The sequence below is a fragment of the Tamandua tetradactyla genome, chromosome 13 (genome assembly GCF_023851605.1).
Source record: "Tamandua tetradactyla isolate mTamTet1 chromosome 13, mTamTet1.pri, whole genome shotgun sequence".
Classification (NCBI taxonomy): Eukaryota; Metazoa; Chordata; class Mammalia; order Pilosa; family Myrmecophagidae; genus Tamandua; species Tamandua tetradactyla.
Window position 1 is genome coordinate 43810 of NC_135339.1, and position 144179 is coordinate 187988.

General features: G+C 37.2%; 1 protein-coding gene, 1 long non-coding RNA gene and 1 pseudogene across 2 annotated transcripts in view; 1 reads left to right on the plus strand and 2 right to left on the minus strand.

Annotated features, from left to right (window-relative positions):
• Positions 1-1518, plus strand: part of LOC143653458 (histone-lysine N-methyltransferase PRDM9-like) — a 10894-nt gene extending 9376 nt beyond the window's left edge. Inside the window, exon 10 of the mRNA XM_077124484.1 lies at positions 1-1518. This exon is cut by the window's left edge and continues 811 nt beyond it. Coding sequence (XP_076980599.1) covers positions 1-400 — 400 coding nt within the window. The 3' untranslated portion in view covers positions 401-1518.
• Positions 1519-14649: 13131 nt separating this feature from the next.
• Positions 14650-106945, minus strand: LOC143653476 (uncharacterized). The gene is made up of 3 exons (XR_013161310.1): positions 106835-106945; positions 14965-15116; positions 14650-14893 (listed from the first exon to the last, which is right to left on the minus strand). It is a non-coding gene; the product is annotated as an uncharacterized LOC143653476 (long non-coding RNA).
• On the minus strand, positions 79322-81976 carry LOC143652971 (histone-lysine N-methyltransferase SETDB2 pseudogene; annotated as a pseudogene).
• Positions 106946-144179: the final 37234 nt, after the last annotated feature.

A 144179-nucleotide genomic window follows, 5' to 3' on the forward strand; every position in this document is an offset into this window, starting at 1 on the left:
CCTCACTAGACACCAGAGGACACACACAGGGGAGAAGCCCTATGTCTGCAGGGAGTGTGGGAGAGGCTTTAGTGATAAGTCAGCCCTCACCACCCACCAGAGGACACACACAGGGGAGAAGCCCTATGTCTGCAGGGAGTGTGGGCGAGGCTTTAGTGATAAGTCAGCCCTCACCACCCACCAGAGGACACACACAGGGGAGAAGCCCTATGTCTGCAGGGAGTGTGGGCGAGGCTTTAGTGTTAACTCACACCTCACCAGACACCAGAGGACACACACAGGGGAGAAGCCCTATGTCTGCAGGGAGTGTGGGCGAGGCTTTACTGTTAAGTCAACCCTCATCACCCACCAGAGGACACACACAGGGGAGAAGCCCTATGTCTGCAGGGAGTGTAGGTGAGGCACTAGTGATAAGTCAGCCCTCACCACCCACCAGAGGACACACTCAGGGGAGAAGCCCTATGTCTGCAGGGAGTGTGAGCGAGGCTTTAGTGATAACTCACACCTCACCAGACACCAGAGGACACACTCAGGGGTGAAGCCCTATGTCTGCAGGGAGAGTGGGGGAGTCTAGCAGTAAATCACATTTCAACAGCCATAAGAGGATGAAATGTGTCACCCCACACCTCCACCATCCCAGCCCTGAGTAGCTTCTGAGCAAGACTTCTGACCCCTTACACTCTATACTATAAAGAGAGTAGAAATAACTAGTTTCACAAATTCTGCCTCCATGACAAGGGATGAAATAGAAAATCAAAGAAGGTTCCTTAAGTGATCAAAGGATTGCCATGTTGAAGTTTCCTTTCTCACACAAACCCTAACCCTTTTGGTGTTTTCTATTTGTGTTTGGTTTTTGCCATTTGTGCTAATAAATTTTGCCTCTAAAAAGGGCTATAGTCCAAACCATATGCCACACTCACTCACACACAATCAGTGATGACTGAGGAGTCATGACAAGCACAGAGAACTCACTCTCTCAGCCCAGTTTTCCACAGGAATTCAACGCTTGAAAGGACCTAAGTCTAGAGGCAATTTAGTTAAAATATTAGAGAAGTGATTCTTGGACCAGAGAGAGAAAGCTAGGCTTTGAGAGTTAGCTCAAGCAAAGAACCCCCTGGTGCCCTGGGAAGTACAGCCTCTCCTGATGGACACTATGCTACCATGGACCCTCCTAATGCCTCTTGCCTCCTGCTTTACCTTCTGTCTCTGCACCTTGTTCTCTCTTGGAGCTCAGTCTCTGTCCTCCATCCCCAGAACCCCTAAACCACATACTGCCAGCGCATCTCTAACAGTCCTCAATGTTGCAATAGTCCTCAGAACCTAGGGCCTCTAAGCCCTGCCCCAGGTCACCTTGGTTCAGAGCCTAGGGCCCCTGGCCACACCCTTTCCAGTACAGCATCCCCCAGGTTAAGCTCTTCAGCCATGTCACCCCCACCCCCTATCCCCAGCCTTCGCATTCCATGACCTCAGAGACTTAGATTCCCATGGAATGAGGAACAGCTTATACAGGCTACTGGTGCCCAGAACCCGTAAGTGAACCTGGGGGTGGGGAGGCAGGGGGAGAAGTTCAGCTGTGTCAGTTACCTGGTCACTGCCTCTCATCTCTAAGTGCTGAGGGACACTGCAGGGGGAAGAACTTTCCCCTGGTTCTGGTGACTTATTGGCCAGGCTCCCTCAAGGGCCATTTCCTTCTCTGCTTGACAGGCATGATTGTCTCCAAGGCTAGGTGCAACTTTCCCCACCTGCCTTCTCCCCTTCCCCCTTCAGGCAGCTAGGTGCCCCTGAGAACACCAAACCTGGCTGACTTGAAAGGTGGCCCAGGGTTGTAACAATGTTTTTGCATTTTTCAATATCTTCCAACTCCTCCAACTTTGTTAGCAATTATGTGCATTCCTGCACATGCTCTCTCAGCTCTGTGCCTTCAGTCTCTTCCCAAGGTTAAACTCCATGGGAAAGTGTGCTCAGAGAGATTAACATTAAGAAACAGTTAATTTTGTTGGCAGTAAAGTGCAAGCACTCTCTTGGCTCTGTACCTTCTCTGATCAATGCAGACTATTATGGCAAGGAACTGCTGTCTCTTCTCCCATCATCGAGGATGAGGGCCCCAAATAACCTCTAAAAAAATCCTTACTATCTTACTTGCTGGACCTGTCCAAGTCGTTCTCTGGTCTGTTGTGCCCCTTGCAGCTGGGTGGAGGTTGTCTCTGTTTAGTAGATATGGTTGTCTCCAAGGTTAGGTGCAACACAGCCCTTCGCATTAAGCAGAACAATTGGCACAGCTGGCATGATACAACAGACCAAAGCATGAGCAGGGGTGGGGAATCCGTGGGGGTAATCCTGGGATGGACTGCTTCCTTGATGTGGGGAGGGGTTGCCCACTTGCCTGATTTCTTGCAGATCTCCGCATGAGTGTGGAGACGCTCCAAAAACATCTAGGGGAATAGAGTGCATGAAATTTAACAAAGATAACAGATGTGTTGCTGCTGCAGTTTCCTGACCATTATTTCCGATATGGCTAGCTACAGCAGACTGTCTGGAGAAAGATAAATCTGCAAGTCCAGGGGTGGCCTGCTCCCTTGATGAGAGGAAGGGTCACCCACTTGCTTGACAATTGCAGACCTCTATGTGAGTATAGGGACACCCCTAAAATACCCAAAAGAATATAGAATAGGACAAGAACAAATGATTATGAAATTTGGTAAAAATGGTAGACATGATACCGCTGCAGTCAACCAGCCTTTGCTATGTGCAGTATGGCTAGCAACAGAAGACTGTCCTGAAAAGGACAGAGAAATCTGCAAGTTGAAGGAAGAGTTGCAGTTAGAAAGAGATATGCAGACATCTATCTCTACTTTAATATCAGGTCTCCAGGTCTTTCAGAGCAATTAGATAAGAAAGATGATGATACAGAAGTGCTGGCCTGTCACATTTTTAAACTAGGTCACAAAAAGACCTGAACAAAGGTTAGAACTATCTCAGCTAAGTAGGATTGGGATCTGTCGTGGTTAGGGACATGTGTCAACTTGGCCAAGTTGTGGTACCTGTTTATCTGATTGGGCAAGTGCTGGCCTATCTATTGCAATGAGGACATTTCATAGGATTAGGTCATGATCACGTCAGCTGCATCCACAGCTGATTCCATTTGTAATCAGCCAAAGGGGAGTGTCTTATACAATTAGTGATGCTAAATCTAATCATGGGAAGCCTTTTAAGGACTCAGAGGAGACAGATCCCATTCCTGCTTCGCCTGGTTAGCCTCTCCTGTGGAGTTCATCCAGACCATCCATTGGAGTCGTCAGCTTCACACACAGCCTGCCCTGTGGATTTTGGAATCTACGTTCCTGAGGTCATGTGAGACACTTTATAAATTTTATATTTGCAAGAGTTTCCTGTTGATTCTGTTTCTCTAGAGAACCCTAACTAATACAGGATCCAAACACCTGAAACCCCTGGGAGGATGAAGATAGCGATACCAATATTGAGGTGATAGAAGAGGAGACTCCCAGCCTCCAAGTTCGAACCTCTTATATTAAGGAACACTAAATCAAGTAAAGCATGCCTAACCCAAGCTGGGGTATTCAATGGTGCAACTGTAAGTGAAACTGTTTGTAAGGGAGTACTCTCCTAGGGAACTGATTCAGTTGGGAAAAACCTTTTAGCAACACTCCAAAGAACCTTTAGCAGCTTGGATGGTGTACTGATAGGATTAGCTTAATTGCCAGAAAGGAAGAAAAACTTAGTAACATCACTACTAAACCAACATTAAAATAAAAGCTTTAGTAGCTCTCTAGAGTCGCCTAGTGGCTCAAGAGGTTTATGTAGTGGGGGAAGCTATGGCTGACCTTAGGAGGACTGAGAGGAGACAGGTTTCATTCCTGCTTCGGCTGGCAAGCCTCTCCTGTGGAGTTCATCCAGATGATCCATCGGAGCTGTTGGCTTCACAGCCTGCCCTGTGGATTTTGGACTCTGCGTTCCTGCAGTCACGTGATACACTTTTACAAATTTTATATTTGCAAGTGTTCCCTGTTGATTCTGTTTCTCCAGAGAACCCTAACTAATACATCTTGGTACCAGAAGTGGTTCTTAAGAAACAGAATCTTAAAAATGGGTTTTTATGAATGGTTTTCTACTCTGACTGGACTCAGAGACACTAAGGACTCTGATTCCCATAATCAGAATGACACTCCCAATCCATGCAGTGAGTTGGCAAAGGAGATAGTCAAAATATCATCATTCGATTCTCCTAATGCTACACTTGTATGAAGCCAGACTCTGGGGGATAATGTTTTTAACACCTTTACAGAGTTTTGTAGAAATAAGAGTTATAGAGATGTTGGTTGGTTGTTGGTAGATACACTGGCTACATTAACGGGTGAAAGGGATAGGCTTAAGGCTTCAAATGAGAAGCTTAAGCACTGTCTGAAAGATGTAGACATTTCTATGAGTATCCTGAAGGAAAATCTTATTTCCTGAAGCCGTGGACTTGAGATCTCTGAAAATCAGATTCAGAATCTTATTGTTAGAGTAGCAACTTTACAACAAAACTGAAATCTCAGTCTTGCATGGTGTCGGCACTTAAAGTGAGGACATTGATTAGAAAGGAGTGGGACCCTGAAAAATGGGATGGTGACATATGGATTGATAATGATGTTGGGGGTGAGGTTGAAACCCTAGGCCATGCTGAGTCTTCTCTAGATAACCTTGTAATAGTCTGCCCTGAGGACACAGCCACCCCACCTCCAGCCTGCCTTGAGGAATTGGCGCCCCCAACCTCCTCCTGAAGGGATTAGCCCTAGAGTGATTAATCCTGCTTCACCAGATGAAACTGCAAATGAAGGCCCTGCAGCAAATGGCTTGGAAGATATTTCTAATTCTTTTCATGACTCACCCTCACCCCCCCTCATTTCTTCCAGACCTATAACTAGACTAAAGTCCCAACAGGCCCCTAAAGGTGAGGTACAAAGTATCACACATAAGGAGGTATGTTATACTCTAAAAGAACTGTGTGAGTTTTCCAATTTATATAGAAAGAAATCAGGGAAATATGTGTGGCAAAGGATTTTAAGAGTGTGGGATAATGGTGGGAAGAATATAAGGCTGGATCAGGCTGAATTTATTGATATGGGCTCAATAAGCAGAGGTTCAGTATTCAATGTTATAGCTCAAACAGTTAGAAAAGGTGTTAACAGTTTGTTTGGATACTTGGTTGAAACATGGATCAAAAGTTGGCCAACATTACCTGAGGTAGAAATGCCAGAACTGCCCTAGTATAATGTAAATGAGGGGAACCAGAGGCTTAGAGAGATTGAAATGTTAGAGTGGATTTATCATGCAAAGCCTGCTCTTACACCCCAGGAATGTCCAGAGGATGCACCTTTTATCAGAACAGTGAGAAATAAATTTGTGAGACTAGCACCATCATCCCTAAAGAGTTCTATGGTTGCACTTCTCTGTAGGTCAGATATTACTGTAGGAACTGCTGTCACTGATCTGGAATCCTAAAACACAATGGGGATGACAGGATCCTGAGTTGGCAGAACCCAAGTGGCAGCACTTAATCACCAAAGACAGGGTAGATGTGGCTATTATAATAGACAGCAAACTCAAAGGAGGCGTCAAAATTATATAACACACAGAGATTTGTGGCACTGACTAGTAAATCATGGGGTACCTAGAAATACAGTAGAAGGGCAGTCTACTAAATTCTTGTTGGAGCTGTATAAACAAAAGAGTTCTAGGTCAAGGGAACAGAAGTCTAACCTGAATTACAAAAACACAGAGTCACGGCCCCTTAATCAGTTTCCAGACTTGAAACAGTTTACAGACCCAGAGCCCCTTGAGTGAAAGGGAGGCCAGGTCTCTTTGGGGGAGAAACCTGTTACACTGCCACAAATTTATACTGTTAATCTGCCTCGAAGTCTTCCCCAAGGAGACCGAAGGCCTTTTACAAGGGTAACTGTGCACTGGGGAAAAGGAGATGATCAGATATTTCGGGGATGATTAGACACTGGTTCAAAAGTGACATTAATTCCAGGGGACACAACACGTCACTCTGGACCACAGTCAGAGTGGGGGCTTATGGAGGCCAGGTGATCAATGGAATTTTAGCTCAGGTCCATCACACAGTGGGTCCAGTGGGCCCCTGGACCCATCCTGTAGTTATTTCCCCAGTTTCAGAATGTATAATTGGCATAGACATATTGCGCATCACTCTGGTGCAAGCCACCATGAACTCTCACATTACTACAGTAGCCTTCTATCTCTCTTACTGCTTCTACCTTTTTTCCCCTAGGGTCTATTCTTTTTTTTACATGGGCAGGCACCGGGAATCGAACCCGGGTCCTCAGACATGACAGGCAAGCATTCTTACCTGCTGAGCCACCATGGTCCACCCTAGGGTCTATTCTTTAAAGCAGAGATGGCAAACTCTTTCTGTAGAAGCCAGCCACTCAGTTCTGCCTTTGTAGCCCTAAAGGCCATATGCTGTGTTCAATAAAACTTGATTTACAAAATCAGGTGACAGGCCGGACTTGGATTATTGGCTATAGTTTGCCATTCCTGCACTGTTGCATCTAGAGATCTCCTTTTAAAATAAGTCAGATCAGGTCACTTCGCTGCCTAAAATTTTCCGGTGAACCCATTTTACTTAACTGTAAATGCCAAAGGTCTTTACCCTCTTTTACCTCTCTCATCCCATTTGTACTATTCCCACTTGGCCACATAGCCTCTTTGCTGTGTTGGCTCTCTAACTTGTGCAGTGAGGGCTATTATGGTGGGAAAGGCCAAGTGGAAGCCACTAGAACTGCCCCTACCAAGCAAAATAGTAAATCAGAAGCAATACCGTATTCCTGGAGGGAATGCAGAGATTACTGCCACTCTTAAGGATTTGAAAGATGCAGGGGTGGCGATTCCCACCACATCCCCATTCAACTCTCCTATTTGGCCTGTGTAGAAAACAGATGGGTCTTGGAGAATGACAGTGGATTATCATAAGCTCAACCAGGTGGTAACTCCAATTGCAGCTGCTGTTCCAGATATGGTATCATTGCTTGAGCAAATCAATACATCTCCTGGTACCTGGTATGCAGCTATTGATCTGGCAAATAGTTTTTTCTCAATAGCTATTAGTAAGGACCACCAGAAACAGTCTGCTTTCAGCTGGTGAGGTCAGCAATATACTTTCACTGTCCTACCTCAGGAGTATATCAACTCTCCAGCCCCATGTCATAATCTTGTTCGCAGAGACCTTGATCATTTCTGCCTCCCACAAGACATCACACTGGTCCATTATATTGATGATATCATGTTGATCGGACCTAGTGAGCAAGAAGTAGCACCTACTCTAGATTTATTGGTAAGGCATTTGTGTGTCAGAGGATGGGAGATAAATCCAACAAAAATGCAGGGGCTTTCCACCTCAGTAAATTTCTAGGTGTCCAGTGGTGTGGGGCATGTCGAGATATCCCTTCTAAGGTGAATGATAAGTTGCTGCATCTGGCCACAACCAAAAAAGAGGCACAATGCCTACTTGGTCTTTTTGGATTTTGGTGACAACATATTTCTCATTTGAGCATGCTACTCCAGCCCCTTTATCGAGTGACCAGAAAAGCTGCTAATTTTGAGTGGGGACCTGAACAAGAGGAGGCTCTGAGACAGGTCCAGGCTGCTGTACAAGCTGCTCTGCCACTTGGGCCATATGATCCAGCAGATCCAATGGTGCTGGAAGTGTCAGTGGCAAATAGAGATGCTGTCTGGAGCCTTTGGCAGGCCCCTATAGGAGAATCACAACGCAGACCCTTAGGATTCTGGAGCAAAGCCTTACCATATGCTGCAGATAACTATTCTGCTTTTGAGAAACACCTTGTGGCCTGCTACTGGGCCTTAGTAGAGACTGAGTGCTTAACCATGGGCCACCAAGTTACCATGAGACCTGAGTTGCCTATCATGAGTTGGATGTTGTCTGACCCACCAAGCCATAAAGTTGGGCATGCACAGCAGCACTCTATTGTAAAATGGAAATGGTATATACGAGATAGAGCCAGAGCAGGTCCCAAAGGCACAAGTAAGTTACATGAAGAAGTGGCAGAAATGCCCATGGTGTCCACTCCTGCCACATTACCTTCTCTTTCCCAGACCAGAGCTATGGCCTCTTGGGGAGTTCCTTACAGTGAATTGACTGAGGAAGAGAAAACTTGAGCATGGTTCAGCACAATATGCCGGTACCACCCAAAAGTGGACAGCTGTAGCGTTACAACCCCTCTCTGGCGTGTCCTTGAAGGACAGTGGTAAGGGGAAATCCTCCCAGTGGGCAGAACTTCGAACAGTGTACCTGGTTGTTCATTTTGCTTGGAAGGAAAACTGGCCAGAGGTGCATTTGTATACTGACTCACGGGCTGCTGCTAATGGTTTGGCTGGATGGTCAGGGACTTGGAAAGATCATAATTGGAAAATTGGTGACAAAGAGGTCTGGGGAAGAAGTACGTGGATAGACCTTTCTGAGTAGGCTAAAAACATGAAGATATTTGTGTCCCTGATATGGCACCATTCCCCAACGTGACCAGCCAGCTACATGGTGGCAGGTTGATTACATTGGACCACTCCCTTCATGGAAGGGGAACCGATTTGTTCTAACTGGAATAGACACATACTTTGGATATGAGTTTGCTTTCCCTGCATGCAATGCTTCTGCCAAAACTACCATCCATGGGCTTACAGAATGCCTTATCCATCATCATGGTATTCTGCATAGCATTGCTTCGGATCAAGGAACACACTTCACAGCAAATGAGGTGTGGGAATGGGCACATGCTCATGGAATTCCCTGGTCCTACCGCGTTCCCCATCATCCAGAAGCAGCTGGATTGATAGAACGGTGGAATGGCCTTTTGAAAACTCAATTACGGTGCCAACTAGGTGGCAATACCTTCAAAGGCTGGGGTAAAGTTCTCCAGGAAGCTGTATATGCTCTGAATCAGCGTCCGCTGTATGGTGCTGTTTTTCCCATAGCCAGGATCCATGGGTCCAGGAACCAAGGGGTGGAAATGGGTGTAGTACCACTCACTATTACCCCTAGTGATCCACTAGGAAAATTTTTGCTTCCTGTCCCTGCTACCCTGAGTTCTGCTGGTCTACAGGTTTTAGTTCCAAAACGGGGTGTGCTTCCTCCAAGAGAAAAAACAATGATACCACTGAACTGGAAGTTAAGATTGCCACCTGGTCACTTTGGGCTACTTATGCCCCTGGATCAACAAGCCAAGAAGGGGATTACATTCTTGTCTGGGGTAATTGACCCTGACTATCAGAAAGAAGTAGGACTGCAACTACATAATGGAGGTAAAGAAGAGTTTTCTTGGAATATAGGAGATCCCCTAGGGCGTCTTTTAGTACTGCCATGCCCTGTGATTAAAATCAATGGAAAACTGCAACAATGCAATCCAGGCAGGACTACTAATGGCTCTGAAACTTCAGGAATGAAGGTTTGGGTCATCCCACCAGGCAAAGAACCACGGTCAGCTGAAGTGCTTGCTGAGGGTAAAGGGAACATGGAATGGGTAGTGGAAGAAGGTAGTGATAAATATGAACTTTGACCACATGATCAGTTACAGAAATGAGGACTGTAATGCTGTTTTATTTATGTTATACTATTCAAGTTGTAAGATATCAAGTTTAAGAATGAATGTTGTCCAAGGATTTACACTCTATTCTGGAGAGATTTAATGTGTTTCCAGTATATGCAGGACAACTGAGTATTGTCAGGCAAAAGGAAAAAATGTGTGCTTTATTGTTTTCATTTGGAAATTAGGTATGGTTTAAGGTGATATATATATGGCTGCCAATTTGACACGGGGTGGACTGTCATGGTTGGGGATATATGTCAACTTGGCCAAGTTGTGGTACCTGTTTTTCTGATTGGGCAAGTGCTGGCCTGTCTGTTGCAATGAGGACATTTTATAGGATTAGATCATGATCACATCAGCAGCATCCACAGCTGATTCCATTTGTAATCAACCAAAGGGGAGTGTCTTCTATGATTAGTGATGCTTAATCTAATCATGGGAAGCCTTTTAAGGAGGACTCAGAGGGGACAGATTCCATTCCTGCTTTGGCTGGTGAGCCTCTCCTGTGGCGTTTATCCAGACCATCCATCCATCAGAGTCATCGGCTTCACAGCCTGCCCTGTGAATTTTGGACTCTGCATTCCTGCAGTCATGTGAGACACTTTTAAAAATTTTATATTTGCAAGTGTTTCCTTTCCCTGTTGATTCTGTTTCTCTAGAGAACCCTAACTAATACACCTACTAAGGCCCAGTAGTAGACTAAAAGCTGTTTCTCAGATGGAGAGTAATTATCTGCAGTAGATGGTAAGGATTAGCTCCAAAATCCTAAGGATCTGTGTTGTGATTCTCCTATAGGGGCCTGCCAAAGTCTCCAGGTAGCCTATTTGTCACCGACACTTGCAGCACCATTGGATCTGCTGGATCATATGACCTAAGTGGCAGAGCAACTTGCATAGCAGCCTGGACCTGTCACAGAGCCTCCTCTTGTTCTGGTCCCCACACAAGACTAGCAGCTTTTTGGGTCACTCAGTAAATGGGCCAGAGTAGCACACCCAAATGAGGAATGTGGCAGGTACATACATTTAAATTGAAATTCATTAAAATTAAGTAATAATTAAGTTTTTATTACTTAATTTTTACTTACTTAGTAAAGTTATTACTTAGTAAAATTAATTACTTAGCAAAATTATCACTTACTTAGTAAGTAATAAAAACTTAGTGAAGCCGTGTCCAGGCTGTTGGTCAGGATAGAGCAGTGCATCCCACCCCAAGGCCCTTGGGGTCCCAGCCCTTCCCAGGGGAGTGGGGCTGGGTCAACAGCTCTGAAACTGCCTCCACTTTGCTTCACCTCTTTCCCACATTCTCTCTTGGGGCGTCCCTAGTACATGCAGTCTGGATCCTAAAATGAAGTGCTTTGGTGTGTTTTGTCCTTTTTCTTACTCTGATTTATTTGATACCGACTCACCTTTACCTCCCACATATGCTGAGACCCTGCTGTTTCTGTCCCTCTCCTGGCTCATTGCTAAGCCAGGTTCTTATTGCTCCAAGTGCTTGCAGAGGGCCATCACAGGGATGCTGTGGCTGTTGGAACCCAGAAAGTAAAGCAGCCCATGTTCAGAAGCTGGCTTCCAGGGCCAGATGAGAGCCAGCCCAGTGGAGGGAAGGACAGCTGGATGAGAGATCTCTCACCATCCAGCCAGGGGTGAGGCCAGGAGTTGGAGGCCTGGTTGCCATCCTGAAGCTTGGGAAGGGCAGAGACTTGACCAGTGATGGGGAGAGGGTGGCTACTGGGTGGGTGCCTAGAAGGGCTGCTCCATCCATACACGACTCTAAGGCCTTGAAAACTGAGGGAATCTGCCCTGCAGGGTTTCGGGATCAACTGGAACCCATGACCCCTGTTTTCCTTCCAAGTTATCCTTCCTGGAAGGAGAATGTCTATCCTAAGCCATCCCTCCATTGTATATTGTAGATTTCACAGGTTCACAGACAGAGGGGAATTGTGCCCTTGAGCAGACAGCACCATAACTAATTTTGGTACTTAAGGAATGACTTAAGGCTTTTGGGATTGTGATGGCTGAGTTCCATGTCAACTTGGCCAGATGATGGGATCCAGTTGCCTGGTCAGGCAGGCACTGGCCTAATTGTTACTATGAGGACACTTTGTGGATTTAAACCATCAGTAAATTGGTTGCATCTATGGCTGATTGCATCTACAATCAACAAAGAAGATTGCTTTCAGCAGTGAGAGATATTTCACCCAATCCTTTGAAGGCCTTAAAAGAAGAGCCGATGATTTCTACTGGCAGAAGAGAGAATTTCTACCTCTACATTAGCTAGCTTCTCCAGGGATCCATAGAAACCTCCAACAAAATGCTCAGCTCATGGTCTCTCCTGTAGAATTTGGACTTGCTCATCCCCACACAGTCACGTGAGACAATACTTATTTATAAACCCAGGCTTTGCCCTTCTGCTCATGTCCCCTGCAGAGACAGTCCTATTGTGTTTGGGGCCAGTTTTATTTGAGTGGTAGGTTGACTTCTGTCATAATTCAGGGTTATGGTTTGGGTTAGGGTTAGTGTTGGGGTCAGAGTTAGGGTTGGGGTTGGAGTTGGGCAGTTAGGGTTGGGGTTATGGTTAGGGTTGGGGTTTGAGATTGGAGTTCGGGTTAGGGTTAAAGTTGGAGTTGGAGTGTGGGTTATGGGTATGGTTGGGGGGTTAGGGTTATGTTTGTGTTTGGCTTTGAGGTTAGGTGAAGGTTAGCTTTTGGTTTGCAGTTATGGTCCAGTCTTGGAATCTGTCAGCATCTGCTCTATGGCCACCTAATGCCTTTCAGATCCTGCCCTGTGCTTCATATGATGTCATGTACCTTGTCCTTTTAAACCCTCCTAAACATGGCAATTTCTTCCCTTTTCCAAGGTTCTTTGTAGAGCTTGTAATATTCTCTATATTCAGTTAGGAGAAATAGTCAATTCCTAAATATTTCCTTCAATTCCTGATGGATTCTTAAAGAAGCAGTATTTGAATTTCAGCCCATTTCTTTTCCCAGGTCTCAGGATCTCTGGGCACATGTAGGCTGCAGACCAGATCAGTCAGGGTGACCCCAGTTTGTGTCAAGCCCCTGGACACCACCTCATTTCCCTGCCATGTTCTGGACAGGGACTCCTTTAGCGGGCCTGGCCACTGTCTGTAACTGTGGGGACAGGAGCGTGCTGAAGGGCACTTGCTGACATCTGGAAGGTCCCCAAGAACTGAGCCCCATTGCCCTTGCTGGGACCCACCTACATCAGGCCAGTCCTTCTCTGCCTCACTCCAAGGTGCAACCTCAATCTGAAAGGGCATGACCTGTGCCATGCAGTGGAGAGGCTGAGGGCATTGGATGTGATTTCTATGGGCAGCAAAGCACCCCTTTCCCCTTTGGTCTGGGCAGATATGTGCCTGCCTTGTCAGCCCAGCAACTGGCACCAGGTCCTCTCAGCAGGTGTCTAGTTTCTCATATTTCTGTTTCTTTCAAAAGCAACCTTATTTTAATTTTCCTTACCAATCTCTGTACTGTTGGTTGTGGGGTTTTGTAAAAGCTATGTTGTGAACTATGTTCTGTGACAAAGATAGGCTGGGTTTGGTCTCCAGAGATATCAGATTGCCTCAGTTTGGCCTTTAAAGAATGACCATGTGGCATCTGGTTGGAGCAGATAGAGACAAGCCAGCAATGTCCATGAGAACCAGTAGTCTCCAGTGGGCATCTGGTTGACCTCAGCCTCAGCCACCAGAAGGAGCCCTGTAAATGGGACAGCACCTGATCCCAGCTAGTCAAGCCTCTTTCAGAATCTGAGCTTGTCAGCTTGGAGAGGACCCAGGAGACCCTTGGCTAAGGCATCAGACATGCAAATTAACTAAGGATGCCTCATCTTATTTAATCCCTGGGGCACAGACCCCAACTCCAGAGAAGCCCAACTGCTAACCACCTGAGCAACCCATATCCTGTTTGTTCTTCAGGGCAGAAGTAGCAGAATTTGTGGACACCACAAGATGAGCTCCACAGCCCAGCACCATTGCCTCTTGATGATTGGCTTTCAGGGTAAGTGCAGTTTTGATTACAGATCATGAACTAGAATTTTATCCCTTGACATAGATAATGTGCTGGAATGGACTTTGTAACTATAGTGTGCTATGTAGAGTTGTTTTGACTAAATTATTATTAGGAAGCAGGTACAGAGTCCACAACTAAGGTGGAGGTGCATGTAGCACTGAATCTTTCTTGTCCTCACTGGAGACCAGGGAGTTCTCTCCATGCTCTGTCCTATGTCCACCCTCTCAGTAGAGGCTGCAAAGAATGGACTCACTTGTCAGTCCTCCAGGATGGGGCAGTGCTATGTTAGTGTGCCACCTTCATTCCTGTGTCTTCCTGATGCCACATCCACACCCTTCTCTCTCTAGATTCTAGTGCACAGGAAGACCAAAGAGTGCTTAATTTCTGTCATGTTCAAACATGATGTGTGTCCTCTAAGCCTTTGAGAGAAGTGAACACTTTGTGTTCTCAGGATGGGGCATCCTTCAAGGTTGCAGGGTGCAGACCATCCTGACTCAGTCTCCAGAGACCCTGGTAGTGCCTCAAGGCAGCTTCGTTTCCATCACCTGCCAAAGCAGCTCCAGGGTAGGTACCTCCATGGCCTGGTACCAATGGAAACCCAGCTGGGCTCCCTGGCTGCTACTCTTTGGGGCTTCTGCTCAGGCTGCTGGAACCCCTTCCAGCTTCCAGGGAAGTGGCTATGGCTTTGACTTCTCCCTTGCCATCCACGGAGTGGAAGCTGAAGACGTCGGGGTGTGTTACTGCCAACAGCACTTCACCCGGCCTCTCACAGTGGTAGATCCCCTAACAAAAATAACCTTTGGTGAGCTGTGGATGCTGCCATTGCCTAAAGACTCCTGCTTCCTGTAGGAGGTCACAACAGGGTGGCTTGAGGAGTCCGTGTGCCACATGCCCATATTATTTTCTGAGTATGTGAAGCAAGGGCAGGTTAAAGTTATTGACTCATATTTAAAGCAGATCTATTTAGAAGAAAAGGTGGAGCAGGACTAAAGCCAAGTTGTGATCTGATAGATATTTTTAATTGATTTACTTATTTCTGTTTTCCTTATGTATTTTTCTATAAAACCATCCTAAAACTTAAATGCTTAAACCACAGTGTTTTTTTCATGTTTCTGTAGCTGGGCTGGGCATTTCCTGTGGGGGCATCACCTGTCCTCTCTCCTACTCAGCAGGGAGGTCCTCAGGACTGGATGTTCAGGTCGGCCTCACCCACCTGCAGCTGGTGCTTCTTTCTGCCTTGGGTTGAGGGCTGGAAGGACACCAGTTATTAAATGCATATTATATGTCATATAAAATGCTACAAGGAAAACGCTTACTTACCAATATGACTCGAGTCCTCTTCTATCAGCTGGACAAATGTCCCTCTAATGGAGACTTTTCCTTGGTTCCTTAATATTGTTTCAGAGTTTTCTTCTTTGAGGCCCACATTGGGTGCCAGATGTTGCTTCCTATGAAACAGAGCTCGAAGGACACTAAGGAATGATGAGAAAGAAAGGCACACAGGATCAGCGGGTCTAAGATCAGCCATAACAAACAACAGACAACTTTATTCTTAACCAGATCCAGCCTATATACTACAGGGTGATGAAAGGCATACATGCACTTCTTGAGGAATCAGAGTGCTTAATTTTCAGTGCTCTCTTCCTTCATACTTAACCATTTGGGGTAAACATTCTCTTTCTCACAGATTGCTCTACATAACAATCTCCACAGTTTACTGCTGTCACCACCCTGACACCAGCTGCTCCCAACAAATTCTGTGGGTCTCCTTTTAACCCTTGGCTCCTACACTGCTAAGGTTCAGGACCTTAGAAAGTGGATCTAAAATCGGGGCAGAAAATTTAAAACCTCGTAGAATTGGGACCCAAAAACCTGGACCAGCTGGATCCTGACATTAGCCGATCCCCTATTTACCTTATTAATTCTAATCACTGCAGGTCCCTGTGTAATCAGAGCCCTCATCATATTCATTGAAAATACTGTAATCTGGTGAGCCACAGCATGAATCCTCCTAATGAAAATGTATAAACCATTAAATTTAAAGTGTTGCTATAACCCCTCCCTATTCAGTTGGGGTAAGCATCAAAGGGGGGAAATGTAGCAAACAGGCCTCCCCCTTTCTCTTTCTTATTCAGCTGCCTCCTCTGTAGAAAACCCCAGACCTCCTCTCCTGACCTCTGGGAATGGATGGAAAGGCAGGCAACAAAGATAAGACACATTCCTGGAATAGGGTCCCCTCCCCTTACAGCTCATCTGCTTCTGTAACCTACTTCACACCTTAAACTGACCAATTGCCTTTCCTTTACTGTTGCTATTTGCTGAATTAGGCTTGCCCTATATCTAGCATGTAACAGTGTCTATAAAAGCCAATGTTGCCTTTTGTTCGGGGCTCAGACTTTTGAGGTGACTCAGCTGAGCCCCGTATGCATGAGCTAATAAATCACTTGCTTCCCAAAACTGTGGACCCTTAGTCTCAGCCTGTTCTAATTTCACAGAATGTTCCTGGAGGCCTGCAGCCTCGTTCCTGGTTTTCATGCTACAATCTGACACTCACCTTTTCAGTAAATAAATTAATAGGTAATTTTTCACCTGTACCAAAAAATATTAGGTAAAATATTTTTAACACAAAAAGAAGATATTTGATTATATTAAATAACGAACTGCTGAAACAACAAGATAAAGCAAAACTATTCAATCAGGATTGGGAAGAAATTTTGCTTTGGTGATCTTTCAAGATCCTTTATAAACAAATTCAACTAATATCAGTCTCCATGATAATGTAACTCTAGTTTACATGAGTACATTCAATGGAAATGGATTTTTCTAAGACAATTCAATTATTTCCTTTGCATATTAAATGAGATATTCAAGATATCAGAATTGCATGACCAACATAATATAAACATTGGGCATAGAATCTTTTTTATCTTCTGTTACATTTGTCCATAAAATAGAATTTATTTGCCTACATTGGATTATTCAATACAAGTGTGAGTTCATGACTGTAACAATGTATGAAAATTGATATTTTTTTCTTCTACTGAGTGTTAGGGACACTAATACACCATAAAACTCGGGCCTGGTTTACAGATGTTTCAGCACGATATGCAGGTACCACCTGAAAGTGGACAGCTGCAACATTACAACCCCTTTCTGGGGTGTCCTTGAAGGACAGTGGTGAAGGGAAATCCTCCCAGTGGGCAGAACTTCGAGCAGTGCACCTGGCTGTTCATTTTGCTTGGAAGGAAAACTGGCCAGAGGTGTATTTGTATACTGACTCATGGGCTGTTGCTAATGGTTTGGCTGGATGGTCAGGGACATGGAAAGACCATAATTGGAAAATTGGTGACAAAGAGGTCTGGGGAAGAAGTATGTGGATAGACCTTTCTGAGTGGGCTAAAAATATGAAGATATTTGTGTCCCATGTGAATGCACATCAGAGGGTGACTTCAGCAGAGGAAGATTTTAATAATCAAGTGGATAAGATGACCTGTTCTGTGGATACCAGTCAGCCTCTTTCCCCAGCAACTCCTGTCATTGCCCAATGGGCTCATGAGCAAAGTGGTCATGGTGGCAGGGATGGAGGTTATGCATGGGCTCAGCAACATGGACTTCCACTCGCCAAGGCTGACCTGGCTACAGCCACTGCTGAGTGCTCAATCTGCCAGCAGCAGAGACCCACACTCAGCACCCGATATGGCACCATTCCCCGAGGTGACCAGCCAGCTACATGGTGGCAGGTTGATTACATTGGACCACTCCTTTCATGGAAGGGGCAGCGATTTGTTCTAACTGGAATAGACACATACTCTGGATATGGGTTTGCTTTCCCTGCACACAATGCTTCTGCCAAAACTACCATCCATGGGTTTATAGAATGCCTTATCCATCATCATGGTATTCTGCATAGCATTGCTTCGGATCAAGGAACACACTTCACAGCAAATGAAATGTGGGAATGGGTGCATGCTCATGGAATTCTCTGGCCTTACCATGTTCCCCAACATCCAGAAGCAGCTGGATTGATAGAATGGTGGAATGGCCTTTTGAAAACTCAATTACAGTGCCAACTAGGTGGCAAAAACTTGAAAGGCTGGGGTAATGTTCTCCAGGAAGCTGTGTATGCTCTGAATCAGCGTCCGCTGTATGGTGCTGTTTCTCCCATAGCCAGGATCCATGGGTCCAGGAATCAAGGGGTGGAAATGGGTGTAGTACCACTCACTATTACCCCTAGTGATCCACTAGGAAAATTTTTGCTTCCTGTCCCTGCTACCCTGAGTTCTGCTGGTCTACAGGTTTTAGTTCCAAAACGGGGTGTGCTTCCTCCAAGAGAAACAACAATGATACCACTGAACTGGAAGTTAAGACTGCCACCTGGTCACTTTGGGCTACTTATGCATCTGGATCAACAAGCCAAGAAGAGGATTACATTATTGTCTGGGATAATTGACCCTGACTATCAGAAAGAAGTAGGACTGTAACTACATAATGGAGGTAAAGAAGAGTTTTCTTGGAATATAGGAGATCCCCTAGGGCATCTATTAGTACTACCATGCCCTGTGATTAAAATCAATGGAAAACTGCAACAATGCAATCCAGGCAGGACTACTAATGGCTCTGAAACTTCAGGAATGAAGGTTTGGGTCATCCCACCAGGCAAAGAACCACGGTCAGCTGAAGTGCTTGCTGAGGGTAAAGGGAACATGGAATGGGTAGTGGAAGAAGGTAGTGATAAATATGAACTTTGACCACATGATCAGTTACAGAAATGAGGACTGTAATGCTGTTTTGTTCATGTTATACTATTTAAGTTGTAAGATCTCAAGTTTAAGAATGAATGTTGCCCAAGGATTTGCACCCTATTCTGGAGAGATTTAATGTGTTTCCAGTTATATGCAGGACAGTTGAGTACTGTCAGGTAAAAGAAAAAAATGTGTACTTATTTCTTTTCATTTGGAAATTAAGTATGGTTTTAAAAATGTATACTTTAATTTAGTTTTTAATATATTTCAAAAACATACTTCTGGATCATGTGATTTCCAGTTAAAACCTAAAGATAACATGATCAAATTGTTTTTTATTAGTATATATTTAATGGATACATGAACTATTAAATTTACTTTACTAAAGATAAAAGTATTATATCAGGGTTTGTTTTCTTTCTACTAGTTTGTCTTTATGCCTTATGTGATAAGGGACAGTTCTAAAATGGTTTGTCACCTTTATCAGGGTCCCTACAAATACATTCTATGCACAAGAATAGATGCTGTCACCTGGCAGGATAAAACAATATCCACCAATAGAGAAGGTACTGCCATACATTCCATCCCCTTCTGTCCCAAACTTATGTAACTATTCACTAAAGATAGTGTGATTTAAGTAGACATGTTTTATGATATGTGGCTCACACCCTGGTGGCATATCTGGCATGGAGGGAACAGATCCCTCCACTACAGCACACACACACGAGAGAGGGGTGCTGCACTTAAAACACCTCCCTGCATATGACATGGATTGAGAACTGCTGGCTATGGGTGATAGACACCCATTTGTGAAGCTGACTTTACTCTGTCTCTTCTCTAAGAGAGCAAAATGTTCCACCCAGTGCTATGTCAGGTGTGCTTCTGATGGTAACCCCAATACCTGAAAACCAGGGTGTGGGGGTTGGTTCTCCTAGGATTGAATTCATAGTGACAGTCACTTTTATGCTCTTGCCACCCTTTGCAAGGTGAAACTCCACCCCTGGAGGAAGTAATCGGTGCCTCACTTTACAAATTATAATCTCCTAAAAGCAAATTGATGAAAAAAAAATTTGAAAGTTTTCTTATATTTCTTTCTTGATTGTGAAACTATCTGTCTCTTTTCTTTGCATAACATAAACCACTGACTTCTTTTAGAGGTCTTTCTCTTTGGTTGTTAGTTCTTTTCAAAGCTATCCTAAATTATTCCAGAATTATTTTCTATATTTCTACTCTTAGGTTGCCTATTAAATAAAAAGCCATTCTAAGTTATACCAGAATTATTTTCTGTATTTCTACTCTTAGGTGGCCTATTAAATAATACTTTGCCACCAAATCATGTATAATAGACACACAAACCAGGATTCTCCACTACTCATTATTTGTGATCAGGGTCCACAGTTAAGGGACCACTTTCTTTGCATAGGTTTATAGTAAATCACAGAATGGGAATTTCAGTAGCTGTGCTTGATTTCCAGCTATCTGCCAAAATGATTTCAACAGAAGTAAAACGTGACTAAGATTTTCAAAAAGACAAATAAATTTTACTAAATTTGGAAGGGACTTTTATGTTCAATCTATAGTTAACTTCTCAAATTACAAATTTCCAGAATAGCTTCAAGTTGATTTATTCTTTTGGTTAGTTATGAGTTCATTCATTCACATGTGAGCATTTAATAGAAATAAGAGAAATTTGGGTAATGCCAGAATTAATCAGCTATTAAGCCTATCTCCAATACATTGTACTCTAATAGAAATCTAAGGCAAGTTCTTAAAGACACATGATATTAGGATAGTACAGTGAGCACACATAGTTAGGTAGAGATGCAGTTCTGTTGGAAGTTTAGACTGGGGCTAATTACTGCGTGCCAGTGGGATTCAAAAATGCTTGGTAAGTACTCAAAAGCTAGATTGAGTAGTATCATTAATGGCAAGCTCAGAAACTGTTTAATTAATTGTCTGGCTTCAGTGAAAAGAAATTAAAATGTGTTAAGGAGGTTGGATTTTATCCTGTTCAAAACAATATATGCGTTATATTATAAAAACGACATGATCTAAATTTTTATTCCCTGGGATGGTGACATTGTTTCTATAATTGCTTTAGCTGGTGTCCCAGGGTTTGTAAATTTTTACTTTATTCTCTAGGGGATCCAAATAAATGACATCTGCACACATGATCTCCACACTTATTACTCTGGAACACAGAAGAAGGGTGTCATATTCTATCAAAATTTTATGGGTAATATGTTAGTTCTGTCTACTCAAGTAGTCTTTTATTCCTGGGCTTATTAGAAGTTCATGTGAACTCTACAGGACAACTGGAGTGGAAATTCAATTTAAAACCAGAGACCTTGATATAAGATAATGATTCCAAGCTCTGCCCTCATTTCCTCTTCTTCCTGGTGTTCTGTCTAGACATGCTTCCTATTTACTCACTTTGTCACAACACCCCAGCATTCCTGGTTAGCATATTTTCTTTGAACAGGTTAGGCATTTTTCACAGAGCAAGGCTACTCAGAATAACTACTGAAAATGGAATCTGTAAAATGAAAATTCTTTGAAACCAAATCTTTTTACCCAGTGCTTAGAATATTTTTTTCAATCTCTATTATAAAGAATGCTAGAATTTTTACAATTATTTAGAAAGTGGTATCACCTCATCACAAAGTATACTTGATTTCATGCCCAAGAGTTCAGCTCTTTCTTTAAATAAGTTGATCAAAGTTGTTATCTTAGAACTATTATTGTGAAACACATATGCCTATATGTTACCTCAAGTAGAAATACCAATAAGAAAAATCAAAGTAGCATATCTACTGTGAGATATGTTGAGGAGTCATATTTTATCCCCTTTATAACTACTGATGTGCTTTTTCTTAAGTGGAATTTGCATTAGCAAGTGAACCGTGAAAGCTAATCAGTTCAAAAAACCCCAGACCACTTCTTATTGCTGCTATGTTTTATAAGGCTCCCTTGAATTTAGGTAAAATACAGTATTATGTCTTGATAGAAACAGTCAGCTTGTGCTCTATACCATTTCATAACTTGACTAAACATAAAAATAAATGCATGAAATTTGGGGTGAAAATTGTGTCAAAATCAGTTAAGTTTTCGTTGATTGAATCATGACTAAAATTGGTAATTGGTGACATGATCATTTAAAACGGGATCTATTTACAAACTACTTAGATTTAGAAAGATAGCTAATAAGTCAATTTGATTGGATTGCCAAGAGATACTGCATATTCACAAATGTGCACAGATTTATGAAAGTTGAACTATGGAGAACTATGATGTTGATGACATAGGTTCTAACTCTGTGCTTTAAATCAACCTGATTAAAATTTACTCATTGATATTTACATTGCGGGTCTTTTATTTCCATCCTAAACACACTTATGAAAAGCACCTCCTATATGCACAAATTGCTCATATAACTCTCTTAGTTAGGGTTCTCTTATAAAAAAACAAAACAAAGCATGCACAGCATGACTTTTCAATGGAAGAAGAGAGACCAATAGTAACAGCATATTAAATGTTTAACACTAGTCAGCCTGTTCATAAGATAGTAATATAGTCTCTAAAACTTTGTGATTTCAGGTCTATTGGAATTCTGTTCTTTCAGTTCCTAAACATGAATACTTGGTAACATTGAAAACTTTAGATCAAGTTCTTTGCCCAGCTCTCTACCATTTAAAAATAATTCACAAACTGAGGGTAAAAATACCCCATATACCATTGTTTACATTTATAACCTTATGCTAGTAAATACGCAAATTTTTGTGGCTTTCTTCAAATTACTTCTTCCTAAACTGTCTTCTGTGTCAGTCTCCTACCTTAATCTATTGCCATGTTTGCCTTTTTGAAGGTTAGTCTCAAACAGTGTTTCTGAAAAGAAGAAATAGTCTATGGGTTTAAAAATAGAAGAGGTATTAGGAAGCATATAAATGAGAAAGGCATTGGAGTGGTAATCCTTCCAAAAAAGATGAATACTCAGGGACATTATCAAGTATAAATATGGTTTTAAAGTTAACTTATTCTGATTACAATAGTTTTCAAACTGAGGAATGAAGACATGGAAAACAATCTTCAACAATAATCCTAGTGCTTCTCAGGATTTAGATTAGTTTTTCAAAGACAATCGGTCTGGCAAAACCAGTGGGGTTTATTTTTAAAAATCCCTGCATATATTTCTACTGGGTAAAAGTTTAAGTCATCATTTAGAGATTTAAAACAATATGATTCTTCTTGATTTTATGATAAATACATGCTATCTTATATCCTGCTACCCCCAATCATGTCTGATTTCCTTTACACTGAAATCCATCATGGCAGGTAATAATTACCTTCCTTGAATTTCTTCAAAGCATTTTAGGGGACACTTAGGGTAGCCTAGGCTAGACTAGCCACCTTTGCAGCATCATACTTCCACTTCTTAGAACATATATGCATAAGCAGCACTTTCACCTTGTTTAATTTTTGTGCTCTTAAGCTATCAGACTTGATAATGGACTACCCATCAGGACTTAAGCATTTGATTATAATGTTCCCTCTATCTAAAATGCTTTCTCATTTCTCCATTCCAATAATAAATATACCTAGTTAATTTCACTCACCCTTCACACTTCAGGAAGGAAAGCCTAACCAGATCACTCTCTCCTCACTCCAGATTAGAATTCTTGTTCATGTTACTATGAAAATATGCTCCCTTCTTACATGACATTCATCATGGTTTTCAAGAATGAATTTATATGTGATGATCTGCTATGAAAAATCATGAGAATGGTAAATGTTTGTGCTCACCACTGTATCTCTATATCTGAGCACCTACGAAGGAATGGCTGATAAACTAATATTTGCTGAATGGATAAGATAAATGAGTAGAGCCCTAATGGACTGATACATATTGGTGAGGGTAAAGAGAGGCACAGAATGTGGTTTGAAAAGCACTCAAAGTCAGGTCTCACTATTTTTCCCATGGTTAATTCTTCTCCATTACCATTACATAAATGCATAAATCCCCCTAACACACCAACTAACCACAGCTTCTTCCATATTCTCTGCCAATCCTCCTGAAACACACATGCTCCTGAGAATCTTTCAAAGTTCATTTTTCTTTTTGTATTCCATCTCACTCTATACTCTTAGGAATGAAAAAAAAAGTCTTAAGGAGCACTAAGTTTGAAATTTGACTGGAGTGAGAGCTGATCCATTTTTGTCTCATACTGTCTGCTTCAATTCCCAAGGGTGGTGACTGGGTGTGCTCAAATTTCTTGCAATGATCCTGTCCTCCCATTGTCACTCATCCCAGCCATGTGTCTGGTTCATTTGGAGGTCTGAGAGATGAATGAATACCTCAGGGGACTGTATCAGTATTTAATGTCAGAGTGTTGAAGGGTAGGAGGAAGAAATAGTAATAAAAACCATCTGTGCTGAGAATTATAGAGTCTGAGGAGGGACTGGCAGATAGTCCTGCATCTATCACCACATGGAAACGCAATTAAAACACACACATTCTGAAAATGGGGTCTTGGAAGTATATGCCTCAATGAGAAAAGGCTGCAAGTGAAATACTCTGAACCCATTCACTAATAAGTACAATAGAATAAATGGAAATAAGAAGGCAGAAATAAAGACCTAATGAAATGTTCTTAAATATATTTTTCACCCCCCCCCATTTCAAGTAAACATAATCTACATTTTCACATCAACTAAAGGGAACCTTGAATAAAACAAGATTGGCAGAAATTGATGTTATATGACAAGCATAACTACTCTCCATCACATGTATCAAGGTAACATATAATTTGAACACTTATGGCAAAAGCATTTATATCTAGAAATAAAAAAGTTATAGTTTTTCATTTATGGGAAGGCACAAGTGAAAACTAAAACATGAATAATCAGAAGACAAAAATAAGCACACCTACAACATATGCTCCATGCATAGTTCAAGCATCCATAAAGAAAGCTTCCTTAGCATCTGATGAATTTTGCAGCATCAAGCTGACCCTTGCAGATGCCTCATCACTATGATCATCTTTACCTGTCTGTTTAACTCTTCTTTTTCTTTGCATACCTGAAAACAGTTTCAAGGCTGATCAGCTGACTGAATTACTAAAGATTATGTACCCATCTATGTCTGAGAGGAAAATGTGTCTGTCTCTCCTTTGGTGGGGCAGCACTCATAGTGACGAGCAATGATGAAGAGGAGTTCACACTATCTAGCCAGTCCTCCCAATCACCCTCATGCACAGCTCTTCTTTGTGAAGTTGCTTTGTCTTGCACCAGTTACTTCCAGATAACATTTTCAGGGTCTGGGTGAAAAAGGAATCTACTTCCTCTTCCAGGCCACCATGCATCTGGCCATATTTGCTCCTGTTGAGTTTAAATAACAGTGATGATTCCAAACTGGCTCTGAGACAGACAGATCATTTATATTTCCTTGCTTCAGATATAACCAGTTTTCCACAATGCTTTTGAAAAATTGATAATAATGGCAATCATGCTACTGTCAATTAATCAAAACAGAATTTTATTACTAACCAATTATCTTCTGCATATGTCATTTATTCTTATGTTTTCAAGGAGTCTAACACAGATGAACATTGATGGACTCTCTGCCAAGGCCAGGAAAAGACTTTTTTCCTGCCCTACTCATTCCTGAGAAAGTGCATCTTCCCTCATGTAATAATAACTGTAAAATTTAACAAGGTTCTGCTAAGACACTATATTCTTGATATTTCTAATTGGGTGTTGTTGTTCGTGGTTTTATTTCACACTATATGAAGTCAAGATGCCAAGTTGAGCATTGTTAATTTAGTCAACTGTGTTTTCAAATGCTGATTTCCTTGTTGCTAAATTTGTAACTCCAGTTTGCTGATAACAGTAACTCAGTGTTAAAGAAATTGCTTCTTGAGATGTCTATAAGCATGTTTGGCTGACTCAAACTTTAGAAAACTGAATATTCTTTTGTTTGTGTAGTTCCAACATATTGGGGAAGCAGAGTGAGGTATCTGAGATCATGTTCCAAGTTTTCCTTAAGTGGTAAATTTCCAGAATTTTACTCCAAATCAAAAGCTGTATACCACTGGATACTTATAAATGACTCATCTGTACAGTATTTTTATATCAAGGAATATTGGAAATATCACAAATATAAACAGAAAACATCTCAACTACACAATAATATCTCATTTATCTAGATGTGGCATAAAAGTGAATTCTTCACATAAGCAAAACTTGCTTTAAGATACCAATTAAATTAATAATTGCTTCAGGGAAACAGCCAAAATGTCCATCAACAGACGAGTGGCTAAACAAACTGTGGTATACACATACGATGGAATATTATGCAGCTTTAAGACAGGATAAACTTATGAAGCATGTAATAACATGGATGGACCTAGAGAACATTATGCTGAGTGAGACTAGCCAAAAACTAAAGGACAAATACTGTATGGTCCCACTGATGTGAACCGACATTCGAGAATAAACTTGGAATATGTCATTGGTAACAGAGACCAACAGGACTTAGAAACAGGGTAAGATAATGGGTAATTGGAGATGAAGGGATACAGACTGTGCAACAGGACTAGATACAAAAACTCAAGAATGGACAGCACAATAATACCTAATTGTAAAGTAATCATGTTAAAACACTGAATGAAGCTGCATCTGAGCTATAAAAATAATAATAATAATTGCTTCAGTTTCCTGGGCTGCTTAAACCAAATACCATAAAATCATTTGGCTTGAACAATGTAAATTTATTAGGTTATAGTTTTGAGGCTGAGAAATGCCCAAATCAAGGCATCATCAGGGCAATGCTACCTTCCTGAAGACTGACTGGCAGCAATCCTAGGCAAGATACATGGCAGCATCTGCTGGCCTTTTCCTTCTCCTTCTTTTATTGAAGAAAATCATTCTTTTATGATTTCAGCTTCCTGCTTCCATGGCATGTGCTCATGCTTGGGCACCCACTCACTCTCTCTCTCTCTCACTCTGTCTCTTTCTGTTTTCATTCTGCTTTTAAAGGGTGCTACTAATAGGATTAGGTCCTATTCTGATTGAACTAGGCCACACACTTAACATCATAGGATTCAATTTAAGAACATGTTTATTCTGGGGTATATACAGCTTCAAACCACCACTATAATTTATAATATATGAAAGCTTATATAATTCTCTAGCTCCTTATACAAATATACTCAACATGATGATCAACACAATGATTCTGGACTATCAGATAAATGTCAAATACTTTAGTAGAGATCAATATTCCAATGTCTCTTGAAATGTGAAGGTCTATTTGTTGTTATTCTTTAATGGTTCCTGCGTGGATGTACTTCTTCAGCTCCAAATAAAATATTTCATACTTTTAATTTCATCAACTTCTTTAAAAATGATATAATGTCTGCTAACTTTATTTTAGACTGAAAATAATTCCAGACAATAATTGTGGTTGTTGGATAAGGGTTGGGCATTTATTTGATTAAGAAATGTCATGCTCAAACTCTGGGATCTGTCCTGTGACTACTTGTTGAAGAGTGCTTTGAAAACTATTGCTTTTTTTATTTATTTGCTTTGTATATATGTTATACTATACGATAAAAAAGTTTAAAAAATCAAAAAAAAAAAAGAAATGTCATGCTTCTAAATGTGCAGATGCCTATGCAGCTGTAGGTATTGATGTAACCAATCCATGAGAATTTTTTCAAGAAGCTTAACTATAAAATGAGGCTTCATTACCCAATGAACAAGTTTATGCTAATAATCATTCAGGAGTTAGCAGAAAGTTCTCTTTGGAATGTGTAACATGTTCCCCTTCCACCCTATGCTGGTCATTTCTAGTAAATTCCTACTCATCTTTAAGATCTTAGTTAAAAGCCTTGGAAGAAATATAGTAAGGGAAAGATTTAGACCCTATAATCAAACAGGTCTGGGTTTGGTCACTGGCCAAAGCATTTATTACTAGAATGTTCACTTAAATTCTACTTGCATCTGTGTTAACATTCCCTATTCTCAAGCTGTAGTGATAATTAGATAATTCATGTGAAAAAAATCTAGTATTTATTAAGTACTTAATTAAGAGTCTTAGTTTGGGCAGGCCATAGTGGCTCAGCAGGCAGAGTTCTTGCTTGACATGCCAGAGACCCGGGTTCAATTTCTGGTGCCTGACCACACACACAAAACTAATTTCTTGAGTCCCAGCAAGATCAAAATCACCATCAAGGCTGAGGTTACTTGCAAAGTGCTGCTCAGAGCCAGGTAGGAACCAGAGGCTCTACCCTGACTCTACCCTGGATATGTGAGTTGCTATGCAACATGCACAATGTCCATAGTCCTTTGTTGAGAATTTAAGGGTCACATTCTTGTTCTGACCCCCAGGTATACCCTGGAAGCCACATGTTGAAGATGGCAGAGCCCCTTCAGCCAGGTTCCTTGCAAAATTTAATGGAGGAAAATTCCTGTTGCCTTCAATTAAGAATAGTTGTTCTAGTCTTTTTGAGAACAAGATATAATTTTCCATTTTATTAAGCCATGATTCTGGATTCAAGGGTCTTCTCCATTACAACAGCTTACATGACCTAACTAGTACTATGAGATTCACAGGATGTTATCTACTTAGAATGTTCATGGTTTCGATGTGTTTGAATCATGGGGGCAAACATACACTACTCACTCAAAAACAAAACAATTATTCCTACCATTACTCAATGTTTCATGCTTCTTTCCATATCCATTCCACTTTATGGTAGCATATCAAACTCTGTCCTTAGAGTTCTATTATGTCACTCATACAGAAACTGTTTTTAGATGAATAACATGACAAACAATAAAATTATTAAATTAAGAGAGTCTAATAGAGGAGGATTGTGGGAAGATGGCAGAATAGGGAGCTCCAGGACTCAGTCCTTCCACTAACACAGGCAGAAACTCTCTGTAACAACTATGTTGAAATTCCAGAGGGAAGAAGAATAATGTATAAACATTCAGGGAAGAGCAGGAGAAAGAAGGAAGAAGTTGATGTATTTACATAAAGAACTGAAAATTTCTCTGTGCTGTGGCCACCTGCACAGATTACCCACCCTTCTGGCAGAATGTCCTGAGGTTCAGTCCTTGGCCATCTTGCTGATGAGAGAAAGGAACATAAAAATCTTCTTCTGCAAGAACAGGAGTGAGCACTGGCGATCACTGATGTAAGAGTAGCTATTTTTTCAACCTCTATGAACAAAAGCAGCAGCATTTAATTTCAGCCCTCCCTGGACAGAGGCACAAAAATGGAGATACCTAGACACTGAACTTTCCCAGGCCTGAGGGAGACAGCTGAAGGGCTGCATTTGCTGGGCAGACTAGGAAAGCTCAGCTCTGGAGAGCCAGTGGAAAAGCTATTTATGGCCTTCCAATCCTCTTCCAGGGCACTTTGGAGCAGGTCTGCACTCTCTTATTGGGTCCCTGACCCTGTTTTGACTGGGAAAACTGTCTCTGGCATGCCCCTCTTCCCAGAATTTGTTCTTCAGGCAAAAGCATCTTAAGAAAATGAAAGGAATGTAAGAAACTATAGAGGCAGGTAGCCTCGGGCAAAGGCTTCATGGCTTCAACCACCCGAGAACCAGAACTGGAGGTCTGTTTCCTGGGAAAGAGAGGGAACTACCAGACTCCCAGAAATGGGGACTCCAATAACAACTCACAGGCAAAAGCATGGGACCAGACAGAAGCCAAGAAAGGCAGGGAGATCCTACACATTGCATTCGACTTCAGCAGACCTTCCTGATAGGAGCACTGAAGCTCAAGAAATTCTTTCTTATTGTCAGCTAGTTACAATATCAAGAAATAAACATGTCAGGGAATAACTCCCAGAGTTAACATTTTAAAATATTAAAAGGCACAGAGTGCAACAAAAGAATACAAGACAAAGAAAGAAACAGGAAATGATGGCCCATCCTAAGGAAGAAGGTCCAGAAAATACCAAAGAGGGAGACAAGAAGGTAATCATACCAAACTAAGCTTTTAAATATATGAGCTTAAAAATGTTGAACTAGATGAAGGAAAATACAGAGAATGAACCAAAGTATTTCAGGAAAGCAATGAATGAGCAATATGAAACTCTTATAGAAGAGAGGGAAGTTTTTCAAAAGTAACAAAATAGAACTACTGGAGTTGAAGACACAATAACTGAAATGAAAAATTTGCAGGAGGGTTACAAGAGCAGATTGCAGCTGGTAGTAAAAAAGATTCAGTAAACTTGAAGACAAGACATTTGAAATGAGTCAGACAGAGAAGTAGAAAGAAAAAAAAAAGAATTATGAAAAGTGAGAATAGCCTAAGACCCCTCTGGGATAACATCAAAGGCACCAATATATGCATTATGGGAGTTCCAGAAGAGATGACGAGAGAAGGGCAGAGGTAATATTAAAAAAAATAAGAAGAAAGAGAACTTTTCAAACTTAGCAAAAGACATAATTATGCATATCTAAGAATATTAGCCAAGATAAACATGAAGAAAAAAGTACCCCTTCATATACTGATCACACTATTGAATACAAAGGACAAGGAGAGAGTTCTGAAAACTGAAAGAAAAAAACAAGGTGAGATATACAAGGGAGTCCCAATTAGACTGAGTGCCAATTTATCATCGGAAACCATGGAGGCAAGAAGGCAGTGAAATGAAATATTTAAAGTTCTGAAAGAAAAAAAATGCTTTCTAAGAAATTTAAATCCACAAGACTTTCTTTCAAAAATGAGGGATAATTAAGAATTCTCAGATGAAAAAAAAAGAAAATGGAGTTCAACACCCCTAGATCTATCCTACAAGCAGTGCTAAGGGGAGTTCTTCAGACTGAAAGGAAAAGACACTAGAGGGAGGTTCAAAGCAATGTAAGGAAATAAAGACCTGTGGTAAAGGTAACCTGTAGGGTAATTTTAAATGCGTTTCATGGTAGTGAATGTTTCATATGTAATTACACTTCTTAATTCCTACAGGTGCTAAGGCAAATGTATATAAAGTAGTGATAAAACTATGGTTTGGGGCATAAAATATGCAAGGATATAGGGGTAAGTATAAAAAAGAAAAGTGGGAAAACAGATAGGTATAAGAAAAGTATACAGCATGTTGTTGAAGTTAGGTTTGTATCAAGCCAAACATGATTGCTAAATATTTAGGATGTTAAATTTTAGCTCCATGGAAACCACAAGAAAACAAATGAAAAATATATCCAGATAGGAATGAGAAGGCACTCATTATGGTACAGCATACACAAAAAATGAAATACAAAAGAGGCGTTAAAAGAAATGATGAACAATTATAATACTTATATAGGCTAAATAGCAAAATGACAGAATAAAGTCCTGTGTTATCAGTAGTAACTTTAACTGTAAATGGATTAAAATCTCTAGTCAAAAGGCAGAGGTTGAAAAAATGGATAAAACATATAATCCAGGAGAGTGAGGTAGAATTCTCAGCTGCCATGCAGGAGACCTGGGTTCGAGTCCCAGTCCATGCACTTCCAAAAAAAAAACAAGCAAACAGCAAACAAACAAAAAAACCCAACAACAAAAATTCAACAAATGGTGCTGCAATAACAGGATACTCAGATGGAAAAAGAATGAAATGTTACCCCCATCATACAGCATACAAAAACATATAACCCAACTACATTCTGCCTGCAAGAGACTCACCTTAAACTCAGAGTTATAAGTAGGTTGAAAATGAATGAATGTAAATATGTGTATAGGGGTGTGTGTGTGTGTGCGCGCATGTGTGTGCATGTGTGTGTATGCATGTGTGTACTATTACTACTAGACCATGCAAGCAGTAACCAAAAGAAGGCTGGGGTACCTATACTAATATCAGCTAAAGTAAACTTTAAATCAAAGACCATCATGAAAGACTAAGATGGCCATTATATACTGATCAAGAAGACAATTAAACAGGAAGATACAAGAATTATAAATATATATGCATGAAACATCAGGGGCCCAACATATATGAAGCAAATATTGGCAGATTTGAAGGGAGAAATACTATATTAATAGTAGGATACTTTAATACCACTCTAAGTAATGGAAAGATACAAGAACTGAATGATACACTTCTAAATCAACAAGACCTAATAGACATATATGGAAAACCTCACACAACAAAAACAGAAAACACATTCTTTCCAAGTCCATATGGATCATTCATCAGGAGAGACCATATCTAGGTCAAAAAAGAAGTCTTAATAAATTCAAACATATTGAAATAATACATATTTCAATATATATGATATAAATAATATATATTTCAATATATATGATACAAATAATATATATACTCTCTGACCACAACAGAATGAGGCTAGAAATATAAAACAGAAGAAACAGAAAATTGAAAAGCATGCAACCAAATCAGAAAAATTAGGAAATATCTTGAGGTCAATGAAAATGAAAAAAAATGTGCCATTTCTGAGAGGGAAATTAGTAGCTCTAAATGTTTACATTAAAAAAGAAGAGGGCAAGTCAGGGTGGATTAGCAGACAGAGTTCTCCCCTGCTATGCCAGAGACCCAGGTTCGATTCCCGGTACCTGGCCATGCCAAAAAAAAAAAAAAGAAGAAGAAGAAAAGTTTAAATCAGAGACCCAATGTCAAAACTGCAAAAACTAGAAAAAGAGAAAATTAGACCCAAACAAAGCAGAAGGAAGAAAATAACAAAGATTAGAACAGAAATAAATAAAATAGGAAAAACAGCAACAACACAGAGAATCAATAAAACCAGAAGTTGGTTTGTTGAAAGGATAATAAAACTGCAAACCTTCAGCTAGACTGTTGAAAAGAAAGAAGTGATTCAAATAGCTGAAATCAGAAATGAAATGCAAGACATTATTACTGACCCTACTGAAATAAAAAGGACTATAAATGGATGAACAATACTATGAACAGTATTATATCTTCTAGTTTGCTAGCTGCTGGAATGCAACACACCAGAGATGGATTGGCTTTTAATAAAAGGGGATTTATTTCATTAGTTCTTCAGAGGAAAGGCAGCTAACTTTCAACTGAGGTTCATTCTTATGCAAGAAGGCACAGGGTGATCTCTGCTGGCCTTCTCTCCAGGCCTCTGGGTTCCACCTCTTCCAAGGGTGATTTCTTTCTGCATCTCCAAAGGCCTGAGCTAAGCTGCAAATGCTGAGATGAGGTATGCTGAGCTGCTTGGGCTGTGCTACGTTGTGCTCTCTCATTTAAGCGCCAGTCAATTTAGTCAAACATCATTCATTGCAGCAGGCATGCCTCCTAGCTGACTGCAAACATAATGAGCAACCGATGAGGTTCATGTACCATTGGTTCATGCCCACAGCAACAGAACTAGGTAGTTTCACCTGGCCAAGCTGACAACTGAATCTAACTACCACAGTATCCTAGATGAAGTGTAACCTAGTCATCTAGATGAAATAGTTACCTAGATGAAATGGACTAATTCTTAGAAACACACAAACTACTTACATTGACTCAAGAAGAAACAAGATTTCAACAAGCAAATCACTAGTAAAGACATTGAACCAGTGGTCAAAACCTCCCACAAAGGAAAGCCCAGGACCGGATGGCTTCAAAGGGGAATTTTACCAAACATTCCAAGATGACCTAACTCCAATTCTGTTCAAACTCTTCAACAAAATTGAACAGGAGGGAACATTCCCTAATTCATTCTGTGAGGCCAACATCACACTCATACCAAAGCCAGATAAAGATACTAGAAGAAAAGAAAACCAGACCAATATCTCTCCTGAACATAGATACAAAAATCTTCAACAAAATGCTAGTAAAACGTATCCAACAGCATATTAAAATAATTGCATGCCACAATCATGCGAAGTATTTCTGGTGTGCAAGATTGGTTTAATATAAGGAAATAAATTAATGTAATAAACCACATTAACAAATGAATGGGGAAAAGAGCAATCATCATAATTGATGCAAAAAAGGCATTTGGCTGAATTCAGTACTTTTTCTTGAAAAAAAACTTAGAACACTAGGGACAGAATGAAATTTCCTTAACATTATAAAGACAATATATGAAACACCCACAACTAACATCCTTCTTGATGAAAGAATGAAAGCTATCCCTCTAAGTTTCAGGAACTTGACAAGGCTGCCCACCGTCACCACTGTTATTCAACATTGTACTAGACGTTCTTACCAAAACACTTAAGAAAGAGAAAGAAGTAAAAAGCACACAAATTGTAAAGGAAGAAGTAAAAAATCCCTTATTTGCATATGATATGATCCTATATACTGAAAATTGTGAAAAATCCACAACAAAATTCCTGGAACTAATACACAAATTCAGCAAACTGGCTGAATCAGTAGTATTTGTATATAAAAGCAATGAAAAATCAGAAGAATAAATCAAGAAAAAAAATTACCTTCCCAATAACAACAAAAAGAATCAAATATCTATGAATAAACCTAACCAAGGATGTAAATGAATTGTACCAACAGACTACAAAACATTTGCTAAGACAAATCAAAGAAAACCTAAATAAATGGAAGGATATTCTGTTCACGAATTAGAAGACTAAATATCATTAAGATGTCGACCCTATACAAAGCAGTTTATTGATTCAATATAATCCCAGTCAAAATTCCAACCACCTTCTTTACAAAAATAGAAACGCCAATCAACATATTTATATGGAATGGTAAGGAGCCCTCAATAGCTAAAGCCATCTTGAAAAAGAAGAAAGGGGTTGTAAGATTCATATTACAAAGCTATTTCAAAGCTTTGTAATAGCTACAGTCATCAAAACAGCATGGTGCTGGCACAAAGACAGACATATAGACGAAAGAAATTGAATTCAGAACTCAGAAATTAACGCTTATATTTATGGTGAATTGATTTTTGACAAGGGTGCAAGGACCACTCAATGTGGAAAAATGGTGTCTTCAAAAAATGGTACGGGGAAAAATGGATCTCCATTTGCAAATAAAAGAAGGAGTATCCCTACCTTATATCATATACTAAAATCAACTCAAAGTAGATCAAATATTTAAATACAAGAGCTAGAACTATCAAGCCCCTGGAAGAAAAACATGGGGATGCATCTTCAGGACCTTGTGTTAGGTATTGGTTTCTTACAGCAAAGCACAAACAACAAAAGAAGAAGTAGATAAATAGGACTTCATAAAAATTTAAAACTTCTGAACCTCAAAGGACTTCTATAGAAAAGTAAAATGACAACCTATGCAATGGGAGAAAATATTCACAAACCAGGTATCTGATAAAAGTTTTAGATCCAGAATATAAAAAGAAATTCTTCCTAAAAACAAACAACCAAATTTAAAAATGGGTAAAAGAATTCAATAGGCATCCCTTCAGAAAAGATGCACAAATGGGCAGAAAGCATGTGAAAATATGCTCAATATCATTAGTCATCAGGCAAATGCAAATCAAAACCACAATGAGATAACATTTCACACCTACTAGAATTACTGATATATTTTTTAAATAGCTAATGTTGGAGAAGATACAGAGAAATAGGGACATTCATTCATTGCTGGTGGCAATGTAAAATGTTGCAGACACTCGGAAAGACATCTTGGTGGTTCCTTAGAAACCCAAGTATAGAAATACCATGACCCAGCAATCCTGCTACCTGGAGTATACCCAAAGAAGTGAATTATTCACAACTGCCAAATTATGGAAGCAACCCAAGTATCCATCAGCTGAGGAATGGATAAATAAAATGTAGTATATACAGAAGATGTAATATTATCCAGCAGTAAGAAGAAAAGAAGTCCTGAAGCATTTGACAACATTCATGAACCTTGAAGATATCATGTTGAGTGAAATAAGCCATACATAAAAGGACAAATAATGTATGATCTCACTGATTTGAAGTAATTAGAGTAAGTAAAATCACAGCGTCAGAATCAAAAATATAGATTACCAGGGTTTGGGGTGGGGATGGGGAATAGTAAATTATGGCATAAATTATGAAGTATCCCTATTTGGAATGATGGAAATGCTTTGGTAATGGATGGTGATGATGATAGCACAATGTTCTGAAGGCAATTAACAGCACTAAAAAATATAAGTGAATATGATTAAAATGGGAAATGTTAGATTGTATATATGGTAACAGAATAAAAAATTTAAACAAAACTCATGGAACTTTACTATACAACCATGAACCCCAAGTTAAACCATGCACTTTAGTTAATAATACAATTATAAATACGTGCTATCATCAATTGTAATAAATGTTCCACATCAATGCAAGGAGTTGGTGGTGCATGGGAATCCTGTATTTTATGCATGATTGTTCTGTAAACCCACAACTTTTCTTATAAAGACAAAAAAGAGAGATTCTAAGACTATTTGGTTCTGTTTAAGATATGGGTCCATGTGTATGCTTCATATTTCATAATATAATCTGCTTAAAATGTGAGTCTCAGTGAATGATTCCACCATATTCTATTCTGACTACAAAAAGACTAGTGAGATAAGACTCCAACCCAAGACTGCAAGAACATTTGGACTGGTAATGCATTTGTTCAATTACCATTTTCAGTGTTCTCTGTCTATGAACACATTGAAGTCATTTAGGATATATTATTCTAGTAAATGAGCATACTGTTCATACAATCCCTGATCCTGTGTAGACTGTAAAATGCAATACCTTTATCTATTTCATGCTGGAATTAAAAATCCATATCACAAATTCTTAGAAATTAAACCAGTATCCCTTCCTGGAAAATGTTAAGAATGAGCATATTTATTATAAGAAAAGTATTGAAATATATTCAATTTTCTTCTGGGTAATGTATCTAAGATTAAGTTACTCGGCAAATACACCTACAATGTACACAGAAACTTAACACTTACACTAATAGAATCAGGTAAGACAATGGGTCCAGGATGCTGTAGAAGAATGAGGAAAGTATTAGCTGTGACTGAGCTAGGGGAGTTTAGGAGTCAGCACAGAGGTGGTGGGTAGGTTGGCCAATTTTGGTGTACAGAGAACAACATAACCATGATATCCTCACATCAGTGAAGAGGACAAACAACTCTATGTCAAACAGGATCCTGTCTATCTTAGACCCTCCCTGCCTCTCCTCATGAGTATCCATGGGTCTATCAATATGATTCCATTCAATCTCCAGAACTGGGCACAACTTAGGTTGTGCATTTCAAAAGCCTATTTTTCCTGAATATATTTCCTGTATTAGGAAATACAAATGGAGTGTTCTGTGAGTTTTGATACATAGAAATACGGGGGTAAAATTCACCTCTATTGCTTTTAGTTAATGAGCCAGGAACATGTATCCTCTGTACTACCACTGGCTGTTTTTCCACCACACGGGAAGCATCTGCTTAGACTGTGAGCTCCTGGTCTGGTATAATTACTTCCCCTGCTCTTGTTATGAGTCATTACCTACTGTTTATTGAGTTATCAAATTCCAGTTAGTCTTTTGGTTACTTGCAAAGGAAATAATAGTAAGATACTGAAAAGAGCATATAAATAACTAAGAATTTTTAAAAAGTATAACATTTGAGTAAATGTTAAAGAAATTTGGTTATTTTCTCTGAAAAAGAAGTAAGGGAGAGATAGTGACATTAAGTAAGGAAGACCTAAATAATAAACCCAGTAAATTTATGACAGCGTCTCTCAAACTGGAATAGAAATATATGTTACGGAGGGAGGAAGAGAAAAGGCAGAAGACTGTAAGAGAGTAAACAAATAAGTTTAAAGTTAAACTAGGCCACATTTCCAATTTTTGCATTTTATATGTTTTATGTATGTGACAAGTCACTATGACCCTTTTAAACTTAATTTTAATGATCAATTATATTTATTAATGTTTACCTTATACAGACATTCTGCTTCTCTGAAAATTAATCTTTCTGAAGATTTGTTCAGGAACAGTTGAAGAATGAATTAGAAGACAGAAGGAAAAAAAAAATCCATGAAACCTCACTACAAAAACTGTGAACCCAGAGTTAAATCATGGACTACAAATAACAGTACAACTATAAAAATGGTCTTTTGAAAGCATATATTTAAAAAGTTAGTAATAGAGTGGCATGTTGGAAAAATAATGCTCTTTCATCAATTTGGATAAATGTACTACACCAAAAAAGATGTGAGGTGTTAATAATAGTGCAGCTTACAGATATCCTGTATTTTAAATAATTGCTAAGTAAAATAACCCACAACTTCTTTAATTAAAAAAATAATTAAAGTAAAATAAAATAAATGAAAGAAAGAAAAGAGCTACAGGCAGCTGTGGCCTTAATCTACACAAATTATTCCCGCCTGTTATAGGCCTGTGCCAGTGGGAAAGGAAATTAAGTAAATCCAAAATAAATTTCTAAGAAACAATCTAATGTTTGGGCCAATCTGAATTTGACATATTCTACAGGTATCTGGGAGTCTAATACAAGAAATAATAGTGATAATGAATGTATCATGATATGTTTGCACCGGTGGTGTAAAATGAATTGCACATGTAGCTATAGCCCACACTGTGTTTCTGCAGGCTGGGAATCATCCTTCTATCTCAAGTGGATAGGTCATTCCTCTATTGTCAGGAATCTACTTTGCTCTAATAGTTTTTTTAGTATTAGAAAACAAAGCAACAAGATCTTCTCAACAGAAGTTATAGTTTGATTATTTTAGAATCAATACTCAAATTATTCTACTTTGGGTTAAGAAAAATATATATAAAAATGAAGGTGGGGAAGGAAAGAGAAATTGTGGTATGCGACAGGAATAATGGCATTAGGCAATCTAGATGGGAATTCAAATTGAGTAAACCTCATGGCAAGAAGGTAATATTATAAGAGATTTTTTCCTAATATGAGTCAGGCTCAGATGTGTTCAGTAGCATGAACTGTGAGGATTGCATTAAAAAGAAGCCAATATGGGATCAGATATCTGCCCCAAATATGGTTCCATTATGTTTTAGTCTGCCAAAGCTGCCAGAATGCAGCACACCAGAGATGAATTGGCTTTTAATAAAAGGGGATTTATTTAGATAACAACATATAATTCTTCAGAGGAAAGGCAGCTAACTTTCATCTGAGGTGCTCTCTAACACAGGAAGGCACAGGGATCTCTGCTGGCCTTCTCTCCAGGCTTCTGGGTTCCAGTAGCTTTCCCTGGGGTGATTCCTTTCTACATCACCAAAAGCCTGGGCTGAAATGCAAGTGCTGAGATGAGGTACGCTGAGCTGCTTGGGCTATGCTACATTGACCTCTCTCATTTAAGCACCCAGCCAGTTAAGTCAAACATCATTCATTGCAGCAGACACCCCCCTAGGCCACCAGAGATGTAATCAGCTACAGATGAGATTCACATGCCATTGGCTCAGTCTACAACAACAGAACTAGGCACATTCACCTGGCAAGTTGACACCTGAACCTAACTACCATACATTAAAACAAATTAAAATGGAAACAAAAGCAAAAACAGATTTTGCAGTGTACTTTGTATCCTCTGATTTGTGGTTCTCAATATTACATTCTTTGAAGCCAGAAATTGTGTTCCATTTAACTCTATTCAAAACAGTTAAAGACATTATCTATCATTTTGAATATATAGATACTGGCAGATATAGATAGATCAGATGGTTGGAGAGATAGAAGATAGATAGTAGATATGATAGATATGATAGATATAGATTAGATATATAGTTGGATGGATAGATGAATAGAAGATGGATGAGAGCTATAGATAGATAAGTAGATCAATCTTTGTATATGTTTATCTGAATGCAATTTTCAGGATGATGGTTCAGACTACTAAATTTTTAAAATCTGTTTGCTATCATAGTTTAATAACATGATTCAGACTTATTAAAATTAGGATACAATTTTAGGTTAGCTACTGTAACTTAAAGGTATCTATTTACTTAGTCAAAGTCCATATTTGGAAATCCTTGATGGATCTTAAAACATGCACTTCATATAAACAGGATATCATAATGTAGGTACTCTCTGTATTATAAAATATGATGTTAAGTTACACATAATATCAAAAACTAAGACAAGCTGTGAAAAGTGACCAGGGAGTGACTATGAGACAACAAAGGTTTTTTTTTTCTGATTTGTTAATCTGCAACCCTCAAGTACATGAAAGCTCTGTCTAGTTCACAAAGGTGTCGTAGGAGTTAAACTCTAAGCAGAGGCTCTGAGAGGAGTGCAGACTAACGGCTACTCTGACCCTGTTGTCCAGTGTCAAAGCAGCTATTAATTTTGGAGAAGTGTGCCCATCAGCTGCTTAAAGAGGCCCGTGGCACTTAACTGAGCTCAAACTAGGGGAGAGTTACAGGATTTATTTCCCCATGAACGTAATCTGATTAAAGTGAACCTCCTCTAAAATGTGCAATAAGAAAAAGAGGGGCATTTAAATTAGTGTTATTAAGGACCTAGGACAAGCTTAAGACCAATTTCTTAAATTAGGTAAGGGTGAGGTAGGTAGAGCAATGAATGGAAAATTACAATAAACACTTAAGAGATTTTAAAAAGCAATCTACAGTGAAACAAAGATAGAAGCTTCAGAGAAATGAAACTCTCTGCCCTTCTCTCACACACACTCACACATAAATATACACAGACATAATTCTTCCTCTCTAAACAATCCCAATGGATTCATAGACTCATGTAGAAAATTGGTTGTAGAAATAATTTTTTCCCTATTTAAAATTGTGATGCTGGTACAGATATTGGGCACATATCCTTCATGGCTCTTCTCCTGTACTCCCTTCCATAGTGCTCAGTGGTTTTACACTCTTCCCAGCTTCTCAGAATCAAGAGGAAAATTCTTCAAGTGACTAGACCATTCAGTTCCAATTCTTCTCATGCATACCTAATACCTGGTAAACTTTAGACTTTACTAAATGATAAATAAATAAATAAATCTTACAAACTATTCAGATAAGGAGATAATTTTAAATTCAAAGAGCATTTAGTGAATACTTGATTTTCACAAGACAATGTGCCAGAGGTATGGGAAAGAAAAAGATGAAGTTGTATTTTCAAGAAACATATATTATTCTATAAATAATCAGAACATAAGAGAGAATATGACTAATATTATACCAGAGATATAAAGGTCAGAAAAACTAAATGGAAACTAGAATAATTTCAGCAAAGATGATTAAGGAAAGCTTCATGGAAGAAATGGCAGTTAGGAAGGTATATAGATAGCAAACAAAAAAATAAAAAATAATGTGTGACTTTAAAGTATTAGATGAGTACCAGTTCAGGTGAAAATATCCTGAACAACAGTAGGTCTAGTGTTATCTCTATTTGCTGAAAAAACAGACATTTTGATAGTAAATGGCACCAAGGTTGGACACCTCACAGTCATAGGAAAATGGGGGTCAGCAGCTGTGTGTCCTGGCACCCTCTAATCATACTGCAACATGTATGATATAATGATGTATTGCTTAATGCCTTTATCTATCTATCTCAACCCAATTCTATCACCCCAGAAACTTCCAATTTCACTTATAGATCTATTCTACTCTGAATAATTCACTCATAATTTCTTGATTTCCTTTCTCTTCTCCTTCACATGCCTTAACATGGTCTCTCTCTGAAATCTCCCCTGACTGACATCTCTTGTAAGTCTCCAACCCACAAGTTTCCACTAAACATACTTACACTTGTAAGAATCTCCATTTCCTCCTAGGCTCCTAGTTTATTCTTTTACTTTATTATTATTTAATAATTAGAGAAGAGTTAAGTTTACAGAAAAATTATACAAAAAGTACAAACTTCCTATATTCCAACCCCCACCACACTCAATTTCCCCTGTAATTAATGTTTTGGAATAGTGTGGTATGCTTGTTACAATTGATAAAATAACATTAATTCTTTTATTGTTAACTACAGTCCATATTTTACATTAGGGTTTACTGTTTGCATTGCACAGTTTCAGGTTTCTTTAATTTTTTCTTCTGTTAACACATATAAAACCTAAACTTTCCCCTTTTAACCACATTCAACCACATATTTTAGTGGCATTAACTACATTCATAATGTGCTACCATAACCACCATCCATTATCAAAATTTTCCTATCACCCCACGCAGAAACTCCACAAATTAAGTTTAACTCCTATTCACTACCTCTACCTCTGCATTGGAAACCTTCATTCTAGTTTCTAACCAGATGAATTTGCATATTCTACCTATTTCTTATGAGTGAGACCATACAGTATTTTTTCATTTATGTCTGGCTTATTTCACTCAACTTGATGTGTTAAAGGTTCATCACTGTGGTTGTATATACCAGAACTTCATTCCCATTTTTGATTGAATGCTATTCCATTTTTGGTGGTTTGAAACTGTTTGTACTTTAGAAAAACAAAGTCAATTCATTCTTGTGTGTTTGAACCAATTGTAAGTAGGACCTTTTAATGCAGCTACTTCAGTTAAGGGGTGACCCACCTCAATCAAGGTGGATCTTTTTTTTTTTTTACATGGGCAGGCACCAGGAATCAAACCTGGATCCTCTGGCATGGCAGGCAAGCATTCTTGCCTGCTGAGCCACCAGGGCCGCCTTCAAGGTGGATCTTAATCCAATTACTGGACTCCTTATGAATTTAATGAAATTCAAATAGAGGGAGGGAAAACCACAGAAGAAAGAAGCTGAAATCAATGAAATCCAGACAAAAAGGGAAACAGCAGCATTTATGTGCCTTACTATGTGACAGATGAGCCAAGTATGGCTGGCAGCTGTCCTTCAAGAAAAAAGCATTACTTTGATTTGGACATTTTCCTGGCTTCAAAACTGTAAGTGAATAAAATCCCATTATTTAGCCCAAACCATTTCATGGTATTTGCTCTGAGCAGCCTAGAAAATTAAACAGGTGGATATTTCATATTTTATTTATCCATTCATCGGTTAAGGACACTTGGGTTGCTTCAATCTTTCGGTGATTGTGAACAATGCTGCTATGTACAACAGTGTGCAAATATTTGGTTGAGTCCCTGACTTCAGTTCTTCTGGGTAAATACCTATAAGTGGATTGCCAGGGCATATAATTCTATACTTAACTTTCTAAGGAAATGCCATACTATGTTCCACAGTGGTACTACCACGTTATATTCCTATCAACAATGTACAATTTTTCCCTTTACTCCACATCCTTTCCAAAACTTGTTATTCCTCTCCCCCTCACCTTCTTTTTAATACTAGCCATTCTAGTGGGTGTGAAATGTTATCTCACTGGGTTTTTAATTTTCTAATGGCTAATGATGTGACTTTTTGACTATCTGTATATCTTCTTTAAGGAAATGCCTATTCAACTTTTTTGCCCATTTTATAACTAGGTTGGCTATTTTTCTGCAATTGAATTGTGGGACTTCTTTATATACACCACATATTAAGCCCCTGTCAAATAGTTTCTACCATTCTGTAGGCTGTGTTTTTAATTTCACAATTAAGGCCTTTAAAGAAAACTATATATGAATTCTCACTTATATTTTTTATTTCATTACTTGCACTTTTGATGCAAAGTCTAAGAAAATATTGCCTTAGGAAAGTCCTAAAGATACTTTCCTATATTTTCTTCTAGGAGTTTTATAGATTCCTGGTTCTTATATTTAGATCTTTGATACATATTGAGTTTTTATATACATACACATATATATATGGTGTTAGGTAGGTACTCACTTTCATTCTTTTGAATATGATATACAGTTTTCCTAGCAACATTTGTTGAAAAGACTATTATTTCCCCATTGAGTGGACTTGGCACCTTTGTCAAAAATCAATTAGCCTGGGTAATCAATTACAAGGGTAGCTCTGGGGTCGAATTCTCATCTGCCAAGAGGAAATACCTGGGTTTGATTCCCGGCCCATGCACTTCACCCCCCTACCTCTGCAAAATAATAATAATAATAAACAAATGGTGCTGCAATAATGGAAAAGGAGCGAAAAGTGACCCCCACCATACAGCATACAAAAATAATCAGTTAGCCACAGACATGAAAGGCTTTTTTCTAAGCTCTCAATTTGATTCCATTGGTCTATATATCTGTCCTTATGCTAATACTACACCGTATTGCTTACATAGCTTTGTAATAACTTTTAAAATTGGAAAGAGTGTGAGTCTTCCAAAATTGAGTCTTCATTTTGAAGGTGGTAAAGCTATTGAGGGCCCCTTACTCTTCCATATAAATTTGATGATTGGCTTTTCCATTTCTTCAAAGAGGGACTGTTTAAATTTTGATTGGGATTTAATACGTTAAGTCACTTTGAATATAATAGAATTTATAACAATATTTAGATTTCCAATCCATGAGTATGGAACATCCTTCCATTTATTTAGGAATTCTTTGATTTCCTTCAACAATGTTTTGTCGTTTTCCATGTACAAGGCCCTTATATCCTTGGGTAAATTAATTCCTAGATATTTGATTACTTTAGTTCATATTGTAAATGGAATTATTTTCTTGATTTCCTCTTCAGATGGTTTATTAATAGTTTACAGAAACTTTATTGATTTTTGTGTTAATCTTGTACTCCACCATTTGCTGAAGAATGCCCATCACTAATCAAGAGATTTTTTGTTTGTTTGTTTATTTGTTTTATGTGGGCAGGCACCGGGAATTGAACCTGGGTCCTCTGGCATGGCAGGTAAGCATTCTTGCCTGTTGAGCCACCATGGCCCACCCAAGAGATGTTTTTGAACACTAAATATATGTAGAGCTACTTATGTGGTGGCATATATATAATTCAAGAAAGAAAGAGAGGGTAGAACATTATCTGACCTGATTGAGATCTGAATTTGTTCTAGAGCTACCTAATTCTTCAAGGATAAATTCATATTTTAAAAATCATTCTAAATATAATGTCATCATGGCATCAGAAAGGTTGGAAGTGGAAATCTGAGTGATCCCTTCAATACAATGTGGTGTGCCTTTTCATGGAAAATGCATTAAAAAGCATAGGTTTTTGGGTGGGCCACGGTGGCTCAGCAGGTAAGAGTGCTTGCCTGCCATGCCCGAGGACCCGGGTTCGATTCCCGGTGCCTGCCCATGTATATTAAAAAAAAAAAGCGTAGGTTTTTAATATGTCAATTTGCCTTCTTTTTTTTGTGGAATGCAAAGTAGAACTTTCCCATGGGAATGTTGGAGCCACCTCTCCCTGGATGAGGACCTTCCCTTTGCTATGTGCTCACATCTGAGTACTGACAAGGTAGATGGTTTCCTGTAAAGATGGAGAGATATTTTGTTCACTATGGTCTAACCATCAGGGCTTGTTAAAAGTTTGAAGATTGGTTCAGTGTATGTGGAACATTTTAATACACACACTTACTATCATAAAAAGAGCATTGTACATGCATTTACATTTACATACATATATACATATGCAAGAAAAATGGGGAAATCTCCATGAGGAAAACAAGAAAAGCCAAAGAGTCAAAACATGTTAAATTTTAGATTTCATTGTGCTGGAAAAAATGAGCCACTCTGTAATGGGAGGATACCAGTAAATAGGAGATAAAGTCCCTGTCTTAAGTTTATGACCTATTTGGAGAAACAAAGTATAAATGTGAAAAGTGAAATAATGATAAAACTTAAAAAATAGCCCAAAAGATTAACAAAAGAAATATTGCAAGTCAGTTCATTATTAATGATTAAACAAATGTGTGCAAGCAATAATTTCTACAGGAATTCTCAGGCAGAAAAGAGATCCCTTCCTTTGGGATGTTGAGAGAAGTTTCTTTGGAATATAATGACATTTTTGTTTTCCCTCAAGAAGACTCTAAACTTTGTCTCCCTGGAACTAAGTCTGCATAACTGTAAAAAGCTCAGTTTACACCATTTCCTTACCAGTTTAAAGTTGCTTTGTAACTTCTTCCACCCTGAATTTGAAGTATAGGAATTTAAAAAGTTCAATCAATCAGTGACATTTTATTTTTCCTATGTTACTGAAGACAGTCTTGGAGAGGGTGGGTAGACCTTTCTGACAGTGTCATTAGTGGAGGTATAAATGACATAATCAGATATATAAAAGTTAAACCCTAGAAATTTGAAATAAAGACAGCTAAGAGCAGGACAATCTTCATTGCTCTGCCCTTTGAAGGGCATTAGATATAGATCCTCAGAAGAGCACTGGGCATATGAGACATCCTTTGCTGTTGGTTGCTATCATCTCCTGTAACCAAGAATAATCCTAGCCCTGTGGGGTCCATTAGGACTTTGCTGCTTGCCAGCCTTGTGATAAGCAGTTCAACATATTCTCTGCTTTAAGGGTAAAGGTAATGCTTATATGGTTTGGGTTGAATTCAACATAGTCAGGAAACTCTGACATCATGCAGTGGCTGCCTACCACATGATTAAACCTGCAGTTCTTAATCATAGCTAGTTATTAGAATCAGCAGAGGAGCCTTTAAAAAAATACTCATGACTGGGCTCCCCATCAAACAATTAAATCAGAATATCTGGTGGTGGGCTTGGGCACACTTTCCTAAGCTCTCCAGGTGACTTAAACACACAGGCAGGTTGTTCAACACTAGATTAGACAAGAGCTCCTCAAACTTTAACATGCATATGAATGACTGGAAGGACTTGTTAAATCAGTTTGAGGTAAGACCTGAGATTCTGCATTTCTTATAAACTCCCTGGTGATATTGTTACTGCTAGTCTAAGATCCACATTTGATTTGCAAATCTCTATATTCTTCTTAAGAAATCAATACGATAAAAGCAGAGTTATTAATAAATCCTCCATCTCAGGCTCCACCTTTAGAAGATTCTGATGCTTTTAGTGATTTTTAATCTATAATTTTAAAATGTTCTGAGATGATATGGCTACTTTGCAATTGGATTTGTATATTAGAAACTCCTCCTCCAGGATGCCTGAGACAAACACTATCTACTCCCAAAAGCTGAGATGTTCCCTTTGGTGGGGATGTCTTCTCTCATGGGAGGCAATGATTGTAGATATGAATTACAACTGAGTGCTGGGAAACTGAGCCAGTATGAGAATGGAATTTCTGGATTCCATCAAGCCTTGTATCTACCATAGTATCCCAGACATCACCCTTGTCATCAAAGCAGCCCTATTGGTTCAGTGCATTAGATGGAAAGTTCTGCCCCTCAGAGGAGACCTCCACAGCTCATCTGCAAGATATTGGCCAATTTTAAAATGTCTCCATTCCTTTTATAGGAAAAAGTAATGTTGATCGATTACTATGTTTATTATGATCCACACACTGGATTAAGTCCTTGGTAAATGTTATTTCATTCCTCCTTTTTATATACCTCTGATACACACTATGTTGCCAGTTTTGCAGATTATTTAGAAAGGATATAGAAAGGGAAAACACAAAAAGATGGCATTTATTATCCTAGGGTAAAACTGATAAATTAGACTTGGTTTCCTTCACAAAGATGCTCTCAATAGGTCACTCATTTAACCACTTCTAAGATTCTGGTTTCACTCATTTTTAGTTAGGATTAGAAGACAAGCTTGGGACTCAAGAGCTGGTGTACTTAACACAGACATGTCATTCTTTTAAGGTAAACCAAGACTGCCCTTCTGGAAGCAGTTTCAGCTTACTCGATCACAGGTGAGAACCAATCTAAAGAGGAAAAGGAATATGAGAGAGATATGAACTAATCAATTCAGAATAAGTTTCTGAATAACAGAATAACATCAAAAGGAGAAAAAAGAGTTGATGTGGGTTGGGATGATCAAGGATGGAAGAAAGGAAAGCTACAATCAGAAAACTTGCAAATTGTAGGCCTCTTCTCTAATCCAAAGGTTTATCAAGGCAACCAGCTCATCTTAATTTGGTGATTCACCCTAATCCAAAAAGATACCCTTGTAGTGAGACAAAAAATTTTTTCCCAATCCAGAGATTAAAAAAACTACAAGACATCATCTCAATGATGAGAATTCAAATGTCTCTCAGATGAATAGAAAGAGTCCCAAAGACAGCACACCTTCCAATATAAAGGGACAAATAGTAACTTGAATGGACTTATCATTATTCACAGATAGATACACAGAAAGAAGAGAGAAAAAGTCTGTAGTAAGAAAGATAAGAAATTAGGCCTACAACTCAAAAGAAAAATCAAGAGCATATGTTTTTAATATAATCTACTCTATGTAGAACATTTTAGACAGCAACTGCTTCACTTACTCAAAAAAATAAAAGATAACATGGACTTGACCAAAAAAAAAAAAAAACAAAGACAAAAAGTGCATATTCACACATACATTAGTGTGCATAGAGATGGAAATAGATGGGCTAGGGCTAAGAATTTAAGGAAACAAACTTTCAGAATTAATATTAAAATGAGATAGATAATCCTTTTAGAAAAAAAACAATGGCATGGATAAAATACTGGATGATCCATGCAGAACAACACAAAAGAAAAATGAAAAATGATAGAAGAAAGGTAGAAGTTATTCAATATAATGAAGAGACAATGAATGTACAATGTGTCAAAACTGCTATTCCTAAATAAAAGAGAACTGTTAATATACAACATGAAATAATAATTCCCAAAAGTGATAGATTTTCTCAAACCAAAAAAAAAATTTCAGTCTATGGAGTAAAATAGTTTATTGCACACCAAATAAACAAAAATAACCTGTCACACCATTAAGAGGTGGAGGTAATAAATATCAGTTTGCAAATATAAGAAAAGAAAAGTACAGAAGACATTCAGGAATGTCTACTCAAGCATGCATTAGGCCAACAAATATAAAAGTGATAGTTATCTATAAGGAAGAGAAAAAAGCCTCTTAAATTCAAGCAAATAACAGAAAGTTTGTTGTTTTTGTTTGTTGTCTTGAAAAGGTACAATCCAATCTAAAAGTGTCACAAACTTTTTATATCAAATCAAATAATATGTGCCAATATATTGATATGCAGGAGTGTGCAACTTCACTTTGTCCTAGTTTCATATATTGGATGCCACACTAACTTTCTCTAAGTTGAATGCTGATTTCCATTTATTAGATGATGAACAATCATTCTGCGCTCTCATGAGGTGGTGCTGCTTATCAGATAGAATAGCTTGTGATAGCAGTTTCCCATTTTAATTTTATAGCCCTGTTTGTGAATTTGAATATTTCATTATTCTTTGTCATTATTTTATGATAGTGTTTTGGATTTCTTAACTTATCTGAATAATATGTTTAGTCCATATTTGGTTTTTGGTATTTATACATTTATTTGGTGTTTATACAAGGTATAGTTCAGAAAATTTAAAATAATCATCATTTTACCCTCTAATTTTCCTTTAGTTTCCCTTTCCTCTAATATCCCATTCCCATAACCTGCTTTATGCCATTTAAGTTTGCTGTCAACTTTTGAATATTTAAATTTTATAAAAGCTTTCAGAGACCATTGTATAAAGATGAAAATTACTTGTAAGATGGAAACTTTTGGAAATATAAGGAAAAAATGCCAGAAACACAATACTAATGATACACTCTAACTTACCTCTATAAGTTTTTGTCTGAGAAAATAGAAAGTATATTGACATGAATAATATAATTAACATAATATAATATATAAAATAATATAAAATATTAAATAATATAAAATATATTTTATATTACATTTATTATATTAAATAATAAAATAAAATATAAAATAGTATAATACTATAATTATTAATATAATTAATTAATTTGATTGGTCATAATAATAGTAAACTCTACTTCCCACAGATAATTCACCTGCTTCTTCTTATTCCTGGAACATTTATACAAACTGACCATATAGTCAGCTGTAGTCAGGAAAACTGTGAATTCCAAAATGTAGGTCCAGTGCAATTCAAATTTTCTGGCCACAATGTTATACATCTAAATTTAATAGCCAAAGCAGATATGACTAAGGAGAGTAATGTAACTGTAGTATTTCTTTGACCACCTCTCCATCCCTTTCTCATCTATGCTCTTTTCTCTACCTTGTTCTGACCACCAGTAAATCCTGAGTGCTTTTGCACAAAGGTGCCTGGGTCACTTTTGGTCATTGGGAGCATTAGTGAGGGACAGAGAAAGGAGAGATCAGTCAATTTATCCCCTCTGACATACCAATCTCCCATCCTGTCAAGGAAGTCACATGCAGAGCTTAGCACATATCTCAGAAAAGTGAGCAAATAGGAAACAGTGATGTCTGAGACCTATGATAGGGAACTGGAGGTGAAGGCCAGTTTTAAAGGTTTGTTAGAGAAATCTTTTCTGAACCTTCCCTACCCTTTCTGCTATATCCTTCAACTTCGGGCAGAAAGTACCTCTCGGGATCTGGAAGAGGACAGAAAGAAGAAGAAAATCTTTCTTTTTCGCATTCCATTATGACTTTAATTCCTATAGCACAGGGATTAAAATCCTGTACTATAAGGAAAGATAGAAGATGATATTGGGAAAGTATGAAAACATAAATTAATAAATTAGAAAAAATAATAGATAAGTTGAAGATTGAATTTTCATGAAGAAACTCAAAAGTTAAATCATTATTCACAAAAGAAACTGAAAAATGAAAAAGTGCATATAGAAAAAGAAAAGGAATAAAATTAGAGCTGCAGAAATCAATGAATGGATCACAAAATTTTGAAAACATAAATGAAAAATATAAAATGGCCTATTTAATTGTAAAATTTTAAATTATCTAGATTGAATTAAGAAGAGGATGCAAACAAATAAAATCACATCATAGAATAAATTGTGAAAGTTGTCAAAAAATGCATTTCTCAGTAAGTCACCAGTTGTTTCTCATTTAAGGAGGCTTGAACACATACTTCTTAACAGTGTGTCCCTAAGGAAATGTTGCTATAATTACATTTAAGAATTTTTTAAAGACAAAATCATAAGGAATGTGATAAAAGGAGAGAAGACAAAGATAAAATTTTGAGAGCTCCAAGTAAATTGATGAATAGTGAATAACCGCCAGGAAAAAACAACCTGATTTTTAATATAAAACCTACCAGCGTAGCAACTGGCAGTGCTAAAAGCTGTTTAGAACTGGAAGGTCAGATTATCAGAGGGTCTAAAATAAGAAGGAAATGTGAAAGCTATTTGAGAAGCAGGTAGATCCCTAGATACCTCTCTAACTCCATGACATGAGACAAATGCTTCCCTCCAAGAGACCTTATTCTCTGAATTTTATTCTCTGTAGATGTTTTTTATATTTGGGGGTATCAGGCACAATATAGTATACTGAAAAAAGAGGGATTAAATATCTATATGAATTCTCAGAGCCAAATTCTTATTTTTCAAGTCTTCTCCCCACATTTGTCTTCTTGGAATATGGCAAAGAGACCATTACTATCTAGGCTGAATGGAGAAATGAGCTTCTCTGTAGGTTCTCACCAGCCCAAGAAGAAAGATCAAAAGAAACTAGTATTGGAGCTTCTTCAACTAACAAACGGTCAATATAGATAACTTGATAATGCAGCTCAAAATTGACAGTCTAAACCTAAACTTTTATAATTTAATCCTACATAAAATTAAGGTACGCAAGACATGTAAGAAATTTTTGTGATATGAAAAATAGAAACTTAAACAAACAAACATAGGGGAAAAAAACTGAAGGAATCAAACTACATGGGGGAAGGAAAAAGCTTCCTGAACTAACAAACAAAAACTCAATCGTTACTATTGGCAGAAATAAGATTCATATATCATGAATCCATGCATCAAGAAACATTCCAAAAACAAACAGAAATTAATCTTAGAAAATAACAGCACTATACCATAAATGAAAAATTCAATAAAACAGAGGCTTAAAGAGAAAGTTGAAGAAATCTCCAGGAAAACAGAAAAAACAGATGGAAATTAGGAGAAAAAGGATAAAAATTATAGGACCAATCCAGGATATCCATCATTCAAAAAATGAGTTCCAAAATCAAAGAGGCAGAAATCATCAAAAATGCAATTCCAAGAAAATTTTCAAATTATATAAATTACCAGACTTAATGGGCTACTAAATGTCCATGTATAGCTGAAAATAAACTCTCACAAAGGTATACTAGGGTAAATATTCAGAACACTAAGGATGGAGAGAATACTGCATAAGTATCCAGAGATGGAGAAAAACAGGGTCACAAACAAAGGACCTGGAATCAAAGTTGTACTGGACATCTCTACAGCAAGAATAGATGCAAAGATATAATACCTTCAAAGTTCTAAAGGAAAATTAGTTTAAACTTAGATTTCTATTAACTAAGTGTGAGGGGAGAAAAAGACGTGTTCAGACATGTTCTCAAAAATCTGTCTGCCATCCAGTCTTTCATAGGAAGTATACTGGTATAGATGAAGAAAGAGGAGCATGTGGGGAATAGTAAAAGGCATACAATATGGGTGAGTGATAAAGGAAATTCTGAGAAAGACTGTAAAAAGAGAGACAAGGATGCCAGCGATGCACTGATGTAGAAAGCAAGCACTGCAGATGGAGAAATGTTATTGAGACATAGGTTGGAGACAGTCATTGGCAAAACCCTCACTTGTAACATGCTATTTTTATAACCTCAGGACAAAATTTTCTGGATGAACATGGCCCAGATTTATATTTCTACTTGGCTTTCAGCACCATACGCTGAAGGATAAAATTCCTGTTCCCTATCCATGCCTGTTGCTTGTATTCCCTGAGGACACTCATTTCACTGCATGCAGGGGATATGTTACTTACTGATGGGAATTGGCAGTAGGAAATGGAAAGTTTTCAATAAAAATCCCTGACTATATTCTGTTGGATATTGAGAATCTGACCTACATCACAGCGTACCTTGACTATAATGATTCTGAAGTCTCCTAAGACTAATTTCAACCTGGCCCACTGACATCTCCAGAAAGTATTCTTGTAAAGTTTCAGGGAAGTTGACAAAAGATTACCTTTTCCTGGGAGGTTTTATCTAATGGGAAAATGTCCTTTTCTTATTGCATAGATTTTGTTGGCTTGATTGTTCATAATTAAACAGTGCATTACTGATCCATACAGCCATAAAATACAAAGATATGAAGTACACATCAAAAATGAAAAAAATCTAAATAGAGAGATTGTGGTGGAATCAAAGGAAAACAAACATGAAGGAAACACAATGACTATCTTATCATGTTCTATTTCAAAACTTGGAAGTGGATATGCAATTATTCACTTCATTATTGTGCTGTAAATTATACATTTTCATTTTACATGCTTTTTAAGGCATTACATATTTCAAAAATTTTTAAAAATCACCAGAGTAAAATAAATAAATAAATAAGATAATCATGTGTGATCTTGACAAGAATAAAGTTGGAAGAATCACTTTACACAATATTAAGACTAAAGGTATAGAAATAATAATAAAGTGTGTTATTGGAAAAGGAATACACGTATAGGTCAATTGAAAAGAATACAGAACTCAGGAGTAGACCTATACAAATTTGCTCATTAATTTTGGCAAAGCAGTAAATGCAACTCAATGGAAGAAGTATGGCCTTTTAAACATATGCTGCCAGAGCAATTGGATCTCCACAGGCATAAAAAACCACAGCTTAAACCTCATGCTTTACATGCAACACAAAATGGATCACATGCAAATATAAAATTTTAAATCTTAAAGAAAAAACAATAGGATAAAATCTTCTGGAATTAAGGTTGGGCAGAAAGTTCTTAAATTTGATATAAAAGAATAACTTGCAAAAGAAAACTGTGACTAATTCAACCTCATTGAAATTGTACCAAAGCCCCAGTAAAGTGGACAAAAAGGAAAACTATGGAATGGGAGAAAATGTTTGCAAACCACACTTGACAAAGTCCAATATTTACAATATATAAAAGACTCCAAAATGTCAACAGCAAACAGACAAATGATTCCATTAGAAAATGGGCAAATGACTTGAAAAGACAATTCACCAAAGAAAATATGCAGATGTCAAATAGCAGAAGATAATTTGTTCAGTGTTACTGTCCATCAGGGAAACAAAAATTGAAAATAAGATAACACTGTATACCTTTCAGAATGGTTAAGTTGAAAAACAGTGGAAACACCAAATCCTGGTGAGGATGCTGAGAAATTTGTACATTGCTATTAGAAATGTAAAATAGTACAACCATTCTGGAAAACAGTTTGGCAGGTATTTTTAAATTAAGCATGCAGTTACCATGAAACCCAGTAATCACACAACTGAACGCTTATCCCAGGAAACAAAAATATATGATCACACAAAATCATTTACATATATGCTTATAGCAGTTTTATTTAAAGCATCCAAAATCTGGAAACAGTGCTGATATCCTTCAACGAGTAAGTGATTATACATACTGTGTTTCATTCATCCCACGAAAGCTTACTCAGCAATAAAAATGAATGAAATATTGATATATGTAACAACCTGGATGAATCTCCAGAGGATTACAGAAATGGAGAATACATTAATGGTTGCTGGGGTTTAGGGATTGGGGAGGGACAAGTAAGAGTGATTGTAAAGGGGAAACATGAGGGATCCTTGGGGTAATGGAAGTGTTCTATATGTTGACTGTGGTGGCAGCTACACAATTCTACATATGTGATAAAATTCTATAGAACACACACACACATACAGAGATATACACAACAGTCTACATAAGGTTTGGGAAATCTGGAGAAAGGCCAGTGAATTATTCAACGTAAATACCCTGGTTGCATCAAGGTACATAATACATAGTTTCACAAGGTGTTACTATTGGGGGAAACTGGGTAAAGGGCCCAGATATCTCTCTATATTATTTCCTACAAATCCATATGAATCCATAATCATTTCAACAAAAATCAATTAAAAATAATAGCTATTAAATAGATATAAAGAGTATTCCAGAGGTTAGAGAGACAATGAAAGGACAACAGTTTAATTTTAATTAGTAGAATCATGACTCTAAAATTGAAAGGAACAGTGTAAAGAAGATAAAAGCCCCCAAATCTCCTCCTAATATTCCAGGAGTCTAGAATTCTGCCTTGAATGAAGACTAACTAGAGACAATAAAATTCCAATATTTGGTCAGTTGGGGGGGAATAGATGTCTGAGTCCCCATGTACCTGCAGTACCTATTTAAATACAGGAATTCTTAGCCAAGAAATTAATCTAAAACCTTTTCTTGACTTTTTTGCCAACCCCTAGAAAGCAGAATTCCTTATATAACTATGTATGAAAACCAGGGTGCACCATATTCCCAGAGTAGAAAACAAATCTATTCAAAATGAACCAGAAACGGCAGGTATACAGTGGTAGATGCCTTTCTTTCTTCCTTTAACTACCCTTGTCCTACCTGTGTCCCAACAAATTGCTTGTTTATACTCAAGATATAGGCTCAGGGTCAGCTTCTGGGAAAATGCAAATTAAACTGCAGAACTTTCATAGTTTTTTGATGCAGAGTGTTTTTATATGCCTAGACCAATGACTATTACAGTGCAGCCATTATTGACATTGCTACTCTTGATATCATTGATCTAATCCTGTCTGGAAAGAAAACAGTCTACCAACTCTGCATTCTGGAAGATCATGGCTTGATGCAGCTGCCATTTTGGAAAGGTGAGTCCTGGAGCCCAGCAGGGGTCAATAAGCCTGTGAATATTTTCAAAAGAAGGCTTTTCAGGCTGATGACCACACTGAACAAAAGATATATAAATGTCTGTCCATCAGGACATACAATAATGATTACAAGTCTGACTCCAGATAAAGAACATAAGGAAACTATTAATAGTACATTTAAAATAATATTACCTCCTTAAAACAGGATGACATTTTTGTTATTCATGTAGCACCTCCAGCCTTTGAAAGTGAAGAACATTCTTTCCATTGTTCATCCTCTATATGATCCAGTGTCTGGAGGAAAAAAAATAGTCCAAGAGAAACAGTTGACTATTCCTAGCACTATTTTTACTTCTCTTCTCACTCCAGTTTATCTGAGGGAAAGAAGGCATATGTAAATATGCACAGGTCATCTTTGGCTCTAAGGAGGTAACACTGCACTGGCTCTCTATATTTTTAGCTGAAGGAAGATGATATCACTTACTGGAAAATCTCACATCAAAAAATACTGTAGAAAATTGATGGTGAAATTAAGTGCACTTACGGACATTTGATGAGCATCTCTTCTTTGGCCTCTAGTCATCTTTCTGTAATTTTCAGGTTAGGGTAAATGCAAGTGTGGATGTCCGGCTGCTCTACCCCTTGTAACCTAACACATTAAAATAGGTCACCTTGTGAGCCTGACTTTTCTTTCTTTCCTTTTAAAATTGTAACTGCCATGGGGTTACAGTAACTGGCCCACCTTCTTCTCTGTCCCTTTTCTGCTATTTCTGTGATATCTATCATTACTCAGGTTAACCTCTGAACCTTCCAGGAGAGTCAGATTTGTATATTACACAGCCTTCTCTCAATCCGGTTTTTGCTGCCAGTTGTTGAACACTTCAGGATTTTGCCATCTGCATTTTAAAGATATTCATTCATGTCCCTTATTCTTCACTGATCAAGACAAGAAAGATGGAGCAATTTCTATAGAGTGGCAATCTGTCCTAAGCATCATCAATGAGTGATAAGAACTTTATACACATCATCTGCATTGTCTTAAACAACATTATCTTAAACAGTAAGTTTCAGAAGTAAATATTATCATCTCAGTTTTTCAGAAGAGGGAACTGAAGCACAGTGTTATGTATGTAGCTTCCACAAGATGACACAGCTGCTAAACAATAGATCACAACTCAAACATAAATCTGAAGACAATATACTTTTTGTTAATATGGAATTTTCTTTTTCATTTGATATACAATTTAAAAACAAGGAAATGAACAAATTTTAAATGTTTTCACTGAACTCTGACAAATGCAAATACCTGTGTAAACCAAACCACTATCAAGATATTGAAAATTACCAACAACCCAGAAAAATTATCTTGCATCTTTTCTGTCAATCCTGCTCCCCACCCCACCTCAGCAACTATTGATCTGTTATTTTTTTTTTATAAATTCATTTTTTTTATTTTTTTATTAATTAAAAAAAATTAACTAACACAACATTTAGAAATCATTCCATTCTACATATGCAATCAGTAATTCTTAATATCATCACATAGGTATATGGTCATCATTTCTCAGTACATATATAAATTCATTTTTTCTGTTGCAGAATTTCACAAAGATAACCTATACTGTATGTGCCTTTTGTATAAGGTTTCTTTCACTCAACATAATTTTAAAAATATTTTTCCATCTTATTCCTTGGTGCTGGCAGTACTCCATTTTAGACTATATCAGTTTATCCATTCTCTTGTTGATGGACACATGGACCATCTTCAGTTATTGATCTTTCTGATTTTTTTGACCTTCTTTCCAAATATCTTTACTGTGTCTTATCAAGCATTATACTCCTTCTAGGTCATTTTTTTTTCTTTTATTCTTTACCAGAACTTAAATGAGGCCTAAGATCTGACTGGGGAAGACAGGGGAGAGGGAGTATGGATGGGGAGAAGGGAACAGTCTCTTCTGTACTTTGTATGGCATCTCACTTCTGCACTGCTCTTAAGCTCAAAATGCAGTGCTTGGTTTCTGTTTATTTCTTTAGTTATGTATTTACATTTTATATTAATATTTTGAAGCAACATTTACCATGCTTCATTCCTGTATTTACCACATACACAATATGCATGTAAGTATGCATGTGTGTATATATTTATATAGATATATAAAATATTTGATACTACCTTATCAATTATTCTCCTTAAGTGAACTTTGTAAATACTTAAAATTATGACTATGCCCACTAGGTGGTATCATGTAGATTCCTATTAAGTCTCAAATAAAGTCACTATGATTCTTTTAAATTATTTTTAAAACACATGACAGCAATAAAATTACATACTTCCTTTCTGACAGCACCTATTTTCTAATAATAAATATTCCTCCAGTTAAATAACTTGGAATCTCTTTAAAAAATAACTTTCACACACTGCATGGAAACCTATGATATCTAACAACATGCTTTTAATTATCACAGCTGTTTTCTTACCACAGGTGAAAAAAGTCTCATTACTTAAAAAAAATAAAACTTTTCAAATAGCTTCCAGAGAATATTAAGCAATTATACACTTGAAGGAAAAATATAATCACATATCCATTGCAGTTTCACAGGGTTCCTGATATATTTAAGAAGTGCAAGAATGATTTTTGATAGTCACACAAATTATGTGATTTTTTATATTCTCACTGAGATGCATAGAAAAGTATGTCATGTGAAATATTAAAATTTGATTAAAAGACATAATGGACATACAAAGTTGGATTAATATTCCATGATTTCATAGCATAAGAAACATTGAAGCAGAAATTCAGAAATTCTGCACATTTTTCACAGAATAGAAGGTTCTTCTAGCTAAAATAATTACACAGGACTCAACAGACTCAGTTCTGTGAGAACCTGTCCAGTGTGTTCATCACAGAAACACAGGGCAAATGCATGCTTTAGTCCAAGGCTTGGGAAAAGGGAAAAGGCCAATAGACCTCTCCTCATGAGATGAGACTCAATTTTGTGAGCTCTTGGGTCAGGCTGAAAGAGAATGAGGTCAGAAGCCAATGTAATAGCAATAGTAAGTCTTTAGGAATCAGAACAGGGTGACATCACAGAACTGCTCTTAAGCAGCCATGCAGTATGAAGATATTACATAACCTCTCTCAGTCTGTTTCATCATTTGTAAACATGTTCAAGTGGTTTGTGACAATTAAACAATACAATGAAAGTCAGACCCCCTAAAACTTAGTGCATACTCAATAAATACTGCTGATCACAGATAAAATGTATTCTGTGCTTATGATATACCAGGTGCTCTGCTAGGTGCTTCTGGTAAATTGCTACAAAATGGTCTCTTTAAATTCAAGCACATGGCTTCTGCTTTCATTCTCTTGCTTTCCTGAGATACCATACAATGAAGCTTGGGCTGATGCCCTTGAAAATGAGAGGCCATATATATAGAAATGGAAATCCTGAAGGATGAAAGACCCCAAAAAAGAGACAGGCTAAGGGAGCCCACATCCATTTCCATGATGGAGTAAAGGCAAGTATGAGCTGAGTTTGGTCCAGGTTGTGTCAACATGAGCAAATAAGTATTTGGCATTTTAAGCTACTAAATTTCATGGTGGCTTGTTATGCAGCAATAGTTAACTGGCATAGCATACTGATACAACTAAATTTATATTTATACCTCACCTCCACCCTAAGAGTCAAGTGCTATTATTATTTTCTACATTTTCCATATAAGGAAGCTAAGGTACAGACATTTTCTACAGTCATACAGCTAAAATATAGCCAAGCAGGGATTCTCTTAATGCAACTGGACTAAATAGTTCACCCACTCAAATAACAATCATAAGTAGCCTCTATGATCTTGTGTTAAATATCTTGCTGTACTTCTGAAACAACAAGAACAGGCATCAAGTTTTGGGGTCATTCAGTATTTTCAAGTACTTTTATACCATCTGAACCAAATTCTCTTTTCTTTTGGCATTTTTGTTGGTCATATCTCCAATAAAATAAACTAAATTTTGCAAACAGTCATAAGAAGTAATATATATATATATATATATATATATATATATATAATATATATATATATATACACACTATAAATTTGAAATTTGGTAATGGGAAGAAAATCGTATCCTAAAGAAGTTTGCATAGATACATATTTTAATAGATATTCTCAGAATTTTGACTACCTGGTATCAAGTCCATCTTCTTTTAGCAATATCAATCAAATTTCAATTTTGGAAATTCCCCCTTAGCAATTGAAAATGTATGATACAGGTGTTGATAACAAGGGGTACTGCCTGCTGCACCAAAGGGAGAAACATTAATTCATGCTATGGCAAATACTTATTTTCTTCCTAGAATCTGAGTTGTGTTACAGAGTGAGGGCATGAATAAAAAGAGCTGCCATTCATTAATTCCACTTCTACTGAATAAATGAGACTGACTGCAAAGCAACTCCAGCCATCGAGACCCAAGACCTCTCATTTCAAGTAAATCATTTCAACCTTTTCTGCAATCCTGGAATCTAACCCTGCCCCATGTCTCATGTGTCTCACAGCCCCACCATCCTCCTGTATTGCTAAAGCTAGCAACCTAAGAAACAAAATTAATTTACACATTCTTTTGAATGCTTTTAAAAAGTCTGACAATGCCAGACACTGACAATTCATAACTGAACCTAGATGTATAGATGAGTTAACAATTTACACTTGAGTATACATAAACTTTCTATAGATCACATATTATTCATTGGATCCTATGAGGCTTTCAAACATTCGGAACTGTCTGTTAAAAATAAAACTGAATCACAAATCACAAAATTAACGCAACCCGTGTTAACAAAATTTTACAACAGAAAATCACAACAAAAACAAAACTTGCTGTGCTATCAATCTCACTTGTGAACACACAGGAAAATATCCTAAATAAAGTATCAAATTCTACATTTAAAAAATAATAAGACTATGAAAAAATAGGGTTTATTCCCTAAAGATAGGAGATATTTTAAAATTAGGAAATCTATAATATAATACCTTGCCTCAAAAGTTCAATTAAAGTATAACTGATACTTTCAGTAGAGCCCAAAGAGCCTTCAATAAAACTTCACGTTCATTGTTTAAAAAAAAGTCATAGTTATTAGAAGTCAAACTTATTTCTTAATATGAGAAATAAAATTTTCATGATGCCACTTTCCAAACTGTTCTTCAATTTTAATATATTTAGTCATCAAAAATTTGTTACAATAGATATGAAAATGACAGCTTTAACAAATTTTGGCAAATAGCAATCCTTTTCATATGGTTTGCCATCCAAATGTGTTTTCACATGTCACAAAAAGGACAGAGAATTAAGTGGCTCTGAAACTCATTGTTCCTTACTTGATGACTATATCCTTTCATTTTGGAGCAGTTTTGGGCACTAGTTTTCTATAAAATTAATTAAAACAAATGCCAAAATAGAAATATTCCTATTAAATTCAGAAAGATAAGAATGCCTACTTAACCACTATTAACATTACCCTATTAACTTGAGCAGATTTAATTTAAAAATTAAAAGGAAGGAATATTGTAAAAGACAGAATGATGTTTATCCCAATTTGTACATGATATGATTGTCTAATGGAAACATAAGAGAATCAACCAAAAAATGTCTTAAAAAAGAAAAGCATTTTGTAACAAATGACAGTTATGAATGTGAAGATCAAATATTATAAATTTCTATACCTTTATTATTACATCACAAAACAGTCAAATTGTGGGGGAATAATGAATAAACAAAAAAATGCACCTGGAAAAATAAAAGGGAAAAATTTCCCTAAATATTTTTTAAATGATGTGGAACCTAGCATAGAGTTAAAATGTCATAAAAATACAATAAATAACATATTATTTTGTGAAGTATGTGATTAAAACCAAAAGAGAGAACAGAATGCCTACACCAATTCAATATGGCAAATGACATAAATTTATGATGAAATGGCACTTCAAATAAAAAAATAAAATCATGATTCATGTAATAAGTCATGTTAGAATAATTTAAGTTAGAGCTCTATCTATCCAGAGATAAATTTGTGTCTACCCATAGATAAATTTCAAATGAATTCAAGATCAAAAGTTAGAAAAGGTAAAAGAACTAGAGGAATACATAATTTAATATTTATCTGTTCTTGTAAGTTGGATTTGTATGTTAAGTATATATTCAAAAACCTAAAAACTGAATAGAAGTCAGATTTAGAATCTACAAAAGTGAACAATATCTGCACAATAAAAGCACAATATAAGAAAATGATAATACCCTCATCAAAAGATAGTTTTATAAAAAGGATACTGTCCAAGTGCAATTCGTTCTAGCAAAGGTATAAGCTGATATAATTTCAAAGAGGAGAATTTGTCAATTTGCATTAAAAGTTTTAAAAAATATGCATCTTCTTTGATCCAGTAATTCTATTTCCAGGAATTTATCCTAAGGCTATTATCATGAAGACATGCAAAGTTATAGTGCACAAATGTATTTTATAAAAGTACTTGAACGAAACATAATTCACATACTATATAATTTAACCAATTGCAGTGTCCATTTCTACTTTTTCTAGTATATGTAGAGGGTTCTGCAATCATCAGCAAAATCTAATTTTAGAACATTTTAGCCACCCCAAGAGAAACCCCTCACCCATTACCAATTAATCCCTATTTTCCCCTTTAAACTCCAAACCCTAAGAAACCACTTATCTTTAATCTATCTCTACAATTTGTTTAAATAGAAATTTCATATAAATGGAATCATACAATGTATGGTCTTTTTCACTTAGAATAATTTTTTTGAGGTTCATCCATTTTATATTTCTTTTTATTACTTGATAACATTCCATGTATCTCTACACCAACTTAAAGTACCAAATTACCCAGTGATGGACACTTGAGTGGTTTTCACTTTTTGGTGATAGTGAATAATCCTACAATAAATATTTATGTACATTTTTTTGCATGGATATGTATTTTCATTTCTTTGAGGCATTTATCCAGGTGGGGATTTGCTGGGTCTCATGATAAGTGAATGTTTCATTTAGCGAGCAACTGTTGAACTGTTTTCTGAAGTGGATGTACCATTTTACATGCCCATCAATGATGTATGAGGTTCCAATTTCTCCCCATCTTTTTATGTGCTTATTAGCCATTCATATGCCTGTTTAAAAAATGTTTCTTCAAATCCTTTGTCCATTACTTAATTGGATTATTAAGTTTTAAGTGTCTTTAAATATTCTGGACACAAGTTCCTAAACATATATGATATTTTATCCTATTTAGTGACGCTTTTTTTTCAGTCACTTAATTGCATCATATACAGCACAAAGTTTTTAATTTTTATGTAATCTAATTTAACATTTTTTCTCATGTTGCTTATGATTTGGGTTTTATATGCAATATTTCCAAATCAAAAGTCATGAAGTGATAGGCCTATGCTTTCTTCAAAGAGCTTTATCTCTTATATTTCTGCTTATGACTAATTTAGTTAATTTTTGTTCATGTTATTAGGTAGAAGTCCAGTTTGTTATTTTTGTGTGTGGATATCCAGTTGCTCTAGCACCATGTTTTAAAAAGATTATTTTACTCCCTCCCCTCCTTGAATAGTCGTGGTACCCCTGACAAATATTAATTAACCAGATTCACAAGGGTTTATTTTTGGACTCTCAATTCTATTCCATCTATCTATTGTGCTGGTTTGAAAGGAAGATGCCCCCTAAGAAAAGCCATGTTTAAATATAAATCCCAGTTCATAAAGGAAGAATAATCTCTATTCAGTACTGTATGTTTGAAACTGTAATGAGATCATCTCCCTGGTTGATGTGATTTAGTTAAGAATGGTTGTTAAACTGGATTAGGGGATGACATGTCCCCACCCATTTGAGTGGGTCTTGATTAGTTTCTGAAGTCCTATAAAAGAGGAAACATTTTGGAGAATGAGAGATTCAGAGAGATTCAGAGAGAGCAACACTACAAAGCAGAGAGTCCACCAGCCAGCAACCTTTAGAGATGAAGAAGGAATTTCCTTCTGTTTGCTCCAGTATACCAAAAAGCAAAAAGGAGTATCTATATAATGATTCAGTAAACAAAATCATCCCTTAAATCCTGATTTCTCAGTTACATTATTCTCTTTTAAAGCTATTATTTTTGATAATTTTAAAATAAGTAATGATATTTTTATATTTATATTTTAATAATTTTTAATAATTAGTAATTGAATGATTGCTTTGCTATAGGAATACTCTAAATTTCAGCTGTGGTTATGCCCAGAATCTATATCATAAATCAGATACTTTCTTGCAAAAATGAACATATTTAATTGGAAATTTTATTACTGGCTAAGAGTATTTTAAAACATTGCATTAGAATTATCTATTCACTAAGTTCCTTAGGGCAAGATATATATATAACCTAGCATATGTATGTGTATCCTGGTGTATGACAAATTCTTATGTATTATCTAGTATATGATGAACTCTCAATAAATGTGCTGAATCTGTCAGTGAAAGTGATAAATGATGGTGTTTCTTAGACTGAATAGCAATTTTTAAAGAGGCCTTACCTTATGTCTTATCCCTTTCCAAATTGTCCTACATAATCGGGGAATTCAGATTGTTGGAAGAAGCAATGCTGTTGTCCTCTCCAAAGCCCTGACCAGGCCACCAGTAAACAACCAGGACTGATAACTCAATGTTGTGCAAGCCTTGAGGCTATGGGCTCCTCTCATTGGCTCAGTTTACCTGACTGTCCTACAGGCTATGGATATTTTATAGATGATATTCCCATCAGTGATATTCACAAGGGCCTGCTTGTCCCCTACCTCCTATTCTTCTCCACTTTCTATAAAATATAGTTATACAAAACAATTTTTACCATATTCAAAATGTACCCTCTGCAGTTTCCATCTTCCTTGATACATCCAAAGAACGGTTGGAAGCAGAAAGATTCAAATAAGCAATCAATCACCATAAAACTTAGAGTGTTTCTTCTCAACTATTTGACATTTTATCAGAGTACTTCACTTGATTGGAATGCCATGAAAACAATTACTGGATTAGTAACAGAAACTGAAAAAAAAGTTCTTCTAAAACAACACTCTAAAACTGATAAGGCCATAGTGTACTGAAATTAATTCAAGATTGTCTGGTGGAACTGATGGAAATTACTCAATACCCTATAAAAGCAACAAATATGACCTAAGAAAAGAAAGTATTTTGTATATTTAAGGGACATTCTTGATTTGGGGTTATCCAGAAAATGCTTAAGATTTCCTTGGACTTACACTGTCAGCAGTTAGTAAACAGATCCAGTAAGGGACCATTATACATAAATAATATCTGTCACTGGTCACTATGTTTTCTGGTGTGGCACATAAATGCATCATTAAATTATAGGAAACAGAACACCTAAGGAAAGGATGACTTGCCATTTAAAAAAACTGTCTACCTAAGTAATTTCCTGAAATGTTCTAGATGGTGAGGAGTAAACAACAGAGGAGAAATGTAGGGAGCCAGGATGCTAATATGAGAATATGTACTGCCTAAAACTTTTCCCAAAATGTTGCTCAGAGAGACAGATGATGGCTGTGGAACATGGTGGGTAGGGTAATTTCCACAATACTATAATGCATGGGTTAAGGAATATGTGTTTTGAGAGAAATTTATAAACCATTGCCAGTAATGTGAGGCATGTGTTCTCCCACCTTCTCCTCTCAGGGAGAAGCATGCAGAACCTAGATGAAGTGGGTGGTTTAGATTCCCAGAAGATAATCCACCTCTTATGGTCCTTCAATTTTATTGGGTAAACATGCAGGCATCATTGACTGGACCAGGGGAAAACAGACTATTTGAAGGCCAGGAGAATGTTTGGGTTTGATGCCAGATTATATGAGTTACCTTGGATAACCTATCACCTGGAGACTTTGGCACTCTGGGGAAGTTGTAGCCCCTTCCACTTTGATAAGATTACTGCCAATGGTGCTGTGGGAAAATGAGTTCAGATGCAGCCATTCCCTTGGAACAGAGCAGAAGCTAGAGGTCCTGGCCAGTTCCTTGTTCAAGCAACCCAGAATGTACCAGAAATATCTATCTGGATAGAGGCAACAAAATGGGGTAATGGGAGACCAGCTTTGTGGAAAACAGATACTTTTAATAAGCGGATTCTTGTACATTAATAAAGTTGGCAACTATTTAGAGAATATTAATCACATATATTCAACTTTATATTTCTTCATTTAATATTTACAACCCTGTATTTTACAGATGGCATGAGAGATATTTAGAGATATCAAATTACCAAGCTTGGTAAATGATCCTGTCACAATTGGAATACAAAACTAGAATGCTCTACTCCCTCCAAAATCATTGTGCTTTCTGATATAAAATTCTGCTTTTCATGTCTGTACTCTCACATCTCAGCCTCTAGACTAAAATCAAGTGTAGTGTCTCCTCTTATCAGTTTAATATCAAGGAGATGGATCCCTGAAAAGGATCAAGGGCACATCATATAAATGAATCTCTGGGTCATAAGTGTTATTCTAAGTTTGATTTCAATTAAGGAAAAGAAGCAAATCTGATTTAAATGTATATAACTATAATGGCTGGAGAGTTCCCATACCTTTATAAGGACACATTTCAATTTTATAGGATCTATGGAGAATATAAATAAACTGCTTAAGAAAAAAACTCACCTTAAGGATCATTATCACCATCATTGAGTTTATGCCCTATTAATAACCATGATTATAACTACAGTTGGTGGCTCACATTGTGGTTTTACATATAATATCTTATCTATGGGATAGTTACATTTATCTTTTTTTTTCAAGATACATTAAAATTCAAAACATTTAGATGATTTGCCAGATATACTGAGGGATGGAATTTGAACTGAGTCCTTCTGACCCCTAATGTGTTACCTCATTCTTGTAAGTCACAAACACATTTCTAAGATGTTTTGCTAAGAAGTTTTATTTCAAAACTGATTGCCTCCAAATAAGGACTACATTCTTATGAAATTTTACTTATACAGAATTAAATAATGATTATAATTATATATGATATAGTATATGATTATATATTATGCTATATGTTTATATTTTCATAATATATATTATAAATCATAATTTTTGCCATTATGGTTCTCAGTCATATTTTATTAAGAATGTATCAGAATTAAATTTGCCTATTATATTCCCAATAAAACTTTCTAACACCATTTTTAAAGTATGAACAGATGATTTTCAAGATCTAGGGAGAGGCTCAACAACACACTCTTAAACAACGAGTGGGTCAAAGAAGAAATTGCAAGAGAAATTAGTAAATACCTCGAGGCGAATGAAAATGAAAACACAACATATCAAAACTTATGGGATGCAGCAAAGGCAGTGCTAAGAGGGAAATTTATTGCCCTAAATGCCTATATCAGAAAAGAAGAAAAGGCAAAAATGCAGGAATTAACTGTTCACTTGGAAGAACTGGAGAAAGAACAGCAAACTAATCCCAAAGCAAGCAAAAGGAAAGAAATAACAATGATCAGAGCAGAAATAAATGAAATTGAAAACATGAAAACAATAGAGAAAATCATTAAGACCAGAAGTTGGTTCTATGAGAAAATCAATAAGATTGATGGGCCCTTATCAAGATTGACAAAAAGAAGAAGAGAGAGGATGCAAATAAATAAGATCAGAAATGGAAGAGGAGACATAACTACTGACTTCACAGAAATAAAGGAGGTAATAACAGGATACTATGAACAACTTTACGCTAATAAATACAACAATTTAGATGAAATGGACGGGTTCCTGGAAAGACATGAACAACCAACTTTGACTCAAGAAGAAACAGATGACCTCAACAAACCAATCACAAGTAAAGAAATTGAATTAGTCATTCAAAAGCTTCCTAAAAAGAAAAGTCCAGGACCAGATGGCTTCACATGTGAATTCTACCAATTCCAGAAAGAATTAGTACCAACTCTCCTCAAACTCTTCAAAAAAATCGAAGTAGAGGGAAAACTACCTAATTCATTCTATGAAGCCAACATCACCCTCATACCAAAACCAGGCAAAGATATTACAAAAAAATAAAACTACAGACCAATCTCTCTAATGAATATAGATGCAAAAATCCTCAATAAAATTCTAGCAAATCGTATCCAACAACACATTAAAAGAATTATACATCATGACCAAGTAGGATTCATCTCAGGTATGCAAGGATGGTTCAACATAAGAAAATCAATTAATGTAATACACCATATCAACAAATCAAAGCAGAAAAATCACATGATCATCTCAATTGATGCAGAGAAGGCATTTGACAAGATTCAACATCCTTTCCTGTTGAAAACACTTCAAAAGATAGGAATACAAGGGAACTTCCTTAAAATGATAGAGGGAATATATGAAAAACCCACAGCTCATATCATCCTCAGTGGGGAAAAATTGAAAACTTTCCCCCTAAGATCAGGAACAAGACAAGGATGTCCACTATCACCACTATTATTCAACATTGTGTTGGAGGTTCTAGCCAGAGCAATTAGACAAGTAAAAGAAATACAAGGCATCAAAATTGGAAAGGAAGAAGTAAAACTATCACTGTTTGCAGACGATATGATACTATACGTCGAAAACCCGGAAAAATCCACAACAAAACTACTAGAGCTAATAAATGAGTACAGCAAAGTAGCAGGTTACAAGATCAACATTCAACAATCTGTAGCATTTCTATACACTAATAATGAACAAGCTGAGGGGGAAATCAAGAAATGAATCCCATTTACAATTGCAACTAAAAGAATAAAATACCTAGGAATAAATTTAACTAAAGAGACAAAAAACCTATATAAAGAAAACTACAAAAAACTGTTAAAAGAAATCACAGAAGACCTAAATAGATGGAAGGGCATACCGTGTTCATGGATTGGAAGACTAAATATAGTTAGGATGCCAATCCTACCTAAATTGATTTACAGATTCAATGCAATACCAATCAAAATCCCAACAACTTATTTTTCAGAAATAGAAAAACCAATAAGCAAATTTATCTGGAAGGGCAGGGTGCCCCGAATTGCTAAAAACATCTTGTGGGAAAAAAACGAAGCTGGAGGTCTCGCGCTGCCTGACTTTAAGGCATATTATGAAGCCACAGTGGTCAAAACAGCATGGTATTGGCATAAAGGTAGATATATCGACCAATGGAATCGAATAGAGTGCTCAGATATAGACCCTCTCATCTATGGACATTTGACCTTTGATAAGGCAGTCAAGCCAACTCACCTGGGACAGAGAAGTCTCTTCAATAAATGGTGCCTAGAGAACTGGATATCCATATGCAAAAGAATGAAAGAAGACCCATCTCTCACACCCTATACAAAAGTTAACTCAAAATGGATCAAAGATCTAAACATTAGGTCTAAGACCATAAAACAGTTAGAGGAAAATGTTGGGATATATCTTATGAATCTTACAACTGGAGGTGGTTTTATGGACCTTAAACCTAAAGCAAGAACACTGAAGAAGGAAATAAATAAATGGGAGCTCCTCAAAATTAAACACTTTTGTGCATCAAAGAACTTCATCAAGAAAGTAGAAAGACAGCCTACACAATGGGAGACAATATTTGGAAATGACATATCAGATAAAGGTCTAGTATCCAGAATTTATAAAGAGATTGTTCAACTCAACAACAAAAAGACAGCCAACCCAACTACAAAATGGGGAAAAGACTTGAACAGACACCTATCAGAAGAGGAAATACAAATGGCCAAAAGGCACATGAAGAGATGCTCAATGTCCCTGGCCATTAGAGAAATGCAAATCAAAACCACAATGAGATATCATCTCACACCCACCAGAATGGCCATTATCAACAGAACAGAAAATGACAAGTGCTGGAGAGGATGTGGAGAAAGAGGCACAATTATCCACTGTTGGTGGGAATGTCAAATGGTGCAACCACTGTGGAAGGCAGTTTGGCGGTTCCTCAAAAAGCTGAATATAGAATTGCCATACGACCCAGCAATACCATTGCTGGGAATCTACTCAAAGGAATTAAGGGCAAAGACACAAACGGACATTTGCACACCAATGTTTATAGCAGCATTATTTACAATTGCAAAGAGATGGAAACAGCCAAAATCTCCATCAACAGAAGAGTGGCTGAACAAACTGTGGTATATACATACGATGGAATATTATGCAGCTTTAAGACAGGATAAACTTATGAAGCATGTAATAACATGGATGGACCTAGAAAACATTATGCTGAGTGAGTCTAGCCAAAAACTAAAGGACAAATACTGTATGGTCCCACTGATGTGAACGGACATTTGAGAATAAATTTGGAATATGTCATTGGTAACAGAGTCCAGCAGGAGGTAGAAACAGGGTAAGACAATGGGTAATTGGAGCTGAAGGGATACAGACTGTGCAACAGGACTAGATACAAAAACTCAAAAATGGACAGCACAATAATACCTAATTGTAAAGTAATCATGTTAAAACACTGAATGAAGCTGCATCTGAGCTATAGGTTTTTGTTTTGTTTTGTTTTGTTTTTACTATTATTACTTTTATTTTTTTCTCTATATTAACATTCTATATCTTTTACGGTTGTGTTGCTAGTTCTTCTAAACCGATGCAAATGTACTAAGAAACGATGATCATGCATCTATGTGATGATGTTAAGAATTACTGATTGCATATGTAGAATGGTATGATTTCTAAATGTTGGGTTAATTTCTTTTTTTCCGTTAATTAAAAAAATAAATAAAAGAGAAGGGGTAATTGGAGCTGAAGGGATACAGACTGTGCAACAGGACTGGATATAAAAACTCAGAAATGGACAGCACAATACTACCTAATTGTAATGCAATTATGTTAAAACATTGAATGAAGCTGCATGTGAGGTATAGGTTTTTTTTTCTCTGTATTATCGTTTTAATTCTTATTCTGTTGTCTTTTTATTTCTTTTTCTAAATCGATGCAAATGTACTAAGAAATGATGAATATGCAACTATGTGATGATATTAAGAATTACTGATTGTACATGTAGAATGGAATGATTTCTAAATGTTTTGTTAATTTTTTTTAATTAATAAAAAAAAAGATCTAGGGAGGTTGCTATTATCTCCACAAGTGTAAATTGTCAGAAATAGCTTTGAGTATTAGAACATTATTATAGACATATAGGAGAGAATGATGGAACATTAGGACGATATCCTTCTCCATTTTCCTCTGTTGAATAGATTTATAGATCTTAACATCCTTCTAGGTAGCTGGTAATACAAAAGGAGAGATTCTAGTTTAGCATCTTACCCAGAGGCCATGATAACATCTCCAGTAAAATAGTTTCATTTCTGCCTTCCTGTAAATTGCTTGTCTTTCAGGCTTGGTAGAGACCCAGAAAACTTTCATGGAATTAGATTTGGCTGAGAAGAAACATTCACTTTTGCTAGCATCATAATTGAAATAGCAGTTCACATTTTTATAACCTTATATGTGCTAATTTATAAGCTATTTATCATGTTTTATTTAAGTCCTTACAAACAGAATATTGAATTTAAACCCTGAAAAAAATAATATTTTATCTTATTGAGATGAGAGTATTAAGGAAAAGAGAATTTAAGAGATTTGCTTAAGGTCACAAAACTTCTCCTAGATAAAGTTTGGGCCTCAATTTGTATCTTGTAACTCCACAGTCTTTGTTATTTGCACTATTCCACTCTGTGTCCTAACTACAACTTACTTTATTTACATTTGTTTTAAAAATTTCAACATATTGTAAACATTAACATCAATTGTTTTGTGATCTATTCTAGGAAAGAGAGTAAAAGTCCATTTACAATGACTGTATTATTTGCCTTAAATATTTTCACAGTATTCTCTTCTTCCGAGATTCTGTGGGTATGTCTAATGGCATATTTCCCCTTTAAAAAATACTAAGAATTAATGCTTCTACTTGCCAGTAATAGAAATTTAATGTTACAGGATCTGTTTGTATAAAATTCTATGTGTACTGAACCTGTAGCTATTAAAAAATATCTATCTATCTATAGATATGTATATGTCTCTCTCTCTCTCTCTCTCTCTCTCTCTCTATCTATCTATATCTATACTTATTTATCTGTACAGATGTTGTAAGACTTATTGAAAGGGGTATGTTAAAGTCTCCTACACAAATTGATATACAAAGTCAATATAATACTGATCAAAATTCCAACAGCATACTTTGCAGAAAAAGAAGAGATAATTATCAAATTTACTTGGAATAGGAAAGAGCCTCAAATAGACAAAAAAATGGAAAAAGAACTGTGAGGACTCACACTTCCCAGTTTTAAAACATAATATAAAGCCACCATAGTCAATAGAGCATGGCAAAAGAATAAGGATAGAAATATTGGTCAGTGGAATTGAATTATGACATCAGAAATAGACCTTTACATCTATGGTCAATTATTTTTTGACAAGCCTCCCAAGGCCACTCAACAACAACAGAACTGTCTCTTAAACAAATGGTGCTGGGAGAATTGGATATCCATATTCAAAAGAATGAAAGAGGACTCCTATCTCAATCCATACACAAAAAATAATTCAAAAAGGACAAGAGACATAAAAATAAGAGCCAGTACTATAAGCCTCCTAGAAGAAAATATTTGGAAGAATCTCCCAAGATACAGTGACAGGAGATATTTTCTAAGACCCTTTACACAAAGCACAAGTAACAAAATAAACAGATAAATATGATCTCCTCATAACTGAATACTTCTGAATGTCAAAGGACTCTGTTGAAACAGCGAAAAAGTAGCAAACAGAATTTGAGAAAATATTTGTAAATACATAACTGAGAGGGGTTTGATATCAAGAAAATTTAAGGAAATCCTACAGCTTGACAATAAATAAACGACCTGATTAATACTGATGGGGTTTGATATCAAGAAAATTTAAGGAAATCCTACAGCTCAACAATAAATAGATAAATAACCTAATTAATAATGAACAAAAGATATGAACAGATTTTTTTCCAAGGAGGGAATACAAATGTTCAAAAGACATCTTCATAAGCTATTAGGGAAATGCAAATCAAAACCACAAAGAAGTATTTTTTCACATCCTCTAGAATGCCCACTACTAAACAGGAAAATGCAAAATATTGAAGAGGATGTGGAGAAACAGGGATACATTCACTACTGGTGCAAATGTAAAACAGTACAGACTCTGTGGAGGATGGTTTGGCAGTTCCCCAAAAAGCTTGGTAGAGAGTTGCCTAATGATCTAGCAGCCCTGCATTCAGTATGTACCCAGAAGACCTGAAAGTAGGGATACAAACAAACACTTGCACATCAATCTCCATAGGGGCATTGTTCACAATTGCCAAAGGAACAGAAATAACTCAAGCGTCCAAGAAGAGATTAATGGATAAACAAATGTGGTATATACCTACTGTTCTAGTTTGAAAGCTGCCAGAATGCAGTATAGAATTGGAATGGCTTTTAAAAAGGAAATTTATTAAGTTGCAAGTTTACAGTTCAAAGGCCATGCAAATGTCCAGATTAAGGCACCAACAAGAGGTTACCTTTACTCAAGAAAAGCTGATGTTGTTTGGAACAGTTCTGTCATTTGAGAAGTCATGTGACTGACATCTGCTGATGTCTCTGGATTCTGGACACCTCTCTCACATGGGAAGGCACATGGCAATGTCTGCTAGTTTTCTCTCCTCATTTCATAAGGCTTCCCTGGGAGCACCTTTCTTCACAGCGCCAAAGATCTCTGGCCATGTGGGCTGTTTCAGCTCTGTTGGTTCTGTTGTTTCTGGTGGCTCTTTCCAAAATGTTCTCTCTTTTAAAGTATTCTAGTAAACTAATCAAGACCCACCTGGAATAGGTGGGGTCACATCCCATCTAATCAAAAGCCACACCCACAATTAGGTATGTCACATCTCCATGGAGATAATTTGGTCAAAAGTTCTGCTGAATCATGATTAAAAGAAATGGCTGTTCCCACAAGACTGGATTAGGATTAAAGTATGGCTTTTCTGGAGTATATAATATTTTCAAACAGGCACACCTATGATGGAATATTATTCAGCAGTAAGAAAGAAATAAGTCCAGACACATGCAATAACATGGATGAACCTTGAAGACATTATCCTGAATGAAATGTCAGATAAAAAGGACATATTACAAAATTTAATAGGAACCAAGTATAGTAAGTAAACTCATAGTAATAAAATCTAGACTATAGGTTAGAAGATAGAATGAGAGTTAGAATGGGGAATGGTTGCTTAATAAGTACAGAATTTTTAACTAGGTTGAACTTAAGTGTTTGGAAATTGGACATGCATGATAGAAGAAGAAAATTGTGAGTATAATAATAGCACTAAATTTATGTGAATGTGGTTGAAAGGAGTAGTTTAGAGTGATGTATGGCATCAGAAGGAAAGCTAGACATTAAAATATGGAATTGTATAACACAGTGAACATTGTCATTGAAATAACTATGATTATCAGTACAAACATAAATTAGATCTTTCATAAACCAGAATATATGACACTTGTAGACAGAGTTAATAACCAAGTGGTATATGAGTGAAAAAAAGTTCCTATAGCAAACTATGGACAAAAGTTAACAGTAATATTTTAATGTTCTTTCATCATTAGTAACAAATTTACTTTTATATTTCAATTTTTAATTTCCCTCTCTGGAGCAATGAAAACTTCTAAAATTGATTGTGTTGATGAATGCACAACTATGTGATGATACTGGGAGCCACAGATTGTATATTTCAGATTGATTATATAGTGTCAATTTATCTCAATAAAATTCAATAAAAAATAAAACAATAAAAAACTAAGGGACATACTCTAAACATAAGGACAAAGAAAGCTTGAAACAAAAGGATGATACATATCATGAATATACTAACTTAAGAAGAGCTTGTGTGGCTATATTAATTTCAGACAAAACAGACTTTATATGAAGAAGTATTATTGGAATAATACAATGATAAAACTGTCACTTTAACAGGAAGATACAACAGTACTAAGTTTAGTACTAATAACATAAGTTCGAATATGCAGAGTAAACAGTGACAGAAGTAAAAGGAGAAATAGATAAGCTGACAATTACACTAAGAAATTTTAACAGAAGTTTCTCAATATCTGATAGAATGATAAAACAAAAAATTCAGTACAGATTTAGATTTAAAAGCATGATTAATCAATTTGATCAAATTGAGTTATCTGGAGCTCTGTATCCAATGATAGCAGAAAACAAATCATTTGAGTGCACATCAAAAATTTACTAAACTATATCATATGCCTGCTGTGCTAGTTCGAAAGGATGTATGTCCCCCAGAAAAAGCCATGTTTTAATTCAAATCCCATTTCATCATTTCAGAAAGGCAGAATAATCCCTATTCAATTCTGTATGTTTGAAACCATAATCAGATCATCTCCCTGGAGGTGTGATTTAATCAAGAGTGGTTATTAAGATGGATTAGGTGATGACATATCCATTTGGGTGGGTCTTGATAAGTTTCTGGAGTTCTGTAACAGGAAACATTTTGGAGAATGAGAGATTCAGAGAGAGCAGAGCAGAACAACATAGCCACAAGAAGCAGAGTTCACCAGCCAGTGACCTTTGGAGATGAAGAAGGAAAATGCCTCCTGGGGAACTTCATGAAACAGGAAGCCAGGAGAAGAAGCTAGCAGATGATGCCATGTTCACCATGTGCCCTTCCAGATGAGAGAGGAAACCCTGTGTTCACCATGTGCCTTTCCAGATGATAGAGAAACTCTGACTGTATTTGCCATGTGCCCTTCCACTTGAGAGAGAATCCCTGAACTTCATCAGCCTTCTCGAACCAAGTTATCTATCCCTGGGTGGATGCCTTTGATTGGACACTTCTATAAACTTGTTTTAATAGGGACATTTTCTCGGCCTTAGAACTGTAAACTAGTAACTTATTTAATTCCCCCTTTTAAAAGCCATTCTGTTTCTGGTATATTGCATTCCAGCAGCTAGCAAACTAGAACATCTGCCTATAAAGCAAGTACCAAAAAATTTTAGATTAAAATCAGATTGAGTATGTTACCTTAAAAATTTTAGATTGAAATCAGATTGAGTATGTTACCTTACCCTGTGGAATTCAACTAGGAATCCAAATAGAAAGATAACCAGATTCTCAAGTATCTGGCAATCAAGCAATATACTTCTAAACAACCTACTGGTCAAAGATAAAATTATAATGGATATTATAATGTACTGTTACATAAATTTTGAAAATATGATATGTCAAAACTCATGGGATGCAGCTAATGCAAGGTTCAGAGGGAAAATTATACCTTCAAATGCATATTTTAGAAAACAAGAAATGCTGGAAAGTCAATGGTCAGTGATCTAACATTCAATTTCAAAGACTCGAGAAAAAGATGACCAAATTAAATCCCAACAATGTATAAGGAAAGATATAATAAAGAGAAGAGCAGAAATCAATAACTAGAAAATAAATATGCAAATAAGAGAAAATTTATAACCCACCAAATTATATTTCTGAAAACATTAATACAATTATTTAACCCCTCACAAGACTGATAAAAGAGAGGAAGAGAGTGAAAATGAGACAGATGTAAGGAGGGAGAGAACACTAATTAACAATATCAGGAATGAAAACAAAAGGACTCGTGAACAACTTTAGGGCCAATAAATTTGAAAACTTGCATGAAATGGACACTTGCTTGAAAAATGTTACTCAGCAAAACTGTCACAATAATAAAATCTGAATTATCCTACATTTATTAAAGAAAGTACATCTGTAATTAAAAATCTTTCCAAAGCACATCTCTAAGCACAGATAGCTTCACAGGTCAATTTTCCTAATCATTAAAAGAGAAGTAATTTCATTCTTCACAAATTATCTAAAGAGATGACACAGCTATCACTGTGTTTTATGAGGATACCATAAGAAACAAATTAAGAGATTGTTACAGAAATGCAAAGGAGTTTAGCATATGAGAATCAATCAATGAAATGCAGTACACAAAAAGAATAAGAAGAAAAAAACATAGGAATATCTCAATAAAGGGAGCTAAAACTGATAAATATCACCTGTTTTCAAATTAAGCATTAGGGAGTTTCCTTAATCTGATAAAGGGGATCTAAAAATGACTTCAGGGTTAAATTTTGAATAAATTCCTTTTGAGGTCAAACGTTATACATTATCTTATTACCTATTCTACTCTAATCATAGTAGAGGTCCTAGAAAATAAACTAAGGCAAAAAAAAACCAACCAAACAAGCTATACTCTATATTGTTCTAGAAATCCTAGAAAGTAAATAAAGCAAAAGCAAAAGAAAAAATAGAAGGTATAATGGAAAGGAAGAAAGAAAACTGAATTAGATTAGGTTATAGGATTCTATATGATGGAAATCCAAAAGAATCTTCAAACTATTACAATTTATTGTAAAGATGTCTATTCTTCCCAAATTAATCTATAAATTCAATGTAATCTCAATCAAAATCTCATCAAATTTTTTTCATGGAAAAATTTTAGCTGATTCTAAAATGTATCTGGATATTCAAAGAGCCAAAATGATTATGAAAGAGTGGAATAAAGTAGGAGGCCTTACACTATTTGACTTCAAGTCTGCCTATCAAAAATTACAGTAATGAAGACAGTATGCCATGATGATAAGGACAGACATTGATCTCAATGGAACAGAATAGAGTCCAGAATTTATCACACTTGTGAGGTCAGTTCATTTTTGCCCAAGGTGTACACCAAAACAATTCAATGATGAATGAAAATTCATGTTAATAAACAATGCTGTAATACACTGGCTATTTATGTGGTAAAAATAAATCATAACCTATACCTCCCAGAGTATGTAAGATGAGTTGGAGACTGACCATAAACTTAAATGTAAAAGCAAATACTATAAAGGTTCTAGCAGAAAAAAAAATAGAATATGTTCATGACCTTGAGGCAGTCAAAGGTTCTTGCACAGGACACAAAAGGCTTAAACGTAAAAGCAATGCAAATATGAAGGGCTTTTAAAAGTATGAACCATTAAGAGAGTCTTCATGGATGTGCACAAACTCACTGGTTTACACCTAAGATTTCTGGACTTTACTGTATACAAATGTGTCAGTTTGAAAGTATTTCTATGCATCCAAGAAAAAACATGTTTTAATCCTAATCCAATCTTGTGGGAGCAGATCAAGACTGGAATGTTTGATTAGATTATCTCATAGTGGTGTGGTGTGCCCAACTGTAGGTATTAAATTCTCATGGAGATGTTACTCTGCCAATTCCAGGTGGATCTTGGTTAGTTTATTGGAATCTTTTAAAAGAAGAAACATTCTGGAGAATCAGAAGCAATAGAAATGACAGAGCCTAGAGAAACTATAGAACCCTGAGAGCCAACAGAACCTTCAGAGTAGAGCTGATACAGATACCAACACTTGGAGAATGGAGAAACAGATGTTTGGAGATGCTTGGAACCCAGTAGACTTCATCTGGAGCTTACTTAACATGGAGAGAGACAAGGGAAGCCAAGAGATGAAGGCCAACCCCAGAAAAGAAAAGTGAGGAAACCCCCAGAAACAGAGGCTGAAGTCAATGGAGCCCAGGAATTAGGGTCCAGCAGATGCCAGACATATGACTACCTAGCTGAGAGAGGTGTTCCTGAACACCCATCTTTCTTGAGTGAAGATAACCTTCCTTTCACTTTCTTAGTACTGTAAACTTACAACTTGCTAAATTCCCCTTTATAAAAGGCATTCCAATTCCAGTATATTGCATTCTGGCAGCTTGCAAACTAACACAACAAGTAAAACTTCAGCTTAAATAAAAATGTAAGAGGGGAAGAAAATGAAAGTATAAAGAATAATTCATTTCTCCCTTCAAATATGACACTATTGGTTTCATATATTTGGGGGATATGCTGCTAGGTACATATATACTTATAATTATTTTGTCTCCATGCTGAATTGCCCTCTTTGTCAGTATGAATATCTTTGTCCCTTGTAACTGTTTTTGCCTTAAAGTTTATTACATCTGTGATTAGTATATAGCTACCCCAGTTCTCTTTTGGTTACCAGTTGCCTGATGCATTTTTTCCATTCTCGTCTCACTTTTAACCTACTTGAAGGTTTTCCCTTGCAGACAGCATATAGTTTGGGTATGCTTTTTTATCTAGTCTGCTACTTTCTACCTTTTGACTGGAGAATTTAACATGTTCACATTTAAAGTCACTACTGTTAAACGCAGGATTTTCTTGTTCCATTTTGCTATTTAACCTCTGTAAATCTAAGGATATCTTTTGGTCCTCAAAGCTTCCATTAATTCCTACACTTATATTTATTTGATTTTTTTTTGTGCCATACCATACTGAGTGATTTTTCTTTTCTGTCCAGTCTATTTTAAATATATTTTTTGTTATGGGTATCATGAAGTTAAGATTTAACATAGTAAGTAAAAAACAAACATATCTGGTTTGATACCAAGTTGACCTCAATAACATATTCACTTTTTCTTTACCTGTTCCTCTACCTATTTAGGCATTTGTTATCACTTATATCTTCATACACTGCATGTCCATATGCAAAGATTTACCATTCCTTTTTATTCATTTGCATTTTAGCACCTGTTGGAAGTGGATTTACATACAAAACAATACACTACAGTAACATCAGCATTTATAATTGACTAAACAGCAACCTTTACTGAGGGGTCTTTATGCTATTTTGAACCACTATCTAGCATTCTCTCCTTTCAGTGAGAAGAACTTCCTTTAAGCACAGATTGTTGGGTAGATCTACTGGGGATGAACTCCCTCAGCTTTAATTTATATTGAAATGTATCAATTTCTCCCTCATTTTTGAAAGTCACCAGTTATCAAATTATTGGTTGGCAGTTGCTGTCTGTCAGAACTTTAAGTATTTCAACCCACTGCCTTCTTGCCTCTATAGTTTGCGATGGCAGATGAACACTCAATCTAACCAGAACACCACTGTACATGACATACTGCATTTCTCTCACAGATTTTAGAATTCTCGTCTTGTAAATCAATATAAGACCAGATGTATTCTTCTTTATATTTATCATGTTTGGTGTTCCCTGGGTTTCTTTTCTTTTTTTTTTTTAACATTTGTTTCTCTTAATATACAATTTACAAATAAGTTATAAGTTGTACAGTGGTATTTCAAATAAAGTATACACTTTCATTCCATTCATGTAAAGCTGAATAACAGTAGGAATAAAGTGATATTTTATAGATATGCAAATTTCCTTATTTTGTTCCTATCATTTCTGAGTCACACAAATGAAATTAGAAATAAATATGAACCTTTGAAGAAGGTAAACTGAGAGAAATTACCTCAATGGACCAAAATCTAAATTAATCCCATTAACTGAGGGCTCTTTTACAAGACTCTAACACCAGCTTGATAAACTAATTTCACCAATAGGCATTATTATATATTTATAATATTTTTTTCCTACATTTATTAACCCCACATTGGCAGAGGATTTCTTTCTCAGGCATACTTCCAGCTTGATAACCATAATCCCATGTTAGTTCTGTTCTTGCTTTTACATGTGTTAAGGAAGCGGCCCACATTGCCTTCTCTTGTGGCATCCAGTAAAAATACATTCCCATTATGTAACTTCTTCAGAGAAGCAGGTGAATGATTCTTGGTTTCAATTGGCAACTCTTCACCACTGAAGACCTGCTGGTTTTGACATGATAGAACTTTTTCCTCTTGCGGCTTTCGTACTTGAACCTTAAATTCTTTTCGACCACTCAGATTATCCAATGTGGATGGCTGCTTACCCCTGTTCTCTGTTTGAGTTTCTCCTCTGCATTTTGTTATATCTACCACATTTGATTCGATCAGCAGATGGTTGCCAGCATTTTCAACGTGGTCTGACTTAAAGTTCTTTTGTGCTTCCTTGGCTTTAGAGTTCAGATGTACTACAAGTGGTTCAAATCTATCATCTTCTGAGGTGACATACTTCAAGGAAGGAAACCCCATCTTTTCCCCACTGTGTTGAAAAACAGCTGTCTTAGTTTGAGGACTTCTAATGACTGAATGATGTTGAATTCTTGAAATACTGTCACACTTCATTTTCATAATTGGCTCTTTTAGATCATTATTGAATTTAGGTAGACATATCTCAGCCTCAGCACTTCCAGGCTGTGTTTCCAATTCTAATGGGATAATTTCAACTTCACAGTCTGAACACGTTACATCGATTTTCCTCTTTTTTGAAAATATATTTTTCATAGTATTCTCCTCTTTCCCATTTTCATCAGCAGCATCAAGTTTTCCAGTGCTAGCTCTACTTAGTAATCTTCCTGAATATATGCAAACAAATGTCCCTCTGTCAATGTCATCTAGGCAGCGTACCCCCCATCCCTTCTTCTCAGTTTTGAACACCTGTAGCCTCACTTGAGGACCATGCTGGACAACTCGGTTCTGACACATTTGTCGATTACACTTGCACAACAGATTGCACTCATAAACGCCAGTAGGTATTTGTCTCTGGAGTCTTTTATATTTATATCCAGTGGTTATATTATTACTTGACAAGGTACAAATCTCAGCATTCCTTGCTCTCAGTTGAAGACATGCACACTTTGTTATGTCTATGCAGCCCTCAGAACAGTCACATGAATCAGTAAACATGATGGAAAAGTTGTCTAGATAATATGCTCGTGGCCATATAGTCCTTCTGTACTTAAAGTGTGGAAGCTTTCTATTATCAATTTCATTACAGAAAGAAATGGGCACTGATTCCACTCCATTGCTAATATCCATATCAGAAACAATTTCTTCTTACTTTGGGTAATTCCGAGTCAACTGAACGTAGGTATTGAAAGAAAAATTATCTGTGAATAAAAAGTTACACTCTGTCTCAAGCAGGTAACGAAAAACTTCCTCCATGTTTCCCAGACTCCTTCCACAAGGGGCTTTATAACTCACGTGGAGTGCTGAAGAACGAGAGTTTGTCTTTGCATGTCACCTCTGGAACTGGCATTTGATGGGCAGCTGCAGAGGGTTCTCCCCCTTGGAGGTTAGTGGAACTTTCATCAGACAAGCACCAGAGCACTCATGCCTTTGGTAGGATATATTTGAAGGTGGTTCTTTTTCTCTAAAATCTGTAACTTGCTTTTCCAAAGGGAGAACTTCCTTATTTTCTGTAGATCTGCCATACTGGAGACCCGGGTTCAATTTCCAGTGCAGAAATGTACAATCTTCTGGAGAGGAGTCATCATATGATGTAGAGGGCAATGCATTTGATTTGCTTTCCTGCTCATTCTGGGTCACAGGTCTACTATCCTTTATCAATGTTGACTTGTTACCAATGATTGCTTCATTCACCAGAATCATTGCTTGGATGTATTCTTTGTTTGTGGCAGACCCATCTTTGATCTTTTGTTTCAGGGACTGTAGCACATTTTGCACTTGTTCAAATATGATATCTACTTTCCCATCATCTTCCAGCTCCATCCAGAACGTTTTTGCATCACCATGTTCAAAGTCATAAAAATACCATTTTTTCTCCCATTTTTTGGTGTTGTTTATAAATGTAAAGTTCTTCAAAATCATCAAAGGACTGAACCGCATGAATCACTTTGACTGGAGAATGTAACTAGAATCCAACTGTAGTCTCTATAGAAGTTGAAGTCCTCAAACAAAATACATCATTATACAATCCTAAACTCAGTATTTTCTGATACTTGAATTTTCAAATGGAAACTGTGGTTGAAGAAATTTTCAGAAATGACCAACAGTTCATGCATCTTCTTCAAGTGAATATTCATTGCTGCATCAGATCACTGACATCTTTTTAAAGTAAAAAACAACTCCAACTTTTGGTCCACAAATGCATGCAACATTCTGCGAAATGGGTCTGTGACTTAACCTTCAAGTTCTGCTTCTGGCTTTCTAACTGCGGTGCACTTCCCGCAGCCTCACGTTCCTGGGTGCTTAGGAATCTCCTTTCGTTAGGGCTGGGAAGAGGGATGAGAATTCGGGGCGCCCGCAGCCCTTCTCCAGCCTGGCACGGCACGCTGCTGCCGAGAAGGCAGCCAGACCGGGTACAGCCACCACTCATACGGCACAGGGCTCGCGTCGTCCCCAGGTGACCGGAGCCTTGGTCCCGGGGAGCCGTCGAGGGACCGGCTGCACCGGCTCCACTGCCTGCCCCACGCCGCCCGACGTTCCGAGGGCGAGGCCGGGTTCCCCCGGGGGTCGGGATCCTTCCTCACTCCACGCCAACGGACACCCCACGGCCCGAGACTCAACCTGGGCAGTAAGCTCCTCACCATTTACAAGTCCTCACCTCGGCTGACGGAGGGGGAAGCACGCAACCCCTACACCCAGGTCAGTTGAGCGCGCCCCCTCAGTGAGAGGAACCGTAGGCCAAAGCTCCCCCGGCCGCAACCTCTCGGCCCGGAGCCTACTGGCTGCACACTTCGCCGCGTCCCCGCCTCTGAGGCCCCGCGCGCAGCGCTCACCTGTTCCCTGGGTTTCTTGAATGTGCAATTTTATGTCTTTTGATAAGCTTAGGCAGTTCTCTGCCATCATTTATTTGACTGTTCCTTCTGCTTCTTTTTCTAGTCTCCTTCTGGGAATCCCATAATATATATTTTGGTACCCTTGATGATGTCCCTGAGGTTTTCTAAGCTATTTTCACTTTTTACATTTTATTCTTTCTTCTCCTCAGCCTGAAACATTTCATGTATCTTCTCTTTGAGCTCAGTGATTCTTTCTTCTGCCACTTCCAGTGTGCTACTGAAACCCTCTTCATAATTTTTCATTTCAGCTATTGTGGCCTTCAACCCCAGTACTTTTGTTTAGGTTCTCTTTAAAATTTCTATATCTTTACTAAGATTCTCATATCACTCATTCATTTTTTCCTGATAAACTTTAGCACATTCTCTGTATTTCCTTGAATATTTTTATGACCATGTTTTACAAGAATTGTTTGGCATATCCACATGATGGTTTTATTCACTGATGTTTTCCGAATTTTTATACACTTCCTATGGAGGGGCCATCATTTGTTCTGTCTTTGCTTGTCTTGTACTCTTGCTCCACACTTTACACTTTTAATATTTTAAAAATGTTAACACTGGAATTTATTGCCCGAGATGTCTTTTTCTTGATTTTGTAAAAAGCTGCTGATAAGAAAAGAAAATTTCTTGAGCACCATTAATTAACATTGTGAAGGTCCACCCAAGGCATATATAGTGTGCAGCGTCTGCCCTGCCTTTTCTGAGTTTATGTATTTTCCTGGCTTTGCTTTTTAGTTAATTTAGAGTTCCTGCTTAAAGGATATTGATGGCTCCCTGTATTTTCCAGGAGACAGACCTCCTTCTTCCAGGTGTTTAAAGGCAAGACTTTGTCCTAAGGATGTCCACTGATACAGTTTCTTAGAATATTTTCATTAACTCAACCATTTTTCCTAGAGGGTACTTTGGGATAAGGAAGGGGGACATGCCAGAGATGTTTTCCAAGTCAGTATTTCCCAGGGTCAGGGACCCACAGAGGGAAGCAAGACTGGTTCAAAAGTGCCCTGGGGAGTGCATCAGGAATAGCACCATGAGCCTCCTGAAGATTTCACCAAATATGAGCTTTCTCAACCTGCGCAACAAGTGTACAAATGTAGCCCGTCAGCTTTTCCTCAACAGCCCTGAGGAAGCACTGCATCTTTAAGTTTCCACCCCTGCCACATTTTTATGTGATGGATTGGAAGGATGGCTATCCTCAGAGCAAGATCTCCTGCTACCCAAAGTGGCTAATCAAAAGCCATGATTAGTGAACAACTGTGCCCATTTCAAGTGCCTTTCATTCACAAATGAGGAAGCCTGGGACTGAATTCTCAGCAGTCTGCCACAAGAGTCAGTATGGGCACTGGTAACCACCACATAAAGATAACAGGTTTTACTATAGTTTACTAATCTCTTCCTCTTGCTCTTGACTGGATGGTGTACAGTTTCCCACAGGCCTCCAGGGTCTCAAAACACTTGTTTTAGACAGTTCTTGCATATTTAATAATTGTTTTGGTGGAAGGACTGAATTCTGGAACTCACTACTCAACACTCTTGCTACAATCTCTCTCTCATTTTTAAAAGACAATCTTACTGGATATAGAATTGTTAGTTGGTAATATTTTGCTTTCAGCACTTTAGCCATTCCTACTGCCTTAGAAGCTCCATAGCTTTCTGTGAGAAAAGAGCACTTAGTCTTATTGAGGCTTCTTTGCACATGGCATGTTGCCCATCTCCTGTGGCTTTCAGAATTCTTTCATTATCTTTGGCATTTGTTTGTTTTATTATCATATGCCTTGCAATGGGTTTGAGTTTATCCTGTGAGAAGTTTGTTGAGCACAGTAGTTGTATGTATGTGTGTATAACTTTTGTTAAACTTGGTAATTTGAAAGCCATTATTTATGTGAATATTCTTTCTGTCCATCTCTCCCTTTCTTCTCCTTTTGGGACTCCTACAAAGTATTTGAATAGTGGCATGCTTGCTAATTTCCCACAGGTCTCTCAGGCTCTCTTCCCTTTCCTTTATTACTTTTTTCTTTCTGTACCTCAGAATGTATAAATTCAATTTTTCCATCTTCATGTTCACAGATTTATTTTCCTGCCAGCTCCACTCTGCTGTTTATCTCCTCCAGGGAATTTTATCTGTTATTGGCTTTTAAGCTTTTGTTTGATTACTTTTCCTGATTTCTATATCTTGACATTTTCCTTATGTTTATCCATCATTTTCTCAATTTCCTTGTCAATATTTTCTTTCAGCTGTTTGGTAATATTTAAATATTTTTATTTTGTGCATGATAGGTCTGGCCCTCCTCTCGATGGTTTCTAATGCTTTAATTTTTTTCCTTTGCTTGAAACATCAGTTCCTATTTTTTAGCATATTTTGTAATCTTTTGTTACAATCTAGAGAGTTTGATAGTTTAATATACTGTTTATGAAATTTAGAAAATTTGTACATTCCTTAAGCCTTTATCCAGTTACTGTTATGACAAAGAAAAAGTCCTCTTTCTATTTTACAGATAGATCTTGTCATGTGCCCTCCTTCAAAGCTTAGCTTTTAAAAATAATTTTACATAAAAGCCTGAAGCACAAGCATAGTGCCTTCTCAGGTCTTTTCTGCACATGTGCCTTCTTCCAAACTTATCTGCACGGCCTAGGGATTTCTGTTCACATCTGAATTTACCCTTACCCTAGGAAACAATGATTCCTTACATAACAGACACTGCAATCTATGTTCCACAACCAGTAAATCTTCACCCCAGCTGCAATTTGACTGCTATTCCAGTTTCCTCTTAGGGACTTCTGTGAGATGCCATCATGCAGTACAGTTCTGAGACTACAATGCTGTGATAAGTGTCTCTGTGTTCAGTCTTTTCAGGTTTTCACTTGACAGACTGACACATACATATTCTCCTATATGCACAGTGGATATGCTACTCCCTCTGGAAATGCAACAAGGGGTCACTACTGTGAGCATTGGAAGACTACTTTCTAGGTTAGCAATGGGCTTGGGGAGGGGTCATGCAAGGCACCCTGAGATTTTACCATTTTGAAGTTGTCTTTCCCTGCTTGAATGCTATTTAGCTTGTAAAAACTGCAAGACTGCAATTTATCAGAAACAGAGTGGCTTTTTAAGAAGGAAATTTATTAAGTTGCAAATTTACAGTTCTAATGCTCTGAAAATATCCAAATTAAGAGAATGATATAAAAATGCTCAAACCAAGGCATCTCGGAAAAGAATCTTGGCTCAAGAAGGCTGATAATGTTCAGGCTTTCTCTCTCACTGGAAAGGCACATGGTGACATCTGCTAGCTTTCTCTCCCTGGGAGTATTTTCTTTATGCATCTCCAAAGGCCTCTGATTGAGTGGGCTCTGTGGGTTCTGAGGTTTTCCAAAGATGGTCCCTCTTAAAGGGCTCCATTAAGCAACCCCACATTGAATGGATGGTGAGACATCTCCATGGAAACCATCTAATCAAAAGTTACCATTCACAGACAGAACTTCCAGGATGAGCCAGGATGCAGCATAATGGGATTGAGAAAGTCTTCTTGACAAAGAGGGGGAAGAGAAAAATGAAACAAAGTTTCAGTGGCTGAGAGATTTTAAATAAAGTTGAGAGATTATATTCTGGAGGTTATTATTATGTAGTATATAGATCTTTTTAGTTTATGGTATAATGGAGTGGCTGGAGGGAAGCATCTGAAACTGTTGAGCTGTATTCCAGTTAGCCTTGATTCTTAAAGATGACTGTACAAAGATCTACATTTACAATGTGATTGTGAAAACCTAGTGTTTGATGCTCCTTTCACCCAGGGTATGGACAGATGAGCAAAAAATGTGGAAATAAATAAATAAATAATAGGGAGTAAGGGGTAAACTAAATGGGGTAGATGGAAACACTAGTAGGTAATGAGAGGGATGGGTTAGGAGTATGGGATGTATGAGCTTTTACTTTCATTTTTTTATTTCTTTTTCTGGAGTGATGCAAATGTTCTAAAAAATGATTGTGGTGATGAATGTACAACTATATGATGATATTGTGATTCACTGATTGTACACCATGAGTAGACTGTATGTGCATGAAGATTTGTCAATAAAAAAAATATATATATATATAAAAGTTACCACCCACAATTTGGTGGGTCCCATCTCTATGGAAACAACAGAAAATATCCAACCCAGCAATATTGAATGAGGATTAAAGGACATGATTTTTCTGGGGAAAATAATTGCTTCAAACTGGCACAAATGTTTTCCCTGATACTGTAACATTTTAAATCTTATCTGGGCTTTAAGAAGGATGGTTCTGCCAGCTGATTTTGGTATAAAACTTTTTTGTGTGGAGTAGAGTCCTAGAACAGCTCACTCCACCACCTTGAAGACCCTCAGATATCTTTTAAGCTTTTACTCAAATTTCAGGATTGCAAATAGGAGAATATGTTTAAATTCTAAGATGACAGAACATATTGATGACAGGGAGTAACTTAAGATATAGACTATAATTTCCTTATAATAATATGAAATTACTTACAGTCTTAAGATATAGACTATAATTTCCTTATAATATGAAATTAATTAGACATGAATTTATAGATTAAAATCATACCTGGGATTAAAAATAATGTCTTGCCACTTACAGGAGAAATGAAATTAACAATACATGCCAGTCTTGAAATACTTTCAGTTTTAATCATCAAACTAATCTATTTCCAAAGTTAGCTACAATATTTGTGAAACTTTTAACAATCTACTTAATGTTAGAAGGGCAAGACTTTGGTGAGTCAAAGGTCATGTCAAAAGTTTTAAAATATTAGGCAAAAGATATAGAATTAATCTGCAAGACCTACTGAGAGTGCCTGGAATTTTGGGGAAATGCTCCAAATAGCCTGGTGTCATAGCCTCAGGTACAGTGCAACACTTATTATACACCATGGTAGAACTCTTTTCTAAGGGGAACCTGGTATTTTGACCCAGAAGGATCTCTCTCTGCAGGAACAATAGTTTCTGTGGGGCCTTAACATAGTTTTAGCTTAGAAACATTCAATATGCTACTTTGGAACTCACAATAATAAGTAGCTGGGACAAGGACATTTGACTCTGAGACATATCTGAAATAGCCAGGCTTCCAGAGATAAATGGATTTTAAGGTTCAAGGGGTCTGGAGGCTGGGATTGAATATAATGATCCCTGATGCCAAATATTCTTGATATTTAAAGAGCCCAGAATAAATTCAATCACCACTTATAAATAATCTATGCATCCCAGGAGTTTTAGCATCCTAAAACTAAATAGAGCAAATTTATTGTATGGTCAAGCAAATACCATAAAATGGGATGAATTGAGCAATATAATTGTATTGGCACATGGTTTTGAAGTTAGAAGGCTGTCTTTATCCTAGGGTCCATTAAAATTCAGCTTGTAAATGCTTCCATGGCTTCTCCTTCTCTGTAAAATTTCCTTTGCTTTTAAGGACTTTAACCATACTGGGTGTTCTAGTTTGCTAGCTGCTGGAATGCAATATACCAGGAACAGAATGGATTTTAAAAAGGGGAATTTAATAAGTTGCTAGTTTACAGTTCTAAGGCTGAGAAAATGCTCCCAATTAAAATGAGTCCATAAAATTGTCCAATCTAAGGCATTCAGGGAAAAAGATACCTTGGTGAACACAGTCACAATTATCTCTCAGCTGGAAGGGCACATGGTGAACATGGTCAGGGTTTCTCTCTCATCTGGAAAGACATGTGACAAGCATGGTATCATCTTCTAGCTTTCCCTCCTGGTTTCCTTTCACAAAGCCCCCCCAGGAGGCATTTTCCTTCTTCATCTCCAAAGGTCACTGGCTAATGGACTCTGCTTCTTGTGGCTATGTCATTTGCTCTGCTCTCTCTGAATTTATTATTCTCCAAAATGTTTCCTCTTTTCATAGGACTTCAGAAACTAATCTAGACCCACCCGAATGGGTGGAGAAATGTTGTCACCTAATCCATCTTAACAACCACTCTTGATTAAATCACGTCTCCTGGGAGATGAGCTAATTATAGATTCAAACATACAGTATTAAATAGGGATTATTCTGTCTTTACAAAATAAGATTCTGATTAAAACATGGCTTTTCTAGGGGACATACATCCTTTCAAACCAGCACACTGGGTTAAGGCTCACCCTCATTCAGTTTGGTCACACCTTACTAATACATCTTAAGTTCATATTTTCAAAAGGTTCATACCCACAGGAGCAGGATTGAGACCTGATACCTGACAATTTGGAGTTCACTGTCTGGGAGAACACTATATTATCATAAGTAAATACTTTAATAAATTCAGAGGTATTGGTGAGCTTTGATAGATAACAACATAGACTTGAATAGTCAATGAAGGCTTCTAAATTACTGATGCATAAGCCAGTATCTGAAAGAAGGCCATGCTGGATACCGCTGCAAGGTACTCCAAGAATAGGAGACTGCACAGGGAAGTCATTAATGCAATTTAGAGGTAGGAATCTCCCATTTACATCACACAACCAAAGGCAATGGGATTCAAAACATGTTACATATATACAGTACACTCCACATAACAGTAGCAGAATATACATTCTTTTCATGTGCACATGGAATATTCTCCTGGGGAAGCTATGGTCTGGTCATTTAGCAAGATCAAAATGTTTTACAAGGTTAAAGTCAGACAAAATATCTTCTCCAGTGAGAAAATATGAATGTAAAAATCAATAACCGAAGGAAAGTTGGGAAATTCGCATACATGTGGAAAATAAACAATACAGTTCAAAGCAACCAGTGAGTCAAAAAAGTAAATCACAAGAGAAATTAGCAAAAACTTTGAGATGACTGAAAACCATAATAAAACATCACAAAACATGGTATGAAATGACAGGAGGGCTTGGAGAGAAATGTATAGGTGGAAACACCTACTTTTATAAAAAGGAAAAAGTTTAAATCCATAACTTAAAATCTAATTCTACATATTAAGTAACTATAAAAAGAAGAGCAAGCTAAACCCTAAATTATGAGAAGGAAGGAAATAATAAGGATTAAAGTGGACACACTGATGGAACAGGGAATCAGAAAGGGAGAAAATAACAGACAAAAATAACAAAGCCCAAAATAGTAGAAAGATCTAAAAAATTTCCAAACCTTTAGCTGGACTGACAAGGAAAAAAGAAAACAGGAATAACTAAAACCAAAAATGAAACTATGGCCATTATTACTGACTACAGACATTAAAGTATCATAAGAGGATACTATGTAAAACTGATCACCAACAAATTTGATACTGAGCTGAGATGGAAACACTCCTGGTGTTGACTAAAGAAGAAACAGAGTATTTTAACAGAAGTATGCCAAGCAAAGACAGTGAACAAGAACTGAAAACCTCTAAAGAAACAAAAGTAGTGGACAAGATGACTTCACTGTTGAAATCTATGAAACATTTAAAGATTTATCACCAATCCTTTTCAAACTCTCCTAATATCAAAAGATATGGGAATACTTCCTAACTAACCCTATGAGTCTAGCATTCTGCTTTTATGAACACCATATAGAGGCATTAAAATGGCAATAATTCCTCATGAATACAGATTTTTAAAATCCTCAAAATACTATTAACCCAAGTCTAGCAGAATGTTAGCAGTACTACATTTTATGACCAAGTGGGACTTAGCTTAAGAATTCAAGGGATGTGTCAATATATAAAAATCAACCAATATAATACTCCATATCAATAGACTCAAAAAATAAGATAATCTAATTTGATGCAGGAAAAAAAAACATCTGATGAAACCCAACATTTTTCATGATTAAAAACAAATGCAACTGGATATAAAAACTCTAGAAATGGACAGCACAATACTACCCAATTGTAATGCAATTATGTTAAAACACTGAATGAAGCTGCATGTGAGGTATAGGTTTTTTTTTTCTTTCTATTATTGTTTTAATTCTTATTCTGTTGTCTTTTTATTTCTTTTTCTAAATAGATGCAAATGTACTAAGAAATGATGAATATGCAACTATGTGATGTTATTAAGAATTACTGATTGTACATGTAGAATGGAATGATTTCTAATTGTTTTGTTAATTCTTTTTTTAATTAATAATAAAAAAAACAAATGCAATAGGACTTGAAAGCAACTTCTTATCAAAAAGGATTCATGAAAATCCACAGCTAGTATCATAAACAATAGAGAAAGTCTGAAAGCTTTCCTCCTGTGGTCAGAAAGAGATAAGAATGCTTGCTCTCATTTTCTATTAAACATTGTACTCAATATTCTTGACAGAGCAATTTGTCTCTAAAAAGAAATAAAAGGTATGCAAATTGGAAAGGAAGAAATAAAATCACCTCTTATGAGATGACATAATCTTATATAGAATTTTATAGAATGCATGCACACATATTCACACTTACACTCATGCACACAAACACCTTAACAGAGCTAATAAATGAAAGCAGTACAGTTGCAGAGTACAAGTTTAATGTGTACAAATCAGTTGTATTTATGCATACAAATTACAAGTTTAACTTGCATTAATCAATTATATTTATGCATAATTTGTAATCTTCATAAATTCCAAAAAAAGGAAATTAAGGGGAAAAATTTCACAGTGGCATCAAAAAGATTAAAATTCCTAGGAATAAATTCAATTGAAGAATACAATTATATACTGCTATCTATAATATTTGGATCAAAGAAACTAAAGAGTACCTAAATAAATGGAAATAAATTGCATTTCATGGACTGGGAGATTTAATACCATCCAGGTGGCAATATTCCTCAAAATGATTTAGAGATACACTTTAACACCTATAAAATCCCAAAGGCCACTTTAAAAAATGTAAAAGTTGACTCTTAAAATCATATAGAATTACAAGAGATGTAGAACAGTTAATATGATGTTGCAAAAGGAGAACGGAATTGGAGGATAACCAATTCTCTATTTCCAAACATATTACAAATCTACTTTAATCAAAACATAGTCAGACTTTTCTCATTACATTTAGTTTACATTAGTGAGATGATGCTATGTTTGCCCTTTCATTTCTAGCTTATCTCACTCCTTATAATGACCTCAATGTTCATTCCCCTAGTTGCATGCCTCACAACTTCATTTATTTCTGTAGCCACTCAATATTCCTTGTTTGTATACACCACAATTAATACTTTCCACTCATTACTTGCTATACCCTGAGGCCACCTCTATCCATTGGAAATCATAAATAACGTTGCCATAAACACCAGTGAACAAATCTCGATTCACAACCCTACTTTCAGTTCTTCAAAGTAGATATATAATTATGGGGTTGCAGAGTCACATGGCAACCTTATACTTAGCCTCCTGTGAACCACCAAAGTATATCAAGCCCCAACAGTATTCTTGAAAATGCTAAAGAATACCCTGGGCTCTATGTAAAACTTTATAAAAGTTTTACTGCAGTTTATTTTTTCAGAAACTTAAAGACCCCAGATTGTTCCTAGACCAGATAAGCACTGAACCCAGAGCTACCAGTGTTTCCAAGTACATAAACCAGGTTCATTCCTCTGCCCAATAAGGCTGACTTCCTTTTCCAGCATGAAAAAATTAAAATGATTACTGCCCAGATATCCCTCAAGATTAACAGAATGATCTGATCAAATAAGAGGAGATATAACTGAGAAATTAAGATTTAACAAATGATTATGACTATGTCCACATTTGTGTTAGTTTGCAAGATGCCAGAACTGAAAGTTTTTAAAAAGGGGAATTAATAAATTACAAGTTTACAGTTACGAGCCTATAAAAATGTCCAAACTAAGGAATCCAGGAAGAGATATCTTAATTCAAGGAAAGCCAATGTATCAGGAACACATCCATCAGCTGGGTAGTCACATAGCTGGCATCTGCCAGTCCCTTGCTCCAGGGCACCATTGCTTTCAGCCTCTGTTCCTACTGGGGTTCCTCACTTTGGTTCTTCAGGACTGGCTTTCATATCTTGGCTTCCCTTGGCTCTCACCAGGTTCTGGCCTGCTTAACATCTCGTGGTGATATCTGCTGGGCCTCAAGCACCTCCCACATCCATGTCTCTTTTCTCAAAGTGTTGGCATCTGAGTAAGCTCTGCTCTAAAATTTCTGCCAGCTCTGCCATTTTTGACTCTCTCCAAAATATTTCCTCTTTTAAAGGATTCCAGTAAATTAATCAAATACTGGATGGGTGGAGTCACATCTCCATCTGATCAAAAGGTCACACCTACAATTGGGCATGTCACATATCAGAGATAATCTGCAGTATTGAATCAGGATTAAAAGAAATGGCTGCTCCCAGTTTTGATCATAACTGAAACATGGCTTTACTAGGGTACACAGTACTTTCCAATTGGCACAGATTTTTCTTTTATTTTCTAATGCATCAGAATAGCCTGAAGAAAAGGACTGAAATTGTTAAACTATAATCCAATAGCCCTGTTCCTTGATAATGATTGTATAACTATACAGCTTTTCTCACCTGACCATGTGATTATAAAAGTTTTGTGATGGGCACTCCCTGTATTTAATGTATGGTGTATTAGTTAGGGTTCTCTAGATAAACAGAATCAACAGGGAACACTTGCAAATATAAAATTTATAAAAGTGTCTCACGTGACCACAGGAACACAGAGTCCAAATCCACAGGGCAGGCTGTGAAGCCGACGACTCCGATGGAGGGACTGTATGAACTCCGCAGGAGAGTCTCACCAGCCGAAGCAGGAATGGGGCCTGTCTCCTCTGAGTCCTCCTTAAAAGGCTTCCAGTGATTAGATTTAGCATCACTAATTGTAGAAGACACTCCCCTTTGGCTGATTACAAATGGAATCAGCTGTGGATGCAGCTGACGTGATCATGACCTAATCCTATGAAATGTCCTCATTGCAACAGACAGGCCAGTACTTGCACTATCAGATAAACAGCTACCACAACTTGGCCAAGTTGACACGTGTCCCTAACCATGACATATGGGTAGATGAGCAATAAAGCAAAGACATGCATGAAAAATAATAATAATAGATCAGGAACATAGGGAAAAATAATCCTATGTAAACTACGGATAATAATTATCCTAGTACTTTAATACACTTTCAGCAATTGTAATAAATGCAACTACTGTCATAAAATAGTAGAATTATAAAAAGCGCTATGTGATATGTTTTCCATACCAGTGCAATTGTTGGTGATGGGGTGGTATACATGAATTCTGTATTTTATGAATGATTATTCTGTAAATTCACAACTTCTTTAATAAAAATGTTTTAAATAAAAATATATATATTGTGATACTGGCATGAAGGTAAACATAGACCAAGGGAATAGAACTGACAGTCCAGTAATAAACCCATGCATCTATGGTCAATTTTAAGCATGACACTAAGATCCTGAGGTCTGGAAAGAACAGTGACTTCGCTAAGTGGTGAGACAAATGGATAGTCACATACCAAGCATAAAGCGTAATTTTTATCTTATAGTACTTACATAAAATTAAGTCATTTAGAGAGTAAAATGTAATTTTAAAACTATGACACTCAAAAGAAAATATAAAGATATATCTTCAAGACTTCAGATTTGGTTATTGCTGCTTAGATATGACATTAAAAGCACTAGAACTAAAAAAAAAGACAATTTAAACATACAGAAATTAAAATCTCTTTTTCATCTAAAGACAATCTCAAGAAATTGAAAAGGCAACCTACTGAATGGAGGGAATTACTTGCAAATCATACAACTGACAAGGGCCAAATATCCAAACTACATTTTAAAAAGCTCTTTAAAAAATAATATAGTGATAAATGTGTAATGGATTTTAAAAGACCACCCTTCAAGGGAACATATGCAAATGGCCACAGGCACATGAGATAAGCAAATCAAAACCACAATGCAACCCACTCCACACCCAACAGTATGGTTATAATCTTTTGAAATCTAAAATAATTGTTGGTGAGGTTGTGGAGAAAGTGGAACCTTTTTACACTGTTAGTTGGGAATGTAAATTGGTACCGTCACTGTGGAAAATATTTCAGTAGTTTCTTAATATGTTTTATACAGAATTAACAGATGATCTGGCGATTCTACTCCTTGATATATACACAAAACTGAAAGAACATATTCAATGAATTGTGTGCAAATATTCATAGATGCACTACTCATAGTATTCAAAAAGTGAAAACAAACCAAATACCTATCCTCAATGAGTGAATTACCAAAATATGTTATATGCATAAACTGGAATACAGTTCAGCCATCAAAAAATAATGAATCAATGGTACGACCTATTTGGACAAATCTCAAAAACAAAAGTGAAGGGTGCAAGGATAGTTCAGTGGTAGAATCCTCACCTGCCATGCAGGAGACCTGGGTTCAATTCCTGGCTCATGCACTTCCCAAACAAAGAAACAAAAAAATTCAACAAACTATGCTGCAATAACAGGATACTCACAATGAAAAAGAATGAAATGCGACACTGCTGTACCCCATAAAAAAAAAGCATAGCTTAATGAAGCCAGATTAAAAAGGTCACATTTTATAAAGATTCCATTTACCTGCAATAATAACCAGATTAGGTAAATCAACAGAGACAGAAAGAAGATTAATGGGTAACAGGTTGAAAGGAGTGGGGAATGGGCAGTGAGTCTTTATACGGGTGTAAAGTTTCTTTGGGAGGGTTATGAAATTGCTCTGGAAATAGATAAAGCTGATGCACTACACTGTGAAAGTACCAAATATGGCTGAATATACCTGTTAAAATGGTCAAGTTTATGCTACATGAATTTCATCTTTAAAAATTTGCAGATAAGCCTGAGCACAGTAATTGCATGAGATTTTATTCTAAGAAACCCAGTTTTCTATGTGATACAAAATACATTTATTCTGATGCTTAGATCTGAATAGAAACAATAGTTCTAATTTTAATAGTATTTACTTCCTAATGTTTCATTTCAAAAATGACACAATATTAGAGAAAAATTAAAAATGGCAAATTAAAAAGAAACACTTGAATTCCTCTCAAATATCCACTTCACTTACGAATGAAAGGGAAACAAAATTATGTCTTGTACTGGTATGTACTGTAATTTTTATATAACTTCCTCTCATCAAAAGCAAGAATAAAATTGGCATCCAATTTGTCTGAGGATGATTAATAACTTTTATAACCTGTTCTAGAGATAGTGGCTTCTACCCTATCTCTCCTATACTCCATTCTTCATCCAAGTAATCCCTTTTTTTTTAATTTTTCTCACATCATTAGTCATATAAGAAATTCGTATTTCTTCATCTTCCATGTATTTTTATTTCCAGATTTATTTCAGAGAATTTCAGCCATTTCTCTGGAGAGAAAGTATGTTCAGTTCCCTGCTAAATCTGTCTAGGACCTGGAGTACTTCCCAGTACACAGAATATAGCCAAAAGGATTTATGAATAGTCAAGAAATGAATGAATTTTCTAAGCTCCCTTCACAAGGTCTTATATATCCATATGAGGGTTACAATTTTTTAATTGGTAATTACAATCAAGATGAACAAGTGATTGTCCCACAGAACAAAGCACTGACTACATTTATTATATACATAATCAGGGTTTGACCCCTGGAATACAGCCCTTAAAAGGCTTATTTACTGTTTTAAAGGAATAGAAAATCTAGGTTATATTCACCTTGAGAAGAAGATGAACAGGGAAGAGCTTCAGGAGAAGAAAAAAGTTCTGCTTTCCATCTGAACCTTTCTCAGAACTGATCTGACCTTGCAGACTCTTCTACTCTTTGAGTTTTGATGAGTTCTCTGAACAGCAAGTATCAGCAGACCTCATTTGCTTCCACTTCTATACATGCTGAGTATAATCATACTTTTTTTTTACATCAGACCAATACCTTAATTTTATTGTGTCACTTTTTGGCTCACAAAACTCAATTACTATTTTTATTTATGGGTCTTGTACTGGTTTGAATTTGCGGTGTACCCCAGAAAACCCATGTCCTTTAATTCTCATTCAATATTGATGGCTGGGAGCATCTGACTGTTCCCATAGAGATGTGACTGACCCAACTGTGGGTATTAAGTTTTGATTAGAGGGAGGTGTTACTCCACCATTTCCAGATGGGCTTTGAGTGAATTCTTTTAAAGAGGAGAGAGCCCCTTTTTAGAGCCACAACAGAGTCCACACAGCCAGATACTTCTGGAGATGCAGAAGGAAAATGCCCCCAGGAGAGCTTCATGAAACAGGAAGCCAGGAGAGAAGTTAGCAGATGCCACCATGTTTACCATGTGCCTTTCCAGTTGAGAGAGAAATCCTGAATGTCATCAGCCTTCTTGAACCAAGGTATCTTTTCCTGGATTCCTTAGATTGGACATTTCTATAGACTTGCTTTAATTTGAACATTTTCATGGCCTTAAAACATGTAAACTTACAACTAAATAAATTCCCCCTTTTAAAAGTCATTCTGTTTCTGGTATATCACATTCTGATACCTAGCAAATTAGAACAGGTCCTTTTCCCATTTTTCTTGAAGATTCCTTGAAGATTCTAGGTATTTGCTTTTCAACATTGTAAGCACTAAATACTTGTAAGCCATATGTGGCTATTAAACTCAAATGAATTAAATTTAATAAAAATTTGAAATTTCAGTTTTTTAGTACCCCTATCTAAATTTAAATGTCCACTAGCCACATGTGGCTTCTGTAATGGATGGTGCAGATAAAGATGTATCTTCATTACAAAAATCACCATAAGGCACACTGATGTTGACCTTTTAGATACTTCTATTTATAATGATTTATTTTTTGCTCCACTCTATTAATTCTCTTCTGTCTTTTCCCAAATGATGTTTTATTGTATTTCTTTTAACTTCTTAAGGTAGGGGGTTAATATCACTAAGTTATTTACTTTAATAACTATAAGTATTTTTTTTACAGCATAAGGACAATAATCTTCCTGGGAATATTGGTTCAGCTTTGTCTCTTTGGCAATTTTATGCAATGTTTTCAATTATTATTTTTTCCATATTGCAGATTTTAAAAACTTTTGCAAAGTTTATTTAGAGACATTTCACCTGTTAATTTTCAGTTCCTAATTTTTTTTGAAACATGGGCAGGCACCGGTAATTGAACCCAGGTTTCCAGCACGGCAGGGGAGATTCTGCCTGCTGAGTCACTGTTGCACCACCCAGTTCCTACATTTTATATATATATATATTTTCATGGGCAGGCACCAGGAATCGAACCTCAGTCTCTGGGCATGACACATGAGAATTCTGCTACTGAGCCACCATTGCGATGCCTTCCTACATTATATTTTGTTTGTCATTATTTTATGGTTTTATTTTCTTTAGAATAGGAAATATTGGTTATCCCTTTCACATTTCTGAGGTTTTCCTACATCATATTTTATGAACCATTTGGTTGTCAGTTTCATGATTTCTTTAAACTTAGACTTTCTGTTTGGGTTGTGATATTTTCATACAAGCATTTGTTGAATAATTGCAGAATTCATTCCACTTTCTTTGTGAAAGCAGTAAAGACTTTCGTTTTCAAAACAAGTAAGAGACATAAGTATAACACATGATAAGTAAGTTAAGTAGGCCTGAGATGAAGTCCTCATGCTAAGCCCATGTCAGCAAACCAAAGTCTAACTAAATTCCAGTCTCTTAAAAATGCTCCTGCTCCCAGAAACCAAAACCTGAGAACCACCAATCTTTATTCATTAAAGGATTATTTGCAAAAGGCAAATGTAAAATTAAAGCTCATGGCATTTGTGGCTTCCCAGCTGACAGAGAAATCCCAGATGCCATTTGCCCTCTCTTTGGTATCAGTCTCTGAATGCCTTAGTTTGGATATATTTAAGGCCTTAGAACTGTAAACTAGTAACTTAATAAATTCCCTTTATAAAAACCAATCCCTTTCTGGTATTTTACATTCCAGTGGAATTAGCAAACTAAACCAATTTTGGTACCAGAGAAGTGGGATACTTCATTTTGCAAATACCAAACATGTTGGAATGGCTTTTTATATGGTTAAAGGAAAGATTCTGGAGTAACTGTGAGGTGGTGAAAAGGAAAGGCTTGACTTGCTTTGAAGGAACTGTTGGTAGAAATGTGGACTCAAAAGATACCGCTGATGAGGTTTTAAACTTACGTGATGAGTGTATTATTGCAAACTGGAGAGAAGGCAACCCTTTTTTTAAGTGTTCTGGTTTTGGATGAAAGGTAGAATTTGAAAGGAATGGGACAGGATACTTAGCTGAAGAGACTTCTAAATAAAATGTGGAAAATGCAACCTGGCTGCTCCCTGCAGTTTATAGCAGAAATGTGCCAGGAAGAAAATAAGTTAAGAACTGAACTCTTGGGTAAAACAAAATCAGAAATTGCCAGTCTAGAAAGTTATTGGCTTCCAGAAAAGGATACCAGAAAGCTAGTGCCCCAAGTAAGGATTTAACCAAACATGGAACCACTCAGCCATATCCAGAAAAACCAGGATGGGAGACAGAGTTGTTCAGAAATGATTTGTGGAAAGTCATAACATTTCATGGCTTTGATTTCTGTGTACCACATGGAAATTGTTTTTTTCATGAGATCTGTATAAATGGAACCACTGCTAGTCTGAACTAAAAGGATCAAACATTAAAGAAAAATATCTTCAAAGGCAGAGGATGAAAGTGAGTATCTGAAGCCAAAAAATATTTGGCCAAGAGAATGGACCAACCCATCCACATGGAAAAGCTGAATGTGCCACAGAGGCAGAGGGCAGGCCATCTGCTTCATTGCTCAGGAAGAGCTTTGGTGCCCCAGGTCTTGGAGAGAGTGGAGTGCATAAACTAGGGGTTCATGGGAGCCTGGCAGTTGCCCGCTTGTTCTGGAGGCATTGAGTGTATGCCCTGGATAAGGAAGAAAGTGTAGGTGCTGCCCTGATGCTTGGAGATGGTGGAGCTGAGAGAAATGTGGTATTCCCAATGATCCCCAGTTTTGTAACTCTTACACCAGCATTGGGAGAGAACAAGACTGCTGCATAAGCCCTTAGAGAAGATGGAATGCCACTCTCTCAAGCCCCAAGAGTAAGTGACTCTCAGACTTTGAAATCAAATGGAGTGTGCCCTTCAGGCTTTTGGAACTGTTTGGGACATTTGACCCATTTTCCCCCTATGGCAATGGGAACATATATCCTATGATTATCCTTCACTTGTATGTTGGGAGCAGATAACTTGTTATGAGTTTCACAGGTCAACAGCCAGAGAATTTTCCTTTGAAAAGACTATGCTTGTAACTGATTTTGATGAGATTTTATACTGTTTTTCACTTGTTATGGTATTTGTATAGTTACTGAAATGGCTTAAGTCTTTTGTGATATTGTGATGGAATGAATCTATTTTGTATATGGAAAAAACATGTCTTTTGGGGGCCCAGAGAGTGGAATGTGCTATTCTGAAACTATTATATACCTGAGAAAAACCATATCATTTAATCATGATTCAACCATTGCAGGATGGGACCTCTTGATTAGGTTGTTTCCATGGAGAATGTGACACACCCAATTGTGGGTGTGTGAGCTATCATTAGATTACATCCATGAGGATGTGACCCACTCAACTGTGAAGGGACCTTTTGATTAGGAGGAAATGTGACTTTGCTCCATTCAAGGTGGGTCTTAAAAATAAAAAAAACAAACAAGGTGGGTCTTAATTGGTTTAATGGTGTCTTTAAAAGCTCTCATGGAAAAAGAGCCTCAGAGCCATCATAGACACCAGAGATGCTTAGAATGCACTTAGACCAAAGCCCAGCAGACATCACCATGTGCCTTCTTATGAAGTGCTCAGCAAGCCAGAACTGAGAGTTTTGCCCTGGAGATCCTACCTGAGGACACAGATTCCTTGAGAGGAAGACACTGTAATCAGAAGTACAAAGTGATGAACCAGGAGCAAGGTCCTCAGACACCAGCCATGTGCCTCCCAACTGACAGAGAAATCCCAGACACCATTTACCTTCTCTTCAAAATCAAGGTACCTTTATCTGGATGCCTTAGTTAGGATACTTTTAAGGCCCTAAGATTGCAAACCTATAACTTAATAAATCCCCCGGATTAGTTTGGTAGCTGTCAGAACGTGATTTATGAGAAGTGAAATGGCTTTTAAAGAAGGGAATTTAATAGTTACAAGGTTACAGATCTAAGGAAGTGCAAGTATCCAAAATAAGCATGAACAAGAGGTTACCTTCACTCCAGAAAGGCCAACTGGACTGGAACACCTCTGTCAGCTGGGAAGTCACATGGCTACCATCTGCTGGTCCCCTGCTCCTGGGATCTGTTGCTTTCAGTCTCCATCTATGCGCAAGTTCCTCATTTTGCTTCTTTGGGGCTGGCTTTCATTTCTTGAGTTCCCTTGTCTCTCTCCAGGTTCTAGCTTGCTTAATATCTCATGGTGACATGTGCTGGACTCCAAGCATCTCCAAACATCTATGTGTCTGTTCTCTGAAGTCACTGTTCTCTGAGCAACTACATCTGCTCTCTCTACAGGCTCCAAAGCATCTGTCATTTCTGTCAGCTCTCTCTCTAAAATATTTCCTGTTTTAAATGATTCCATTAAACTAGCCAAGACCCACCTGAAATGGGTAGAGTCGCATCTCCTTCTAATCAAGGGTCACATCCAAAATTGGGCATACCACATCTCAGTGGAGACAATCTAATCAATTTACAACCTTTAGTGCCAAATGAGGATTAAAAGAAAGGGCTGTTTCCACAAGATTGGACCAGGGTTAAAATATGGCTTTTCTGGGATACATAATATTTTCAAACCAGCATATCCCTTCTATAAAAGCCATTCCATTTCTAGTACTTTGCATTTTGGCACGATCAGCAAACTAAAATAGCATTTATATGTTTTCATGTCTAAGAAGAAATTTTTATCTGAACATTATAAGCTTTCTGTGTCTGTAGTAGGTCTGTTCTGAGTTTTCTTACCTCTGGATGGTATTATCAAATTAACTAATAAAACCCCTTAAAAGAGCTCTATTCAAACTGACTTAAAGATAAGTAACTGTGTTAGGTTTGGGTGTCAACTTGGTCAAGTGATGATACCCTGGTGTCATGTTGCTGTAGACGTAAATCATCAGTATCTGAACTTCATCTATGACTGATTACATTTGCAGTTGCCTAAGAGGGGTGCCTTCCCCAGTGAGTGAGGTTTAATTTAATTATCCAGAGGATTAAAAGAGAGAGATCAGAAGAGAGCTCAGCAGGTCAGCATACCTCATCTCAGCAGCCCAGATAATTGGGGATGCAGTCAGGAATCACCCCAGGGAAAGACACTGGAACTCAGAAACCAAGAGACAAGGCCAGTAGACATTGCCATGTGCCTTCCCATGTAAGAGAGAACCTCAGATGAAATCAAGCTACCTTTCCTCTGAAGAACTATAAATTTTTACTCAAATAAATCCCCTCATTAAAGGCTGATTCATCTCTGGTGTGTTGCATTCTGGCAGCTTTAGCAAATTATAACAATAAATAACACATATAAAAATTAATCCTAATTAAGTTACAGAAACTAAGGAAAGCAAACTTCTAATTTTTCCCCCAATGAAAAAAGTATATTTTTTGAACCAAATTCAAGTGATTTGAAGAAAATTAAAAGTTTCCACAACTCAATAAACCTATGGAAAAAAGGACTAATATTAGTTAAATAAAAATAGTTGTTTCTTTGGAATTATGAATATAAGTAAAAAAAAAACCATATAATTTTATTCTACTTGGGTATGTTCTTCCAATTTTTATACAGGATTACTGATCAAATAAACTAGCACTTGATATTTAAGATAATGAACAATGTAAATTTGTATATAAAGAGTAATCATGCTTTGAAGGACATTAACTTGAAGAAGTTTCAAGGTATTCTGATAACTTTATGTAAGGTATGCAAGATGTGCTTTGTCAAAAGGAAAGAAAGTATTTTGTCTTAAAATTAAATAATTGGCAGCCCCCCAAAGTATGTTCTTTCTAAATGTAAAGTAAATTCATTCCATAACAATATCAGAAAACCAAAAACTACTTCAGTAATAATACAAATAAAATACAAAGTCAGAACAGTACAAAATCTCATCAAAGTCAGCTACAGTCAGCCCTAAGGCAAAATTATACTCTGGCCCTGGATCTGTAAAACTCAGAACTTATAAAACTTATTTTCTGCCAACATACAAAGGAGGGACCATCATAGGATACATATTCCCATTCCCATAGGGAGAAACTGGAGGGAACGCAGGAGTCACCAGACCCAAATAGTTTAAAAAACCTGTGGGACAAACTCCATTAGATTTCAAGGTCTGAGACTCACTTACCTTCAGGCTTTAGAAAGCAGCAATCTCACCTTTTCCAAAAGCCTACACAGTGGCCCACCTCTCTCCAAATGCAACCTTGTGGGACCCTGGGGAAATCACCTTTTTCTTGGCTCCACCCTCTCCAAGCACTGGGGCAGCACCTGGGCTCCCTGCCATCTCTGGGACACACACTCAACCCCACCATGTGGTGGCAGCCAGGCTCTCCCCAAACTCCAAGAAATGTGCTTCACCCTCTCCAAGGCCTGAGGTGGCATGACTCTTCCACTGCAATGGTGGAAGGCGAATCTTCTGCCTTTGGGGCAAATCACACTTTTCACATGCTTGGGTGGGTCTGCTCTCCTGGCCCAAGGTTTCTTGACTTCAGACCTCAGCCTCATACTGTATGAGACCAAAGGAAGAGAGCTGTATTTTATCCAAAATCCACATTTTCTGTAGCACTCACTTTAACGCAAGAAGACTGGATAGTTCATTTAAACATTCCAAACACACAGCACCCAAAATGGGAATTAAGACCAGCCTTCTGGTCTATTAACTGGCTATGAAATGTCCTTGCAGTAATGGCTAGTCCAGTGCTTGCTTGACAAGACAACTGGGCTCCATTACCTGGCCAAGCTGACACATGAACCCAACCATAACAGTATTCCCCTTGTCATCTTGGCAGCCCTACATATCACATTAAACCATATTTAATCTCTAAAGAGAACACAGTAACAGCCATATGTTTCACCTAACAATACTCAACTGTCATGCATGCAACCAGAAAAACATTAAATCTCTCCAGAATAGGGTGCAAATGCTTGGATAACATTTACTCTTAAACTTGATAGTCTATATCTTAAATACTATGACACAAACAATACAACTTATGTACCTCAAGGCTCATCCAGGGAAAAAACTCCTGTATCAACCAATAGGATTATTTTTTTTAAACTTCCTTGTTCTGCCTGTATAACCCTCCCTATTATTCCTCAGACCTCCCCTACATTTTGTGGATTGGACATAACCCAAATCATGAATCACTTAATGAAGCTTCAAGATTCAAGCAATTAATTTCTTTGTATATTTTTCTGGTCTGTTGACACAGAGAAGACACAAATTAATACTTGTTCTGATCATTCTGGACTTTCTGATCTCTCCATGGAAAGATCAACTCTTATGCAGACAAGATAATACCCAAAACATAAAATAGCAGGAATTTGAGACAGATTTCAAGACAATGAACATGTTCACAGTGAAGAGAAATACAAAGGCAGTTTTCCCTCTTTCTTTCATGTGTAAGTTACATATGTTTATAAGGGTTTGAGGCTGATTTAGGGAAAAATGTTTGCATATAGCAAAATCTTAACGTCTTCCATGGCCTAGAAAAAAAGTTTCTAGTCTAGTGCTGTGCAAGGAAATAAAAATATAATGACACTTCAAGACAATAATCTAACTGTGGTAACCATCTACTTTACTTCAGAGAAATTTAATATTCTTCTGTTTATACCAACCAGTACACTGAATTTTTTCCCTCATTAAAGTTTTCAACAAAATCAGAGTTAAATTAATATCATTTTCAAGGGCAAGAAATGGTATGCAAGACTGTTGTTTACTCTGTGTGACTCATAAAACACAAGAAACACTCCAAGAGCACAGGCCCAAGAAGTAATGCATGAGGCACTGGATGCAGGGCAAAGCAACTCATTAGGAGTAACACAAAGAAGAGTGCAGTTGCAACACAGGTAGAGAGAAATTCCTGATATCCTCTCAAGTATTAGGGACTCCCAATTTAATAAGCCAGCCCTAGAAATTGAGGCTTCGCCTTAGGAAACTTATTTCTGTAATGATGATGTTAAGTCTACTTATAATTATGCCTCAGAGTCGCCCCCAGAGAAACTCTATTGCCTCTCTCTCTAAGCCAAACTCTGTGAATAAGCACACTACACTAGCCTCCATGTCGGACTTGACTCCTGGGGTGTAAATCCCCCTAGCAATAGGGGAAAAGACTTCCAGGGATGAGCCCGGCCCTGGCATCCTGTGACTGACACTGCCTTCTTAGGCCAAAAGGGGAAAAAGAAATGAAACAAAGTAAAATATCAGTGGCTAAGAGATTTCAAATAGAGTTGAGAGGGTTATTCTGATAGTTACTCTTATGCAAGCTTCTGCCAGATATTAAAATGGCCACAGTATGCCAAGCCCTAACTAACAGTATTCTGGAAAACCCTAAAGAATATCCAGATACTCTTTACTTATTTACTTCTTAAGGATATATTTTTCAGAAATTTAAAGATTCCAGAATGTTCCTATGCCAGATAAGACCAGAAACACAGAGGTATCAGTCTCTTCAAGAACATCAACTACATTCACCCATAATATCTACAACCCCTGTCAGCAAGAAGAAGTTAGAATGATAATTGCCCAGATATCCTTGAAGATTGAGAAAAGGATAAAATGAGGGCTAATAAGTGAGAAATTAACAAATGATTATGACTTCCAAATCATTATATAGATATATTTTTAGTCCCTAGTGTATTAGAATAGCCAGAAGGAAATACATGAAATTACTAAACTGCAACCCAGTATCCTTGATCTATGATAATGACTGTCTATAGCTGTTATCGTGTGATTCTAAAAACCTTGTGATTGTCAACCCCTCTATTCAGTGTACGGCTAGATAAGTAATAATGCAATGTTTATAAGGGATTTTAAAAGCAGAATGATATAAGGATACTATACTGAACAATGGAATAGAATTTAGAGTTCAGAAATAGACCCTCCTATCTATGGCAGTGGTAGTTTGAAGTTCTTATATAACACAGAAAATGCCATGTTCTTTTAACCCATTCCAGTGGATGCAGAAGTATTGTGTCTGGGATATTTGGTTAGATTATTTCAATTGAGATGTGGCCCATTTCATTCAAGGTTAGTTTTAATCCCTTTCCTAGAATCATTTATGGGAGGGTACAAGACAGAGAAGGACCAGAAAGCCCAAAGAGGCTGAGAGATAATATTGAGGGAAATGCATAAAGAGAACAGCTCTGGGGAAACTAAGGGAGGACTCACAGAGGGGCCCACTGGAACCAGAAGCTAAAACAATGAAATCTGGAATTGAAGAGCTAGCAGGCACGATTAATGTACATGCCTTCCAACATGACAGAAGTATCCTGGACGCCAGCAATCTGTCTTCATAGTCATAGTATAATCCTGTTGATGCCTTAATTATGACATTTTCAGGAATTTATAAATGAAAATTGTGAGCTATAAATCCCATTGTAAAAGCCAATCCATTTATGTGGTATTGCATTCTGGAAACTTGAGCAGACTGAAACAATGACCAAATGATTTTCGACTAGGCAGTGAAGTTCACTCAAGTGGGAAAGAACAACCTGTTTAACAAATGGTGCTAGGAGAATTGGATATTCATACCCAAAAGGATGAAAGACGATCCTTATCACATACCTTACACAAAAATTAACTCCAAATGGCTCAAAGATGTTTAACATTACAGCTGAGAATGTAAAATTCTCAGAAGAAAATGTAGGGAAAAATCTTAAAGACATTGTGATAGGAGATGGTTTCTTGGATCTTACACCCAAAGCACAAGCAATGAACAAAGAGAAAGATAAATGGGTTCTGCTCAAAATTGAATACTTCTGTGCAAAGGAGTTTGTCAAGAAAGCAAAAACAGTTTATTCACTGGGGGGGGGGGGAATATTTGTAAACCACATAAAATCACATAGAACACGCGAGAGAATGCTCCTAATTTTCTTAATAGACACCATTGTTCTGAACTCTTAATACATTATTATTAGAACAGCAACATCTTTACAAGTTGGTTTTCATTGACTTAAAATAACAATTTATAACTTTCACGTGACATCACGAGGAGGTACTGCCAGCGAACTCCCGCCCCACCCCCTCCACCACCTCCCTTCAAGCCTCCGCGAAGCCCGCCCAGGTGGCGGCCACCGTGCTCCTGGGGGCCTTTACACCCAAAAGGGGGGCCAGCGACCCGCTCCGCTAGCTGAGGGGAGGCCGCCCCAAAAGGCGGACTCACTTACCAGAGCTATGACCACCGTCACCATCTTCAGTCCATCGCCGCTGCCTCGCGAACTGCCGGACCTACTCTTTCCGCATTCTCAAATTATCTGGGCGTACAATGGAACTCTCGCGATATTAGGCCTTTCTTCCTGCAACGCGAAGTAAGAACGAATGTATTCCGTTGTCATGGTGTCCTGCACGCTCACCAATGAGGCCTGGAGAATCAAAATGGATGTTGAGTATTGTTTTTAAAATGTGACCTGATCTCTTAATTAAAAAAAAAACGTTTAGAAAGTAATCATCATTTTGAAAGCCTTTGTTTTTGAGAGAGAGAGAGAGAGAGAGAGAGAGAATCTGTGACAAGCGTTTTGTATCAGATGTTTTTCTTTTAATTCTCTATGTAGAGACCCACTTCTGACTACATTAGAAATGTAGCTAGGATTGCAAGTTTTTTTTTTTATGGATGCTCAAGGAATTTTATTTGAAAATGATCTCTTACAAGAAAGAAAATTCAAAAGCGTTTTCCTATAATGCTAATATCAGGGAAATAACGTTCCATTGAGAATCAATGGAGAACATGGGAAGTTTTTACATTCTGCTCTTCCCCCTGGTGGCCAGGACAAAAACAGCATTCTGTGTTTAATTAATCAGAAAGCATCCCAGATTCTTCAAATGCTCCTCAATCAGAGGCATTGCACTGGGGGCTTTCAAGCAAGAGATATTTCCCATTTGTTTACTGGATGCCCTTTCTAAAACAAATTTTCTGGGAGGCGTAATTGACCATGTTCTGCCATTCTTCCTCCAATCACATCTACCACCCTATCCAAGTGCAGGGATTTGGTGTGTTGGTGAAGAGCACATTCAGGCAGCGGGCGGCTGAAGAGGCTTGCAGGTGTCTGCTTGGGAAGGAAAGGTGTCTGCAAAACTATGCATGATACTAGAACTTTACTCGAAATTAACGAGTATCCATTCAATAACGAGGCACAGGAGAACCAAGTACTGACTGTGGAAGAATGGCGAGAAAAGTGGGTGAGACGCAACCTTCCATTTAATCAAGAACGAGGAGGATTGTCAGTTTTATAGAGCATCTCTCCCCTTTTCAATCTGGCCACCTCCTCTTTTGATTGGACAACCCAAGTACATTTAGTCACGGAAGTTAACAGCATGTACTGATACGCTGTTTTCAACCAAAAAGATACATTAGCTGATTTTTGTGATTTGGGATAAATAAATACAGTCCTTGAAATCAGTGAACTCTGTTATGAACTGGGAAATGTCACAGTCTACCCTGTCTGTATTTAAATGCCTGCTTGGGGAAGCATTGCTGTTACATAGGAGAAAATATGTGGCTTTTAGTAGCTGTGTACAGGGAATCCATTGGATTGAAAGTGCCATGCAAAGAAAATTTACCATAAATTTATTTTTTAGGAAATATTTCTTCAGTTCAACTGAGCATGTGTAGTGTGTCAGATATACCGCTAATGCTAGATTTTTTGCCACCTAGGTTTGTCTTAAGTATGAATTAGAATGTTTATGTATATTTCATTTATTTTGCTGTGTAAAAGTAAATGATGTCAATAGGTACAGAATATAGCATGTTACTGCATATTTAAGTGTAAAAACACGTTTGCACATATTTATTTGTACATACTGTTTTGAACCTTGAATTGTATCACATCTTAGGGTTGTCAGATGTTCAGAAACATGAAATTATGTCATTTGGGTTCAAGTATTTAACTTTTGATTGCTTATATTTTTCACAAATTTAAAGTAGTGTTGGATCTAAATAGTTCATACACTTTGGGAGAGTTTGTACCTGCAGGGACTTAAGATTTGACAAAGTAGCATTTTGTTGCCCTATTAAAATATCTCTTGCAAGTTTATTTTAAGAGTTAATGTTTATTTGCCCAAGCTAAATCTTATGCCTAAATAATGGCTCTCTAAAACTCTGATGTTATCATAGCTCTTAGTCTTTAGGTGAATCAAATATGTAAAATTAGATGTAGAAGTTTTTATGTAGTGATTCTGTTTTCAACTTTTCAAAAATCACTAACTGACCAAATCTACTTTGGGTATAGTAGGGCTATATCTCAAAATCATTGAACATGGAAATTAGCACATGGTGATACCACATGCATACGTTTTCCTTCTTTAAAATATACAAATTATTTTATGTTTTGCTTTTAAAGAAGTGATCTATGTATGCAGAGGGATAAAAGTTTTCTAACATATTATCGTACAATTTTAATGTATCAAATTGCCCTTTTTATGAAGCAAGGGAAAGTTAATATTGTGTAGATAGTTAAATAATTCAGTTTTATTCTTGTTTTTTAAATAAAAATAACAAGAAAAAAGCAAAAAACAAACAAACAAAAAGAAATAAGAACAAAATAATTCAGTTTTATTAATTATTACCCATGTTTCAGAGCCATGCTTTCATGGGTAAGAAATTTTTAGTGAAAAGGGAAATTATCAGCAATTACTATATAAATCTCTTATGAAATCTATTAATTTGACAATAATGCCAGGTATGTATATTTTTTACTTTTAGTTACTGCCTCTTAACTTTTAACTACTACTCTGTATTAATTTAAGGTGCATTTTTACATTTTCTCTGGTTATAGAGTTTTTTTTCATACTTCATTAAAGCACTTGCTTTGTTCTTCTTATGTTACAACTTTGGAATGGCTATAAGAAGTATCAAGTTATTTTTAAAAAATTTTTCTCTTGTAGGTTATCCAGGGATGTTCTAATTTATTTGGAAAAGTCATACTCAAATATATGATATCTTGAATCCTTGGTATTGCAGATGATATGAGTGCATTTTTATTTGCTTATATGTCAATGACTTGATAAAAATTCAAACAAATTAATAATTAACTATTTGTGTTATTAAATTTCTACTATTTAATCCAGATTCTAGGATGAAGTCTGCCCACTTATTTTATTATATATTTTCTAAAAATGAAATACCTATGACTATATGTAATTCTCTACCCTCCAAATCAATTTTCTTGACACATTTCTCTTATTTTATTGATTTTTCTGTATCATAAAGATTTTAATATTTTAGAGCAAGGAACTTCAGAAATTTGAGCACACAGTTTCAAAAAATATTTCTATAGACAAATTTTCACACATGTATAGTCCATACATGGTGTACAATCAGTGGCTCCCAATACCATCACATAGTTCTGTGTTCATTAACATGATCATTTTTTAGAACATTTGCATCACTCCAGAAAAAGAAATAAAAAAAGAAAAAGAAAAGTCTCGTACATCCCATGTAATGCCTCCCTGTCATTGATCACTAGTATTTCCATCTACCCAATTTAGTTTACCCCTTACACCCCCATTATTTATTTACTTTTGTCTATAATTTTTTACTCATCTGTCTACACCCTGGATGAAAGGAGCATTAGATACAAGGTTTTCAAAACCACACAGCCACATTGTAAAACTTATACCTTTATACAATCATCTGCAAGAATCAAGGCTACTGGAACATAGCTCAACAATTTCAGGTGCTACCATGCAGCCTCTCCAATATACCACAAACTAAAAAGGCATACCTATATAATGCATACAAGTAACCTCCAGAATAACCTTTTGACTCTGAAATCTCTCAGCCACTGAAACTGTATTTTATTCCATTTCTCTCTTCCCCCTTTTGGTCAAGAAGGCTTTCTCAATTCCATGATGTCAGATCCTGGAGAATCCCATGAGTTCTGTTTCACATTGCCAGGGAGAGTTGCACCCCTGGGAATCATGTCCCATGCAAGGGGGAAGGCAGTGTGTTCACCTGCTGGGTTAGCTTAGAGAGAGGCCACATCTGAGCAACAAAAGAGGTTCTGTTGGCATGACTCAGGCATAATGTTAAGTGGGCTTAGCCTATACTTTGCATGAATAAATTTCATAGGGCAAACCCCAAAATTGTGGGCTTAGCCTTTTGTTTTGGTTGTCACCACTGCTTGCAAGCATATCATAAATTCTCCAAATGGGAAAGTTGAATGTTTCCTCCATTCTTCCCTGTCCCTCAGTGGAACTTTGCAAATACTTCTTAATCCACTGCCCAAATTACTCTGGGATATATCAGAGCATCACACTAACCTGGACAAACCAACAAAATCTCATGCCCTATTCAAGATTCCATGTCCTTATGGTATTCAACTAAATTGACCATATAAGTTAAATTAGGTAATGCACTACCCCAAATAAGACTTCTGCACCAAATAAACATCTCTTCTCAGCTTCCTCATATCTCTAGTTGAAGTCTCAGCCCATTTTCAACTTTTTAAACAATTTCTGTATGGGGTAATGCTGACATTCATAGTTTCAGTGTTCTAACTCTGAGTCTCAGGTGTCACATTAAATATCCAAAGTTTCAAAGAACAGTCAGGTTGCATGCACGTAACTCAGTATGTCAGAATTAAGAAAAAACAGTTACAACCCCTGACACATATAGTTCCCCCTTCCATTCCTCAGTCATTGTACCCTAAGGTCACCTCCATCCATTCTGAACTGTAAACACTGCCACCATAAACACCAGTATGAGCACACATGTTAAGTCTGTATGACCATTTTCCTCTGACTTTGTTATAATTGATATTTTTAATAGATAAATGTATCATATTCAGAATCTTTTCAACTATAAATCATAGTACAGTATTGCTCTCTTTTTCCTTTTTTCCAGATTTATGGCCAGTTCTTTTAAAAGTTTTATTAGGCCTTGTGAACAATAGGATTTCAAAAGGATTTTAGCATTTTCAAATTTAATCCAAGTTGGTCCTATTCAGAGAAGACATTTTCCCACCTTGGAAGGTGGGTAGTAGAGAAAATAAAATGAGAAGAATTCTGGTTTGTAATTTTAAGGATTATTCCCAGCCATGATGATTTTCCTATTTTATTTTATTTTTGTTTCTAAACAAAAAACATTTATTTTGTTTCTAAACAGCACATCCTATATCAGGAGGCTCTTGAAGACTTAAAAGAAAAGGCAACACAACAACCAACATGGAAAGTGTAAAATATACATTGTATCTTACTGTATTCATTTTTATTGACTTTCTTCCTTCCGTAATAGATTAAATCTGTGGTTTTGAAACTGTGTTCTGTGAAATCCTAGGATATCCAAGGCTCCTCCTGGGGCCCATCTACTCCTCTCAGACACCACTCTCCTGATAACCTCTTTTACCCCCAGAATAACTTCACATCAATCTTTTACATATTGGATATTTGCATGGATTTTCTTATGAATAAAATGATCGATTTGCTTAATAAAGATTTAAAACAAGCTCCCTTGCCTTTACTCCCTCTGCAGAGGCCACACCTACCCAGGCTCTTTCCCTCCTCCATGAATCCACCCTCTGCCCCTTTCCAAGCATGAGGTGTCTGCAGCTTATTGGTGCATTTATTGAGGTCCAGGGACAGTGACCCATTTCAGCCAGCTGAAAGCAAGGCTGGTGCCCACCCAGTTTCCTAGAGCAGGGCTTAGAGAAAGGCAGGCATCTCAGAAGTCCAACAGGGTCCTGGCTAAACTCTGAGTATGATTGTGGCTCCTCTTCTACCATCTAAGCTCTTGCCTTCCAATTCACAGTCCCCACACATCCTTGCATGGTTCCAATGTTGACAGTAAAGGAACCTCAACAGACCTTTCTTCTCTTTATTTTCCATAAGTCTGACAAGTATTTATTCCTGCTTGTGGTTTAGTGGCCTTAAATATGGTGTGGTTTCTCTGGTTCATTGATTTTAGTATCTTTGATTTTGACTTTCTTTTTGGCAGCAGATATTTGTTTTGATTTAGTCAAATTTAATATGGTTTATTCACAGAAAAATAGGTGACCAGAAGATCACAGAAATCCTTGTGTTTATCATATAAATTTTACTGGGAGATTTCTACCTTGAGTAATGCCCATTAATACTTATTTATTGCCCATCATGACTGAGATCAGCTGAGTGAAGAAGAAAGCAATCTAAGAATGCTGTAAATGAGGCACTATACCACAAGTTCAGCTCTCATTTCATGAATGTAATGAATTCTTGTGGAGTCAATCATGATAGATCACACATGTATTTTATAAAATCCTATTACGGTAAGTGAACACAGTCCCAGGGAATGAAAAATTAATGAGAATTGAAAATAATATGTTATTCTGAGACTAAATACTCTATTTTCATAAAGTTCTGTCAGTTCAAGGAATCTGAGTATGGCAGACAAAATGTAAATGAATTGAAGAAATAACATAAACATTTATAGTTTTCTTTCTGCAAGTGTTTCTAAGCACACATGACCCACCTAGGTCTCACCCAGCTCCTTTCACTCCATGATTTAAAGTCATGAGCAAGTAAAAGGATCTGGATTACCTACATATAAATGTGTGATGTGCAATCAAGTCGACTTGGAGCTTAGCATTCTTGAATTTTAATCCCCACTAGTCACTGGACCTCATTATCTGAAGTTGTACCTTAAACTCCCCCTGCCTCTCTCTCACCATCTATGTACCAAGATGAGGACAGCAGACCCTGACTCAGAGGGTATGTGAGATTAGTGCTGGAGCCAAGTAAAGCACTGTACTCAAAATTGCTGTGCTCCATATTGATTCTTTTATTCCATCTTTTTCAAACAAACCTAGGATTAGAATTTTTTTTAATATTCAAAGAACTTTATTTTTAAAGGATAAATCAAAGAAGATACAGTTTTCATTTATCCAATCATGCATAATCAATCCTTAATATAAAATGCACCCAATTGGTAAATTACACATGAAATACAAAGAGAATGCAATTTTACGTATGTAAAAGGATTACAAGTATGCCAATTTAACAGTCAAATTAATCAAGACTGTACATTTTAAAAAACCCAACATTTTAAAGCCAATTATCTCTAGTAAACTAAGGGAAGTTCTGATTACAGTGCAGTTTGACTCAAAGAAAAAATTAAGCCACCTTCTATGAATTTGGAAAAATAAACTTATTTTAAAAGTTTACAAAATAGATTTAATTAACAAAGATTAATGTTTCAAATATGATTTACTGGGTGAGAAAGGCAGGTAACAATGTGGTTAAAAACATGCTGGTCCAAGCTCAGCTAATTCCTTTTCCTTGATTTTGAGTGCTCAGCTAACCACAGTAGTCAACATCTTTAACTACTCCTCTCCCATTTCCCCATATTCAAAGGATTATCAGCTCTCTATGAGGTTCCTTCTGTGTATATAGTAGGTAGCAGATTTCCCTTCTGTCCTTCTTAGCTATTTAAAAGAGAAATCCTGAGACTGATAACTAAGTGTACTGAAACATCTTTTTTCCCCAATTCATTGATATATAGACAGCTTAACCTTTTATTTCTTCTCCAAGTTATGGCTAAGAATATAAATAGCCAAATTTGCAGTTTTTCATCAGTACTAAAAAACCCAAAATGTACCTTGTTACCCTCACCCCTATTAGTGAAAAGGAAATTTGATCAGTTAAAACCTGTAAAATCAGAGTTTGGCATGGGTTACCATTCCACACTTTTCGGTTTTTGCTTCTAGCTGCTCTAAGATACTAGATAATAAAAGAAACATCAATATAATGATTCAGCAATCAAACTTATTTGTCAGATTCTACCTTCTCTGTATAACTCTACCATCATCTTTCATCTTTCTTCCAGTCTTTAGGGGTATTTTGGGCTATGCCCATTCTAACTTTTTTATGTTATATGGGGCTTTTGACAATATGGGATAGGGGCATGTAGCTCATTGATATTCTTGATAGATTGGCCCTCTGCATTTTGGGACTTATCTGGTCCAGGGACACATCTGGAATTTGTAGGTTTCTGGAATGTTACTCTAGTGCATGGAACCTTTGTAGAATCTTATATAATGCCCTAAGTGTTATTTAGGATTGGCTGCAATGGTTTTGGTTGGGGTTTGGCAAAGGGTTTGGCCTATTGATTTCGGTGTCTCTAATGTTTAACACAGTAGCAAGGGTTTCCCCAGCGGTGAAGTTTAATAGTTCCATATTTTTTCTCCTACCCATCAAGGGACTTGGCCAGTACTTTCTAATTATCTGCTTAATGTATTCTGGGATTTGCAAATTATGCTAGGTAGAAATGTCTAACTGAAGCTTGTGTAACACCAACCACCAGAGTAGCCTCTTGACTGTAGTTGAATTCTCTCAGCCACTGGTACTTTATTTATTACACTTCTTTTTCCACATTTGGTCAGAATGGCATTGTTGACCCCAAGGGGCCAAGGCCAGACTCATCCCTGGGAGTCATTTCCCACACTGCCAGGGAGACTTTAAACCCTGGATATCATGTCCCACAGAGGGAGTGAGGGCAATAATTCGATTTGTAGAATTGGGCTTAGAGAGAGAGAAGCCACACATCTGAGCCCCAAAACAGGTCCTCTTAAAATAACTCTTAGGTCTACATATGGTTAGACTAAGATTTTGCACTGCATGCATAAACTTCGCTAGAGAAAACCTCAAGATCAAGGGTTTGGCTTATTGATTTCGGTGTCTCTAATGTTTAACACAGTAGCAAGGGTTTCTCCAGCGGTGAAGTTTAATAGTTCCATATTTTTTCTCCTACCCATCAAGGGACTTGGCCAGTACTTTCTGATTATCTGCTTAATGTATTCTGGGATGTATCCAGGCATTACATTAAGCTATACAGGATTAAAGGTCCTCATTCTTATTCTGGGCTCCTTGTATTTGGATCATTTAAATGATCTATCCAGGCAGATTGAGTTAGATTATTTGCTACAGAAAATTTAGGTTCTGGACATAATAAAACTTTTTTCCTTTGGTCTCAAAGAGTAGGTGATGTTCTAAAATATAGACAATGTCTTCCTTGCCCCTGTGTTCTAGTGTGCTAGCTGCCAGAATGCAATATACCAGAAACAGAATGGCTTTTAAAAAGGGGAATTTAATAACTTGCCAGTTTATACTCTAAGGCTGAGAAAATATCCCAATTAAAACAAGTCTATAGAAATATCCAATCAAAGGTATCCATCCAGGGAAAGATACCTTGGTTCAAGAAGGCTGATGAAGTTCACAGTTTCTCTCTCAAGTGGAAGGGCACAGGGTGCACACAGTCAGAGTTTCTCTCTCATCTGGAATGGTACTTGGCAAACACAGTGTCATCTGCTAGCTTCTTCTCCTGGTTTCCTGTTTTGTGAAGCTCCCTGGGAAGCATTTTCCTTCTTCATCTCCAAAGGTCACCGGCTGGTGGACTCTGCTTCCTGTGGCTGGGTTGTTCTGCTCTGCTCTCTCTGAATCTCTCATTCTGCAAAATGTTTCCTTTTTTATAGGACTTCAGAAACTAATCAAGACCCACCCAAATGGATGGAGATGCATTTTCCCCAATCCATCTTAACAACCACTCTTGATTGGGTTACATCTCCAGGGAGATGATCTAATTACAGATTCTAACACACATTATTGAATAGGAATTATTCTGTCTTTACAAAATGGGATTTAGATTAAAACATGGCTTTTTCTAGGGGACATGCAGCCTTTCAAATCAGCACACCCCGATTTCTGAATAACCTTAATCTTGACCTAATTGGCTTCATTTTTATCTCTAAATACCAAGTTGTAGATATAAAATGGCCTCTCAAAATCCAGAAATAATAATTATCACTCTGGACTTAATGTGTCTGCTATAGGAGCTTACAATATAGGCCCCTGTTTTCTTATGAATATTTTCTAAATAAAAGCATACAATGATTGCTCTTTTGTTTCTGGCTTTTTTGCCTCACTAAATAACCCACAGGTTCATTCCCAATATTGCATGCCTCACAGCTTTGACCCTTTTTTTTTAGCAGCACAATATTCAGTCATAAGTATACATCATCCTTAGCCAATCTACCTCTCAGTCAGTGCATCCTTCGGCCACCTTCATTCATTTTTATTGACTTTTATATTCAAAATAAAGGAAGCATGTCCGAAACCTCTCCTCCATTCCAACTCCGTCTGATAAACATTTAACAGTTAAAAAAAAGAATTAAAAAGCATTAAAAATGTAACTAATCATCCCAGCTCCACCTTTCTACAAAGACATCATCTCAGCTCTAGATGCCCCTTGGGAGAAGTCTTAACTACTTTTTTTGCCTTTTTATTCCCAAAACTACCCCTCTGGCTCATGAATAATCAACAGTGTCTTTCTGGACAGGGCAAGCTACTTCCTCATGAATAGTTCATTACCTCTCCTAGGCAGCCTCACAGAACTCAAGAATATGCAAATGATAGTGAGCATTGAATATTGCACCCCTGGCCCCTCTTAGTCGCCCCTCTGCCCAGTGCTGTTTGGGCTTCTAATCTGCTTGCCCTTGGTGCTGCTTCTGTCCCATGCTTCCCTCCCTTCCTAGGGGTAGCCCCAATGCTTCTGGGCTCAGGGATCCACTCTTGCCCCTCAGGAAACAGGTTCGTGTTCATGCATTGGGAGTTCTAGGCAGGCTCCACAGGCAGGGTACAGCATGGGGATGAGGGAAGGCTTATGGGCCCTTGCCTCCTGTGAAGCTTTAACATCTAGGGCAGCCCACTTCAGGCCTTCTTGAGGAGGCACCTCAATATAGGTTGAGAAGGTAAAAGCCTTTTCCCAAGAGCCAGGGCCAGGCTTAGAGCCTGAAGGGACATCTGGGTGAGTGCTGGCAAGGGGTTCCAGAGGGGCCTGATGCCAGCATGGGGTGGCTTGGGGGAAGGGAATAGAGCACAGAGGGGTGTTGTATCAATGCAGAAGTGGGTGGTAAGGATCCAGAGGGTGGACATTTCCAGGACTTGTGGACAATTCCAACTGCTCTAGTACACCCAAGCAAAATTTTGTATTATTTTAATTTTTTGAACACCATTTTAAATCTATTTTTGTTAAAGTATGTGTAATACAAAATCTTCCATTTTAACCATGTTTAATTGATGCTGTGACATTAATTACATTACAATGTTGTGTTACCATCACTACCATTCATCTCCAAAACTGCTTCATCAACCAAAACAAGAATTCTGTACCCACTAAGCGGTAATTCTACATTCCATATCTCACTATCTCATTAGAGTCCCCTGGTAACCCCTAAGCTACTTTCTGACTTTATGAATTTGCTTATTCTAAATATTTCATGTAAGTAGAATCATACAGTATTTTTCTATTTGTATCTTTTTATTTCATTATCATAGTGTTTCCAGGTTCCTCTATGTTGTAGGATGTATCAGAACTTAATTCATTTTTTATAACTAGATGATGTTCTATTGTGTGTACATACCATATCTTGTCATCTGACAATCGATACTAGGGTTGTTTCTACCTTTTGGCTATTGTGACTGATGTGTGAACACATTTTAATTTTGAACATCAAAAATTGACTTGAATGTGTCTATCACAGAGATGGTTCCAGTTTTCTGCAGAAGCTTAGGGGTGGTAAAGTTGTTGGAAGTGGGAGGCTACGGAACTTGTCCTAAATTCATGCTTCATGGCAAGCCCTCCATGTTTGCATGGTTTGTTATTTTGGGGGGTGTTCTGGGGTAAAAGGAGTTCATGGAAATTAGTGGAGTCCAGGCCCCCAACAAGCACTTAGACATTCACTAGTCTCTAGCTTATCATTTCTTCCTACTGACCTTTCTATGTTTCTAATAAAGGAGATCCAAAGTACAAGAGAAAAACTGGAGGGGGTGATCTACATTTCAACAATAATAACAGAAAACTTCAGTACACCACTCTCCTCTATAGATAGACCAACCAGACATATGATCAAAAAGGAAACAGAGAACTTAAACTATTTATTAAATGAATTAGACCTAACAGGCATGTATTGATTATTACACCCCCAAACACCAGGATATGCATTCTTTCTCATGCTCATGGAACATTCTCCAGGATTGATCATATGCTGGGGCACAAAACACATCTTTTCAAATTAAAAACATTGAAGTTATTCAAAGCACTTTCTCTGATCACAATGGAATGAAGTTAGAAATCAGTTACCACCAAAGAATGAGAAATTTCAAAAATATATGGAGATTAAATAACACACTCTTAAAAAAACAGTGGGTCAAAGAAGAAATTGCTGGAAAAATAGGTAGATATTTGGAGATGAATGAAAATGAAAATAAAACAAGTCTGAATTTATGGAACGAGGTAAAGATTGTCCTGAGATGGAAATTTATTGTCTTAAATGTTTATTTTTTTAAAAAAGGAGCAAAATATGAGAACTTAAGTGCTCACCTGGAGGAACTTGAGAAATATGAGAAAACTAACCCCAAAGCAAACAGAGTAAGAGAAAAAATAAGGATAAAAGCAGATTTGAATGAGTAGTAGAACAAATGAATGATAATAAGAATCAGTGAAACCAAAATTTGGTTCTTTGAGAAAAATCCACAAAATTAATGTGCACTAGTAAGGTTCACAATAAAAAAAGAGAGAGGATGCAGATTTAAAAAGTCAGAAATGAAAAGGGTTTCATTACCACAGACAATGAAGGAATTGAAAAAATCATAAGAGGATACTATGAGCATTTACACACCAACAAACTAGACAATTTAGATGAAATGAATAATTTCTTGGAAACAGAGAAACAAGCTACACTGACTAAAGAAGAAATGGAAGATCTCAACAAAGCAGTCACACATAAAGAGATTCAATGAGTCATCTAAAATCTTCCTGAAATAGAATCCCACGGCCAGGTGGATTCACAAGAGTATTTTAACAAACATTCTGAAATAACATCATTCCTGCTAAAACTCTTCTGCTAATTTGAGGAAGAAAGAACACTATCTAACTCATTTTGTGATGCTACCATCACTTTAATACCAAAACTGGGTAAAGGTGCTGTAAGAAAGGGAAGTTGCAGACCAATCTCCTTAACGAACATAGATGCAAAAATTCTCCACAAAATACTAGTAAATTGAGTACATCAAAACATTATAGGAATTATGTACCACAAACATGTGAGGTCTATATCAGGAATAAAAGGATGGTTCAATGTAAGATAATTAATGTAATATAGTACATTAACAAATCAAAAGGGAAAAAATCACTTGATCATCTTGATTGCTGATGAAAAAGCACAGAAAATCATTCAACATCCTTTTAGGATAAAACACTTCAAGAAGTAGGAATTAAAGGCAAGTTCCTCAATATATGATAAAGAGCATATATCAAACCCATAGCTAGCTTTGTTCTCAATGGTGAGAGACAAAAAGCTTTCCCCCTAATATCAGGAATGAGACAAGGATACCCTCTGTCACTGCTATTATTCAACATTGTACTAGAAGTTCTAGCTAGAACAATCAGGCAGGACAGAGAAATAAAATGTATCAAAATTGAAAAGGGAGAAGTAAAAATTTCATTATTTGCAGATGACATGACACTAAACTTGGAAAATCCTCAGAATTCTGCAACAAGGTTACTTGAGCTAGTAAACAAATTCAGCAACAAGGCAGGACATAAAATTAATGTGCAGAAGTCAGTTTTTATGCCAAGAGTGTATAACGATAGTGACAAAATGTACAGATTTTTAAAATGCTTTTCATGAGGAAGAACAAAGGAATGTCATTACTGCAAGGTGCTGAAAATAGTAGTTTATATTTTTAAATTTTAACTTATGTGTGAGAGAAACAAAAAATGCTTATTTGGTACAAAATTTATATTTTGACTAGTGCATTTCCTAATATAACTTATGCAGACAGCTCAACCGAACACCATAAGTACATGAAACATTGAGTAGGACATGAGATTTTGTTGATTTGTCCAGAGTGATGCCCCAATAAATCCCAAAGTGATTTGAACAGTGAATATAAAAGTATTTGCAAAGTCCCCCTTGGGGAATGGTGAGGAAGGGGGGATATTCATCTTCTCCAAATTGAATTCTTGATATTCTCACAAAAGTGCAGACAATCAAAGCTATAAACTGAGCCCCCAATTTTGGAGTTTGCTTATACAAAACTTAACCCCACAAAAGATAGGGCAAGCCTACTTTAAATTAGGCTTAAGAGTCACCCCCAAGAGAATGTCTTTTGTTGCTCAGATGTGGCCTCCCTCTCCAGCCAACACAACAAACAAACTCACCACCACCCTCCTGTCTACATGTGGCATGACTCCCAGGGGTGTGGACCTTCCTGGCAATGTGGGGCAGAAATCCTAGAATGACCTGAGACTCAGCATCAAAGGATTGAGAAAACCCCTAGAATGAGCTGAGACTCAGCATCAACGGATTGAGAAATCCTTCTTGACCAAAAGAGGGAAGAGTGAAATGAGACAAAATAAAGTGTCAATGGCTCAGATATTCCAAACAGAGTCAAGAGGTTATCCTGGAGGTTATTCTTACACATTGAATAGATATCACCTTGTTAGTCAAGATGTAATGGAGAGGCTGAAGGAAACTGCCTGAAAATGTAGAGCTGTGTTCCAGTAGCCATGTTTCTTGAAGATGATTTTACAATGATATAACTTTCACAATGTGACTGTGTGATTGTGAAAACCTTGTGTCTGATGCTCCTTTCATCTACCTTATCAACAGACAAGTAAAACATATGGAATAAAAGTAAATAATAGGGGGAACAAATGTTAAAATAAACTTAGATTGAAATGCTAGTGATCAATGAAAGTAAGGGGTATGGTATGTATGATTTTTTTTCTGCTTTCTTTTTATTTCCTTTTCTGAATAGATGCAAATATTCCAAGAAATGATCCCGTTGATGAATATGCAACTATGTGATGATACTGTGAATTACTGATTATATATGTAGAACAGAATGATCAAAAGTTAAGAATGTTAGTGCTTGTTTGGGTTTTTTTGGTATTTAAAAAAATTTTAATTAATAGAAAAAACAGCAATCAGCCCTAGAGAAGCTAAAAAAAAACTCAGTTTCCATACACAAGTTTCTATACACAAGTGATGGCCTAAGGAGTCAAATAAAGAAAAAATTCCATTCAAAACAGCAATTGAAAGAATCATGTATTTAGGAATGTGCTCAACTAAGGATATAAAGGACTTCTGTGGAGAAAACTGCATTATATTGCTAAAAGAAATCAAAGAAGATCTAAGTAGGTAGAAATACATTCCTTGCTCTTGGATAGGAAGGTTAAATGTAGTTAAGATGTCAATTCTAACCAAATTGATCTACAAATTTGATATAGTACCAATCAAAATTCCAACAACCTACTTTGAAGACTTGGGAAAGCTAGTTATCAAATTCATCTAGAAGGGAAAGAGACCTCAAATAGCTGAAAGCATCCTAAAAAAAGAACAAAGTGGAATGATTAAGACCTCCTGATCTAAAAATTTATTATAAAGTCACACTGGTCAAAAGAGCATGGTACTGACACAATCATAGTAATATTCACCAACAGAATTGGATTGAGTGCAGAAATAGTCCACCAAATGTATAGTCTACTGATCATCAATAAGGCCCCCAAATCCACTGAACTAGTTTAAAATAATCTTTTCAATAAATGAGCATGGGATAATTGGATAACAGGAGCCAAAAGAATGAGAGAGGACTTTACACCCTATACAAAAATTAACCCAAAGTGGATCAAACACCTATACATAAGAAACAGTACAACAAAGTTCCTAGAATAAAATAAAGGGAAACAACTTTAAATTGTAGGGATAATAGTTAACTTTCTAGATTTTACACCCCAAACAGGAGCAATTGGAGAAAAAGTAGATAAATGGGAGCTCCTCAAAAGTAAAGTATTTTGCAATTCAAAAGGCTTTGTCAAAAAGCTTAAGAGGCAGCCAACTCAATTGGATGAAATAGATGGGAATCACACACTGGATCAAGGTTTGATACACTGTATATATAAAGAATTCACACAACTGAACAAAAAAAAGCAGCCCAGTTATAAGATGAGCTAAAGATATGAATAGATATTTTTCTGAAGAGCAAAAACAAATGGGTAAAAAACACATGCAGAGATGCATATTTTCATTAGCTAAGAGGGAAATGAAGATCAAGAGTACAATGAGATACCACCTCACACCTATAAGAACAGTTGCTATAAAATAAACAGGAATTTTAAAATGTTGGAGAGTTTGTGTAGAAATTGTAACAATTATGCACTGTGGGTGGGAATGTATAATAGTAGAGCCACTATGACAGGCAGTCTAGTGGCTCCTAGGAAAACTAAATATTGAGTTGTCATATGATGGGGCAATTACACTACTCAGTTTATGCCCAGAAGAGCTGAAACCATTGACACAGACACTTACACACTGATGTTCATAGCAGCATTATTCACAATTACCCAAAGGTGGAAACAATCTAAGTGTCTATCAATAGATGAGTTGATTTAAAAAATGTGGTGTATGAATATGATGAAATATTATGCGATGTGCTGGTTTGAAAAGAATTATGTACCCAAGAAAAGCCATGTTTTAATCCTGATACACCTTGTGAAGTCAAGTGTTTCTTTTAATCCCTATTTATCACTGTAGGTTGGATACTTGATTAGATTATCTCCATGGAGAAGTAACAAACCCAATTGTGGGTATTAACCTTTGATTACAGGGAGATGTGATTCCATTCTGGGGGGGGGGGGCTTGATTAGATTACTGGACTCCTTTAAAAGAAGAAACAATTTGGAGAAAGGTTCAGAGCCATGAGAGCCCATGTGAATGGAGATCTTTGGAGATGAAGAAGGAAAACATCCCTTGGGGAGCTTCATGAACAAGAAGCCTGTAGAGAAAGCTAACAGACATAGCCATGTTCACCATGTGCTTTTTCAGTTGAGAGAGAAACCCTGAACATCATCAGCTTTTCTTGAGTGAAGGTAAACTCTTGTTGGTGCCTGAATTTGAGAATTTGTATAAACTTGCTTTAATTGGGACACTTTCATGGCTTTAGAAGTGTAAACTTGCAACTTAATAAATTCCCCCTTTTAAGAGCTGTTCCATTTATGATATATCACATTCCAGCAGCTAGCAAACTAGAATGTTCAGCAATAAGATGAAATGACATCCTGAGGCACATAAGATGGATGAGGTTTGAAGACATAAGGCTGAGTGAAAAAAGTCAGACACAAAAGGATAGACAGTGTATAATTCCACTTTTATGATGATGGTAAAAGTAAAATCAGAAGCTTACTAAACAGTATATGAGACTGTGAGATATGTGGAATTTAGAGATGAGTGAACAGTTAGATAGTGAGGTTGAACTCAAATGTAAGTTAATAGATAGCAGTGAAGGAAGTTCATTAGTAGGTCTACAAGTAATTTTACCATATTGAAGGTGAACCTGATTGTAAGGGGTTGTATAGACCCATGCAACCCATCAATTAATGCAGCAATATAAATAAACTCTTGCATGAACTACATCAAAGGTATGAATCTTGTACAAAAAATGTGTAAGTTCAGTGTATAGAGGGAAATTTGCTATTGCATTTTATGGGCTATGTTTAACAGGAAAACATCAACAGTACCACAGCAATACCAGGGATAAATAATGGGAGAGGAACAAGAGTTAAATGGAAAGTTTAGATTTCTTATTTGCTGAGGGTGTGTTTATTGGCTATCTTTCTCTTGGGAAGAATGAAATTATCTAAAATTGAGGATGTTGATGGATTATGGACATTATACATAATGTCTAATGAATGGAGGTGACTGACAGATGAACTGACTTAGAAATAGATTGACAAATGACGGTGTATACATATGATTGAATATTGTCCTGATACAAGAAACAAAGTTGTGATGCATGCAATATTGTGAATGAAACTTTGGGACATTTGGGGAGAAAGAATAAACAAGAAACAAAAGAGCAATTATCAGATGGTGTCATTTATAAAATTCTTATAAGAAAACAGGGGCCTAGATTGTAAACTATAGCAGTTACATTTAGTCCATAGTGGTAATTTTTATATCTGTATTTGAGAGTCTGTTTCATATATGTATAACCTGGTATTTAGAGATAAGAACAAAGCAGATCATTTGGGGATTAAGGTAATTCAGGTACAGGAAGGAAGACATTGTCCATACTTAAGAAACTCATGTACTCTTTGAGACTAAAGGAAGAATGGCTTATTTTGTCCAGAACCTAAAGTTTCTGTAGTGCAAAATCTGCCTCAACCTGTCTGGATAGATCATTTAAACAATCCAAACACAGGGACCCCAGAATAAAAATGAGCGTCTTTAATCTTATATAGCTTAATGCAATGTCTGGAAGCATCCCAGAGTATACTAAATAGGTAATAAAAAAGCAATGGAAGGTCCCTTGAGAGATGGCAGAAAAAGTATGGAACCATTAAACTCTACAACCAAGGAAACCCCTGACACTGTGTCAAACATTAAGGACACCAAAATCAATAGACCAAGCCTTTTCTTTTAAGGTTTGTTCTTGTGAAGCTTATGTGGGTAGCAGAGAAACTTAGCCTACCTATAGGTTACTAAGAGTTACTTCCAGAGACTTCTTTTATTTCTCAGATGTGGGCTTTCTCTCTCTCCAATCCCAACTCTGCAAGTTCAATCATTGCCCTCTCCCCTACATGGGACATGACATCCAGTTTACGTCTCCCTGTCAGCATTGGAGATGGCTACCAGGGATAAGCAAATTTCCCTCTATACACTGAACTTACATATTCTTTGTACAAGGTTCATACCTTTGATGTAGTTCATGCAAGAGTTTATTTATAGTGCTGCATTAATTGATGGGTTGCATGGGTCTATACAACCCCTTACAATCAGGTTCATCTGCAACCTCCAGATGGTTGCCTGGACCAGATAAGTCCTGAAATGTAGAGGGGTCAGTCTTTCTTGAACATCACATACTTACATCCCCTATCCCATATTACTGACAGACTCTTCCAAAATTAAAAATTACATTGGGCATAATCCAAATGCCCCTCAAGAGCGGGAGAAAGATTAAAGATGATGGTGCAGTTACACAGAGAAGGTAGGGCTTAACAAATTAGTATGACTGCAAAATCATTATATTGATATTTCTTTTAGTCCCCAGTATCTTAGAGCTGCTAGAAGTAAAAACCTAAAATTGTGGAATTGTACCCTATAGCAAACTCTGAAATTTGTTCTACAAGTAACTGTTGTGATTTTTTTTTCCATGCTGTATGGCATGGTCACATTTCATTATTTTTCCATGTGAGTATTTCATTATTGCAATACCAGTTGTTGAATCTTTTGTTGATTTGTTTGTTTTTCATTTATTTGTTTTGCTTGTTTGTTTTTGGGAAGTGCATGGACTGGGAATTGAACCTGGTTCTTGTGCTTGGCAAGCAAGAATTCTCCCACTGAGTTATGATTACACCACAATTTCTACAAAGAACTGTTGTGATGTACTTTGATATTTATTGCTTTATATATATATATATACACACACACATATATATATACATGTATTATTTTTCACAAAAAAAGAAAAAAAATTCTTCTAGCCTCCAGTGTTTTGGAGTAGCCAGAAGGACAAATCTGAAATAGTGGAATGTAACCCATAACAAACTCTGAAATCTTTTCTGAAATTAATTTTTGAAATGGACTTTTAAAATTGTTGCTTTTCCTTTCTTTTCTTTGTATAGATGTTATATTTAACAATAAAAAGGTTTCAAAAAGGAAAAACATTAATAAAAAATAAGGAAGATGACTGAATTAATGTTTCTGAAAACCTTGGCTTATCCATTTTCCTGATTACCGCATTTCTGCCGAAAATTATCCATGCTTTTTGTTAAAGTAAGTTTAAGAAGTTTCTATTTTCTTTAGTTTTTAAACTGTATAGTTATACCATAGGCTTTTCTGTAAATATGGAATGATAGTTACATATTTTAAGTGCTTGGTATCGTGCTGTATTAGTTAGGGTTCTCTAGAGAAACAGAACCAACAGGGAACACTTGCAAATATAAAATTTATGAAAGTGTCTCACGTGACCGTAGGAATGCAGAGTCCAAAATCCACAGGGCAGGCTGCGAAGCCAATGATTCCAATGGATGGCCTGGATGAACTCCACAGGAGAGGCTCACCAGCCAAAGCAGGAATGGAACCTGTCTCCCCTGAGTCCTCCTTAAAAGGTTTCCCATGATTGGATTTAGCATCACTAATTGCAGAAGACACTCCCCTTTGGCTGATTACAAATGGAATCAGCTGTGGATGTAGCTGACGTGATCATGACCTAATCCTATGAAATGTCCTCATTGCAACAGACAGGCCAGCGCTTGCCCAATCAGATGAACAGGTACCACAACTTGGCCAAGTTGACACCTGTCCCTAACCATGACAGTCCACCCCTTGTCAACTTGGCACATATATATATATATATCACCTTAGACCATACTTAATTTCCAAATGAAAACAAATAAGCACACATTTTTTCTTTTACCTGACAATACTCAACTGTCCTGCATGTAACTGGAAACACATTAAATCTCTCCAGAATAGCGTGTAAATACTTGGGCAGCATTCATTCTTAAACTTGATATCTTACAACTTAAATAGTATAACACAAACAAAACAGCATTACAGTCCTCGTTTCTGTAACTGATCACGTGGTCGAAGTTCATATTTATCACTACCTTCTTCCACTACCCATTCCATGTTCCCTTTCCCCTCAGCAAGCACTTCAGCTGACCGTGGTTCTTTGCCTGTTGGGGTGACCCAAACCTTCATTCCTGAAGTCTCAGAGCCATTAGTGGACCTGCCTGGATTGTGTTGTTGCAGTTTTCCATTGATTTTAATCACAGGGCATGGTAGTACTAATAGACGCCCCAGGGGATCTCCTATATTCCAAGAAAACTCTTCTTTACTTCCATTATGTAGTTGCAGTCCTACTTCCTTCTGATAGTCAGGGTCAATTACCCCAGACAATAATGTAATACCCTTCTTGGTGTGTTGATCCAGAGGCATAAGTAGCTCAAAGTGGCCAGGTGGCAATCTTAACTTCCAGTTCAGTGGTATCACTGTTGTTTCTCCTGGAGAAAGCGCACCCCATTTTGGAACTAAAACCTGTAGACCAGCAGAACTCAGGGTAGCAAGGACAGGAAGCAAAAATTTTCCTAGTGGATCACTAGGAGTAATAGTGAGTGGCACCACACCCATTTCCACCCCTTGGTTCCTGGACCCATGGATCCTGGCTATGGGAGAAACAGCACCATACAGTGGATGCTGATTCAGAGCATACACAGCTTCCTGGAGAACATTACCCCAGCCTTTCAAGTTTTTGCCACCTAGTTGGCACCGTAATTGAGTTTTCAAAAGGCCATTCCACCATTCTATCAATCCGCAGCTTCTGGATGATGGGGAACATGGTAAGACCAGAGAATTCCATGAGCATGTGCCCATTCCCGCACTTCATTTGCTGTGAAGTGTGTTCCTTGATCCGAAGCAATGCTATGTGGAATACCATGACGATGGATAAGGCATTCTGTAAGCCCACGAATAGTAGTTTTGGCAGAAGCATTGCGTGCAGGGAAAGCAAACCCATATCCAGAGTATGTGTCTATTCCAGTTAGAACAAATCGCTGCCCCTTCCATGAAGGGAGTGGTCCAATGTAATCAACCTGCCACCATGTAGCTGGCTGGTCACCTCGGGGAATGGTGCCATATCGGGGGCTGAGTGTGGGTCTCTGCTGCTGGCAGATTGGGCACTCAGCAGTGGCTGTAGCCAGGTCAGCCTTGGTGAGTGGAAGTCCATGTTGCTGAGCCCATGCATAACCTCCATCCCTACCACCATGACCACTTTGTTCATGAGCCCATTGGGCAATAACAGGAGTTGCTGGGGAAAGAGGCTGACTGGTATCCATAGAACGGGTCATCTTATCCACTTGATTATTAAAATCTTCCTCTGCTGAAGTCACCCTCTGGTGTGCATTCACATGGGACACAAATATCTTCATGTTTTTAGCCCACTCAGAAAGGTCTATCCACATACTTCTTCCCCAGACCTCTTTGTCTCCAATTTTCCAATTATGGTCTTTCCAAGTCCCTGACCATCCAGCCAAACCATTAGCAACAGCCCATGAGTCAGTATACAAACGCACCTCTGGCCAGTTTTCCTTCCAAGCAAAATGAACAACCAGGTGCACTGCTCGAAGTTCTGCCCACTGGGAGGATTTCCCCTCACCACTGTCCTTCAAGGACACCCCAGAAAGGGGTTGTAATGCTGCAGCTGTCCACTTTCGGGTGGTACCTGCATATCGTGCTGAACCATCTGTAAACCAGGTCCGAGTTTTCTCTTCCTCAGTCAATTCACTGTAAGGAACTCCCCAAGAGGCCATAGCTCTGGTCTGGGAAAGAGAAGGTAATGTGGCAGCAGGAGTGGAAACCATGGGCATTTGTGCCACTTCTTCATGTAACTTACTTGTGCCTTCAGGACCTGCTTTGGCTCTATCTCGTATATACCATTTCCACTTTACAATAGAGTGCTGCTGTGCACGCCCAACTTTATGGCTTGGTGGGTCAGACAACACCCAACTCATGATAGGCAACTCAGGTCTCATGGTAACTTGGTGGCCCATGGTTAAGCGTTCAGTCTCTACTAAGGCCCAGTAGCAGGCCAAAAGCTGTTTCTCAAAAGGAGAGTAGTTATCTGCAGCAGATGGTAAGGCTTTGCTCCAAAATCCTAAGGGTCTGCGTTGTGATTCTCCTATAGGGGCCTGCCAAAGGCTCCAGACAGCATCTCTATTTGCCACTGACACTTTCAGCACCATTGGATCTGCTGGATCATATGGCCCAAGTGGCAGAGCAGCTTGCACAGCAGCCTGGACCTGTCACAGAGCCTCCTCTTGTTCAGGTCCCCACTCAAAATTAGCAGCTTTTCTGGTCACTCGATAAATGGGCCAGAGTAGCACACCCAAATGAGGAATATGTTGTCGCCAAAATCCAAAAAGACCCACTAGGCGTTGTGCCTCTTTTTTGGTTGTGGGAGGGGACAGATGCAGCAATTTATCCTTCACCTTAGAAGGGATATCTCGACATGCCCCACACCACTGGACACCTAGAAATTTTACTGAGGTAGAAGACCCCTGTATTTTTGTTGGATTTATCTCCCATCCTCTGACAAACAAATGCCTTACCAGTAAATCTAGAGTAGTTGCTACTTCTTGCTCACTAGGTCCAATCAACATGATATCATCAATATAATGGACCAGTGTGATGTCTTGTGGGAGGGAGAAATGATCAAGGTCTCTGCGAACAAGATTATGACATAGGGCTGGAGAGTTGATATACCCCTGAGGTAGGACAGTGCAAGTATATTGCTGAGCTTGCCAGCTGAAAGCAAACTGTTTCTGGTGGTCCTTACTAATAGCTATTGAGAAAAAAGCATTTGCCAGATCAATAGCTGCATACCAGGTACCAGGGGATGTATTGATTTGCTCAAGCAATGATACTACATCTGGAACAGCAGCTGCAATTGGAGTTACCACCTGATTGAGTTTACGATAATCCACTGTCATTCTCCAAGACCCATCTGTTTTCTGCACAGGCCAAATAGGAGAGTTGAATGGGGATGTGGTGGGAATCACCACCCCTGCATCTTTCAAGTCCTTAAGAGTGGCAGTAATCTCTGCAATCCCTCCAGGAATACGGTATTGCTTTTGATTTACTATTTTGCTTGGTAGGGGAAGTTCTAGTGGCTTCCACTTGGCCTTTCCCACCATAATAGCCCTCACTGCACGAGTTAGAGAACCAACATGGGGATTCTGCCAATTTCTCAGTATGTCTATGCCAATTATACATTCTGAAACTGGGGAAATAACTACAGGATGGGTCCGGGGGCCCACTGGACCCACTGTGAGATGGACCTGAGCTAAAACTCCATTGATCACCTGGCCTCCATAAGCCCCCACTCTGACTGGTGGTCCAGAGTGATGTTTTGGGTCCCCTGGAATTAATGTCACTTCTGAACCAGTGTCTAATAATCCCCGAAATATCTGATCATTTCCTTTTCCCCAATGCACAGTTACCCTGGTAAAAGGCCATCGGTCTCCTTGGGGAAGACTTAGAGGAAGGTTAACAGTATAAATTTGTGGCAGTGTAACAGGTTTCTTCCCCATAGGGACCTGGCCTCCCCTTCATTCAAGGGGCTCAGGGTCTGTAAACTGTTTCAAGTCTGGAAATTGGTTAAGGGGCCGTGACTCTATGTTTTTGTAATTCAGGTTAGACTTCTGTTCCCTTGACCTAGAACCCTTTTGTTTATACAGCTCCAACAAGAATTTAGTAGGCTGCCCTTCTATTGTATTTCTAGGCACCCCATGATTTACTAGCCAATGCCACAAATCTCTGCGTGTCATATAATTTTGATGCCTCCTTTGAGTTTGTTCTCTATTATAATACCCACATCTACCCTGTCTTTGGTGATTAAGTGCTGCCACCTGGCTTCTGCCAACTTGGGATCCTGTCATTCCCATTGTGTTTAAGGATTCCAGCTCAGTGACAGCAGTTCCTACAGTAATATCTGACCTACAGAGAAGTGCAACCACAGAGCTCTTGAGGGATGATGGTGCTAGTCTCACAAATTTATTTCTCACTGTTCTGGTAAAAGGTGCATCCTCTGGACATTCCTGGGGTGTAAGATCAGGCTTTGCATGATAAATCCACTCTAACATCCCAATCTCTCTAAGCCTCTGGATCCCCTCATCTACATTATACCAGGGCAGTTCTGGCATTTCAACCTCAGGTAATGTTCGCCACCTTTTGATCCATGTTTCAACCAACCACCCAAACAAGCTGTTAACACCTTTTCTAACTGCTCTAGCTATAACATTGAATGCAGAATCTCTGCTTAGTGGGCCCATATCAATAAATTCAGCCTGATCCAGCCTTATATTCCTCCCACCATTATCCCACACTCTTAAAATTCATTGCCACACATATTCCCCTGATTTCTGTCTATATAAATTGGAAAACTCACACAGTTCTTTTGGAGTATAACATACCTCCTCATGTGTGATACTTTGTACCTCACCTTTAGGGGCCTGTTGGGACTTTAGTCTAGTTATAGGTCTAGAAGAAATGAGGGGTGGTGGGGGTGGGTCATGAAAAGAATTAGAAATATCTTCCAAGCCATTTGCTTCAGGGCTTTCATTTGCAGTTTCATCTGGTGAAACAGGATTAATAACTCTAGGGCTAATCCCTTCAGGAGGAGGTTGGGTGGCCAATTCCCCAAGGCAGGCTGGAGGTGGGGTGGCTATGTCCTCAGGGCAGACTATTACAGGGTTATCTAAAGAAGGCTCAGCATGGTCTAGGGTTTCAACCTCACCCCCAACATCATTATCAATCCATATGTCACCATCCCATTTTTCAGGGTCCCACTCCTTTCCAATCAATGCCCTCACTTTAACAGCAGACACCATGCAAGACTGAGATTTCAGTTTATGTTGTAACGTTGCTACTCTAACAATAAGATTCTGAGTCTGATTTTCAGAGATCTCAAGTCTACGGCTACAGGAAATAAAATTTTCCTTCAGGATACTCATAGAAACCTCTACATCTTTCAGACGGCACTTAAGCTTCTTGTTTGAAGCCTTAAGCCCATCCCTTTCACCCTTTAATGTAGACAGTGTATCTAACAACAACCAACCAACATCTCTATAACTCTTATTTCTACAAAACTCTGTAAAGGTGTCAAAAACATTATCCCCCAGAGTCTGGCTTCGTACAAGCGAAGCATTAGGAGAATCGAATGATGATATTTTGACTATCTCCTTTGCCAACTCAGTCCATGGATTGGGAGTGTCATTCTGATTACGGGAATCAGAGTCCTTAGTGTCTCTGAGCCCAGTCAGAGTAGAAAACCATTCATAAAAACCCATTTTTAAGATTCTGTTCCTTAAGAACCACTCCCGGTACCAAGATGTATTAGTTAGGGTTCCCTAGAGAAACAGAACCAACAGGGAACACTTGCAAATATAAAATTTATGAAAGTGTCTCACGTGACCGTAGGAATGCAGAGTCCAAAATCCACAGGGCAGGCTGCGAAGCCGATGACTCCAATGGATGGCCTGGACGAACTCCACAGGAGAGGCTCACCAGCCAAAGCAGGAATGGAACCTGTCTCCTCGGAGTCCTCCTTAAAAGGCTTCCCATGATTGGATTTAGCATCACTAATTGCAGAAGACACTCCCCTTTGGCTGATTACAAATGGAATCAGCTGTGGATATAGCTGACGTGATCATGACCTAATCCTATGAAATGTCCTCATTGCAACAGACAGGCCAGCGCTTGCCCAATCAGATGAACAGGTACCACAACTTGGCCAAGTTGACACCTGTCCCTAACCATGACAGGTGCATGTCACATAATATGTACATAAGAAATGATGGATTAAAAAAGTCATATAAAGAATAATAACATGTTTAATATAGATAATTTCTTCTTATCATGTTAAAAGTATATTAGGTGAAAATCCTTAATTCTAATGTAAACATTTGTTTAAAATGTATTTTAAAGTTTTTGGTTTTAGTGTTTGCACATTAAATAAATGAAACTTAACAATAAAAAAGAAAATACACTGAACTATTATGTGAAAAGATTTAGCATGGCAATTTCACTGAAGCTTGTATTACCACTTTTGGTAAAATGACAGGGATTGAAAGAAACACAATTGAATTTACAGAAATATACAGAAGATATTCACTAAAAATACTCTTGATCTCAACTTTTTAATATGTGGGCACTTCTAATTTAATATATTTTTCTATTGAAATTTATTACATTTTGTGGAATGAACCTGTTTTGACATTAGGCAAAAACCTGTACCTATGGTTCAGTTTAAAACAAAGAAATCAATGCATGAAGTTACCAGAATGAGGGCTGAAGCACTTATGAATCAAATAGTTCAAGTTCTCTCTCTCCTTCTCCTCTCTCTCTCTTTCTCTCTCTATCTGACACACATGTATACTCACACATACAGCCATATGTGTAGACATTTAAGTCCAAAATATTACCTGCAACCAGGTATTTACCCTAAGGATCATCATATAACATTAAATCAGTCTTCAGTTTCAGCATTAGTTATGCTTTTAAATCTAAGATACCACCATAGAGTGAATAACCTTCACTTGTATGCTACATAATTATATTCAAAGTTTTATGTGTTTTTGTATAAAACTACAAGCAATTATAAGTATTTAATACCAAACTGATGAAAACACTATTTTGTTTTTAAAATCTAACATTTAAAAGTAAAAATCTTTAGAAACCCAAGACACTGCAACAAGAACCAATACCAGAGTTCTTTATAGTTACAAAATTAAATCAAGAAATACTGAGAGCAGCATGATTTGCTACTTTTTTCTTTCTCTTCCTTTTTTTTTAAATAACCAGATTCTGACAACTTGAATGCAGAGGTTGACACTTTTCTTTTGTAGGATTTCATTCCTGAAATAGAAGTATGATTGTAATTAATGTAATATCTATGAGAATAGATTGCTAGTGAAGTTCAAAACCATATGGGTAAAAGCAGTTTTACTATGTCAATGTTTCCTAAAACCATTTCCACATCACAAAATATACTGCTATTCTGAAGAATGTACTTTACTGATGGCAATACTATATGTTAGCATGTACCTGGTTATACTGGTCATCTTCTATTTCTATTACAGATCATAGTCATGCAACATTTGAAGTTTTACATTATTTAACTTTGCTTACAGAAATATTCAAAAAACAATAGCTCCTTCTTCACATGTTACTTAAGTGAACAGAAAAATGAGCATTTTCAGCCTGAAAGCAATTCATGGGTCTTATAATGAAACAAAGACATAAAAGATGACCTTCTGCTTTGATGTGAAGAATGAGTTAATATGAGTGAAACAATAAGAGTGAAGAAACTAAATAATTTAGGAAAATAGAAACCCAGATTGAAATTTTGTACAAAGGATATGCTGTCTTAGGAATCTTTGGTCCTGAAGTAGATATTGGCAACCACAGTGATTCACTGTTAAAGTAATTTTAACAAAATAAGCCATAAAAAATGAAGAATCTGTCTGAAAGACTAGTACATATATTATAAAGCTGATCTTTATGGCTCATCACAACCAATTCCAAAATTGATGTCCTACTATTTTCCTATAAATTAAGGGAAGTTTACTTCTGTTTCATAGGGCATTGACCAAAAGACTCAATACAAAACAAAACAATGAACCCTTATGCTAAATTTAGAATATTGTTTTGTGTAGCAATCAAAAACATTCAAAACAAGTGAAATCACTTAACTTATTTTGACAGGCATAGAAGCATTAATGAAAGGAATGGAGTCTACCTTTATATGGGCATTTTCTAAACAAAAGCTCCCAGTAAACCTATATATATAAATATGGGGAGGACAAGTGAAGAATAGTTCTATAGAACCTTTTTGGAATCAAGGGTCTGAAGCACAATAAACCTTTCAGTTATGTACTATATTATCCCCCCAATTTTTTATATTGTTTAATCCCATGAATAACTCTACCCATTGCAACAATTCATGTGATTTTCCATGATAAAAAGTCCTCCAAGACCAAAACAACATTTCAGATCTGGTACACTTAGACACATCACTCTCACTGAAAATACTATAAGCATAGTACTTTTAACTAGCCCTAGTATATATTTAAGAAGTTTCATAAATTGTTTGTGATTTTCATGAGTTTAACTCTTATGCTAAACAATTTCTTAATGAAAATGGTATTGTGGTTTATATGAGAATGGAAACATCATAAAGCTTCTAAGGCTTATGGGAAAATAAACAAGGATAATGCACATAATTGGTGAATCCATTCAATGATTCACCAATTACTTCTAACTTTTTTCTTAAAGAAATTGAAAGTTTACAGAAGATTCAAATATAAAATTTAAGATTCCCAAATATCAACCCACCAACAAAGCCTTCCAACTGTGTGGAACATTTGTTACAATTGATTATATCATTTTTAAAAACAATCATACTATTTATTTAACATTAGTAGCCAGTATTTATTGAGAGATCATATGTTCTAAGCATTGTGTGAAGAAATCCACATGGATTACCTTATTTAAAATACACAATATACATGCCTGTGAAATATACCCTAACGATTTTTAAATTCCATTATTTTACTTTTCAGTTCAAGAAATTTTACTTAGTTCCTTTTCAAAATTTCTCTCTTTGAAGACTTATTTTGCTCATATATTGTTTCTTGATATCTTTTATTTTTTCCCAAGCTATCCTTTAGCTCACTGAATACTTAGAACATTCAATTTAACATCTTTGACTAGTAATTATAATGCCTGGAATTCATGAATTATAGTTTCTATCGATTTATTTTGTTCTTATTAGGCCATACTTTCCTGTTTTTACTTTTCTGTATCCATGTTGATTTCTTTCATTTGAAATCTGTAAACTTTAATTTAATAATGTGCAAATCTGGAAATCAGGTTCTCCCACTTTCCCAGTATTTGTTATTCCTTCCATCAACCCATATTTGCGATGTATAATAGTCTATTCTTCAATGATTTTTCCAAACTGATTATGCAAAGACTTTGTTACTCTGGTGGTTACTGAGCTCTGACCCTTTTGCTGTATTCACCTAGTGTTTATCTAACATTTCCTGTAATTACAGGATCTAAAAACAAACCAACAAAAGAAAAAAGGAAAAAAAATGCCTGTCTAAGTCATTACCAATTGGCTTTCCTTCAATGCTTAGCCCAGCTTAAATTGACCCTAAATATCAACACAAGTTGACAGCTTAAGTTCCATTCAAGTCCTTTCTGGTTTCCATTTTTCCCTGTGCATGTGAGAGACTATTGAAGTAATCTTCTAATTATGGATACTTCCGAATGCCATAATTCACAGAGGGAACTCCCCAGAATCATTCATCTCAGCTCGTATGCAATCTGGTACATGCCATCCAGTTTGCTAAAGCTGCTGAAATGCAATATAATAGAAATGAGTTTGCTTTTACAATGTGGAATTATTAACTTACAATTTATAGTTCTTAGGTTGTAAAAAGTCCAACCCAAGGCTTCAACAGGACCATACCATGATTCTGAAAACTGGTTGCTTACAGGCTGGACACCTTTGTCACACGGAAAGTCATGTGGTTAACATCTGCTGGTCCTTCTTTCTGGGTTTCTTTGCTTTTGGCTTCTTTCTTCAGTGGCTTGCCCACTGAGCTTCTGTGCATCCTCTCTTACCTTTTCCCAAGTTATTCTCATAAGATTCTCTTAAATTTATCTCTTAGTTTCTCTGGGACATTTTTCTGTAAACACCGCTCAATTGCATCTGGTTTATAAAGGACTCCAGTAAACATATTAAGACCTACCTTGAATGAGGTGGGTCACAACCTAATTGAAATAACCTAATCAAAAAGCCCCACCAACAATAGGTTTACAACAACAGGAATGGATTAAAATAATATGGCCTTCTCTGGAGTACATAACAGCTTCAAGCCACCACAATGTCTCAACCATAAATTTCCACCTATGTGGATGTAATTTGATCACTCACTTTCAGTGTTTTTATGGCAACGCCTGCCACCTCTGTGCCTTGAATTAATTCCAGGGTAGATGAGACAGCGATGTGCATGTTGATTCAGTCCTTCAGACAGCCATCAGCTGTGTTGGAACAAGCATGCTTATGTCATAATAAGTGAACAATATGCATTCTCATCTCTTGAGCCAGGGACCAGGGAAACCCCTAGGGGCATGGATTGCTGCCAAGGAGGGAAATGAGATAGTGAAAGTGCCCTGAAGCTTTCCTACTACTTTTGCATTTCCTTGAAAAGGGTTCTTGATATTTAAATTTCCCATATGTGGGGTCCATTTCCTTCTAAAGATTGCACTTTGGAGCAAAATGTCTTTAACAGATTTGCCTTTAATGTGGCTTAATTGCTTTAAATTTTGAGTGTGTGCAAGAGTTCTCTGCCAGTATCTTCTCACTTTTCTATGTTTCTTTCAGCTTTGGATGTTTAAAGTTTCTTACTCTGTCATCTTGCTGAATTTCATTTAGTTTTAAATGATGTTTCTCTAATTGCCTACTTTAATATCTGGAATTTATTCATTTTAAGTGGACAAATCCATGAAGTGTATGGATATTTATATGTTTTTAAAACTAGACATTACTAGTGACAAGATAAAGAAGCATGCATAGATGTGATAATTAGTCATTCAGTTTTTATTTAGCTCCATTTTATTGAAGGCATTTATTCATGTTAGGTAATATTTGGCACAATATTTCAAATTACTTTCATTGGGATTTTTTTCAGTGTCTTTACAAGGATCTACATTTAATAATCTAAGTAACTTTTATATATAACTTTCAGCAATTAACTGCATTAAAAATTTTAGTATTGTTATGCCATTTACTAAGGCTGTTTAAGCACACCTCATTTGCCACAAAAATGGCTTGACTGATGTGAAAATTTTAGTAATAGTGTATTGACATAAGTAAACATATTCCATTTTCTTAACATTTACATGCATCATATTTAGCACCTGAATTCATCTTCTTCCTTTGGAAACATGGCACTCATAAGACAATTAGAAGAACTCCCCAGCTGCTTCCACTCAGGCTTTTTCCTCCCCTAAATCCCTTTGCTATGATGAAAATCCCACTTGACCTGATTAAAAATGATCTAATTATTAAGGGATTTTTAGTGTCTTTAGTGTTTTGTGTGTGTGTGTGTGCAGTATGCGTAGAAGATATTGCTGATATAAGGCTGCTTCTCTTCATTTATTTAGTTTAAATGTTCCTCTTCTGTACTCTGAAGGAAACAAAAATTGCATTGGTTAGCTTCCTAATCTTCACAAAGGTATGTAGTTACAAAAATGAATGTTTCTTCCCAGAGTATATTAAACAGATAATCAAAAAGTATTTGCATAGTCCCTTGAGGGATAGGAGAAAAATATGGAACTATTAAACTTTACCACTGGGGAAATTGTTGATACTGTTTCAAATATTAGGGATACCAAAATCAACAGACCAAACCCTTGAACTTAAAGGTTGCTCTTGTGAAGCTTTTGTATATATCAGAGAAGCTTAGCCTACCTATAGGTATACCTAAGGGTTACTTCTAGAGGACCTCCTTTGTTGCACATATGTGACCTCACTCTCTCTAAGCCCAACTCTGCAGGTGAAATCATTGCATTCCTCATCATGTGGCACATGGCATCTGAGGGTAAAAGTCTCCCTGTTGGCATGGGAGATGACTCACAAGAGTGAGACTGTCCCTGGCATTATGGAATTAACAATACCATCCTGACTAAAAAGGAGTAAAGAAGGTATCAGTGGCTGAGAGAGTTCACATAGAATGGAGAGGCTACTCTGTAGGTCACTCTTATACAAGCTTCAGTTAGACATTGCTACCTATCATCATTTGCCAACCCCCAACCAAAACAATTCCAGCCAAACCTAAAGAAAACCTAAGCCAATATATAAGATTCTACAAAGTTTCCATGCACTGGTAATTTTCCAGAAAACTTACAACCTTCACAGTTGTCCCTGGAATAGATAAGTCCTGAAATGCAGAAGGACCTGCTTCTGCAGAACATCAGCTAGTTCCTTTCTTATCCCATATTATAGATAGCCCCTTCCAACATAAAACACTGTAATGGGTATAGTCCAAATACCCCTAAAGAGTGGAGAAAGATCAAAGGTGAGGGTGGAATCATACAGAGAAGGTAGGATTTAACAAATAAGTATGATTGATGAGTTATTATACTGATACTTATTTTAGTCTCTAGTATCTTGGAGTGGCTGGATGTAAAAACCTAAAATTGTGGAATTGTATCCCATACCAAATTCCAAAATTTGTTCTACAACTAGCTGTTGCAATGTGCTTTGAAATTTACTGCCTTTTTGTATATAAATTATTTTTCCCAAAAATAAATATAAGTTGATTGTGATGATAAAAAATATTACTTCTAGTCCCAGGGTTCTGGAGCAACTAAAAGGAAAAATCTGAGATGATGGAATGGTAAGCCATGACAAACACTATGATTTGTTCTGTAACTACTTGTTGAAGAGTGCTTTGAAAATTACTTCTTTTTTCTTTGCTTGCTATATATGTTATATTATACAATAAAATTAAAAAAATAAAAAATGAAAAATCAAAGTAAATGGATATTTCTGCACATGCAGTTTTTTGAATTCCCTCTTTTAAAACTTTTTTTATTGTATGTTAAAGCATGTATACAAAGCAAAGACATAAAAAAGTAATAGTCTTCAAAGCACACTTCAACAAGTAGTTATAGGACAGATCCCAGAGTTTGTCATGGGTTACCACACAATCCTCTCAGATTTTTCCTTTTAGCTGTCCCAGAATATAGGAGGCTAGAAGGCTTACATTTTTTTATCATCACAATCAACTGTTATTTCTTCTTTTTTTGTGAAAAATAGCATATATACAAAAAAGCTACAAGTTTCAAAGCACAGCACTGCAATTAGTTGTAGAACATATTTCAGAGATTGGCATGGATTGCAACTCAATAATTTTCTATTTTTATTTCAAGCTGCTCTAAAATAGTGAAGACTAAAAGATATACCAATTTAATGATTCAGCATCCATAGTCCTTTGTCAAATCCTATCTTCTCTGTATAACTCCACCATCACCTTTGATTTATCCATCCCTCTCTTTAGAGGTGTTTGGGTTATGGCCCTTCTAAATTTTTCATATTGGAAGAGTTCATCACTAGTATGGGGGTAGGGAGATGGAACTATCTGATGTTCTGGAGAGGCTGTGCTAGGTTTCAGAACTTATCTGGATTAGGAACCTGTCTGGAGACTGTCGGTTTCTGGAAAGTTACTCTAGTGCCTGGAACTCCTGTGGAATCTTATATATTATCCTAAGTGTTCTTTAGTATTGGCTGGAATGGTCCTGGTTGGGGGTTGGCAGGTTATGAAAGGTAGCAAGGATTAATGGAAGCTTTCATAGGAGCAACTTCCAGAGTAGCCTCTTGACTCTATTTTAACTCTCTCTGTCACTGATACTTTATTAGTTATAATTCTATACCCCTTTTTGGTCAGGATGGAATTGTTGGTCTTATGGTGCCAAGTCTGAATTCATCCCTATGAGTCATATCCCAAATCAGCAGGGAGACTTGTACCCCTGGATCTCATACCCCATATAGGGGGGAGGGCAATGAATTCACTTACAGAGTTGGGTTTAGAGAAAGTGAGGCCACATCTTAGTAACAAAAGAGGTCCTCCAGAAGTAAATCTCAGACAGGCCTATAGTAGCCAAAGTTTCTCTGCTACCTAGATAAGCTTCTCAAGAGTGAGCCTCAGGATCAAGGGCATGGCCTATTGATTTGGGTGTCCCTAAAGTTTGACATAATATCAGGTGGGATTCTTCATGGTAAGGTTTAATAGTTCCATATTCTTTCTCCCATCCCTCAGGGGACTTTGATTATACTTTTTGATTATCTATTTAATATACTCTAGGATACATCCAGGCATTACAATATTCTATACAGGATTAAAGGACCTCTTGCTTATTCTGGGCTCCCTGTGTTTCAATTGTTTAGCTCCTCTCTTGTTGATATATTCTTTCAGGACTTCTTTGTCTGTGAAAACTTTAATCTCCTCATCAGTTTTGAAGGATAATTTGACTAGGTATAGAAACCCTTGGCTATAAATCTTTCTTTTTCAGAATCTTGAATGTAACACCACTGCCTTCTCACTTCTATGGTGCTAGTTGAGTAGTCTGAACTCAGTTTCATTTGGTTTCCTTTGTATGTAGTAGGTTGCTTTTCTCTTGCTGCTTTCAGGATTTTCTGCTTCTCTTCAACATTTAACAGACAGATTAGTATGTGCCTTGGGAAAGGCCTATTTGGATTTACTCTGTTTGGAGTTTTTTGGGCTTCTTTGACATATATAATTTATGTTATTTATAATGGTTGGGAAGTCCCCACCCCCACATCCTCAGCTACTCATCCTAGCCCTTACTCCTCTCTTCTTCTGGGACACCAGTGATTCTTATATTTGTGCACTTTTTTTGCCTATCATTTCCCTGAGATTCAATTCAAGGTTTTCTATATTTTTTGCCATTTGCTGCTTTAAGTCTTCAAAGTCAGTTATCCTGTCTCCTGTATCACTTATTCTTTCTTCTGTCTCTTCAAATCTGGTGTTGTGTGCCTCTGTTATGGTTTTTTTTTTTAAATTTTTTTTATTAATCAAAAAAAGAAAAGAAATTAACACAACATTTAGAAATCATTCCATTCTACACATGCACTCAGTAATTCATAGTATCATCACATAGATGTATGATCATCATTTCTTAGTACATTTGCATCGATTTAGGAAAAGAACTAGCAAAACAGCAGAAAAAGATATAGAATGTTAATATAGAGAAGAGAATTAAAATAATAATACTAATAAAAAATATATATATGGAAAAAGAAAAAAACAAAAACAAAAGATACAAACAAACAAACAAAAAACCATATTTCAGGTGCAGCTTCATTCAGTGTTCCAACATAGTTACATTACACTTAGGTACTACTGTGCTGTCCATTTTTGAGTTTTTGTATCTAGTCCTGCTGCACAGTCTGTATCCCTTCAGCTCCAATTACCCATTATCTTACCCTGTTTCTAACTCCTGCTGGTCTCTGTTACCAATGATATATTCCAAGCTGATTCTCGAATGTCAGTTCACATCAGTGGGACCATACAGTATTTGTCCTTTAGTTTTGGGCTAGACTCACTCAGCCTAATGTTCTCTAGGTCCATCCATGTTATTACATGCTTCATAAGTTTAGTCTGCCCTAAAGCTGCATAATATTCCATCGTAGGTATACGCCACAGTTTGTTTAGCCACTCGTCTGTTGATGGACATTTTGGCTGTTTCCATCTCTTTGCAATTGTAGATAATGCTGCTATAAACACTGGTGTGCAAATGTCCATCTGTGTCTTTGCCCTTAAGTCCTTTGAGTAGATACCTAGCAGTGGTATTGCTGGGTCATAATCCATTCTGCCATTCTATGTCTTTTGATTGAGAAATTCAGTCCATTAACTTTTAGTGTTATTACTGTTTGGATAATATTTTCCTCTACCATTTTGGCTTTTGTATTATATATATCTTACCTGATTTTCCTTCTTTCTACACTTTACTCCATACCTCTCTCTTCTGTCTTTTCGTATCTGACTCTAGTGCTCCCTTTAGTATTTCTTGCAGAGCTGGTCTCTTGGTCACAAATTCTCTCAGTGAATTTTTGTCTATAAATGTTTTAATTTATCCTTCATTTTTGAAGGACAATTTTGCTGGATATAGGAGTCTTGATTGGCAGTTTTTCTCTTTTAGTAATTTAAATATATCATCCCACTGTCTTCTAGCTTCCATGGTTTCTGCTGAGAAATCTACACATAGTCTTATTGGGTTTCCCTTGTATGTGACAGATTGTTTTTCTCTTGCTGCTTTCAAGATCCTCTCTTTCTCTTTGACCTCTGACATTCTAACTAGTAAGTGTCTTGGAGAACGCCTATTTGGGTCTATTCTCTTTGGGGTGTGCTGCACTTCTTGGATCTGTAAATTTAGGTCTTTCATAAGAGTTGGGAAATTTTCAGTGATAATTTCTTCCATTAGTTTTTCTCCTCCTTTTCCCTTCTCTTCTCCTTCTGGGACACCCACAACACGTATATTTGTGTGCTTCATATTGTCATTCAGTTCCCTGATCCCCTGCTCAAGTTTTTCCATTCTTTTCCCTATAGTTTCTGTTTCTTTTTGGAATTCAGATGTTCCATCCTCCAGTTCACTAATTGTAGCTTCTGTCTCTTTAGATCTACCATTGTAGGTATCCATTGTTTTTTCCATTTTTTCTTCTTTGTCCTTCACTCCCATAAGTTCTGTGATTTGTTTTTTCAGATTTTCTATTTCTTCTTTTTGTTCAGCCCATGTCTTCTTCATGTCCTCCCTCAATTTATTGATTTGGTTTTTGAAGAGTTTTTCCATTTCTGTTCGTATATTCAGCATTAGTTGTCTCAGCTCCTGTATCTCATTTGAACTATTGGTTTGTTCCTTTGACTGGGCCATATCTTCAATTTTCCAAGGGTCATCCATTATTTTCTGCTGGTGTCTGGGCATTTGATCAGATTTCCCTGGGTGTGGGATCTGGCTGGTTGAAAGATTTTTCTGTGAAATCTCTGGGCTCTGTTTTTCTTTTCCTGCCCAGTAGGTGGCACTCGTGGTGCTCATCTGTCTGCGGGGCCCATCAGTAAAAGATGCTGTGGCTCCTTTAACTTGCCAATCCAAATCTCGCAGTCGACCCAGGAAATTGCACGTGGAGGTGGGGGTCGCCGGCCGCCATGGCTTGGGGTAGTGCTGGTCCAAATTGCCCAGCCAAGACGCCAAGCGTGGCAGGAGGGCCCCGCTATACAATGTTCCCAGTCAGAATGGGAGCCACATGCGTGGAGGGGACCCCAGTCACCAGCCACCCCGGCCGGGAAAACGCGCGCCCCTCGGGTATCTCACCGCAGCGGATTCTCCCTGCCCG